Raw genomic sequence first — 144,179 nt, forward strand, 5'->3', positions numbered from 1 at the left:
TCACCCCCTCCCCCTATGGTCTCTGTTTCAGTTCCTGCCTCCAGGTTCCTGCCTTGATTTACTTTGGTGATAGAGTGTGATCTGAAGGTTGTTAGGTGAAATAAACTCTTTCCTTTCCAAGTTGATTTTGGTCATGATGTCTTATCACAACAATAGGAACACTAACTAAATACAGAAGTATAGAATAAGACATAAATATTCACGCCATATCGGTCAAAGATACAGAAAAACTATAATTGATAGGCGTGTTTGTTGACACATAAATATAAATATAGTGAATGACAAGTTGGTGGGGTTTGTTTGGCTTTGGTCCTTTTATTTTCCAAAGCAGGATCTGGCTATGTCATCCCGGTTGACCTTGAACTCATGGCAACCCACCAGCCTCAGTCTTCCAAGTGCTGCCGTTACAGGGGTGAAAGAAACATCAATTGAAGTTCTCTTCACATTTCTTCGGAGTCTAAAGACATTGATTAGTTAATTAACTAATTAATTAAGTGTGTGCGAGAGTGCACGCATTCGAATGTGCTTCCTTGTGTTTGTGCACGTGTCATAATATACATATGGACGTCAAAGGAAAACCTTAGAAAACAAAGCAATCAACCAGTTTTTGGGAGTTCGTTCTCTCCTTTTACCACGTGGGTCCTGGAGATTGAGCTTGGCTGTCAGACTCTCTTAAGTCCGTCCCTTTGGGACTTGTAATGAAGCAGCTGCGGGGGAGGTGCTGGTGGTAGTGATGCCGGAGAAGCAGGGGGTGGGGGGGAGAAGAAGGAATATTTCATCTGCTAACCATAAATGATGGGTAGCTTAAGAGAACAGAGGGTACAAATTCCTCAAATGTGGAAAAATAGCATTAAAGAAGTATCTACGTTTACATAGAAAGGCCAGGGGACTATTCTTGGAGTTACTTTTCTTACTGCCGTTACCAAACACTTCACAAAGGCCATTTGAGGAAAGAAGTATTCGCTTTGCAATCAGTTTGGGGGTACACCCACTGTAGTTGGGAAGGCATGGCATAATGAGTGGGGTGTGGCTGAGGACAAGCGGAGAGCGAGGAATGTCTGCTCTCCGCTCACCTGTTTGGGATGGGTCTTCCCATCTCAGTTAATCAAATCCAGACTCATCTCCGAGGCGATCCCAGAGCCCATCGATCGATGTGAACCCTCTCGGTTCTCAACAGTTTACTCAGGGCAAACCTGTGCATCACCAGTCCCATCATTTGCACTGCTGAAAGCATCACCGAGTTGTACACTGCATCGCTGCACGGACTGATGCGCCGACATCCAGATCCGTGCGAGAGTTTTCCCTGGGAATCAAACCGAAGATAAAGCGCGCTCGCTGCAGCTGCTTGCTCCAAAGCTTTCTGAGGGGAGTCAGGGTAAGACAACAGTCTGCCACTGAGTGACAGAGGATTTAAAATTAGCCCGAAAGAGAGTTCATTACGGCACAATTAACAAGGAAAATGGTTCTTTCTGTGACATAAACCATCTTGAAATAGCATTCTACCAGGGCAGGTCATGGGTAGGAAAGACTGAAACATTAATTTCGAACCCATCTGTATTGATAGCATGTATTCGTGCAGATGGGACAGAGGATTGAAGTCTCTTTGTTGTGACAGTGATTGTTCTTGAGACTGGGCTTTGTAAGTCTAGGCTTAAACTCCTTCATTATCCTCCTGCCTCAGCTTTATTGGTGCTCAGATTATGGAAGTGTGTCCCATACCTGCCACGCATCGCTTTTGCGTTCACATTGCTTCCCTCATAACTTAGCACAGCAAATGCCTGATTGGTTTAATATTTGTTTTCCAGAGTGAAAGAGCAAACCCACTGAGATTTTTCAGATGTTCTCAGGGGAATCTCAGACTCAGTTCAAAGCTTGGGAGAGAGGGAAGGATGGAGAGAAGGAGGGAGGGAGGGAGGGAGGGAGGGAGGGAGAGAGAGAGAGAGAGAGAGAGAGAGAGAGAGAGAGAGAGAGAGAGAGAGAGAGAGAGAGAGAGCTTGTTATGCATTATATATTAAATATATATATCTGAACTGGTGGGTGCTTGCTTAACATGCGCTAAGCACTGGGTTAGACACCTAACCCCATAGAACTTGGATATGGGGATGATGAACACTTGTGATTCCTGATTTAAGGGAATGAAGGCAATGAAGGGTTAAAAATTCTATGTCACCCAATGAGTTAGAAACAAGCCTGGGATATGTAAGACAATGTCTCCAAGCAAATAAGCTCAAAAACATTTTTAACTCTTCAAATTTGATTTGAGGAAGATCTTCAGAAATGTCACCTCATTTGGACACTTGATTTTTAAAGGATAACGGGATCATTATCTATTGACCAAAATGACAGGAAGGATTTTTAAGGTCACACACTGTAAAGCAAAATGAAGTAATGAATCCACAAGTGCTAGATTTCTGACTCTATGACAAATCCAAGATAAATTAAGGGGGCTGGGGGGGGAGGTTTAGCTTCTTACTTCACCTTTCAGTTCACGGTCATATGGTCCTCTTTTCTTGAGCCTGTGATAACAGAGTTCATCATGAGGGAAATATGTAGTATCGGTTTATTTACCTTATGGTAGCCAGGAAGGGCACACACACACACACACACACACACACACACACACACAGACACACACAGACACACACACACACACACACACACAGACACAGACACACACACACACACACACAGAGAGAGAGAGAGAGAGAGAGACAGAGACAGAGAGAGAGACAGAGAAACAGAGAGAGAGGATGTGAACTCAGTTCCAGAACATTCTTTCTTCTAGGTTAGACTATATTCTCCTGAATCCTCAGTAGCACCATAGGCCTTCAGCACACAGCCCTTTGCAGGGTATTTAAGGCATTAAGCAAACCACAGCCTTACTTCATTTTTATACTGAGATGGCTCAGCATTCAGAAACACACACTGCTCTTCCAGAGGACCTGACTGGTTCCCAGCCACAGGAGGATGCTCACAGCTGCCTGCAACTCTAGCTCCAATGGTTCTAGTACCTTCTTTTTGGCCTCTGTTGGAAACGCACTCATGTGCACATAACTCTACAAGGTCACACATAATTAAAATATAGTAAATAGGTAGTGGAATTACTAATCTTTAATCCTAGAATTTGGGTGATAGAGGCAATCAGATCTCTGAGTTCAAGGTCAGCCTGGTCCACAGAGCAAGTTCTAGGATAGGCAGAGCTACACAGAGAAACCCTGCCTCAAACAAAAACTCTTTGTAAAAAGTGATAAAGATAACATGTAGCATAAAAAATTAGTTTTAAACACTACAGAAATAAAGAACCTATAAGTTTAAGATTGTTCTCTCTTTTAAAAACTATTATATTAAGCTATTTATGGTCACTTTATATTTTTTCTTAGATTGAATTATTATTTTACTATTTAAAAAATTTAGTAGACATAAAAAAACCTCATTTCACTAGTAAATTCAGGTGAATGGAAATTTTATGTCTACATTTTGTATTTTTATTTAAAGAGCAATATTAAAATTTATTCACTAAAATTTGTCAAAGACTATATAAATATGCCAAAATATTGTGGGTAGGAAGTTAACCACTGTATTTTTTTTTTTTGAGTTTTAGGAATACTTAATTTATATAAACATTTTTTTTTCTGTTTGAATCAACTCCAAGGAATTTTTGGAATGTCAAATGTAATAGAATATCAGATATAAAAGAAAATCAAAGCATAAGTCATATAAACATAGGTACACACAATTATGTAGGCAGATTGACATAAAAATCCATAATCTACATTTAAAAATTTATCCCTAAGTCATGTACAATAAAAAACTCACTGATTTCCTATCGAGTGGATGGATTTAAATTGTGGCTTTGGCAGATGGAACTGGGTCACGTCAACGACGCCTGCAATGTCTTATCAATATTTGTCAGGAGGAATTTTATAAGTTTTCATTCGTTCAGTTGTTTCTGAAAACCTTACTTTCATACACACGGGTGCTCTGCCTGCCCATGTTTGACATCACATGCATTTGATGGAGGCCAGAAGAGAGTATTGAGTCCGCTGGGGATGTGAGCGGCCATGCTGGCACTTGGGGTCCTCTGCAAGAGCAGCCCAAGATCGTTCATCTCCGAACCATCTCTCCAGTCCCTTATTAAGTGTACTTAAAAATGGCTTTGACTGTTTTTTTTTAATATAAAATGTATTTTATCACAGATATCAACAAGAATGTTTATGATGAGAGTATTTTGAAAAAGAAAATGCTTTTGATCTAGAAGTCCACATTTCTGAAAGCTGCCCTGTTATGGAGCCATTCTAAGCCAATAAACCTTTCTGTTGTCAGCTCTGGGTTGAAGAAATGGTGCCATAAAGCCTACAGTGGAAGCTTCCTCTTTCCTGAGAGTCAGAGTTACTGCCAAGGAGAAACCTCTCTCTTTCTCTCTTCCTCGATCTCTCCCTTCTTCTCTCTCTCTCTCTCTCTCTCTCTCTCTCTCTCTCTCTCTCTCTCTCTCTCACACACACACACACACACACACACACACACACAATTCCAGCACTTGGGAGATGGAGGGAGGAGGAGGGGGAGTTCACAGTCCTCCTCTGCTACATAATAAGTTTGAGACCATCCTAGGCCTGTCTTAAGACAAAAACAGTAAGTGGGTAGAATTAGAAAAATTATTCTAGTTGAGGTCATCTAGGCCCCAAAGGACAAATACTTCATGCTCTCTCTTCATGTGAGGAGCTTCAACTCTTGAGAATGCTGTGTCTAGTGTGGAATGTGTATAAAGGAGGAAGTGAATGGGGGAGGGGCTGCCTCAAGGTGAGATAGTATAACAGATAAAAAGAAAGATGGTAATACCGTGGGAGGGAGGAAATGTTAGGTGGGCTTAGGGAGGCATTAGGCTCCTGAGGGATGCTGAGATTTTGTTTGTTTGGGGGTGTTTGTTTGCTTGTTTTCAACACAGGGTTTCATATGTATCCCTGGCTGTCCTGGAACTCACATTGTAGACCAGATTCGTCAGGAATTCAGAGATTGTCCTGGCTTTCCTCCAGAGTGCTTCGATTAAAGACAACTGCCACCCCAACCCATGGGAAGCTGAGTTAATTAAACTGACACATCAGCAAACTGCCTTCTGCATCTCTATACCTGGACCAGCACTGAATCACAGAAACTTCCCTTACAAAGGACAGTGGTAAATGCAGAGACTATGGCGGGTCTAGATGCAGATGAAGAAGGCCTGGCCTTAAGCAAGTCAGTTACCCCCTCTTCTTTAAGGCTCAGGGAAGGCTTTTGCAGAAAGGATTGGAAGAAGAGACGATGAAAGGCTACAGAATGTGTTTCTTTAGACTCAGTACAGCTACTGTAACCAGTAACTCATGACATCTGTGGTTACATGCATGGGACCCACAGGACCGACTCTATGGACAGTCAAGGAAGGTGGAGGGTAGGGGCTCTGAACTGCTGGCTGTTCAGAGATCCGAGAGAGCTGGAATCACTATCTCTAGTTCTGAACCCACTGCTGAGCCTGCCAGGCTCCAATGGATAGCTCTAAATCCACCGTCACACAAATGTCTCTGGTTAATCTGGACGGGTCACAAAACATAACTAAAAGATGTGAACTTGAGAGACAGAGAGATTTGTGGGAAAGGGAGGGAGGGCAGCGGTGGGAGCCAGGGGAGAGAGGTGAGTGATCAGTGTGTAAAGTATACATATGTGAAATTGTTATAAAGGAATTTACGTTTAATTAATCAGTTAGGAATAAAGGAGAAACAGGAAGTGAAGAATTTCATGACCACAGAAGAACGCTCCAGTCTCCCTCAGGAGTTTCAGATCCACTGATCTGAGTGACTGGGTACAGGGATGGGACTGTTTCCAGCACCAACAAAGAGACACAAGCAGAGACAACAAAGCCCCCCTATGGGCGGAGCTCCTTATTAAGGCAAAGGCAAACTCCTGTGGCAGCTGACACAATTAGACAAAGGAATTACTGCCAGAGCACTTTGTGTCTTGGGTGCCTCGCTCACCACCTGACTTGTGACACAGCTCATTCCCACTCAGCCAACAGAAACCAGACTGGAACCAAGAAATTGTGGTGGTTACACAGTCAAACTGTCACAGCGAAAGATAAAAGGAATAGCTCATCCAGGGTGTGTGTGTGTGTGTGTGTGTGTGTGTGTGTGTGTGTGTTTTACTTGGTGTGCCACAGCAAAGACAGTCTAAACAGACATGCCATGATCCTATCCATGAAACCCCAGTCTGTGAGACTGATTTGAACAGGCGATGGAGTATGTCTGCATTCTAACCCATGAGTACTCTGATTATTATTTATATAAAAAAACTGAACAGAGGAAACTGGAGCAAAGGAAAACACAGGCTTTCTGGGAGTTCAAGGATCAGTGCTCAGAATACTCACCACCACCACTTCTAGGCGTCAGGAACAACCAAGTCTTACAACTGTTTTCCTCTAATGGAATTTGGAAGGGAAAAGACATAGCACACTTATCTACCTGGACTCTTGAGACAGACATCCAGGATGCTGACTTCAAGAATGTGCTGCCTTGCCCTGAAGACCCAGACTTTATCTTTTGCTTCTGTAGCAAGTAAGGTGTCCCAGCTGGCCCCTAGCAGGCCCTCTCTTCCTTTCTACATGTTCCAACCTGAACTCTGGACACCAAACTAAAAAAAAGACAGACTAACAAGAGAATAACAGTCTAATTATGTACCTGCATACTTATCAGAGTTTCCCAGGAAATGAGAAGAAAGGAGGTAGGATGAAGGCTCTGCAGCATCTTAAGCTATACAAAGGGGAAGGGGCTGTAGGACTCTGGGTGAAGGAGGCTGGTCCTGGGGTGGAGGTGGAAGAGGGCCTGTGGCTGGTAGGGTTGTCTTGTTATGCGTATGTGGCTTCCAAAGGGAATTGTCTACCAAGCTTCTCTCTTCCTTTACAGATGTAATGTCCTGAACGTGTATCTCCTTTTCAAATTTATGCAGTTAGGAGATTACACCGGACTAGCTTTTACTGTCCCTATAGGTTGTTAATTATCATTAATTCAAAATGACCTTCCTGCCTATTATCATGTACCCGATAGAATAATTACTAAGAGGAAGAGAGATTTACTTCAGTGCACGGTTTCAGGTTTCAGTCCAGGGCACATGGGCTCCATGGTTTTTGAGTGGTGGTAAGGCTGAGCATCCTGGAAGAAGCCAGGAAGAAGGGAAGCTGGGTGCTGGAGAGATGGGCTTACTTTTTAACAGCAGAATGCTCTTTCCGATGACCTGAACTCGATCCCCAGAACCAACACTGGGTGCCCTACAACAGCCTATTAACTCCAATACCCCTGGCTTTCCAGGGCACCTACACTCAAGTTTACGTACTCCTTGCCCCCAAACACACAAAACATAGTTCTTCTCTAAAAGAAAAAGAGGAGGGGGGAGGAGGAGGGAGAAGAAGGAGGAGAAGGAGAGGAAGAGGAAAAAGAGCAACACAGGGACTGCTGGGGTGGATGAGTGTGTAAAAGTGCTTTGCTGTGTTTGTCTACTGACCTGGATGCAATCTCCACAACACATGGTGGAAGGAGAGAACTGAATCATGGAAGTTGTCTTCTAACACTGAAGGACCCTAGGGGCTTTCACCTGCACTCACCTGCCTTGGGTCAAGGCTAGGCCAGGTTTCAGCTTCCTGCCTCAGGTCAAGGCTAGGCCAAGTTCCATTCTCCACCCATAGGAACATTCTTGAGTAGAAAATTCTCAAAATGTGCTGACTGGTGCTTGCTAGCCAATAGATTTAAAGGTCGCTATGCTTAGCCAATAAGTTTAGATCGTAAATTTGCTGATGTAACCTGTACCCCCAAAAAGTATAAAACTGCTTGTTATAGCCATTAGGGAGGGGGGTGTCACCTTCCAGTCACTTGCCATGAGGGGCTGATTGAGGATCGGACTCACCGTGCAAGAAAATAAACCACTTGTGTTTGCATTGAACTCCGTTCTCATGTCTCACTTGGGGGGGGGGCGGTTCTTTTAGTAGTTAAGACTCACTTTGAGTCTTACAATACCAACACACAGTTACACACACACACACACACACACACACACACACACACATGATTAAAAAAAGAGAAATTGGCTGTCTGGTGGTGATCAGAACAAAGAAAGGAATGCAGGACAAAATATAGATCCCAAGGCCGTACTCCCTGTGATCTACTTCTATGAGCAAGCTTCTGCCTCCAGAGATATCCAGAATCTCCAAACAGCACCTCCAGCTGGGGACCCAGCCTACTATATATCAGCCTTTGGTGTGTGTGGGGGGCACATTTTATCCAGTCTATATATTTGTTTCAATTTCAGCTTGAATCTTTATTATTATTATTATTATTATTATTATTATTAATTTCTGGAGGTTTATTCATTCAGTGAACATTTCTATTTCCTTTCATTAGTAACTCACCATTTTAAAAAGGTTTACCTTATTTTTATTTGGATGTCTGTATCAGTGCTGCCTGAACAGCTGCCCTGAGAGGCCAGAAGAATGGGGCCAGATCTCATCTAGCTAGAGTTATCAGGCAGTCGTGAAACCCCTGTTTTGGGTGCTGGGAAGTGAACTCAGGTCCTCTGGGAGAGTAGCCAGTGCCCTTAATCTCTGAGCCATTTCTCCAGATGCTCTATAAAAGAAGAAAAGTATTTCCTTATTTATGTGTATTTTTTTGAGTGTGTTTGGGGGCAGGGCACACACATGTGCACACAGCTGTCAGTGCATGTATAAGCCAGAAGAGGAAACTTGGTGTTCTTTTAGCTCTTCACCAACTCCTTTGAGTCAGGGTCTTCCACCTAGCTAGGGGCTTGCGTCTTCTCAGCTCGGCTGGAAAACAGGAAGTCCCAGTGATCTTTCTGCCTCACTCGGTGCTACAGGTAAAGATTGACTATAGGGTGCCTGGCAAGTTACACCGGTCCTTGGGATTGTGCTGCCCACAGAGCCATCACCCCAGCCCTCTTTTTTTCTATTCATTTATTTTCTTTTCATCAAGATAAATAAGTTCGAAGGAAAAAAAATTCTCCTTTCTTTCCAGATTCATTTTTATTTTGAAGTTTATTCTTGCCGGTGCTCCCCCCTCAGGGGTCCCCATTATCTCTTTCCAAGGAGCAGAAAATTTCAGGGCTTAATTCTCTCTCCTCATCTGACCTTAGATCTTCTCATGTGCTTTTCTCATTTGTTCTTATTACACGCAGCCCCGCTCTTCCTTCCGTTTCCTCTCATTAATAACTTCCACCGAAGTCTCCGGAGCCAACCTCTAAATCTTGCTCTCAGTTCTCTCACCTTTGCCTTTTCCTGCTCTTTGCATAATTTCCTCTGAGTGTGCGCTGATGCTCCAAATTCATTTCCTTTGCTTAGTAAATCTCGCCATTTAAGGGAAAAGGTACGAGATGGAGGAAGTTCTGTGCAGACGTTAGAAACAGTCGCGCAGATGGGCAAGTCCCCTGGTTCTCCGCGCATCTCTTTCTCATCTGTTGAAAGTGAACAGGTTGGTCCAGCACCAACTAGAAACTCAATGGCAGAGTCCAGCAGGGTTCATCAGAGCAGAGCACTGAGGCAGGCCGGCCAGGGACTGTGGGAAAATCTGAGCACAAAGCAGTATTCAGAGAGCATTACCACTCCACTCCCACCCTCTCGGCTCTGGTTACTGCCACAGGGACATTTGGTCACCCAGGGCAGACAGACTGTCCAACTTTTAGTAGTTATCAAGAACCTGAATTTTTTTTTTTAAGTGAATAGTTCTGCACCAGGAAAGACAAAGCCACCACAGAGGGAAAGGACAGATGCTTGCTCCAGCCTGACTTGCAGTTGAAAGCCCTGAGGAAAATGATAGCTGAAATGTAGCATACGCCTGTTATCCCAGGATGTGGGAAGCTAAGGCAAGAGGATTGTGAGTTCAAGGCCGGCTTTGATTAAGTAGCAAGCCCCTCCTTCTAAAATAAAATGACATAAGCAAACTCTTCTAATTTTAAAAGTTATGCTCACTTCAAATTATGAATCAAACAAAACACATTTCACTTGTGGGTCAGGGTTGATCCTTAGCTGCTATTTGTGTAAATTAGATGAGATTGTGTGTGTGTGTGTTTCTCTGTGTGTCTATGTATCTGTGTGTGTCTCTGTGTCTATGTATATCTCTGTGTGTGTCTGTGTGTGTTTCTATGTGTCTGTGTGTGTCTCTATGTGCCTGTGTGTGTCTGTGTGTGTCTATGTGCCTATGTGTGTGACTCTCCGTGTGTATGTGTCTATGTATTTGTGTGTGTGTGTGTGAATGTGTGTGTGTGTGTGTGTGTGTGTGTGTACACGCACTGTCTCTCACAGTGCTAGGGTGCATGTGTGTCTGTGCCCCATGTTTTACCTAGGTGCTGTGAATCTGACCTTGGTTCCGTATCCTTCTTACATACCATTTAATAGTCTTCCTCACAGTCGTTTCTATCACTCCAGGATGGGATTTTTACATTAGTTACAAGTCTAAAGTTTCAGGACTCTTGAGTTCCTGCTAGGAGGAGGTGCACATTCTTTCCCACCTCCAGCCTCCTCGAATGGCTGACCCTGGGACGCATAGCTGGCTGTCACGGACAGATCATTCCCTTCTCCCATGTGAAAACCTTCTCTCATGTTTCCTTGTTTGGAGGCAAATTTCTGTCTTGCATATGGCTCTAGCTCAGCTTGGCTCTAAGCATGTCTCTCAGTGGGCCATCTGCTGGGATCTCTGTCATGGTCCTGTTGAGGTGACAGAATCTTCAGAGGTGGGAGGTGGTTTGAGCTCTGAGGGATTTAGAGGGATTAACGCACTTTTGTGGAACTCCTGTTTGTAACCTTGACAGCAAGTAGTTATAAAAAGAATAAGCCCCTCTCCTTCATGTCTCTTTGATTCCTCTCTGACCGAGTAATTCCCTCCTCCACATCATGAAATCTTCTGCCCTGTTATGATGTAGCAGGAAGGGCTAAGACCAAAACAAAAAGGGGGGGGGGAGGCATTCAATCTGGGAAGGTCAGCCTGTAGTACTGAGCCGATCAGACCTCCCTTTAAAGACGTTCTAGCATTTCGTTAGAGCAACAGAAAATGGATGAGGATGGTTGAATTCTACATCATCATAGTCATTCACAAAGACTTAATGCTCAGAATCCCGGGCAGAGAAACAAATGCTAAAAATCAGCAATGGATGAAGCTGCTTAAAATGACAAGAAAGCCACAGTGACCAGGCACTTAGGGACTGATTTTACCAACCAGCTGCACCGGTGCCATGCTCAATAGCTAAGCAGGATGAGAGCCGGTATTTCTGTCTTTATTTTCTCTTTCTGCCTACCTCTTTTGGTTTTGCTGATGGCGCAGAGATGAGTCATCCCCCTTAACCTTCCTTCTGGAGTCACCTTGGATTCTTGGACCAGCAGAACTCTACAGGACAGAACACCCACCTCCACCCCACATGAAAGCTTTTGTTCATGGGGTGGGGTGGTAAGGCTTTACTCCAGAGAAGATGTCACATCTCCCGAGGTTCAGCTTGCCCCTATTGAACAATCAGGGTTTCTTTAAACCACCTTTCAAGATTTGAGACAGGAGTCCACACTTACATCAGGACTCCTTGGTTATGCCTCTCTCTCTCCTCCCTGTCTGCCTATTTTGAAGCCCAATGCTGGTACCTGGACCCCAAAGACAGTTTTGGGGTCGTGAGACTCCTTAGTTCTGTAGCTACACTGAATAAATCTCCCCACTTTCTTTATCATTGTTTAATTATTTAATTGGTGTGTCAGGATGGGTAGCCAAGCCAAGCTTGCTGGGATTTCCAAAACCCAGGCTCTCATGTAAGACAATTATGAGGGACATCTTTACAACTTGCCTTTAACCTTTTATAGATGCTTGCTTTATTTTGCCTTTATGTGTATGGGTGATTTTCTTGTATACAGGTCTGTGTACCACATTTGTACAGTGTTTACAAGGGCCAGAAGAGAGCATCAGGCTCCCTGGAATTAGAGTTACAGTCCTGGGTGCTGGGTAGGTCCTCTGCAAGAGCAGAAAGTGCTCTTACCCATTGAGCTGCCGCTCCAACTTCTGTAGACATTTTTTTCCAAAGAAGTTGCTCTGGCTGTCCCTAAAGGCCAGCCTTCCCTGGACCAAAACCTCTTTATCTGAGTTTTCCTCCTGCATCCAACCAAGGATGGTTGCGATGTTTTCATTCTGATAGCTTTGCCTTTTTTCTGATCTTACTGTTGACTACTCATGAGTGTGTCCTATTGTTGAGTAATAACAACTCCAATAGCTAAACCTCAAAATTCTTTATATTTAAGCATGAAACCACGAGGCAAAGTAAAAGCTTGCTTCCTCAAGTTGTTTTGTGAAGTAGTTTTGCACAATGACAAAAGTCCAGTTGTATTGTATTATATTAAATACAGTATCTGATATATGTAAAAAGTACTAAGAATAATGCTACCTTCTTTTACTATACAATTGTACTACTGGCTACTTAAAAAAAAAACATGAAATAAATACTCTTTTTATTTTGATTCTATTTTTCTCATAGACATTTATTTAATATTTTAAAATAATTTAGACAAAACTTGTGGTTAGTGATATAATGCATGACACCTTTCAAGGGACTCTTCAATAGCACATGACATTTTTTTTTTTTTGTCCTGCTACTAAACTCCAATAATTCAAGATTCAATTCTCATCTTCTTAAAAACTTGAGGGCTGGAGAGATGGCTCAGCAGTTAAGAACTGACTGCTCTTCCAGAGGTCTTGGGTTCAATTCCCAGCAACCACATGGTGGCTCACAACCATCTGTAATGGGATCTGATGCCCTCTTCTGGTGTGTTTGGAGACAGCTACACTGTGCAAGCATACATAAAATAAATAAATATAATTGTTTAAAAAATTGTGTGTACTTGTGTGGGTCTTCATGTGGTACCAGCATGTGCATGCACGTGCCCTCCAGAGGAGATGATCGATTCCCTGGAACTGGAGTCACAGTGACTCTGAGCTGCCTAGCACAGTACAGACAACCAAACTGAGGGCTCTGTAAGTGTGGTTCACACTCAACTTTGGACCTATATCTCAAGCCCCTCAGTAGGAATTATACAAAATGGCCATATTTTGAGCTTGGCCCTTTAGAACGTAGAGTTGTTATTGGAAACCCACACTTAGTCTCCATTGTCCTACTATCCTGAGTGTGTTCTTCTCTCTTGGCCCAGTGTGGAATATGAACAGAGGTAGTCCATGGCATTTTCTAGTCAAACTGAAGGAGAACATATAACTTCTCTGTTCTCCCTTTTCTTTTACTAGCTGGATTCATTTGAAGATGGGGCCCTGGTGGAATACTGACCTATAGGTTGGAAGTCAATTGGATACCTGAATCAGTCCACTGAGCAAAACTGACTAGGGGATGTGTTTCTTGAGTGGCTAAGTGAATGGAAAACAATCCTCTACTAGATTTGTATCACATATTTTTTTTTTTTTGTCTATTACTTTTTCTGGCATTGCCTTAGTTAATACAAAAGCTTGCACCTTAAAAGACATCTAGCTATAATAAATGACTGCTATTGACTGAATAACTGGGTAGCACTGCAGAGGGACAGATGGTGGTGGCATGGTGGACACTCATGTTATACTTCGTGACAAAGGAAAAAGAAAGAGGGGATGGGGAGGTAGGGGTGGATCTGGGAGGGGTTAGAGAATGGGGGTTAATAAGTAAAATACATTACTTGAAAGTCTCAAAATAAAAATATTACATTATAAACTGTACTTATGAGTTTGGGTGGTGGTGGTACATGCCTTTGGTATCAGCACATGTGGGGCAGAGACAGAGGCAGGTAGATCTCTGTGAATTCCAGGCTAGTCTGCTCTACAGAGTGAGTATATGACAGTCAGGGTTTCGTAGAGAAACCCTGTCTTCAAACACCAAAACCAACCAACCAACCAAACAAACAAACAAAACCAACTAACCAAACAAAAAAAAAAAGATACTTATGTAGAATGCAATACTACAATGGATTAATGACTTCAATATACTCACAAATTCTAATTACATCTATCTGTCTGTCTATCTATCTGTCTGTCTATCTGTCTGTCTATCTATCTATCTGTCTTTCTGTCTACCTGTCTGTCTGTCTATCTTCCTTCCTTCCTTCCTTCCTTCCTTCCTTCCTTCCTTCCTTCCTTCCTTCCTTCTTTCTTTCTTTCTTTCTTTCTTTCTTTCTTTCTTTCTTTCTTTCTTTCTTTCTATCTGTCATCTATCTCTACTTGTATGTGTCACAGTGCATGTCCAGAGGTCAGAGGACAGCTTTGGAGAGTTCGTACTCTGTGGATCCTGGAATTAAACTCAGGTCATCAGGTTTGGTAGCAAGTGCCTTTATTCAATGAGCCATCTCAACCTATCCTTCTGTCTTCTTAATCGGATCTTTTATCTTGGTTCTTACAGCTGACATAGTACCCCTATTTATTCTTTTTCTAGGCAGCTGCTTGCTGTGTAATCCAGCTGCCCTCTCTAATTTATGATGCACCTGCTGTAGCCTCCTGAGTCTGGGATCACAGACACGTACCACCATACTGGGATTGGTTTTGTCTTTGTCTATTTTAGTAAAAAATGAATTTATGTTTATTTTGTATGTGTGAATGTCTTGACTACATTTATGTTTGTGTGTCATGTGCATTCATGGCCCTCACAGGATCCTTGGGGACTGGAGTTATGTCATATGGAGTTAACCACTGAGTGGATGCTGAGAACTGAACCCAAGCTCTCTCTCTGCAAGAGGAGTAAGCAGTCTCAACCACCGAGTCATTTGTCTAGCACAGGATTTTACTTTTAATTTATTTGTATGTATGTGTGTATGTTCATGTGTAGGGGCATGTGTGGAGGTCAGTGTGTGTGTGTGTGTGTGTGTATGTGTGTGTGTGTGCTAAGCACCAGATGAATACTAATCATCACTATTATGCAGAACTGTCTTTATATAAACGCAAATAACCCTGGGGAAGTGAACTTTGATCGTTGCTTTTTTACCTTTGGGATTTAGAAAGATGCACTAGAAAACAGCTGTAATTTTCTAGTAGAGGGGTTGTGGGACTGAAGCCTGTCTGTAATTCTACCACGTGGAGATGGAGGCGGGAGGATCAGTCATTCAAGGTGATCTCAGCTACGTAGTGAGTACTGGGATGCACGGGGACCTATCAAAATGAAAACCCAAACCCCTCAAAACCGATTTGTCTATATGAGGAAACAACATCTTTAGAGAATATTAATCCAATCGCATCTCAGAGGCCTTTTTGGCCAAGATCAAGTGTAGAGATAATTAATCTAAATCAATTCCTGAGAAAGTCTATCTCAAAGTCATTTCATTAGCCATGCCACAGCAGCTGCTTCTGTTTCAGTTGGGAGAAAGCAGGCTTTTGCATGTAGGGAAGAGATTCTCAAAGAGAAGATGATTTGCGAAAAACTGCTTAATAAAGAGCAACGTGTATCTCTGGATGCTAGCACTAAGTCCTTTCTCTGAGATTTGCCCCAAGGACCCCTGTTGAAGCCAGCAGGGTGTTGACAGAGTGAATCCCTGGCTGTCCTGCAGGGTAGATCAGAAGACACATGCACCCCTCACTTGAGATGAGTCTATCTGGCCCTTCCATGGACTGGGTGTAGCGCAGGCTCATCGTGAGTCCATCTTAGCTTCAAGACTCTATCAGCTATGCCCCATGAGGCCTGGAGCCGTTTTGCGGCTGAGAAAAATAGCCAGAAGGACAGCAGAGCAGGAATTGTGAAGAAAAGAAGGATCTGGTCTGCAGAGATAAGAATGGGACAGATATTCAGAACAGAGCAGCACAGAGAGGCCACAGAGCTCTGGGATTTATGGAGCGTGGCTTCCGACTGACAGCTTACCAATTCCTGTCCTCAGCTCCCACGAGGCTGTGTTCAATGGCCCTTTCATGAGTTCTAGGGCCCTTAAAAATAAGCCTACTTTCAAAAACCTCTGAGTTAGCTGAGTCAGTTGCTATTCCTTTCAGCCAAGGACTTGGTAATGATGTGGTCAATGACTGAGTCAATTTAAATAAAATCTCCTAGTTAAACTCTCTTACACTACTAGCAATTGTTAGCAGGGATACCAGTCACACAAAGTTCACCTCTGCCTGTGGGTATGGGGATATCAAACCTGCTACTGGAGCTTTGTTACACCCCCTCCCTTTCCTTAGAGTCTGGATTCCGTGCCCTCTGAGGAATCCCAATCCCTAGGGATGATCTCAGCCTTGATTTGAATGATTCACATTTTTTCTATATCTGCTATAACTGATTGAATAAGTACGTTTTTAGATGATCTCCTGTCCAGAATGGTCTTAGTGCGAAGTAGACTTTTGTTTCCTTTCACACCAATAGAAACATGTTTGTTAAAGATAAACTTAAGAAAATTACTTTATTTTATATGTATGAGTGTTTTGTCTGCTTGTGTGTCTGTGCCCCTTATGTGTGTCCCTTGCCTGCCAAAGCCATTCTGGTTTCTCATTCTCTAAAGTTACATATGGTTGTGGTCTGCTATGTGGGTGCTGGGAAGCTGTGATACCTTTGGGGCAGTGAGGGACATGATCTCTCTGTGTTGCTGAGAATGGCCCCTGATAATCATAATCCTTCTGAGGTTTGGAGTGACAGGCTTTGCCACATTTGAAAATATAAGTAACTAAGAGAAAATATAAGTAACTAAGAGAAAAAAAAAATCAGTTTCACCACTAGCGGCTAGCCATCAACAATTTTTAGGGCATGATAAGTGGGGTCAGTTTAGTCAGTAAAATGCTTGCCCTGCTATCATGAGGGCCTGACTTGAAGACTGTAAAAGAGCCAGGCAAGCATCTACAGCATCAATGCTGGAGGAGGCAGAACAGATCTCTGGCGATCCCTGGTCGGCTAATCTAGGGGAATTATTAAATATCAGGTTCAGTGAGAGACTGTGTCTCAAAAATAAGGTAGAGAACTATTGAGGAGGGTCTTCTGTGTTGACCTCTGGCCTCTACACACACACACACACACACACACATATACATGAACACACTTTCACACCTACCACACAAGCACAAACACTCACACTTCCACACATACTCTCACATATTAATATCCATACACACACATATCCAGATATACACAGATACTCATATACACATACATACACCACACTACACTGCTTGTGTGTCCATACATAAATACTTATAAACACACACCACACATACATACACAGATACTCACATACACACATACATACACTACATATCACATTCACACACACACATACACCTTTGTACACACAAACACCACACACATACACGCATCACACCACACTGCTTGTGTGTCCACACATATACACATACACATACAGATAGCACACACCACACATATACACACTACTCACACACACATCTACACACACATCCACACACTCACACACATATACACACATACACCACACACCACAGATACACAAGAGACACCTGCACATGAACACACACTACACACCACACATACATATATAGACATATAGACACATACATACACACACAAACCATACACAAATATACACACAGATACACACACACACACACACACACACACACACACACACACACACACACACAGTGCAACCACCTCATTTCTTTGAGTTATTGTCAAGAATTCATAAGCTTTTACTGGGTCATTTCTTTAATGAACTCATAGACATTTTCTCAAGTAGGCTATCAAGAACCACAAGTTGAAGTTAGGCTTGTTGTTCTGGCCAATGACCAGCAAAGGCTACTTACTCAGTTCCTCTGTCTTCTAGGAAATGACAAGCATTACTATCCAACTTGGACCGGGAGAGTGGAGCCATACCCCGTCCCTCCTCATCACCACGCTGATGGAAGGCTGTTCTTTACTTGTATTTCCTGAAGACCAATTGGCTTCAGTTCCAAAGAGGCCTGCTTGACCACTCCGTTTTGTTTCATTTCTTCTTGTTTTGGGTTTTCATTGATCTATTCACTTTCCAGGAAGCAGCATTTCATTTGTTTTCTCTTTGGGACAAATATTCATTATCTCTGTTCCTCTTATCATGGTCCCTTGTGAGGTTTAATTATTCCTCTGGGACTGAGCTATAAGCTTGTCTTGCTTCCTTTTACACCAGACGTTTTTTACTGCTCACCATTTATCTCCTACTAATAAGGTGGATACAGCCAAAACACCAAATATCAAATACCCTGTAATCTAGCCACTCCCTACTCTGGCTTTACTCTTTTCTGAGTTTCCCCCATTTCTAATTTCAAACTCTTTGGAAAGGACCATTTTAGGCAATTAATGTTATTTGATTGGCTACCAAAGATGTGCATTCCCATTTTGTTTACATTCCTCCTTCTTTCTCACATTTTACTTAGAACAAAAACCAAAAAACTCATTATTGATTTTTTTTGTGTGAGTTTCACATCACCCACCCCAGTTCCACTCATCTCCCCATTGCCTCATATCTGCCCTTTGCCCTTGTAAGACCAAAATAAAAATAAAAACACGAAACAATAAACAAGAGTTAAAACAGCATAGAAAACATCTTGTGGAAGCTGAAGTGTGTCAGTGTGCCTCTCGATATATCTGTCCCTCCACACATATATTCCCTTGCAAATGTTTATTGTCTGGTCATTGGTCTGGTTAAATATCTCTGGTTTCTGTGACACCAGCAATATTAGATCCTCCCGTGGGGGCTCTAGGTTATCTTGTGTAGCCTTGTGTTATGGAGATCCTGCAGCTTTGAATCAGCAGGACTGGCTTCTTCATGCACCCCAGTGGTTCACATATAACACGGATTTGGGGAAGGACAATTTAAAGTCCCGGATCTGGGCCTGGGTGGTAGCTTAGCCCACCAGCTCTACCATGTCCTCACTGCCAGGGCCAGCTCTCCAGGACTGCTCCAGCTAGGCCACCCAGTGCCACAGGAGGTAGGATCAGTTCTCACACTCTCAGGGCCAGCTCACCTGACCCCACCCCCATAAGGTCCAGCTCCTCTGTGCTGCCCAGAGGAGGTGTAGGGCCACCTCTCGCACCAGTGAGGCATAGGGCCCACCCTCCCACTAACTATCATGACCTCAAGAGCCAGCTCTCACAACTACTGAAGGTGCTGAGGAGCAAGAGAGGTGAGGGCTTCACCCCTGCACCCACTCTGCCTCATAGCAAATGAGTGGCAGGGCCAGCTCTCCTGTGCTCCACTGTGCTACCAAGATGAGGCACAGGGCTGGTTGGCTCTTCCCAGTGCTGCAGTCAATGAGAGGTGGGGCCAGCTCTCAGAGTGCTCTAGCCGTGAGGGAGGGGTAGGGCCAGTTGCCAACAGCTCTTGGACACCCATGTGGTCCCAAGTGGCTGCCCAAATCAGGGACATCCTCACGGTCTCTAGTGGTAATATGAGCCACAGACAATGACACTGACCCCTGGGGATTCACAGCCATGAACCCAGACATGCCCTCAGTAGCGGCATGATCTGGAGAACTTCACCATTGCCTCAGGCAGCATGGCTGGCTACTTACAACAGGCTCTCCACCTCACCTTATTGCCAGGTCCACCTCTTCCCAATGCCCAAACTGTCCACCACACACTTGCACATTGTAGGGGTTCTCACTATAGGTGGACCACATGGCCGGTGGGCTTAAGGGTGACTTCCTCTGTCCTCAAATGTCCACCAGAGCCTTTCGGGGGAAGTAGGTCTCTCTGAGTGTCTGGTTGTCTCTCCCCACCAGCACAGCATGACATGGCAGTTGGTAGGTTTCTGGATGTCTCCCGACTTTACTCTTAACCTCCACTGTCATCACCACAGCCTTGGGGTACTATGATGACCTCCTTGTCACGATCCTCAGCACAGAGGCCGGAGGCAGACTCAGCCCAAGGCAAGTCAGCACATTTTACTTTGTGTGTAAAGATTCCTCTGGAGTTTTTAGCAGAGGACCCAGTGACCACCTAATTACTGTGATCACACTTGACTGCAGCGTATCATACCCGAGGTTCTGAGACTGGGTAAGCACAACATCTGGGACAGGCAGACTACAGGGACCTTTGTTAGTCAGACAGATCGTAGTTAGTTATGTAATTCCTACTATGTGTTGGACACAGCTCACCCTGAACAGGATGGGCGTGGCCCTGACTCTTCAAGAACTCAGGATGGGAGAGAAACAGGTTCATTAAGTTACAAACACTGAGCTCTCCTGTGACTGGGGTAGGACTAGTTTTAGAAAAGCACAGGCCAAGTGGGAATAACAGGAAAAGGATAATATGTGGGGAACTGAAGGAGTAATAGAAAGTGTTTTGTAAGGATAAATAACCAAATAAAAAAAATTATGCACCATAGGAAGGGATGTTTGGAACTCAAAGGCCACATGTAGCTGGGTGTGGAGTGTGTGTGTGTGTGTGTGTGTGTGTGTGTGTGTGTGTACTGGGGCTGTAGATGGCATTTGAAGAGCAATTCAACATGATTAATTTTTTAAAATATGCTTTATCCCGAGGATTCTGGGAAATGACTGCAGAATCTTAAGGAGATACAACTGGATTTGTGGTATGCAAGGAATATCAGCATCCCATAGTAATGGCGCATGTGACTATGGCTCAGAATGGTCCTTCATAGGTGGAAAGCTATTTCTTTCAAGAAGTGGTGGCCAAAGTGGTGAGGACCACCCATCATACCTTAACACCTACTCCATCTTCCTCCTTTCCTTCTTTGTCTCCGTCTTTCTTTTCTTTTCCCATTCCCCTATTTTCTTCCTCCTTCCAAATGTTCTGTCAGGAACCTCTGAAAATATGAACAGTTCACAGGCCATTTTAGAGAAATTGAAAACATGTTTGGATCCTAGATGAGACTAGAATTTGATGTGCTGTCAATGTGTGTCTTTTTTCTCTTTCTTTTTTTTGTGTGTGTATGTATGTGTGTGTGTGTGTGTGTGTGTGTGTGTGTGTGTGTGTGTGTGTGTGTATGCTCACGTGTGCCTGAATGCACAGGTGTATGTGCTCATTGTTGATGCTAGGACTAGAATCTGTGTCCTTGTACAAGTTGGACAAGGAGTTTACCATTGGCTTGTCTATGAGCTCCTGGGACCTGCTTGTTCCACTCCCATGCCCTTAGAGTTACAGGAACAGGCGAGCATGCCAAGCCTTTTTCATGAGGGGGGTGGCAATGGCGGTAGGGATTCGAACTTAGATCCTCATGCTTTGTGCTGAGTTACTGAACGAGCCCTCTCTCCAGCCTTAAACATATGTGTGGCATACATAGTTTGCCCCTAATCCTGGAACACAGATTCCTTTACATGAACAGGCTGTAGACCTCTAGAGATGCTATAGTCATTTATGAGTTCAGCCCATTATCACATCAACTACTGTGTCTTCCCTGCTGGGGTTTGTGCTTTTGCAGGCTTTGTTAAGTCTGGTCAGGTTTCACAAATGGAAATGTCCCAGTGAACATAAAACTTGACCCTTCTCAGCATTTGGCCTAACTGAATGGGAGTCCCTTGAGAACTGTTAAAATGATATCGAATTCTTCCCAAATGCACAATCTATTCGTTTACTCCTTTGCTCTCAAAGACGCTTTTATTCTCACTTATATCTGTTTTTCTGTCTTTTAGAAGGGATGTCAAGTTTCTTTAGCTACTTTACCTGTTCATCATGCAGCTTTCTATTAGACAGGAAGGTGTAGAGCTTAGTTCTGAGGAGGCGGGTAGAGGTCATACACCTGCCTCACAGATTCTACAAGGTTAAAGGCCAAGTGACTAAGCTTCTAGAGTGTGGAGAATTAAGCATATAGTTAGTGAGTCTGGAACTCTTGAATCTCCTGTTTCAGCCTCCTCAGTTCTGGGATTATAGGCATCATTTGCAACCATGCTTGGCTCAGATTGGTGTAGCACAAAATACTCCTGTCACATTATATGCCACCGGTAAATTCTAAAATTGAAGTTGAGTACCGGGGAGGGCTCACTCTTTTTGCACGTAAACTGTATATTATTTCTCTGCTCTCAAAGACCAGTAATAGGAACCATTTGTCCAAACATAATGCTAACTAACACATTGCTTGTTAATGAGTCTGCAACCAAACATCCACGGTATTGTCTTAAATTTGCACATGTTGAGGAATATCAAATAGTTTTATACACTTCCAATTTAATCCTGACTAAAACTTTACCGTTTTTCACATGAAGCCCTGTCCGAGAGAAGTGGAGTCAAGGCCATAAGGGACAGAACCACGGTGGAATCCTGGGATTTGCTCAGAGTCTGCAAAAGAGGGACACAATTCAAACTCAGGTTGCTCTGACTGTGAGTCTGATGAAATTCCCCACCCCACACCCCACTGCTTGGTTCTGTGTTGGATCAATTGTCTATATAGTCTTTGACTCTGCAGCTCTCTTAACATCTGCCCAGTGATTGCCCTTGGCCAATTAAGCTCATAATCCAGTCGATCAGGTTCGTCTCAATCCCTAACTGTGCTATCCCAGCGAAACTGGAGCCAGCCAAATGACGCTGCCTTGCTGAAAAACCAGGACTTGGTGGTGGAAAATGAACTACGTACACGCACTCTCGCACTATAAATGCCTAGAGCTGAAGGCTTTAAATGCCCAGTTTATGTAAAATTGTGTAGGAGCTTAGTTTCAGTTAAATGACTTAAATTATTTATTCTATAGACCTAAAGTTACACCGATCCTCTCTAAGCAATGTTTTATTCTTACTGATTTTCAGTGCTAAGAAAGCAAGCTTTATTTAAAAAACATTAAGTACCTACTATGTAAACACCATGGTTCTCCCCTACTCCCTTTTGTTGACCTGTAAGCAATTATTTAGTTCTCTTGTTTCTTTTTAAATTTTCTTCATGTGTAGTCATTCAACCCCATTCTCTCCTGTGTCCCTGACTGCCTCCATATTGCAGAAGAGTCAGTATCCAAGCTGCCTACCTGGGCTTTCTTCCTGTGTGGATTCTTTACTTAGTGGCACTTAGTCAGGACTGACTTATTTGAACTGTTACAAACTATGTAACTTGGGAAGGAGAGAAGCTCTGTTGAGGATTTGAACCAGAGAGAGAAGCTGATGCTATCAGGTGCCCCACTTTGATGGCCACAGATAAAGTGACTCAGCCTGGCTCAGGCACAGTCACTCACCAGAGACGAGACAATTGCTGACTCCGCAGAACGCTGTAAATAAAAGCTGACTTAGTATTGTCACCTCTAATTACACCCAAGCCACAGCTTACATTCTGGTGGTCTCTAAGAAAAAAAGAAGGGGAGAGTGATGGGGGGAACAGAGGAAGGTGGAAGAAAGGGTGGAGGAAAGAGAGGAAGAAAGAATGAAGAAAAGGAGTAGGAAGAGATGGGGGAAGTAAGAAGGGAGGGAGGCAAGAAGAAAGGAGGAAAGGAAGGAAGGACAGCAGAAGAAAAGCAGAAAAAGAACTATGTGAGGGATAGGAAAGGAAGGAGCTAGATTGGAACATATTTTTGTTGCCCAGTGAAGTAGACTCAGAGATTCAACGCCTAAAAGAATTTATGTGCATCTGGGACTCATCTAAGAGGAACATCATCAGCATTACAGCCTAGAAGACCTGGTAAGCACATACATTCTCACAATAGACGGGTCGCAAATTCCACAGGGAACACTACGTTTAATGTTGGATTACATGTTAAAACGACTGAGAGGAGAAACCAAGTGTCTTCACAAACCCACATGCCACATCGATTTAGCAGCTGTTTGGTGAAAACACGCCAGGTCATGCTTGTTATCAGGGTGTGACACACAAGAGTTCCGGGCTTCAAGGAACTCTACAGCCCAAAGGAAAAATGCCTTCTAAAAGTATTCATTAAGAAAGGAGTGGTTTGTTTTTTTTTTTTTTTTAATCTGTTGGTGGGAGGGTCAGGCGTATGAAATACTGAGAATGCAGAGAACAGGCAGCTTGGACTGTTTAAAGGGCTGGCATTTTCCCATTGATTTGTTTGTTTGTTTGTTTGTTTTCACTTTACATCTTGACTGTACCTCTTCTTCCGTCCCCACTTCACATACTCCTCCCCTTCTCCTCTGAGAAGGGGGAACCCCTCCCAACCATCACACTACCCTGGTACCTCAAGTCATAAAAAACTAGGCACATCCTCTCTCCCTGAAGCCAGACAGAGCAGCCCAGTTAGAGAAATGGGCTCTGCAGACAGGCAACAGCTTCAGGGCCAGTCCTTTGCTCCAGTTGTTGGGGGACCCACATGAAGACTGAGCGGCACAGTTGCTACGTATGTGTGCGGCCCTAGGTCCAGCCCGTTTATGCTCTTTGGTTGGTAGTTCAGTTAACCAAGGGTTCAGGGTAGTTGACTCTGCTGGTCATCCTATGGAGTCTCTATCCCCTCTGGGTCCCTCAATCTTTTCCCCCAATTCTTCCACAAGATCCCCTGAGCTCCATTCAATATTTGGCTGTGGGTTTCTGCATCTGTTTTAGTCAGGGACTTGGAGTTATCAGAGAATAGTTATACTAGGCTCCTGTCTGCAAGCATAACAGAGTATCATTTATCAGATCAGGGATTGGTGCTTGCCCATGGGATGATTGTCAAGTTGGGCCTGTCATTGGTTGGCAATCTCTCTAGTGTCTATTCCATCTTTGTCCCTGCACTTCTTGTAGGCAGGACAAATTTGGGTAACCGGTTTTGTGGGTAGGTTGGTGTACTTATCCCTCCACTGGGGCTCCTGCCTGGATACAGGAGGTGGACAAATCAGGTTTCATATCCCCACTGCGAGGAATCTCAGCTAATAAGGTCTCCCAGATAGACTCCCAGAAGCCTCCCCTATTCCAGGTCTCTGTCACCCCCTGCTAGCACATGGTCTCCATTCATTCTCCTGACCCTTCTCATTTCTTCCCACCCCTGATCACTACTTATGGATACTATGATAGTATACATGAGCAACCCCGAAAATTCTACCACAGAACTCCTACAGCTGATAAACACCATTAACAAAATGGCTGGATATAACATTACCTTAAAAAAAATAAAATCAGTAGTCCTCCTATATACAAACAATAGGTGAGAAAGAAATTAAGGAAACAACACCCTTCATGATAGCCACAAATAATAAAAAATACCTTGATATAACTCTTAACAAGCAAGTAAAAGACCTGTATGACAAGAACTTCAAGTCTCTGAAAGAAAAAAAAATGAAGAAGATATCAGAAGATGGAAAGATCTCTCATGCTCATGGATTGGTAGCATTAACACAGTAAAACTCGCATCTCACCAACAGTAGTCTACAGACTGAATGCAATCCCCATCAAAATTCTAACACAAGTCTTCATAGACCTTGAAAGAACAATTTTCTGCTTCATATAAAAAACAAAAACAAAAACAAACAAACAAACAAACAAACAAAAACCCCAGGATATCCAAAATAATCCTGAACAATAAAAGAACTCCTGGAGGTATCACCATACCCGATTTCACACTGTGTTACAGAGAAATAGTAGTAAAAACTGCTTGGTACTGGTACAGAAACAGGTTGATCAATGGAATTAAATCGAAGACCTTAAAATAAACCCATACTAATGAAACCTGATCTTCAAAAAATAAGCCTAATCTACATAATGGGGGAAAAAAGAGCATCTTCAACAAATGGTGCTAGTCTAACTGGATGCCTGCATGTAGAAGAATGCAAATTTATCTATATTTATCACCCTGCACAAAACTCAAGTGCAAGTGGATCAGAGACCTAACATAAAACCAAATACACTAAACCTAATAGGAGAGAAAGTGAGGAACAGGCTTGAATTGGTACAGGAGACAACTTCCTGAACAGAACACCAATATCTCAGACATGAAGAAAAGTAGCGTTTTAAGGATGAGAGTCATGTCTGTGGTAGGAGAATGGACGGTGCAGGATATAGTGGGGGGAGATATAGTAGAAAGGAAAACAAATGCCAAGTCATAGGTGCCACTGAGGTTCCCAAAGAGAAGGTGGCTGACGCATCTAACCCGAGAGTTTAACAGTTCTTGATAGAAATGAAAAGATATTTGGAAGACATGAAACTTGAGTTTGGGAATATAGTGCTACTGTAACCTTGAAGCCAGTGCTAACTGAAGGCAACAGGATATGTATGGGAGGAAGTTTAGGAAGTGGAACAACCTGGTGATGAGTTAAATCCTTTCTCCTGTCTGTACAGAGGATTGGAAACCGTGGCACAAATTAAAAACGCTTAGGGTAGGGTTTTTCATCTATTTATTTTGCAGGTGCATGTGTGGGGGTCAGAGGACAATTTGAAGAAGTATGTTTTCTCCTTCTACTAGGAGGGTCTAGAGGATTGAACTCAGGTGACCAGTCTTGGTAGCAAGCAACTTTACCTGCCGAACCTTCTCACTAGCTCCTAAATAGGACTTTTTAAATAATCGATATCCAACTTGATTCATCTAAAAGGGGAAAAGGAGAACTCTTCTTACAAAATGAGTGCACAGTTATTTTTCTGGTCTCTCTGACAAAATACTTTTCAAAAGCAACTCAATGAAGAAAGAGACTGGCTTGGCTCAGGGTTTGAAAATACAGTTTGCTACAGAAGAGAAGGCTTGGTGGTGAGGAAGCCAATCAGCCACTGCACCAAGAGCCAGGAAGTGGAGAAAGACGAAGGCTGGTGTGCTGTGGCTTCTTTCCTTTGTATTCAGTCTGGGATCTCAGCCTATGGGATGCTGCTGCCCACATTCAAAGTGAGCTTAAGGAAGCTATGTGGCATGTCCGGGTACCAGTGTTTCCAAAGCATTTTATCAGCATGGATGGGTTTGACAAGTCTAAGGAATTGAAGGTCTGGAGTTAACTAGGTTAGAACCTTGGGCAGGTGTGAGATTGCCTACAGAGAACAGGCAAATGAAAGCACAGGGGTGTCTGCCAGTCATGGAGGACAGTCAACATTCAGGACAATTCCTTTTTAAATTAAACTTAGGGGCTGGAGACATGGCTTAGTGGTTTAGAGCATGTACTGATCTTCCAGAGGTCCTGAGTTCCATTGTCAACAGCCACATGAGGTGGTTCAGAACTACCTGCAACTCTGGCTTCCAGAGCATCCAATTCCTCTGGCCTCTGTGGGGCAACTGTACTCAGAACAATCTACCTACCTACATACCTACACACACACACATACACACACACACACACACACACACACACACACACACACACACTTAAAATAACAATTCTACTATTAGTAATGGTATCATTAGTACTGTGCTGTTAATTAGTGTGTCTGCATATACATGTGGAACATGGTGCATGTGTGGAAGTCAGAGGGTAACTTTTGGGAGTTGGTTCTTTCCTTTCATCATGCATTTCCAGGACTGAACTCGGATTGTCAGGTTTGCATGGCAAACCTTTTAATGAGCTAAGCCACACCATTGACCCAGGACAATCATTTAAAATATGCATCCATCCTCTTGGGAGCTAGAGAGATAATTCAGTCTTTAAGAGTACATGCTGGTCTTGCAGAGGACCTGGCTTCTGTTTCACATCTGGTGGCTCATGGGTTACAACTGTGACTCCAGTTTCAGGGGCTCTGATACCCTCTTTTGACTTCCACGGTACCTGAACACATGTGATATACATCTAGTGGACATACATGATATACTTACATAAAAACAAATAGTTCGTTTCTTAAAAAAAGAAGCTGACGTTAAAGATATGGTGATCCTCCAGAGTTAGGGAGGCTAATGGTAAATTTGAAATTTGTTGGAGGGTTTAAAGATCCTTGGTCAGAGGGTTGCCTTCCCTCAGTACACAGTTGAATGCAGTCACTGTAAGTAAGGTGGTTAGTGTACTAGAGTTGAACAAGGTGAGAACGGGAGTTCCTCAGATAAACATGACAATGAAGGGTGTCACCAGCTCTAGATGATGTACTTTTTTTAAAAATTCTGGTCCCATTCTTGTGAGCTCCCATGATCTGGGCTCCCATTCTTCTGATGAGAATGTGGCTCGGATCCAAGTACCATTGTTCACTGAGATACGTCTTGATAGTTTCTACACATTCAGTAAATATTTATTGAGCCCTTAATATATGTCAGACACTGGGTGTGGTGCTGGAAATAAGACAACGTTGCTGCCCTCAAAGAACTCATATCCTATACAAATCACCTCTCCTACGGCAGCTGAGCATCGCCAAGCGTGTTATTTCATTAGCAGAGATCTTGTCGAAGTGTCTAGAAAGAGCTGACCACCTCTCATTCTGACAAGTGAGACAGAAAGCTTGTAATGTGGCACTCTTTGTGCTAGGATAAGCAAGGGACAACTCTGGTCTTCTCAAACACAATAAAAAGCCAGCAGTACGATCCAGGGCTGCACTACACATGGCACAGTTTGTCTCTTCATTTTTTAAAAAATCATCTTAATTATTATTAAGTAAGGATGATAAGCAAACAAATAAATACATACCATTATACTAGACCATTCTCCACAGCCAGTCAGGTGAGCTGTTTCTTGCTTGTTTGAGAGGAGTCATTCTAGCTGGACTGAAACTGAGTACCAGGATTGCTTCTGCCTCTTACTACTGGGCTTAAAGGCCACCACTCCTGACTGAAATAAACTGGTCTTAAATTTCAGTCAGCTCAAACAATTACAATTACCCAAAGATCAATTGATTATTTCCAAATGCAAAATGTCTTACTTTTGAATGCTGATTTCTTTGAAACCCTGTATTTCAGCTGTTATGGTAGCTCTCTCTGGTCAGTTTTCAATTCTCTTTTTAAATTAGCATATATATGTCAGGATCTAATAATCTTGTGAAAGTCTTTAAAATAGGAAAGCTTTAACTAATCTAAACTGAAATCAGTCTGTAGTATATGATCCTTTGGGGAATTGTAAATTCAAGACCAGCCTGGGAAATAGGAAATCTTGTCTCAAAGTAAAAGTAAAAACATCTTTGTTTGTTTGTTTTAAGAGCTGGAGATATAGGTCAGAGGTAGAGCACTTGCACACACTTGCCCAGTGTGTAAGGCTCTAAATTCAGTTCTCGGTAGCAATGCAAAACAAAACAACTCAAGTTCAAAGCTAAATTGAGAAATTATATTACTCCCACCAGAATGGCGGTCATTAAGAAAATAAATAACAACAAGTGCTGGTGACAGTGTTGAGAAGAGGAAGCCCTCACACCCTGCTGGTGGGAAGGCACACAAGATCAATCACTGCTTTTCTGGAATAAAGCCAACTTGACCATGGTGTATGAACTTCTTGAGGTGAGCTTCAATTTGGCTTGCAAGTATCTTATTAAAACAAAATTTATCTGTGTTCATCGGGGAAGTTAGTCTATGATTTCCTTTTGGTTACTGTGTGTATTTGGTTCTGGTATTACGAATATCAGCTGGGTAAAAGATACATCTAGACACTGCTAGTGAAATTGTAATTAGCCCCACCACTGTGGAGGTCAGTGTGGCAGTTTCTCCAAAAGTTAAAATTAGACTCAGTATGACCCAGCTACACCACTCACTCCTGATGTTTACTTGAAGAACTCCAAGTCAACACATCACAGAGACCATCAGTGTGTATTGAAGCACTGCTCACAATAGCTAAGCTTTATAACCAATCTAGGGGTGCATCATCAGAGGAATGGATAAAGAAATGGGATATATATATATATATATATATATATATATATATATATATATATAATGTATAAATTACTATACATATAATTTATATATAATAGACATTTCAAATTTACATACATGAATTTGAAAAAAATCTATGTTTGTTAGTGCCTGCATGGGTGTGTGCACATATGCATGTGGGGGCCTTTAACCTAAGACCACCTGAACATATCGGGTCCCTGGAGCTGTAGCATCTGTTGGAAATTGAACCCAGATTCTCTGTAAGAGCAGCAAGTGTTCTTAACCTTTGAGTCACCTTTTTAGTCTCTATAGTGGAGTTTTTTTGTTTTGTTTTGAGCCACGGAAAGGAACGAAATCATGTTGTTTATAGCAAGATGGATGCCAGGAGAGATGACCACACTAAGTGAATTGAATCAATCCCAGAAAAACAAACCTACCATGTCTTCTCTCTTGCACTTCCTAGATTTTGTATAGAGTCATGGATAAAACATCATTTATCTGGATGTGGTGATGTACAACCTTAGTCTCAGCACTTGGAAGGCAGAGGGAGGCAAGGCCAGCTGTGTCTACACTGTGAGTTCCAGGACAGCCAGGGCTAAACTGTGAGACATGGTTTAAAAAATAACATCATGTGTGCATGATCTGTAAGCAGAAGTGAAACTGCATGGAGAGCAAGGGGGACTAATAAAGGGAAGAAGGGTTAAGAACAGTACGGTGAGAGGCATGGGGGTATGCTCACATACAACATGTACCTGTACGCACACGTAGATAACCTACAATTTTCAGTTAAAACTAAATAAAATGGCAATGCTACTAGAATACAAAAAAGAACATCGTCATTTCAAATGATGACATCTTCTAGTTTAGACGGGTAAGTTCTTCATTCATTGATCATCCAGTCAGCAAATATCCCCACCATGTGTCATTAATAACTAAATGAAGTTCCACCTAAGACCCCGAGAGTGGCGTACTCCTTCAGTTCTGCTATCTCCTGCTGCCCCCTACTGGGCATTTCTTTACCAAGGTTTTCAGATACCCAGAGTTTCTAAGAGGAAGTTGGAGGGACTGTGATTTTGCTTGCTGCACCATGCAAATATTTTCTTTCATCGCTCCGCGGTGAATTTTAGATTATTTTACAGATTGGTCCTTATTTAAATTCTGCACCTGTCTGTATGTAAGGCAAAATGACCGGATCAGAGTAGCGGACGCTCGCTTCTTAAACATTTAACAACAGATTTTAAATTAATTCCTAATAATCGCACATAATAACCACAGTATATTTATAGGGCGCAGTGTAGTGTTTCAGTACACGTGTTTATGTATTCTCTTAAGAGCAGCCCTCTTCGCCTCCACCCAAATCCCTGGGGCTCCAACCCAACTCTTCCAGCAGGAGCAGTTGTTTCTCGCTGAGTCACTGCCCTGTGTGCCAGGGCAGCCAACGTTCCTCTCCCTCCCCTAGAGTTTTTCTAATAAGCTTCTGTTTGAAGAAAGTTTTGACTTTCTTTGGATTCCTTCCATTCTGGTGGGAGTTAGAATTTCTTGCCAGGACAGTGGAGGTGTGTGCCTGGATTGCCTCATGCAGGCAGGGGAGAGAGGCCCTCGCGGCAGGCACTCCCAACCGATTTTGAACTCTCTCTTACTTCTGAAAGGGCATAGAGGTGGGAAGGAGTTAAGACCTTCTCATGGTCAACTGGGGTGCTTTAAAATGCTGCACGGAAGTTGGGACACACAGAATTAGGCATTAGATATCTCGTTTGCTCGGCATCATCAAGTCTCCAAGTAGGTCAAATACATCCCGCGAGGGTTTAGTCACAGGAGGAGATGGACCAGTCACCCAAAGCCCACTGCTGACTCAGATGCATTGCCTCATTTTCTTCTCCTGCAAGCCAAGAGCTCCCCAGTCATTGCTACTGTTTTATGTAGAAAAGATTAACCAGATGTGTACTAGTTGGTCGGATATATAACTTTGGAGGGAATGGTCTCCCATTGAGCATTGTCATGTCAAAAGTAACTTTGGATTTAAGGAGATGAGGCTAACGAATGGGATACTAAACATCCTTCTAGAAATATTTCCAATCCCTTGTTGGGTGAGTACTAGCACTAAAGTGGATGAAGCAGGTGGATTGCAGGTTTGAGGTCAGCCTGGGCTATATAGCAAGACCGTCTCTTAGGAAACTAAAACTCAAATAAAATGCAATTTAAAAGACTTGTTTTTAAAAAAATAGTTGTGTCTAGGTGGGTATGTGCATGTGAGTGAAGACACTCATGGAGGCCAGAGGAGGGTGTCATATCCCCTGGAGATGGAGATATAAGCACCCGACTGTACTGCAGGAAATGGAATTCAGTTCTCTACAGGTGGCCGTTTTTACTACATGAATCTGTGGCACTTTGATTATGGTTGGCCCATGAGAAGTGGTACTATTAGGAGGTGTGGTCTTACTGGAGATGTAGCTTTGTTAGAGGAAGTGCATTGCTATGGGGGTAGGGCTTTGAGGTCTCCTATATGGCCTTCAAGTTTGGTCAGTGTGATCCAGAGCCTCCTCTTGGCTGGTTGTGCAAGACAGGCTGCCTTCAGATCAAGATGGAGGACTCTCAGCCCCTTTTCCTGCACCATGCCTACCTGCATGCTGCCATGCTTCCCATCATGATGATAATGGATGAAACTGTAATCCAGCCCCAACTAAATGTTTTTGTTTTTTGCAACAGTTGCCTTGGTCATGGTGTCTCTTCGCAGCAATGGAAACCTCAGCTAGTTCATAATCTTACCGAATGGATTCATGAGCATGGGAGATCTTTCCATCTTCTGATATCTTCTTCAATTTCTTTCTTCGATGACTTGAAGTTTTCAATCATACAAGTCTTTCACTTGCTTTGTTAGAGTCACCCCAAAATATTTTGTATTAATTAAGGGTATTATGGCTGATGTCACTTCCCTGCTTTTTTCCTCTGAAAGTTTGTCAGGAGCACCACTAAGTTTTGTGAGCTAATTTTGTATCTAACCACTTGGTTGAAAGTGTTTATCACTGCAGGAGTTTCCCGGTGGAATTTTTGGGTAACTTATGTATATTATCATATTGTCTACAAATAAAGACTTTTTGACCTCTTCCTTTCCAATTCGTATTTTTGATCTTCTTCAGTTGACTTGTTGTTCTAGCTAACACTTCAAATAGTCTAATGAATAGATATGGAGAGAGTAGATAACCTTGTCTTGTTCTTGATTTAAGTGGAATAGCTTTGAGTTTTTTCTTCATTTAAGTTAATATTGGTTATGGACTTACTGTAAACTGCCTATATTTTATTGAGTTATGTCTCCTGTATCCTTGACTCACCAGGACTTTTATCAGGAAGGGGTGTTAGATTTTGTTAAAGATCTTTTCTGCGCCTAATGAAATAGAGAATCCTGTGTTTTTTGTCTTTCAGTTTGTTTATATGGTAGATTGCATTTATCGATTTATATATGTTAAGCCATCCCTGCATCTCTGCGATGAAGGCTATTTGATCATGGTGAATGAGTTTTTGATAGTTTGGTTTCTTTTTTCTTTTTTCTTTTGGATTCGGTTTGCAGTATTTTATCGAGAACTTTTGCACCTATTTTCAAAAGGGTAATTGTCTGTAATTCTTTCTTTGTTGAATATTTATTTGGTTTGAGTAGCAGGGTAACTGTGGCCTTGTAGCATAAATTAGACAGTGTTCCTTCTGTTTCTCTATTGTGGAATAGTTTAAGGAGTGTTGGCGTTGACTCTTCTTTGAAAGTCTGACAGAATTATGTTTTAAAACCATTTTGCTTTATGCCTTGATCGGTTGGTAGACTTTTCATGAATGTTTCTATTTCACTAAGGATTACAGGTCTGTTGAAATTGATTAGCTGATCTTGATTTAATTTAGATAAATGGCATGAATCAAGAAAATTAATTCCTTTTGGATTTTCCAAACTAGTGGAATACAGTTTTTAAAATATGTCCTTATGATTCTCTGGATTTTCTCAGTGTCTGTCTCACTTCTAATTTTGTTAATTTGGATATTCTCTGTTCACCTTTTAATTAACTTGGATGCTTCTGTCAATTGTGTTGATTTTTCTCCAAGAGTCACCTCTTTGTTTGCTTGTTTCATTTTATTGATTCCAGCCCCGAGTTTGATTAGTTCTTCCACACTACTCCTTTTGGCTCGATTTCTTCTTGGACTAAAGCTATTAGATGCACTGTTAAGTTTCACGTGTGAGATGTAGTTTATATTATGTATGCACTTAATTCTATGAACGTGTCTTTAGAACCTTTTCACCGTGTTCCACGAGTTTAGGAATGTTATATATTCATTTTCATTCAATTATAGAAAATCTTTAATTTCTTTCTTGAGCCATTTTTTTTTACTTGGTAAAGAAATGTCCATGTTCCATGAGTTTGCTTTCAATTGGTCTGATAGGGTGCAGGGTGCTATTTGAATTTTCTTGTATCTGTTAAGACTTGTTTGTATCCAAGTATGTGGTCAGTTTTAGAGAAAGTTCCTGAGATGCAGGTATATTCTTTCGTGTTTGGGTGAATTATTCCATAGATATCTGTTATTCCATTTGGTTTGAAACATTTGTTTTCTAGCATTTCTCTGTTTGGATTTTCTTTGGATGGTCTGTGTGTTGGTGAGAGTGGGGTATTGAGGTCTCCCATTCTCAGTATGTGAGGGTCAATATGCTTTTTAAAGAGTGACAGTATTTCTTTTACAAACTGGGGTGCCCTTGTTTTGGTGCACAGACGTTAAAAATTGCAACGCCCTCTTGCTGGACTTTTTTCCTTTGATGGGTTTGTGATAATCTGATTAGTCTTTGATTGAAGTCTATTTTGTAACACATTAAGATGGCTATACCAGCTTGCTTCTTGGGCCCATATGATTGTAAAAATGTTTCCATCCTTTTACTCTGAGGTGATACCTCTCAGTGATGTTAAGGTGTGTTTCTTGGATGCAACAGATGGATGGATCCTGTTCTTGCGTCCTTTCTGTGGTTTGTGTTATTTTAGACAGTTTTGGGAAATTGAGAGCATTGATGTTGAGAGTTTTCAATGCACTGTGTTTTCTGTGTGAGAGGGAGGGAGGAAGAAGGGGGAGGGGAGGGAAGAGACAGAGAGAGAGAGAGAGAGAGAGAGAGAGAGAGAGAGAGAGAGAGAGAGAGAGAGAGAGAGAGAAAGAGAGAGAGAGCGCTTGTGCTTGAGCTTCTGGTCTGAGATTATTTATTCCTTCTATTTTCTTGAGTGTCGTTAACCTCTTTTAATTGGAGTTTTTCTTCTAGCACCTTATGCACAGCTGAGTTTATAGGTAGATATTAAATTTGACTTTTATTATAGAATATCTTATTATATCTTATTTTCTCCCTCTATTGTGATGGCAAGTTTTGTTGGGTATAGTAGTCTGGGCTGGTATTTCTGGTCTCTCAGAGTCTGTAGCACATCTGTTCAGGCCCATCTAGCTTTTAGAGTCTCCTTTGAGAAGTCAGCTATAATTTTAATAGCTCTGCCTTTATATGTTGCTTAATCCTTTGCAGCTTTTTATATTTATTAAGAATTATATTTAGTTTTGATTATTATGGTCCAAAAGACTTTCTTTTCTAGCCTAGTCTATTTGATGTTTTTTTTAATGTTTCATGTACGTTGATAGGCATATCTTTCCTTATGTTAGGGACTTTTTCTACAATTTTCTAATAATTTCTGAGTTTTTAATCCAAGTTTCTTCTCCTTCATGTATTCTTTTTTCTTTTTAATTTTATATTATTATTTTTATTAAATACTCTCTGAATTTACATTTCTAATGTTATCCCATTGGGAAAACCTGCCTTCCCTGGACAGAAGGCCTCTTCTCACACTGATGCCAGATGCTGCTATCCTCAGCTACATATGCACATGGAGCCATAGGTCTCTCAATGTGTGCTCAATGGTTGGTGTTTCAGTCCATAGGAGTTGTGGAGGGTTTGGTTAGTTGATAATGTTATTCCCACGAGGTTGCAACCCCTTTCAGCTCCTTCAGTCCTTTCTTTAGCACCTTTATTGGGGTCCCTGTGTTCAGTTTGATGGTTAGCTGCAAGCATGCTCAGCTGTATCTGTATGACTCAGGCAGAGCCCCTGAGGAGGCATCTCTATTTGGTTTGTGCCAGTAAGTACTCCTTGGCATCAGCAATAGTGCTTGGGTTTGGTGGGTGCATATGGGGTGGATCCCTGGGTAAGGCAGTCTCTGAATGGTCTTTTCTTCAATCCTGTTCCTCTACTTGACCTTGTATTTCCTCCCCTTGATTGTTTTGTTCTCCCTTCTAAGAAGGACTGAGGCATCTCCTCTTTCATCTATTCTTATTATTCTTAGATTTGACCACAATTTTCTGGATGTTTTGCATCAGGAATTTTAGATTTAGCATTCTCTTTGATGAAATATCCATTTCTTCTATAATGCCTTTGATGCCTGAGATTCTCTCTTCTGATTTTCATACTTTGCTATTAAGGTTTGCCTTTCTAGTTCCTGTTGAAGTTTTAAATTTTTTATTTCCAGAAAATCCTTTGAGTTTTTTTTATTGACTGTTTCCACTTTTGGGTTTTGTATGATTTTTGTTTATTTCCTTCTTCTGCTTTTTTTCTTCACGTTTTAATAGATTTCTTTAATTGATTTACTTATATTCGTAAAGGCTAATCTACATTTTTTTTTGGACTTCAGTGTATTAGAATACTCAAATCCTGTGTAGTAGGGGTCCTGGACTCTAGTGGAGACATAGTTTCTTGGTTGTTATTGATTGTGTGTTTATGCTGACACCTAGACTTCTGGGATCGGGAAGATTGTAATTCCGGCAGCTTATATCTGGCCTTGTCTTTGTTGGGTGAGTATTTTCTTGGTTTTTGTTGTTGTTGTTGTTGTTGTTTCTGATTTCTCCCTGTTTCTTAGGAGAGTATTGTGGCTGTGTCTTGCCTGATAGAAAATTCTTCTGGGGTCCTGAGAAGAATGATCACTGGGGTTCCAGGTAAAATATATTTCTGAATATTGTGAGCTGATACTTAAGAATGGAGATGGGCCTATGTTTTCCGGTAGGATCAGTTAGTCCCCTGGAAGTGGAGACAGAGAGTGAGGAGAAGTTATAGTAAAGAGTTCCCTACAGAGCTGTTAATGGGATTGTGGAGTTGGGCTTGCATGAATGAAGGGAGAGGTGAATATTTGTAGTTAGCCTAATTGCTTCTTTGTTCAGATGGCCTGTGGAATTGGGGACTCAGAAAAAGCATTGTGTGGGGGAAGGGAGGCTAAGAGGGGCGGATCTGTGTGGTCCAGTGGGGGCAGTGAGGATGGGAGACTGCAGGAGGTGTTCTGGGCAGAGAAAGATAAGAAGGTCAGCAGTTAGCCTACCTACTTCTAGGCTGGAGACTGTTTTTTTTTTTTAATTTTTTTTAAATAAAGTTGTTTTTTTTTTTTTTTTTTTTTTTTTAGAATCTCATTTGAAACTTCTTTAAATTGAGAGCACTTCTCTTTCATGTTAAATTTTTTTTACTTCACAATTTCTTCTATGCTTAAAAACTATTATGCAATTAAAGCCTCCTTCCTTTTCATGTCAGAAGTATTTGAGTACATAATGCAAAAATTTTACTTGTTTCTGCATTTTCTTTCAATATCACCCTGGAAGTGCTCACAGATATTTTTGTAACATTTTAATATTTACATATAAGGATTCTCCCCCAAATTCTTTTTTTTAAAACAAGGATGAGGTAATATTAAATACATCACTACGACTTGTATTTTTATTTAACAATGTATGTAAACACATATACAACATGTAAATTTCAATGTACTTTTGTATTGGCATTCAGCTAATTCTAGGTTTGTTTTCTCTACAAATATTGTTAAAATGAAGAATATATCATATATACCTCTGTATTAGTCAGGGTTTTACTACTGTGAACAGATACCATGACCAAGGGAACTCTTATAAAAAGAACATTTAATTGGAGCTGGCTTACAGGTTCAGAGGTTCAGTACATTATTATATAGGGGGGAGCATGGCAGCATCCAGGCAGGCATGGTCCAGGAGGAGCTGAATGTTCTACATCTTCATCTGAAAGCTTCTAGGAGAAGACTGTCATCCTCAGGCAGCTAAGAGGAAGCTCTCAAAGCCCACCCCCAATTGCGACATACTTTCTTTAACAAGGACATGCCTATGCCAACAAGGACACACTTCCACATAGTGCCAGTCTCTGGGCCAAGCATAGTCAAAAAATCACAATCCATTCCCTGGTCTCCATAGACTTGTTCAAACATATGAGTCTATGGGGGCCAAATCTAAACATAGCCTAATGCAAAATACATTTAGTCCAACTTCAAAAGTTCTCATGTTTAAAGTCCAAAGTTAAAAATCTTTTCTGAGACTCATTCAGTCACTTAAATGTAGTCCCCTGTGTTAGTCAGGGTTCTCTAGGGTCACAGAACTTATGAGAGTCTCTATATAGTAAGAGAGTTTGTTGGTGACTAACAGTCTGTAGTCCAACTCCCCCAAAATGGTCGGCAGCAGCTGTGAGTGAAGTCCAAGGACCTAGCAGATGCTCAGTCCCACAAGGCAAGCAGGCTGAGAGAGCCTTCCTTCTTCCAGTGTCCTTATATAGGTTTCCAACAGAAGATGTGTCCCAGATTAAAGGTGTGTACCACCACACCTTGCTCTGGGATCTCCTTGCCTTGGTGTCCTAAGATTCATAGCCTCTATGTCTCAAGATCAGAATCAAAGATGAGCCTCCCAATTCTGGACTGTGTTTCATTACAGATATAGTCAAGTTGACAACCAGGAATAGCCACTACCTCCCCTATAAGTCAAAAACAAAAAACAGATCACATACCTTAAACATCAAATGATATACAATTATAAAATGTCGGTGCTGGAGAGACAGTCTGCTCAGTGGTTAAGAGATTGACTGCTCTTCAGGAGGTCCAGAGTTCAATTCCCAGCAACATGGTGACTCACAATCATCTGTAATAGGGTCTGATACCCTCTTCTGGTGTGTCTGAAGACAGTTACAGTGTACTCATAAAATAAATAAATCTTTCAAAACAAACAAACAAACAAAACAATTACAAAATGTCATAGAAAATTCTGGACCAAACAAGAATAAACCCAGCTGAGCAAACTCCAAATTCTGCATCTCTGTCTCATGTGAAAGCAGTCTTTAGATCTTCAACTCCTTTAATCCTTGTTGACAGCAGCACAACTATTTTTGGCTGGTTCTACTCCCTGCTAACAGCTTTCCTTGGCAGGTATCCCACAGCTCTGGCATCTCTAACATCTTGGGGTATCCAAGGCAACATCAACTTCTCAGCTTCTTGTTCCAATGTCAGGGATCCTCACATGATCTTCTGGGTTTCTCCATAGGTTTGGGTCATTTTTCAAGCTCTGCGCTTTGTAGCACTCAAGGCTCTGACTGACTTCACTCTATTACGGCTGCTGTTCTTGGTCATCATCCCATGAAATTAGAATTTGCCGGAGTCTTCCACTACAGCTGGGCTTTACCAAGAGAGTCTCATAGGTTCTCTTCATGGTGCCACGCCTCAATTCTCTTTGGAATGCAGTTTCTCTGTGCTCTCAGAAAATACTACCTGGAAGATCTCACCTCAGTGATGCTAGTCTCTTCTTAATCACCGTGTGTGTGTGTGTGTGTGTGTGTGTGTGTGTGTGTGTGTGTGTGTGTGTTTTGTGATTGGGTTACCTCACTCAAAATGATATTTTCTAGTTACATCCATATGCCTAAGAACTTCATGAAGTCATTGTTTTTAATAGCTGAGTAGTACTCCATTGTGTAAATGTACCACATTTTCTGTATCCATTCCTCTATTGAAGGACATCTGGGTTCTTTCCAGTTTCTGGCTGTTGTAAATAAGGCTGCTATGAACATAGCAGAGCGTGTGTCCTTGTTATATGTTGGAGCATTTTTGGGTATATGCCCAGGAATGGTATATCTGGATCCTGAGGTAGTACTATGTCCAATTTTCTGAGGAAAGCCGGGTTATTTTAGAGCAGTTGTATCAATTTGCAATCATACCAACAATGGAGGAGTGTTCCTCTTTTTCCACATCATCAACAGCATCTGTCACATGAATTTTTGATCTTGCCATTCTGACTGGTGTAAGGTGGAATCTCAGGGTTGTTTTGATTTGCATTTTCCTGATGACTAAGGATGATGATTATTTCTTTAGGTGCTTCTTGGCCATTCAATATTCCTTAGCTGAGAATTTTTTTAAAGCTCTGTACTCCATTTTCAATGGGGAGTTTTTATTCCCTGGAGTCTAACTTTTTGAGTTCTTGGTATATATTGAATATTAGTCCTCTATCAGATGTAGGATTGGTAAAGATCTTTTTCCAATATGTTGGCTGCTGTATTGTCCTATTAACAATGCCCTTTTCCTTGAAGAAGCTTTGCAATTTTATGAGGTTCCATTTGTCAATTCTTGATCTTGGTGTTCTGTTCAGGAAAATTTCCCCTATGCCTATGTGTTTGATGGTCTTCTACACTTTCTCTTCTATTAGTTTCAGTGTATCATTTTTTTTTTTTTTTTTTTTTTTTTTTGGTGGAGGTCCTTGATGCACCTGGACTAGAGCTTTGTTCAGGGAGATAAGAATGAGTCATTTTGCTTTCTTCTGCATGCTGACTACCAGTTGAACCAACACCATTAGGTGAATATGCTGTCTTCTATCCACTGGATGGCTTTAGCTGCTTTGTCAAAGATCAAGTGGCCATAGGTGTGTGAGTTCATTTCTGGGTCTTCAATTCTATTACATTGATCTACCTTACTGTCTTTGTACCAATACCATGCAGTTTTTTTTTTTTTTAATCATGTTTGCTTTGTAATATAGCTTGAGGTCAGGGATGGTGATTTTCCAAAAAGTTCTTTTATTGTTGAAAATAGTTTTTAATATCTTGGGTTTTTTTTTGTTATTTCAAATAAATTTTCAAATTGCTTTTTCTAACTCAATGAAGAATTGTGTTGGAATTTTATGGGGAATGCATTGAATCTGTAGATTGCTTTCTGCAAAATGGCCATTTTTACTATATTAATCCTGCCAATCCATGAGCATGAGAAACCTTTCCATCTTCTGAGGTATTTTTCAACTTTTTTCTTCAGAGACTTGAAGTTCTTATAATGCAGATATTTCACTTGCTTGGCTAGAGTCACACCAAGGTATTTTATATTATTTGTGACTATTGTGAGGGGTGTCGTTACCCTAATTTCTTTCTCAGAGTGTTTATTTTTTGAGTACAGGAAGGACACTGATTTATTTGAGTTACTTTTATATCTGGCCACTTTGCTGAAGTTGTTTATTAGGTTTAGGAGTTATCTCATGAAATTTCTGGGGTCACTTAAGTATATAGTCATATCATCTGCAAATAATGATATTTTGACTTCTTCTTTTCCGATTTCTATCCCTTTGACCTTCTTTTGTTGTCTAATTGCTCTGGCTAGTACTTCTAGTACTATATTGAATAGTTAGTGGGAGAGTGGGCATTCTTGTCTTGTTCCTGATTTTAGTGGAGTTGCTTCAAGTTTCTCTCCATTTAGTTTGATGTTGGCCACTGGCTTGCTATATATTGCTTTTACTATGTTTAGGTATGGGCCTTGAATTTCTGATCTTTCCAAGGCTTTTATTATGAAGGGGTGTTGAATTCTCAGGATCTAGTCAGATAACCATTTTTTTTTTTTTTGGCTTGAGTTTGTTTATATAATGAATTAAATTGCTGGATTTCCATATATTGAATCAACCCTACATCCCTGGAATGAAGCCTACTCGATCACGATGGATGATCGCTTTGCTCTGTTCTTGGATTTGGCTTGCCAGAATTTTATTGAGTATTTTTACATTGACATTCATAAAGGAGATTGGTCTGAGGTTTTCTATCATTGTTGGGTCTTTGTGTGGTTTAGGTATAAGCATAATTGTTGCTTTGTAGAACAAATTGGGTAGTGTTCCTCCTGTTTTATTTTGTGGAATGATTTGGAGAGTATTGAGTACTTCTATGGAGGTCTGATAGACTTCTGCACTAAATCCATCTGGTCCTGGGCTTTTTTGGTTGGGAGACTATTGATGACTGCTTGTATTTCTTAGGGAGTTATGAAACTGTTTAGATTTTTTTTATCAGATCCTGATTTAACTTTGATCCCTGGTGTCTGCCTAGACAATTGTCCATTTCATCCGGATTTTCCAGGTTTGCTGAGTATAGGTTCTTGTAGTTGGATCTGATGATGTTTTAAATTTCCTCAGTTTTTGTTGTTATGTCTCCTCTTTTCATTTTTGATTTTGATAATTTAGATACGGTCTCTGTGTTCTCTGGTTAGTTTCTCTATAGTATCGATTTTCTCAAAGAATTAGCTCCTGGTTTTGTTTATTCATTGTGTAGTTCATTTTGTTTGTACTTGGTTGATTTCAGCCCTGAATTTGATTATTTTCTGCCGTCTACTCCTCTTGGATGTATTTTCTTCTTTTTGTTCTAGAGCTTTCAGCTGTGCTGTCAAGCTGCTAGTGTATGCTCTCTCCATTTTTTTAGGCACTCAGAACGATGAGTCTTCCTCTTAGCACTCCTTTCATTGTGTCCCATAACTTTGGGCATGCTGTGCCTTTGTTTTCATTAAATTCTAAAAAATCTTCAGTTTCTTTCTTTATTTCTTCCTTGACCAAGTGATCATTGAACAGAACATTGTTCAGCTTCTATGTGTATGTGGGTTTCCTGTTGATTTTGTTGTTATTGAAGACCATTCGTAGTCCATAGTGATCTGAGAAGATATATAGGATTATTTCAATGTTCTTGTATCTGTTGAGGCCTGTTTTGTGACTGAGTATATGGTTAATTTTGGAGAAGGTACTGTGAGGTGCTGAGAAGAAGGTATACTCTTGTTTTAGAATGAAATGTTCTATAGATATCTGTGAAATCCATTTGGTTCATAATTCTGTTAGTTTCATTGTGTCTCTGTTTAGTTTCTATTTCCATGATCTATCCATTGATGATTGCTGAATCAAACTCTCAACTACTGGGACACCTCTCTAAACCTAAGGACATAAGAAGCTAGGAATTTATAAGAAAGAAGAGCTGACAACTTGGCATTAGCCGGGGCTTCAGTATTTTCAGACTCTGTAGTAATTTTATATTTGCTTCTCCGATCCTCACAGTGTAAGTCTGTCACTCATTTTCCCACTTTTTACTTGTGGAAACTCAAGTTTAGGGAGGTACAATAACTTAGTCAAAATCCAGTGAATCTTAGCCTCTTGGAAGTCCATGGAGAGCAGCAAAGTGCAGGAAGAAAGGCCATGACCCAGTTAGCATCTGGCCTGGATTGGTACCACCGAAAGCTGCTAAGATCGACTTAAAGCAAGCTGAAAGCAGGCCGGTTATTCCAATAAAGACTGTCAGAAAGACATATGCTGGACTCCTGGGTGACTAAATTTCTATGTGATCAGCTTAGAAATTTTCCAAGGTCAGAGAATGACAACTTGTGCTTTGACATACTCTACAAGGATGCAGAGATGCTCAGGCTGTGACAAGTTGCCTCTGCCAACCACAGTGTCACAGCTAGTAGGAAATTTTACTTTCATTAGAGTCTGAGAACTCTGTCTCAGAGTCCACATGCTTGACGCCACTCTGTGTGGAGGCCCACTGCCTGGTTTAAGGGGATCGGAGGTTTTATTGCGTAATGTAACGTGTTGCAAGTTCATCTCTCACTGCTCCAGGGATTGAGCGAAGCGTCCTCACACAGCAGTAGTAAAGCATGCACACACAGGAGGAGTGAACAGTCAAACACGTACACACAGGAGTGAGCACTTAAGCATGCACACACAATCTGATTCAGCAACAAAGCATGACCACACAATATAAGTCAATGGCACAGTAGACACACACAACGTAAATAAGCAGTAAAGCATGCACACATGACTCGAATGATCAGTAAAGAATGCACTCAGCGTGAACGTGCACTAAAGCATGCATACAAGTGGGCGGTAAAACATGCACACATGGTCAGCAGTATTTCAGAGAGGAATGGTTGGACAGTGTTGTCTGTTTGGAGCACAAACTATTTTAGAGGAACAATGAATTGTTTTAGGTGAAATGAGGAATAGAGGGAAAGAAATGGGGAACAAACATTCTCTCAAGACTCTGCAGGAGTGTTGTGCCATCTTACACAGGGTTGGGATGGGACTAGATTTTTGCTAAGTCTTACAAGGTAAGGTGACCCTAAAACTGAAGAACCTAGAAATGTTCAAGAGCTACATCTATCTAGTTGGTAACAGAATTGGACTAAGAAGGAAAGGGAGAGGGGACTCTTAGGGACCTGGGATTTTGCTGGTTACTTCAGTGTCTGTAGCGGGTGAGGAGGGTCTGGTAGGTGGAGGATATGGCTTATTTTCCAAGGAGTAATCAAAACTTAGTCTCAGATCCTAGAAAGACCAGCCCCCAAACCACGCTGGGCGCTTACATTTGTACAAGTGAGGTCCTGTGGGAGGAACAAGTGGCAGTCACCCGTGACCAGGAGCTGGGTGCATCGGAACAACATGTGACCCATGGGTTTAGGAGGCAGAAGGATCAATGTGAGTTCTGCACCAGTCTGAGCCACATAACAGAGTCTGTCTAGAAGCAAAAGAGAAGAAAACAAGCTGGAAGAGGACACCGTTTATGCCAGGAACTCCCAGGCACTGCCACAGTGGCACCCATACCTTGCCAACCCATCTGAGAGCGGCCGAAGGCATCTGGAAGAATGGAATACGCCGGGCAAGCTGCTCTCGGGGCATGTGTCAAAAGGGACAAGAGGCAACCAGCTCAAAAGTTTGCTCTTCTAACTCATGAGAAGCAAGGGCTCCTGAGAAAGACAAGACTCGTTTTAAACGAAAGAATTTTTCTTCACTCGTGAATCTTAATGTACAAACTTCAACTCCACACATGTGACTCGCATGTGCACAATGTATCTTCTGATAACTAAAGCCTGACCCGAGCGATTATTTCATTATTTGAGTTTGGTCAAGGAGGGAGATTTGTGTCTCAGTGAATATCTTTTGCAAGAGTTGCCATTTGTGGTGTGTGTGTGCTTTACTTGCTAACAGCTCTGTGGTTCAAGGATGATGACAAACTTCCACAATCCTTGCTTTCAGTGGACGGGAATGGGATGGTTATGAATTTGATGCCTCCAAAGGGTCAAAATCAAATACAAAAGGAGAGTTTTATAAGAATAAGTAGTAGACAAACTATATTGATATTGGTGAGAACTCATGTAACTGGACTTTAATTAAAAAAAAAATCTTTTATTGGCTCTTTGGGAATTTGACTTCATGTACCACAATCTCACTCATCTATCTCCCCTTTGTATTTGCTCTCTGCCCTTGGAACCCCTCCAAAATAAAACAAAACAAAACAAAATAAAATAAAATGATAGAAAATCACATTGTGGAGGCTGCAATGTGTCACTGTGTGTCACACAGTACACCCTGTTGTTCACACATCTTTACTTGCAAATGATTATTGCGGTGAGTCATTGGTCTGGTTCGAGGCCTCTGGCTTCTGCGACTCTCTCAGTACTGGATTCTCACTGGAACCTCTTGGATATTCTGTTTTTGCCCCGTGCCATGGAGATCCTGCAGCTTTGCATTTTCAGGACCAGACCTTTTACCTGCTTTGACAGATTATAGATGGCTAGGTGTTGGGAAGGCCATCTCAACACCCTGGATCTGGGCCTGGGAGGTATCTCTCTCTCACCCATGCCAGTCCACAGAAGATAAGAGGTACAGCCCATTCTTCCTTGATCATCATGCCTTCAGACTGGCTCACCCTCACCCACCTCTGCCACAGCTCTACTGTGCTGCCCATGAGCCGTACAGGGCTGGCTCTTCTGAGTTCTGCAAGGACAGCTATTCCACCTGCTGTAGATGGTGGGGGGAGGGTATCTCTTCCTCACCCAAGCCACCCCACAACAGACGAGGGGTTGGGCCAGCTTTCTTGAGTGTGGTGGCCTAGAGGAGTGGTGCTAGCTCTCAGCACAGTGCCTTAGTTCAGACCAGGGATATCTGCATGGTCTTTGGTGGTGTGATGGTTTGTATATGCTCAGCCCAGGGAGTGGCACTATTAGAAGGTGCAGCCCTATTGAAGTAGATGTGTCACTGTGGGTGTGGGCTCGATCTAAGATCCTCATCCTAGCTGCCGGAAAGCCCATATTCTGTTATCAGCCTTCAGGTGAAGATGTAGAACTCTCGGCTCCTCCTGCACTGTGCCTGCCTGGATGCTGCCATGCTCCTGCCTTGATGATGATAATGGACTGAGTCTCTGAACCTGTATGCCAGCCCCAATGAAATGCTGTCCTTGTAAGAGTTGTCCTGGTCATGGTGCCTGATCACAGCAGTAAAACCCTAAGACAGATGGTAACAGGGGACCTCAATACAGACCCTGCTTCCATAGGACCTCAGACCCAGACATGGCCCCTGGCAGTAGCATGGTCCCAGACGTCTCCATGGCCTCAGGTGGCAGCCCAGGCCATTCTGATCAGCCTCTCTCCTCCCCTATAGCACCAGGGTCCTCCATTCATATGGTTTGAACCCAGACCGTGAACATCAGCTTGGCCTTTGGTGGTAACTCATGCTACAGACATTGACACAGTAGTAGTAAAACCAGAGACCTAGACATGGACCTTGGTGGCAGCCAGGGCCAGGACCTCACCATAGCCTCCTCAGATCTGTCTGTTCTTCACCGCTGTTGAGTCTCCAGTCTACTTTTCTCCAAAGTGTATGAACATCTCTGTTAATATTTTTAAGTGGTAATAGTTATACCCAGATTACTTTTAAAGATAAAGTGTTTTTTCTTTACAGTAAACAGAAAGGGTGATGTGTAGGTTTATGTTAAGATGATACAAGATTGGACAGTAGAGAGATAGGTGGGGAAAAGTCTAGGAGGTAGAGATTGAGAGGGATTCTGGGGGGAATAAAGATGGAGGCAGGTATATATGTTTCTCTCAGCACATCTCTTCATAAATAAGGTTATTGTGAATGTTCTATAAGGGATGGAATTGTAAAAGATCATTTGACTTCTCTAGGTTGGCAAATTATATTATATCTATTGGATCAGAGTAGTTTGGTGTGTTCTTTGATGTGACTACTTAATTGAGCTCAAAGGGTGTAGTGGAACCACACCTAAGTTCATAGAGATGACACAGAGCGCCAAGTTAGAGATCTCCACAGTGCTAGATGGCCTTGAGGGAGCCGGCCAAGTGTGAGATAAAAGGTTAAGTAAGCTGCCTTCTAATATTTACCACTACACACCTCAGCTGTGCTCTCTCTTCCTTCTCTCCACTACCTACTCCATCTTTCCTGTCTCTCCATCACACATCCGGCCACCATGGTGATGCTCAAGGCAGGTGCCTGGAAGCCTTTCTTCCGGCCTTCCTGGGCTGGTGGGGATAACTGGATTTTTTGATTAATCACATTATAAATTACTGATTTGAAAGTAATTATTTTTCTGTCACATTTCTTTACAAAGTAGCTATATTCCATTTTAAGGGACTAGGAATTCTGGGTGCATTTAATATAAGCTAGCTGTAGGATCTCTTATTTTTGAAAACTTATTTATTATTGTGGGTGAGCACTCATGCATACTCTGTATATACTTTATATCACATTTTCTCTAATACTTATCAAAGCATTAAAGAACTTTTTGGTGAATTGTTATACAATATATATAATAAAGTATAATAATAATAACTCCTACACCTCACACTGTGCAGGTCTCTTTTACATACATTGTATCAGTTTAAAATTAGGGGGCAGTTTTTTCCTCAGTTACATAGGGTCACTTAGCAGTGCTGGTGTTTGGTCTTGGCTCTGCCCCACATTTGCCTGGCATCAGCCTGGTGATTGCCTCCTCCTCTTGCTCTTGCCCTCTTGCTCTTGATCCCTCTTCTTGCTCCTGCTCCTTCTCTTTCCCCATTTCCTTCCCCTCTTTCTCCATGTGTTCATGGCCGGCCTCTAGTCCTCCCTCTCTCCCTCCCTCCCTCCCTCTCTCCCTCCTTCCCTCCCTGCCTCCTTGCCTCTTTCCCTCCCTCCCTCCCTCCATCCTCCCTCCTTTTCTCCCTCCCTATCTCTCACCTCCCTCCATTCCTTCCTCCCTTCCTCCTTCTTTCCTTCCTTCCCTCTCCCCTTTCTCTACCTTTCTCTGTCTCTCTTACCATCTCAACTCCCTTCCCCATGCCTCCAATAAACTCTATTCTATACTATACTGTTGTGTGGCTGGTACCTCAGTGGGGAAGGAATGCCTCAACATTAGCCTGCAGAGGCACCCCCTTCCCCCATACTATACTGTGCCTTCACTAAACACATCTCTGGTCTCATTTTTTTTTTTTTAATAAAACACAAGAGGCAGTTTCTGGGGTATATTTTTGTTGTTACAACAAGATTGAAAGACAGGGTAGAAAAGTGATAGTTTAGTGGACAAGCCAGAGGTTCTATAAGGAATGGGATAGCCTTCCATAGTGAAGAATTTTCAGGAAGTGTCAATAGAACTGATTTTGAGAAACCATGCATAACGTTCTTGACATATAACTCAAGGGAAATTTTATTTAAAGCTGGCCTAATGAATGAGAGCACAGTACAGCCAACTGTTGCAACAGTACCAAGAGCAAGTAAGACAGGCTGTAAGAGGATACGAGAGAAGGGAGTCGCCTTTGTGGTGGAACAGATGCTCATTAACCTAGTGTTTATACAGTTGAAGAGAAGCAGGGAACTGTGACAGGCATAGCTAATCAAAAGCAGACCTGCTCTCAGAAGTCAATGACTCTAGAAAAAGGGCATCATGGGAAGAAGACAGTAGTCATGTAAGTGGAGAGATGGTTGTAGGTAAAGAATGTTTGCTACAGTGAATATTTGCCTAAATTCCTGGGACTAGAGACATATTTTTCAAGGTGTTTTTTCTCAGTTTTCTACTGCTATGAAGAGACACAGGACGAAGACAGCTTATGAGCTATTCTTGGTTGCCAACTACTTCTGGGATTAACTAAAATCCAAACAGCTGAGTATACCTGTGAGGATTTTTTTTCTTAATTAAATAATTTGAACCCGGAAGACCTACTTTCTGATTTAATCCAGGTCTTTTGAGATGGGAAGATCCACCTTTAACCTGGGCCACGCCTTCTGCTGGAGCCTATATCAAGGACATAGAAGAAAGTTTGCTCTCTTTGCCTGCTTTCAGTCACTCTTCGTGGCTAGTCCATTCCTTCACTAGCATTAGCGTCTACTTTGGGATGCCAGCATACACTGAAGACCAGCTGTGCCATCCAGCCTCGTGTAAGACTATATACCATTCTAATAAATCACACACACACACACACACACACACACACACACACACACACACACACACACACACAGAGTTATGTTCCTCTAGAGCAGTGGTTCTCAACTTGTGGGTTTGACCCCTTTGGAGGTCAAACAATTTCACAGGGGTAGCTTAATACCATCTGAACATCAGGTATTTACAGTGTAATTCACAACAGTAGTAAAATTACAGTTATGAAGTAGCAATGAAAATAATTTTATGTTTGGGGGTACAGCATGCAGAATTGTATTAAAAGGTCACAGCCTTAGGAAGGCTAGATAATCATGACAAATGCTTACAGTTCCGGGTGGGGAGCATGGCAGATAGACGTGGTACTGGAGCAGTAGCTGAGACTTACATGTTATTTATAAGCACCAGGCAGAGAGGGGGTGGGGGATGGGCAGATTGGGACTGGTCTGGGCTTTAGAAACATCAAAGCTCACTGTCAGTGACACACCTCCTCCAACAAGGCCACATTTACTAATCCTTCTGAAAACATTTCCATCAACTAGGGACTAAGAATTCAAATGTCCGAGCCTATGGGGGCCTCTCATTCAAACCGCCACAGTGCTCTATAACCTTGCCCATCCTAGCAAATGCTGAAGCTTACACTTTTGTACATAGAAGATTCAAAATGTAAGCTTCAGCAACTCTCAAATATTAATAAAATGAAGCATTTAAAATTAACCTTAATGTTATGTGTATGAGTATTTCGTCTGCATGTCTGTGTACCATATTTGTGTTTGGTGCCGGTGGAAGCCAGAACAGGGAATCAGATCCCCTGGAATGGAAGTTACAGATGGTTTTTGGCTGCCCTGCAGGTGCTGGGAGTCAATTTTGGCTCCCTAGAGGAACAGCCATCATTGCTAACCCCTGAGCCATCTCCTTAGGAACAAATACTAATACATGTAAAATGAATACAGGACTTTAAAAAAGGTACACAAGCCTTCAACACTAGTTTTGTACCATCATTTCTGAGTTCTTTTGGGCAACCAACAATGGGCTATGAGACATCAGTACAATCCCTGACAGGAATAGTGAGGACCAAGCACTGTAGCAACACATCTTAATTGTGTATGCTGTTAATTTAACTTAATCCTATTAGTTGCATGTTAACGTCACTGTTAAAATTCTGTTAACAACTTCTGATAGCACACAGTGTTACTGCTTTTCTGGTTGTAGTGGAAACAAGTTCTCTCCTTTTATTGGGAGGAATTTCTTAAGATTTATGTATTTATTTTATGTATATGACTATACTTTAGCTGTCTTCAGATACACCAGAAGAGGGAATCAGATCCCATTACAGATGGTTGTGAGCCACTAGGTGGCTGCTGGGAATTGAACTCAAGACCTTTGGAAGAGCTGTCAGTGCTCTTAACCACTGAGCAATTTCTCCAGCACTCCCCCCCCCCCTTGGGGAATAATTTCTCTATATAACTCTGGCTGTCCTAAAACCAACTATATAGGTCAAGCTGGCCTTGAACTCAAGGAGATAGATCTGCCTCTTCCTCCTGAGTGCTGGAATTAAAGATACGTACCACCATGCCCAGCCCTTAAATCCTCAGCTTTGTTGATAGGGGCTTCATGAATTTTTTTGCCATCAAGGATTCTACAATGAAAGCGAGTCTTAGTAGATTATGAAATGTTATGATATATTAATAATATATCTTCAGAGATAAAGGATTGCAGTGGAGATATTTGACTGAAAACAAGATAGGTCAATAAAATCGTTCTATATAAATATATCTTTAAGACTGATACCAAGGTCTTACCACTGTCATGAGATAAAAAAATAAACTTAGTATTAACAATAAGAGCAGAGATTCAGTAAAGTAAGAAGAGCAATTCAGTGTTTGTTTTAAAGTCTACTTTGTTCTACTTTTAAAGCTCTCTTTGGTCATTTCTGCTGTGTGGGACAGAAGAATTCTCTATTAATTCAATGCTATCATTTCTTCAGAAGTTAAGCAAAGGAAACAAGGAAATTATAGCAAATTTGAAAGGTTATGTTAATGCTGTGAGTACAAGAAAAGAATCAATTCTACCATTTTGGGTCAAATTTAAACTAAAGCATTTATTAAATACTAAATACTGACCAAAAGATGGACTTTGGTCAGTACTGTCCCAACAGAATTTTCCAGCTAGGATGATTTCATGGATCAGGGGCTTATAAAGACAAACCAAAAGCTCACCATATTTTTTCCATGAGGCTTTGTTGTTTCCCAAGAACTACAGTTCCCATCTTTCCAGAAAGTGACATGTGCTCTCAGTGGGTGGGGCTTACAGATTAATTTTGAGATTACATTTATCATGGTTTCTGTGCATCTTTCCTAGAACGACAAAAACATTCTTGCAATGGACAAGAAATACTGGCTTATCAGTTGTTATCTGTCTTAAAAGTCCTTTACTAGGACCTGGAGAGGTAGCTCGGCAGGTAAAAGTCCTTGTTCTTCCATAGTATGAGGTTCAATCCCCAGCATCCACCTATGACCAACAACTACTGGTAACTCTACTTCCAGAAGGACCACTGCCCAATTATGACTTCTGTAGGCACTGTATTCATAAACACACACTCACTCACTCACTCACACACACAAACACACACACACATACACACACACACTCACACACACAAACATACACACACACTCACACACACACTCACACACACACACTCACACATACAAACATACACACACATACACACACACTCACACACACACACACTCACTCACTCACACACACACACACTCACACACACAAACATACACACACACACTCACACACAAACACACATACACATACATTCACACACACAAACACACACACATACATTCACACACATATACTCACACACACACAAACATACACACACACAAACACACACACATACATTCACACACATATACTCACACACACACACACAAACATACACACACACATATACTCACACACACACACTCACACATACAAACATACACACACACACACACACACACACACAGTTAAAATCAAATGAATCTAAAACAACAACAACCCACCACTACCACAAAGAAATGCCCTAGACAAGATGAATTAACTGGAGAAATTGATCAAATATTTAAAGAATGACACCATTTCCTTAGAAAAAAATTCCACTAAAACCAACCCCCCTTAAGACCCAAAACAACCCCCCCAAACCAAACCAACCAACTAACCAACCAAACAAAATACAACCCTCCAAAATCCCAATGCCCATAAGAGGAAGGAACAGATCTCATTAATTTTATGGAATTACCTAACTTTGATGCTAAAAACAAGAAAACAGAAAAATAAATTATGGAAATGACTGAACTTTATGCTTTCACATCTCCTAGGATCAGTATGCCTTATGGTATTTATAAACACATTTAAGTAAAGGTAATCACATTGCTTGGCATGATGGCTTATACTTGTAATGGTGGCACCCGGGAGGCTAAAACAACAATGCTTTGCGTTTGAAGCTAGTTCAGGTTATATATTGAATTTCAGGCCAGCCTGCACACTACAGCATAAGAACCTGTCTCAAAAATAAAATGAAAAGCCATCAAACTGAATTCAGCAACCTATAAAAACTATTCTTATGATAAAGTGACATTCATCTGAGCAAAGTGAAGTTTATTCAACATATAAAAATCAAGGTAATACAACCCTGTAATGGATAAAGGACAAACCAGATGCTCCTTTTATTTATTAGAAAAGAGTAATTGACCAGATCCAATGCCTTTTCATGTTATAAACCATTTAATAAGTTGAGAATAGAATGCACACGTGGCCTGCTATTAGATACTTATAAAAATGTACAGGTTTAATCAGGGTTCATGATAAAGGATGGGAGTTCTCCCTTGTAAACATCAACGAGACTGTGAGGATGCTCTTGCTCTTGCCACACTCACTCAGCAGTGTGCAGGCATGTTAGCTAGGGCAAATGGTCCAGAAAAAGAAATAGAAGTCATCTAGTTGTAAAGAAAGGTAAAAGTGTCTCTATTTCAGGTGACATCATGATTGCCTGCGTAGGAAATCCTAAGGAATTCTTCCATACATGTTTACTAGTAAATATATTTAGCCTGGTTGTAGGATAAAAACTCAATATACAAAAAAATCAATTCTTTAACAATAAAAATGTACGTGTGTGTGTGTGTGTGTGTGTGTGTGTGTGTGTGTGTGTGGTGGTGGTGGTCAGAAGACAAACTTCATGGACTTGGTTCACTCCTTTTATATCCATGTGAGCTCCAGGGATCCAACTCGGGTCTTTAGGCCCTCAGGGTATGTGCCTTTTCCTGCTGGAACAACTCAATAATTCTAAAAAAATGTTCTCCTTCTGTATGGTAGCCATAAGCGATACAAAAATATAATTAAGAAAATGGTTCCGTAATAATAGCAACATGAAAGAGGATAGCATTTAGGAATACGCTTAACAAACTAAGAGCCCGATACATCAAAAAAGTATAAAGCATAACTGAAAAAATTAAGTAGATAGCAGGACTTCTTGTGCTCATGGGTAGGAAGACAACATGGCAGTGGTTAACAATCATCTGAAGTTTCAACTCAGCCTCTATCAAAATCCCAGCAGCCCTTTTGCAGACATTGGCAGGCTGATCTTAAAATTCCTATGTAAATTTGAGAAACCCAGAATAACTGTGACAATCTGGAAAGGGGGAAACAAATGTGGAGGACTTACAGAAATCAGCTTTGAAGATTGTGTCAGGGTAACTGCAGTCATGGCGGTGTGTTTGTAGCAGACGGACATACATATTGACCAGAGTTGAGAGTCCACAAATAACCTTTTATATTTTGATGAGATTTTTTTTTTTTTTTTATGGGTTGGGACTGAACTCAGGATCTTGAGCAGATGAGGCAAGCATCCTACCACAAGCATTCTACCTCCAACCTCATTGACTTATCATCATCCAATGATGCAACAGGGAAAACAATCAGTGGTCTTGCCAACAAATGGTACTGGGACAATGGCGTAGACTGTGAAAGGGTGAGGTTGGGCTCTCAGTACACCACTTGCAAGATTTAATTAAAAATGGACCATAGACAAAAACCACAACTAAAACATGAAGACTCAGGAGAAAACCTAGGGGTGAGAGTCTATGATCTTGGGTCAGGAAACTTTGCTGGCGACAGCACATATTCAAATCAGAACAGATTTCTTATGGTGAAAACTCTGCTTTAGAATACAGTATGAGGAAAAGGAGTCAGGCACAAGAATGCTCACCTGTGACCAGCATTTGGGAGGCTGAGGCAGGAGAGTCTCTGGTTGTTCCAAGTATCCTGGCTACATAATGCTGCCTTTCTGCAAAGCAGAACAAAAATAAATAAAGAAAATTTAACTCAGAGTATGAAAAAAATATCTGCATTCTGTTCAACAAGGGGCTTGTGTATAAAAGCATAAGCATTCACTACTAAAAGATAAATTATTAAAATGAAACTGGGCAAAATATTCATTAGACATTGTTCATTATTTAAAAAAAGATTTATTTATTTTATGTATGAGTACAATGTTGCCGTTCTTTCAGACACACCATGAAAGGGCATCAGATCTCATTATAGATGGTTGTGAGCCACCATGTGGTTGCTGAAAATTGAACTCAGGACCTTTGGAAGAGCAGTCGGTGCTCTTAACCACTGAGCCATCTCTCCAGCCCTAGATATTGTTCTAAAGGAAGTGTGTTAAGATGTATAAATATTGATTAGTTTTACAGGACAAGAAACAGCCTTGGGAAGAATATACGTATTTTGATTACAGATTGAGGGCATAGACCATCCTGTTGGGAAGGCCTGAGTAGGTGTAGGTTGGTTATATTGTTTCCATAGTTAAGAATAAGAATAAGAATAAGAATAGGAGGAAGAGAAAAAGGAGGAGGATGAAGAGAAGGAGAGAGACAGAGGAGAGACAGAAACACACACACACACACACACACACACACACAGAGATACTAATTTTGACACCCAGCTTGCTTCCACTGCTTCCCTTTTATAATCAGTTCAGACCTTATTCCACAGGGTGGGTCCATCAACATTCAGGATGAGCCTTCCTTCCTTAACTAAATCTCAGTGAAAAGGCCCTCACAGGGGGTCCTAGAGGTGTGCCTTCAAGGTGGTTCTAAATCCTGTTCAACCAACAAAAGGAATGATCCATTACAATAGCCAGTAAACATTTACAAAGCTCAACAGTTTTATTTATTTAAAAATGTCTGTAAACACAATGAAATACTATTTCACATACACTGTGATGGCTTTAAAAGAAAGATTTATGTGTATGCAACTTTGCTTGCATGCACGAAAGTGTACCGTGCGCGTGTGTGCCTGGTGTCTGCAGAGGCCAGAAGACAGTGTTGGATACTCTGGTACCGGAGTCACAAATAGTTGTAAGCTGCCATGTGGGTGCTGGGAACTGAACCTGGGTCCACTGTATGAGCAACCATGTGCCTCTGCCCACATACAAACATACACACACAGAATAAAATGAAAAAAAAAAAACACACTGTGCATACAAATATTCATTGTATCATTGTTTGTAGAAGACAGGTGTAACTAGACAGGTGACCAATGGGGAAACAGTATGTGTATAGTTAACTGATTTTGCTTTATTAAAAAGATGTTTTAGAAAACGTCTTGAACAGAAATTAAGTTTAAAGTCATTTAAAAAAAACAAATTTAAATTTTATAAATAGTGTTTTTTTTTTAAACTTTGTGTTAAAAAATGTAATAAATCCTTGCTGAATTAGTAATCGTTAAAACTTATTTCTGGCAAAAAAATTAAATTCTATACTAAGTTAATATGTAAAACATTTCAGTAAAATATCACGCCTAGTGACTGTATAACTTGTTGTTTCTGAATAGCTGCTGTGTCTCTGGGCAGTTTGAGCAGGGGGAAGGCAGAAGTTGGAAATACACGCCTCAGAGACTGCTCAAGTCAGCAAGCGAGGGTCTGGGGTGATAGTACAAACCAGTACTCAGGATGCTAAGATGGGAATTCGGCTGCCAGTGGAAGGCCAGCTTGGTCTACACAGCAGGTTTCAGGCCAGCTAGGACAATTATGATGAGAATCTGTCTCCAAAGTAAAAAAAAAATTATATATATATATATATATATATATATATATATATATATATATATATATTTATATATAAACCCAAACAAACCGAAACCTAAACTCAACCAATTAGCTCTTCAAGAGGAGTCAGGCCAGTGAGAAAGGTGCTGGTTTGACTCAAAAACAGTGTCTGCTACAGAAAAGCCAGAAAGCAGGGCATTAAAATTAATAACCAGTAACGGGAAAGAGTAATTTATGCAACTGTGTCAACATCAACAAGTTATTCCTTCTTTGGCTCGTTCATTTTTACTTCAGTCCTCAACCCAAGGAAACACCTTGAAAAAATACTTATTTTTGATGATTCTTCTTAATTAATTGTTTATTGCTGTTAGTGATGTATTCTTTCTAAGTCTGTGTAAGCATGTGTCTGTGGGGGTGTATGTTGTACATGAGTGCGGGTGCCCTCAGAAGTAGGGGATCCATGGAGCTGAAGTTATAGGAGAGCCAAGCGCCATTCTTCTGAGAAGGCAGCAAGTGCTCTTACTTGATCAGACATCTCTTTAGCTCGCCCCACCCCACCTTTATTTTATTTTGAGAGAGGGTCTCTAGTAGCCAAGGCGAGCATTGGAGAAGCCAAACATGATCCTTTCTCCACGGATGGGACAGGTAAGTGTCACCATGCTTGGTCTAAACAGTGTTGAGGATTGAACCCAGGGTTTCTAGCGTGAGAGGCATGACTTCTGGTCATGGAGATACACCTTCATCTGTCTGTCACACAGTCTTCTGCGTTTCATTTTAGTTTGATATGAAACTGCTATGCTTCCTTTGGGCTGCACGGAAAGAGCAGAGTCATTGTGAGGTTTTCTCAGATGATCGTTTAGGTGGTAGGAATGTACGAAAGCAAAGAATAAAATAAGAGCCGAGGAAGACATGTAGGCCTCAGTGAGCGCCAAGGTAAGAAGCCGAGGTGGTTTGAATGAAAGTGGCCGAATAGGCCAACAGGGAATGGTGGTGTTAGGAGGCGTGGCCTTGTTGGAGGAAGTACAACACTGGGGTTGAGCTTCGAGGTCTCAGATGCTTAACCCACACTCAGTGTCGTTCTCTCTTCTTGCTGCCCGAGTGTCTGGATGTAAAACTCTCAGTTACTTCTCCAGGTCTATGTCTGCCTGCAAACCTCTATGCTTTGTGTCATGACAGTGGACTAAACCTCTGAACTGTAAGTCAGCAACTATTAAGTGTTGCCCTTTATAAGAGTTGCTGTGGTCATGGTGTCTCTTCTCAGCAATGAAAACCCTAAGCCTCACCAGACTCACTTGTGTCTACTAATCAGCCTCTGCTGCTCTCTAAACCTGGACCATAGGTGAACAAAGCTCCTCTCTTTCTCTTCCTCCTCCCCCTTCCCTCCCATCCTCCTCTTCCTCCCCTCCCATCCTCCTCTTCCTCCCCTCCCATCTTCCTCTTCTTCTTCCCCCTCTCCTTTCTCCTCTTCCCCCTTTTCTTCCCCCTCCCCTTTCCTTCCCCTTCCCCTCCCGTATCCTCCCCCTTCCCCTTCCCTCCCATCCTCCTCCTCCCCTCCCATCTTCCTCTTCTTCCTCTCCCTCTCCTTTCTCCTCTTCCCCCTTTCCTTCTCCCTCACCTTTCCTTCCCCTCCCCCTCCCCTTTCCTCCCCCTTCCCCTTCCCTCCCATCCTCCTCCTCTTCTTCCTCCTCCTCCTCCCCCTTCCTTCCCATCCTCCTCTACCTCTTCCTCCTCCTCTTCTTCTACTCCCCACTCCAGGGTTTCCAGAGAGGTAGTCAGTTCTTTCCAGCCTCCGCCTCTGCTTATTCTTGCTACCCAGCTCCTGCAAGGTTCCCGATCTACGTGCTCGCTGACCCAGGAGCTGTGAGCAGCAAACGTAATAGAGACAAACAAAACGGAGTCCACCCGGAACCACCCAAAGATCTGCTTTCCGGAGGCACTGATGCTCTCGAAATCAATACTTTATGGCATCAAGAAAACAAAAGAGTAGCATTGCCTTAGTCGCTTAAAAAAAAAAAAAAAAAAGTAGAGAGTCCGTTTTCGATCAGATTTCAGACATCTCCACAGCCGACCCATTGAATTGGCCAGCAGGAAAGCATGACATGACTTCTGACAGACTGTCACGTTCCCCGTGAGGGCCCCTCCCCCACATCACAAAACCTGAGACCAGTTCAGACAAAGCAGTATAACTTCTGCTAGTCCCAGAAAATTCCTACTAACAAATGACCCACTTACCTCGGAGCATATTTTAAAATTTATTTTGAGAGACAGGGTCTCACTGTGCACCCCCAGGTTATGTTTGAACTCAGTGTCCTTCTGCCTCGCCTTAGATGACAGTTGTACATCTGTATTCAGACATCTGATATCTTTTCAAAATTCTCTTCCTCAGATTTCGTTCTCATGGAGTGGCAAATGATTATACTTTTTCAAGTCTTTTTCTGAGGTTAAAAAAATGATAAACCTGCTAAAATAATGCATTAGCTTTTTCAAATAACTTTATTCAAGTTTTTTTTTTTTTTCTTAATGAAGCAAGTTAACTACAAGCACCTGGACAAAAAAACAAAAATAGAAACAGTTACCAACTGGATTTCTGAGGCTTTATTTTAAACAGAAACATATTAATCATACCCCATTTTGGTTCCTAGTCAGGTTTGCATACTGCACAGCAAGAGAAAGAAACCATGTGTTCTGAAACTTACCTGTGAATTACTGAAAGAGTTTGCTAGGCAAATTTACACTGTAAACAAAACGACTAAGCACGCTTGTTCTAGGAAAGGCTCTTGGGGATTTTTAAGATACTATAACAGCACTCATAAGTATTTATAAACTCATTAGTTTTCAGTGAGTTTCGTTCAAGCCTGTCAAACAGCAAAGAAGAGTGAGTGAGTTAAACAGGATGAGGCTGAGACATATTCTCTCCTTTAAAGCCCCAACACCCCTGCCGTCCTCGCCCTTTCCCTCTTGTACCTTCCTGTCTCTCCCCATTTCTTGTCTGATTTTTAAACCAGGATCTTGTGTAACTCAATCTGTAGTCAAACCTGCTACACAGCCGAGAATGACCTTGAATTCTTGATCTTTCTTCTGGGATTACAGACCAGGGTCACAATGCCTGGTTTGTTCTCCTACTTACTGGTGCAGATAGGGTCACAGTAACTGCACAAGTGCTTGGTGAAACCTCTCAGAAGCCACTATCATGAGAAACACATCTAAGTTGCTTTTTAACTTTGGGTTCAGCTAGCAAAACAAAACAGCAACAACAAAACCAAAACATATCACACATGCCTGAGCACTTGAGTTTGGAACACACACAAAAGCAGCTGCATGTGGTCACATACACTTGTAATCCCAGTATGTGCAGAGGGAGGGAAGGCAGAGGTAGAATTGGCCAGAGTTTGAGTATGCAAAACAGTTGCACAAACAAGAGAGATCCCCATCTTAAACATTTTTAAAAAATGGGAAAAAAAGAGCTGAAGGAAATTGGCTTCCACACAAACACCGTGGCATGTGTATGGCCCTGTTAAATCTTTACAAGAGAATAAAAATGTTTTAACTTTTTTTCCTTTTCTTTAAGAAGCTTTATCTACCATGAAGAACGAATAGGTAATAGGTGAGATAATCATGCTTAGCTGGGCTTAAAGACTATGCAGAATCCCCACTAGTGTGTATACCTTTTATGTTTTTATGGATTGCTTTAAAAATAAGGAGCCTGGGAGAAGGCTCAGCAGGTAAGGTTGATTGCTGCCAAACCAGGTAACCTGAGTTCAGTCTCTGGCGCCTGTAGTTGTTTTCAAACCTACATGTGTTCACTGTGGCACGTTCCCATTCACACCTACCTACACGAAATACGTAATAAAAACGACAAAGAGGGACACTCTCTGATTCCGTCCAGTCTTATATTTCTTGATGTTTGTTGGGCAACTGAACCAAGACACAGTTTAAAGAATGAATAGGGACTGGAGAAATCACCCAGAATTTAAGAATATTCACTACATGCTCTTCCAGAAAACCTGGCTTCGATTTTTAGCATTCTTGTGGCAATTCACAACTATACGTAACTCTAGTCTCAGAATCCAGAGCTCTCTTCTGGCCTCCACAGTCACCAGTCATGCATTAGGTACTCAGATACACATAGAGGCAGCCATTCATACACACAAAAATAATTGAATATAACATTTAAAAGAAGATACATTATATACTAGGTTTGTATATTTTGAAGCTACAGGCTTCATTTATAACAGCATCAGGGCCTGGTCTTTTCTTAGATGAAATGATGACTGATCTAATGATTGCATAAAGGCAAGTTAACAGTTGTCAAAGTAAAGCCATAGGAAGAGATCTGTATGAGTGAGTAGACCACACAGTTTTAAAGTATTGTTGAGATTCTCAATAAAAATCAAATTGGCCCACACACTATAGCATGTGTGCTTCGCAGGAGGTCCTCAGTAACCAAAGACACTGGTAAGAATCTCACCAAAATATCCACACCAGCTGGGACAAGCACAGAGTCCAGCTGATGTGAGACCACCCTCCTATCCCTCCTAACTCCACCTTCTTTCCAGTCTGCTTCCCCACACAAGCTGGACCAGTGACCTGATACTCTCCCACACCCTACAATCTGTCAGCCTCCCAGGAGGTCTGAAATACCTAGGGACACAGGAAGCCTTTCCTAACCAGAGATAACATTACCTCTAACCCAGGTCATAAAGTTTTATGTGCCTCTGAGAAGGCTGGTTCCAGTCAGAGTCACCCAGGTCAGTTAACACAAGAGATAACCAGATGTCTAGAGGCAAGCACAAAATTATAAGCAACAGAACCCAAATTCAACTTGGCACCACCAGAACCCAGTTCTCCCACCACAAGTCCCGGATACCCTAACATACATGAAAAGCAAGATAATGACCTAAAATCCCATCTTATGAAGATAATAGAGGCCTTTAAGGAGGCTACAAACAACTCCCATAAAGAAATACAGGAAAACACAGGCAAACAGGTAGATGCCCTTAAAGAAGAAACAAATAAATCACTTAAGGGAATATAGGAAAAATACAATCAAGCAGGTGAAGAAATTAAACAGTCCAAGAACTAAAAATAGGGGAAAAACAATAAAGAAATCACAAAGGGCGGCAACCCTGACAATAAACAACTTAGGAAACATATTAGAAGCTATAGATGCATGCATCACCAACAGAATATAAAAGATAGAAGAGAGACTATCAGGCATAGAAGATACCACAGAAAATATTGACACACTGGTCAATGAAAATACTAAGTATAAAAACCTCCTAACCCAAAATATCCAGAAAATTCAGGAAACAATAAAAAGATGAGACCTAAGAATAATAGTAATAGAAGAGGGTGAAGACTCCCAGTTCAAAGAGCCAGAAAACATCTTCAACAAAATCATAGAAGAAAACTTCCTTTACCTGATAATATAGCCATACATGTACAAGACACCTACAGAACAGCAAATAGATTGTGCCAGAAAAGAAAATCCTCTCATTACATTATAATCAAAATACTAAATGCACAGAACAAAGAAAGAATATTAAAAGTTGTAAGGGAAAAAGACTAAGTACCATATAAAGGTAGACTAGACTTCTTAACGTAGACTCTATAAGTCAAACAATTCTGAATATATGTCATCCAGACCTTAACAGAACACAAATGCCAGTCCAGTATCCTATCCCCAGCAAAACTCTCAATCACCATAGATGGAGAAACCAAGATATTTTATGAAAAACAAATTTAAATATCTTTCTACTAATTCAGACCTACAGGGAATACTGAAATAAAACCTCCAACACAAGGAGGGTAACTATACCTCAGAAAACACAAGAAACTAAACAGTTCACAACTAACCGAAAAGAAGAGAATTACATACACATAATACCATCTACAGCAAAAAATTAGAAACTAACAATTGTCTATCTTTAATATCTCTCAACATCAATGGATTCAATTACTCAATAAAAAGACACAGGCTAACAATTTTGATATGTGAATAGGATTAATCATTTTGCTGCGTACAAGAAACACACATTAGTGAAAAAGATGGATTCTATCTCAGAGTAAAGGCTGGAAAATGTTTTCCGAGCAAATAGTTAAAAGAAACAAGCTGGAGTTGACATTCTAATATCCAATAAAGTAGATTCTCAAGCAAAAGTTATAAAATGATATGTGGAAGGACACTTCATATTGATGAAAGAAAACATTCACTAAGAGGAAGTCATGATTCTGAACATCTATACCCCAAATGCAAGAGCACTAATATTTATAAAGTAAACATTACAAAAGCTTAAAACACACATTGAACCTCACACAATAATAGTGGGAGACTTCAACACCTCACTCTCATCAGTGAACAGGTCACTGAAACAGAAACTAAACAGAGATACAGTGAAACTAACAGAAGTTATGAATCAAATGAATTTAACAGATATCTACAGAGTATTTTGTCCCAAAACAAAAGAATATACCTTCTCAGCACCTCATGGGACCTTCTCTGAAATTGACCATATAACTGGAAACAAAACAAGCCTCAGCTGATACAAAAAGATTGAAATTATCCCATGGATTCTATCAGATCACCATGGAATAAGGCTAAACTTCAATAACAACAAAAAACAACAGAAAGCCCATATACTCATGGAAACTGAATGACTCTCTGCTCAATGATAACTTGGTCAGGGAAGAAATGAAGAAAGAAATAAAAAACTATAGAATTCAATGAAAATAAAGACACATCTTACCCAAATTTATGGGACACAATAAAAGCAGTGTTAAGAGCAAAATTCATAGCACCAAGTGCCTTCTTCATAAAGAAACTGAAGAGATCTGTACAAACAACCTAACAGTACACCTGAAAGTTCTAGAACGGAAAGAAGCAAACACACCCAAGAGGAGTAGACTGCAAGAAATAAACTCAGGACTGAAATCAATCTATTTGAAACAAAGAGAACTATACAAAGAATAAACAAAACTAGGAGCTGGTTTTTTGATAAAATTAACACGATAGATAAACCCTTAGCCAAACTAACTAAAAGGCACTGAGACAGTACCCAAATTAACACAATCAGAACTGAAAAGGGAGACATAACAACAGAAACTGAGAAAATTCAAAACAATCAACAAACCAGTAGCCAACATCAAACAAAATGGAGAGGAAACTTGAAGCAATCCCACTAAAAGCAGGGACTAGATAAGGCTGCACACTCTCTCCCTATTCATTCAATATAGTACTTGAAGTTCTAGCAAGAGCAATTAGACAACAAAAGGAGATCAAGGGAATACAGAATGGAAAGGAAAAAGTCAAAGTATCACTATTTTCAGATAACATGATAGTATACATAAGCGATTCTCCAAATTCAACCAGAAAATTCCTACATTGATAAGAAACTTCAGCAAAGTGGCAGGATATAAAATTATAAGCTCCCTTCACAATAGCTACATGTAGTATAAAATACCTTAGTATAACTATTATCAAGCCAGTGAAATATCTGTATGACAAGTATTTCAAATCCCAGAAGAAAGAAATTGAAGAACACCTCAGAAGATAGAAATATCTCCCATATGCATGGATTGGTAGGATTAGCATAGTGAAAATGGCAATCTTACCAAATACAATCTACAGATTTCATCCAATTCCCTATCAAACTTTCAACAAATCGCTTCATTGATCTTAAAGGAACAATTATTAACTTCATATGGGAAAAGAAAAGGCCCAAGATAGCCCAAACTGTTCTCAACAATAAACAATCTCCTGGGGAAATCACCATCTCTGACTTCATGCTGTACTACAAAGCAATAGTGTTGAAAAACTGCATAGTATTTGTATAGATACAGAGAGGTTGATAATTGGAATAGAATTGGAGAGGACACAAATGTAAACCCACACACCTATGGACACTTTTCTTTGACAAAGAAGGAAAAAGGAAGCATCTTCAGAGAGTGGTGCTGCTCTAACTGGTAGTCTGTATATAGAAGAATGAAAATAGACCCATATTGAGCCCAAATCTCAAGTCCAAGTGGATCAAACACCTTCACATAAAACCAGATATACTGAATCTAATAGAAGAGAAAGTGGGCAAGACTCTCAAACTCATCGGCACAGGAAGGATTTCAAAGACCAAGAACTGATAAATCTGGCAGTATCTCAGAAAATTGGAAACTGTTCTACCTGAAGACCCAGCTATACCATTCTTGGACATATACCCAAAAGATTCCCTACAATACCATAAAGACATGTGCTCCACCATGTTCACAGCAGTCTCATTTGTAATATCTACCAGCTAGAAACAACCAAGATTTCTCTCAACTGAAGAATGAACAGAGAATAGGTGGTTCATTCATACAAGGAAATACTATTCAGCTATTAAAAATGAGGACATCATGAATTTTTGCAGGCAAATAAATAGAACTAGATAATATCTTATAGTTATAGGTAACTCAGACCCTAAAGGTATATAATCATTGATAAGTGGATGCTAGCTAAAAAGTATGGAATACCTAGGATATGACCTATAGGACATAAGAAGTGCAACAAGCAGAAAGGCTCAAGTGAGGATGTATCAATCTCACTTAGAAGGGGGAAGAAAATTATCACAGAGGCTGAGGGAGGGAGAGACCTAGATGGTGGAGGGGAGGGGCAAGGAGAACAGGATCAGGTATGGGGTGGGGAGCAGGAGAGAATCCCAGGTGGCCAAGAGGATAAAAGGAAATAATCAGCCTTGTGGGGTGGGGAGACCCTGTAGAAGGCACCAGAGAACCAGGAGGTGGGTGACTTTTAGGACTCAATGATGGTGACCTTACCCAAAATGACCAACACTGGGGAGAGAGAACTTGAAGAGTCTGCCTCCAGTAGACAGACAGGGAGGGCCTCAAGTGGGGGGGGGATGGGGTCACTATCCCACAGTCAAAATCTCTGACTCAGAATTGTTCTTGTTTAAAACAACTACAGGGAAAAAATAGAGAAGAGACTGAAGAAAAGGTGGTCCAGTGACTGGCCTAACTTTAGGCCTAACTCATGGAGGTGCACCAAGGCTGGACACCATTACGAATGCTATGATGTGCTTACAGATGGGCGCTTGGCATGGCTTTTCTCTGAGAAGCCCTATCAGCAGCTGACTGAGTCAGACACAGATACTTACACCCAACCATTGGACTGAAGTTGGAGACCCCTGTGGTTGAATCAGGGGAAGGATTGAAGAAGCTGAACGGGAGAGTGGTCCCATAAGAAAACCAGCAGCCTCAACTAACCCGGAACCAGGGAGCTCCCAGACACTGAACTGTCCACCAGGAGCACACATAGACCAGTCCAAAGTCCTTGGAACATGTATAGCAGATGTTTGCCCGGTCTGGCCTCAGTGGGAGAAGATACGCTTAATCTTCGAGAGACTTGAGGTCCCAGGGAAGAGGGAGGCCTGGTGGTAGTAGTGGGACCATCCTCTTGGAGGGAAGGAGGGAGAGGAATGGGGTGAGGAATGGGATGAGGAACTGTGGGACGGGGAACTGGGAGGCGACCAACTACTAGAAGGTAAATAAATAAACTAATTAAATTAAAAGTAAAATTGTAATAAATTAAGGGGTAGAAATGTATTTGACAATAACTAATCTATTTCAAAACACTCTATATTAGGATATGGTAGACGATACCTACTATCTCAGTACTTGGGAAGTTGGGGGAGGTAGGTGACAAGTTCAAGGAAAGCCTGGGAAACATAAGAGCCTGCCTCAAACCCTAAAATATATGCACATATATGCAGTTAGAGTTATCTCACTCTATCTAACCCTATCACCATCTCCAAGTGGGAGAGCCTGCCGTAAATCAAGAATATAGATTTTAATGATGATCTAATGGATGATTAATATCTTAAAATTTTCCTATTGCCTAAATTCTGAATCAATTTCCTACTTAGTCGACACTTTTCATAATTATGAGTCAGTAGGCAGTGTTTTTGTATCTTTCCACAAAAGGCTAAACAAATGGAGGGCGAGACCCATTTCTCACTCACACAGCCCAGCCTTTGTCTCTGTCTGTCTCAATACAGTTTTCATAAAGGAAGCTTAGCGATTTCAGCTCATCAGAAAAGATCTCAGTTCTACACAGGAAATCAGCATCAGAGAGGAAATTGATCTTCTATCTGGCTCATCTACTAATATCTTCTGGAACTCTGTATATGTTCCCTTCTCTCCTCAAATAAACTTAGACATTATTTGAAGCAACTTTATAGTGGGACATGAAAGTCTGAGACAGCGTGAGTGGCAAGTGCTGGGTTCTAAGTTTTCCCTGTGTAACTCTGGGTAAAGAATGTACCCTCTCTCATCTCATTTTTTCGTCTTTAAAAATCTGTGAGTCCGGCTATCTGCTAGACGGTTTTATGTTAGCTGGACACAAGTTTATGTTGCATCTGAGAGGAGGGAGCTACATTTAAGAAAATGCCTCTAGGGGCTTGAGAGATGGTTCTGCAGTTAAGAGCACTGGCTGTTCTTCCAGAAGACCCGGGTTTAGTTTCCAGCACCCAAATGACAGCTCACAACGGTCTGAAACTCCAGCTTCAGGAGATCCAACACCCTCACACAGACACACGTGCAGGAGAAACATCAAGTCACATTAAAAAAAACATTTAAAAAGAAGAAGAAGAAAAGAAAAGAAAATGCCTCTACAAAAATCAGGCTGTAGGCAAAATTTTCTTAACTTGTGATTGACAGAGGAGGGTCTAGCCCATTGTGGTTCATGCTAAGAAGAGCAAGCCAGTAAGCAGCACCCTTTCATAGCTGCTACATCAGCTCCTATCTCCGGGTTCTTGCCTTGCTTGAGTTCCCGTCCTCACTGCTTTTGAAGATGAACTGCTATGTTAACTGTGAGTGGAGTCAGCAACATCCTTTCCAAGTTGCTTCTGGTCATGGTGCGTCTCCACGGCTATCGTAACCCTTAAGTCAGACACTTTACGTTCCTTCCAGTGCTTTCTTTACCACTTGCTTGTTTTTATTTATAAAAATGTTATTTTTGAAAGGATCTTTGTTGATGTTTGTGTGTCTGAATACACATGTCTGCTTGGGGATTCTATTGGAGGGCAGACGAGGTTGTTGATCCCTAGGGGCTAGAGTTATAGACAGTTGTGAGGCACCCACATAGGTGCTTGGAGTTCAGCTAGGGGTCTGTGAAAGAGCCTTAGCCACTGAGATCTGAAAATGTGTTACTCATGACTCTCCATTCTTAACAGGCATTTTGAGTTCTCCAGACCTCCTACTGGTGAAATGTTCTCAGAAAAATGTTGAGAAAGTCACTCAAACCATATGGCCAATGGTGAGCTAGGCATTCCTAAGGAGGTTACGAATATCAGAGGGAATGGAGAGACTTGTTTTGTTTCACAGACTTTCAGCCCTGTGGGTTTGAACCCATGGTTGGGTAAGAACATCCTAGTGGTGGAATCATGTGTCAGAGACCACTCATGAAAACAGGGAAGCAGGAAGCACAGAAGAAAGGATAGGAACCAGGTATAACTTTCAAAGCCTTTCTGTAGAGACCTGTCTCCCCGAGTAAGGCCGCACCCTTGGAGTTTGTATGAAATCAAAAAATAACTCCACCATCTATGGAGCAAGCTCATTGTGGGGACGCTTCACATTCAAATCAGGATATCTGGCATCTTCATCTGTCACACACAAACTGTAGGTGACCTTTCAGGTTCCTCACAGCTCTGACTATCACAAAAAAGTAGACCCTTGTCTCTACTTCCTCAGGAGCTGTCACCAGGAAGCAGCGTATCCCTGTCTCTGAAGATTCTTACTCATTGATCCATTGATCATAGTCCTGGGAGCCCAATGTTCTCTACCATTCAATAACGCCCCACTTCCGAAGCCTTAGACCAAGTTGGGTCAATTTAACTTGTCTAACTGCGCTTCTAGTTGAGGACTACAAGAAAAAAAGTCAAGCAATCGTGCTGGAATAAAAGGACATGGAATTAGCACAGAATCTGCTAAACTTAAAGGATTTCAAGAGAATCATTTAGCCAAAGATCAGCCCTTAAACTTTAGTTCAGTCTTCCTATTCAAGAGCTCAATTGAGTCAAGAGAGACTGCCCATGGTTTTGACTTCCTCTAAGTGCTGGTTTCCTATCCCAGACCAAAGCCACAAGGACACCACTGTCCCAGTAGACAGTTGCTTGTTTGTCCTCCTCTCTTGTCTTGTGGCGGCAAGAACAGGATGTGTTTTCCACACTTGATTTTCTTTTGCTTTCTGCTTCAGCACCTTAGGGCCCTGGACCGAGATTATGAATGTATGTTTATGGCTCCACCTAGTGGTCAATGTTATTATTTATCATTCTCAATTGTTACTTTACGGCATCTCTCATCCGTGAATACAAAAGTTGAGAATACTTCATGTATGACATTAATCCACCACCTGCTTTGACCCGAAGGAATCGTTTTCATCTGATGTTCGGTCATCAGTCTGGGGGAAAATGAAGGATGGTTGGTTGGTCATTTCTTGGTAATCATCATCATCGTTAGTACTGTTGTACTTGGTTACTGTCATATTCTATCCAAGAACAATCTACATTTGAAAGAATTTTTATTGGATACAAACCCTGGTGGAAAAAAATTGGTTAACATATAAATAGGATTTCAAGTCAACGACTGAACCCACGGGGGGATTTTGGCCTGATAGAGGCAAAGCATCCTTCACACGACTAGTTAAAGGCAGAGGTAGGACTGTTCTCAGACTTCTGATGCAACCACATTCATTTGTCTCTTCCTCTTACTTTCCCTGACTGGGGCAGGTACTGCACAGCGATGCTTAAAAAACATGTTGCTCTTCCAACATTTACTCTGACTAAAGTCTAGTGCAGAAACCAGCACAAAACAAACATGCAAGCAAAATCATTTAAGGTGATCATAACTGTAGCAACAGAAAATATAGCACCAACATACTGTGTTTATAAAATTCGAAAGAATGGCAGTCCCAGTAGACTGCAGTAGGGGAAGAGTCAGAGGAGGAGAAGGAAATCTATTGTGTTCTAGAATACAATACAATGACCAGCTTTGGCATCCATATGTTGGGTAAACTGAGGCAGTTAGCTGTTGGGGATCAGTGCTTAGAGCCAGCGATGGGATGGATCCAGATACCTACAGGCCGGCTGCCAATGGCAGCCTGTGGTTAGAGAAGCTGCTCAGCAGATTGTTTTTTGAGTGAATAAAGCTTAATTTACTGTGGCTGGCACTTCCTGTAGCCAGTGGAAAAACTATGAATTCTTTAACTTCATGGGGCCATTGAGAAAGAGAAGGACAGAGAAAACACACACACACACACACACACACACTGAGTGGACGAAGCAAAAGGCAGAGTCCAATAACTTCATATGCACAAATATATACACATATACATACATACATACACACATACATACAGACAGACAGACATGCAGACTTACAGACAGACATGTATACATTTACACATAGATTGGTTAGAGCAAAGCTCCAGCAAGCAGGCTTCAAGCATTTCACACATACACATAGTTGACAGGTGGAAGGAACAATGTCTCAGCCTTCCTTCATACAAACCTTACACATATACATGCACACATATAGTTGATGAATGGAAGGAACGATGTTTTAACCTCCACTTACACAAATCTTACTCACACACACACACACACACAGACACTCACACACACACACACACACTCTCTCTCTCTCTCACACACACAGACACTCACACACACACACACACACTCTCTCTCTCTCTCTCTCACACACACACACACACACTCTCTCTCTCTCTCTCACACACACACACACAGACACTCTCTCACACACACACACTCTCTCTCTCACACACACATACACACACACACACACACACCACACACACCTGCACATATATACACATGGAGACACACTATTAATCTGTCAAATGAGACCAACAGAGAAAAGTTGCAGAAAGTAAAGGTTGGAAGGTTTCCTGGGCCATTCTCCCTCCCTCTTAAACATTCGCCCTTCCCCAGCAACCTCTGAGCAATGCAGAGCGCCTGCAGAGGACGTTGTAGAAACTGTTAAACCGGGTGATGAGGAGATGTTCTGGAAGACACAAGGTCTGTATCCCAGCCTGCTACTGCCAATACAAGTAAAAAACAGCAAATTGAACCACAGTTTGTGTTGGACACTGGCCCGAAAGGAGGTGGCCAGAGAAATGGTGCCATTTATGTAAGTGGTCCTCGAATTGGCATCATAGGACATGCAGTTACCGAAGGCTCACAAGTACTGTGGTCATTTGTTGGGGCTGCTGTAATAAATTGCCACAAACCGGGTGGATTAAAACAGCCCACATTTATTCTTTTACCATTTCCAGTGGTGGAAGTCTGTGCTCTTGGGCTTGGCAGGAAGGGTCCCTTCTGGCACAGTGAGAAAGAGAACTCCACACCTCTGTTCTTGGCACACCCTCGCATGTACGATCAGTCCAATGGGTCCCGCTGTCACCTGGTGCTCTCTCTGCTGTGTGGTGATGTTCTGTTCTGATAAAAGCCCCAGTCATATTGGATTTGGAGCCCACCCTTACACAGCATGGCATCATCTTAACCCGACAGTAGCTGCAGAGACTATTTACAAATGGAGACACACTCATAGGTTCTAGGTGCCCATGAATCCAATGACACAGCCAAGCACAGTCCCTACCCCTGCATCTGTGGTGCCGACTGTTGACTCCTTCAGGAAGAATCCCAAGTTCATGTGGTCCACCTTGGTCACTGTGAACTTAACAGTTCTGGACACCACTTCCTAAATTCTTACCCCGAAGAAAACACTCAGTTCTCAGAATCGTTCGCCAGTGACCCTGTGGCAGAAGTCAGGAACAGGGTTTTCCTTTTGCACAGGAGGGTAAAGGGAAATGTGTCCGCTGAAGTTCAAGGGTGAATGCTTCCAGAGCTGGGCCAAGAAGGTGTGATTTAGAGAACACTGAGTCTGAGTAGAAGAGGAAGGATTTTAGACGTCTGGGTAAGCGAACATTCAGATAAAAATATAACCACGACCTTGTCCTGAGTTCAGGCTGGCACAGAAGTCTAAGGCCATGAAAGCTGTATGAGCAGAAGCTTGAGTTGAAGCTTTTGCCCAGGATCAGTGACAGTAAAGGACCTCTCTGCTGAATCGCCCGCAGAGGCTTCATGTTACTCGGATACTTGGATTGCCAGTTCCACGCAATGGTTGCTTTGAGATAGAAAGTGCTAGAAGTCAACACACATGCTGCTGCCCTGCGGATAAACACAGAGGAATAGGGAGGTAGTGTCTGGTCCTTAGCAAGAATGCCTGATATGCCTTCTCCTTGCCTAGCAGCTACCCGGGTGTGGGATGGTAAAACAATCCCAGGAAGCTTGATGGGTGGAGCAGGTGAGACTCAGTGGGCACACACCTGAGACTTAGGCGACTCCTACCTGGAACACATGGCCTGCTCCTCAGGTAAGGTGACATGACCTATGGTCATATAGGCTCAGTACAGAGTTCTCCATGCTGACGAGGCATTGACAGCCTAGCCAATAATAGGTTTTCCTTCCTAGGCATTCCTCCCTGCAAGTTATTTAATCTCCAGCCCACCCTGAGAAGTGGGTATGGCTTGGTATGTATCCATTTTCCACAATGGACAGTCAATAAACAATATGGATAAACATGGACTGTTTCTTCCATCTGCTACCACCATGAAGAACATGCAGAAGGTCTTTGTCTGCAGAGCCGCAGCTAAATCTCCCATAGAAGGCCTCTCTGCACTTCCAGCCTGCCTTCACTAAGCTAAGAGCAATCACCACTGAGCCACACCTGAGCTCCTCCCCTTTACTCCATCTCTGGGCTAGATGCTGTCCTCAGCCTGTGGGATCCAACTCCAATCTTGTATCTTCCACTACTACCTGCATTATGATAAAATCAATCACAAAAATAGAGAATTCAGACCCTTCCCAGGTAATTTAAAATATCTGTTTCTCTCAAGTTATACATGATGACCGTAGACAAGATTGTCAAACAGTGTACACACTGGGGTATTAGATGGTGAATGGGCCGAAATCAGTGGAATTTAGAAAACACACTTAACTCTGAAGCAGACAGACAGACAGAAGGCTTTAAAAGTACAGTACGGTCTAACCATCATCAAAATCTGAATCATATTTCTTTCCTCGGATACTTTTCTTTTCCAACTTTGTGAAGTTTGTCCCAAATTTCTTTTGGCTCTGAGATGAAGGCTCCATTAAATTCCCACTGTAATTGATAACATTAGAACAACCAAGTCTCCATTCTAAAGTTTCTGTAGTGAAGTCACCTGTATTTCCTAAGTCGGTGAATCCAACAACATAATCTTGTGTCTTGCTGTCTCTCAAGAGAGCTAGTGTGGGAATGACTTTGATCCGCAGTCTCTCACAGAGGAATGGTGCTTTTTCCACACTTAGCTTCAAAAACTTGGTTTCAAGATTTTTTTTTTTTTTTTTTTTGGCCAAAATTGCCAAGTGTCTGTCGAGTGTTTTACACCTGAATGTGGTGTCTCTGTAGAAATGGCAAACCACTTTCTCACTCTCCTTGACCTCCTGAAAGAAGTCTCTCTCACTGGCGATTTCCCTGTACTCCCTGTGCCCTTCGGAAAGCCATTTTTGTTTTTGCTGCTGGGCCTTCCTTAGCGCTGCCAGTCTCTTTTCTTTGAGCAGCTCTAGTTCATCTTCCCCGATCTGATCTAGTTTCTGAATTTGAGTCCAAGTGATTTTCCATGAGCTTCGCATCCTGGAGGAACTGGTTCTCTAGGACTTCTGAGAACATGTCGACAGATCCATTACCTTCCATTTCTCTAAATGGTCTTGGTGCTGGACCATTGGTGAAGAATACTGACCAGGGTCACGCAGGTTCCAACCTCACAGCAATTGTTAAGGGCCTGTTTTGAATTCTTAGTGAATGTGTGGAACTAGTAAAGCCAATGAATGTTTTATTAGATAACTACTCTTATGGAAACACATGCAAGCATTCTTGCTGAAGCTTCTTATTCAATTTATTGATTTTTATTATTGTTCTGATCTTGATGTAAACTTTTGGGAAAAAGATGCTAGGAATACCATGCGATCATGTATCCTGAAAAAGTATTTTTTACCTAAGTTAAAAATAAATATTTCAGCACTCTGAAAAGAGGCTTCTTTCTATGATCCTAACTTTATCTGACAAGGAGTTAATGACCTCCTCGTGGGAAGGCAGGGCAGTGAAGAACATGTGGACTCGGGTAGGGGAACAAATTGATAATAATCACTTCTTTCTTCATCCCTGACTCTTTAACAACCGGTGTTGGTTTTCAGAGGCCAGCAGCATTTGGCCTCAGAATAACATACAGTCAAGAAAGGTAAACATTATTAATAACAAACAGCTTTTACTTTCACAAAAGCAAGTTTTGTTCCCTGCAAATCCCCCATCACTGTCTTCCAGAGAGAACTGGTGCTTGGGCAGGCTTCTGGCAAGTGATGGCTCTGTTTATTTCACCAGACATCCCTGAGTTATTAAGGTCTGCTGGCACCGTGTTTAATATAAAGGGGTTCAAGAGAGGACTAAGGCTGCTTTTGTGATGAAATGTTCAGTCCTCTGTGTATTTGGGATTATGGCCTAGGAGTGACATTTTAATCAAGTTTTAGGCTGGCCATGTAAGAGATATAGTAAGTAGGTACACAATTGACTAACACATGATAGACAAATGTTGAAAGAAAGTGCCAAAATATCAGTGGACACAGATGCAGAAGGACCACACTGTTTATGTGAAGACGATGGTAACTGAAGTGGACTTTGGTGGTTGGGTAAGCTGGTTGATTGTTGACTCCTTCAGGAAGGATCCCAAGTTCATGTGGTCCACCTTGGTCACTGTGAACTTAACAGTTCTGGACACCACTTCCTAAATTCTTACCCCAAAGAAAACACTCAGTTCTCAGAATCGTTTGCCCATGACCTTTGGCAGAAGTCAGGAACAGGGTTTTCCTTTTGTACAGAAGGGTAAAGGGAAATGTATCTGCTGAAGTTCAAGGGGTCTCTAAATCCATCCAAACTTGAGTACTGAATTGCGACATGGGGTCACGTGGGAATTGTAACTGTGGGCTTTACCACCTGTGCCACAGTTTCTGAATAATGACTCTTAGACTTAATTATTCATGATAATAAATGTCTAGGCCAATAGCTAGGGCTTGTTCCCTAACTAGCCCGTAACTTATGTAACCGATCTATTATATTCTATGTGTGCTACATGGCTGGTTACCTCTCCTCAGTTTATACACGGTTCATCTCCTCAGAGTCCAGGTGGCAAATCTCCCTGCCTGTCTATCTTCCACTGTTCCCCTCTCTCTTGGGGTATCCTACCTTCTAATCCTACCTTAGCTTATGGGACTTCAGCTTTGATTGACAGGCGGTGCTTCCACACAGCACACAAGAGATTTTCTCTACAGGGAACGGCAAAGAGGATGGATGGGAAGAGAACATCTAGGAACCAAGAGGCTGAAGGAATTTCAAAGCCTTCCCTGCATCTGGATAAAAAAAGTCCATGAAGTCAAGGGCTTTTAGAACAGACTAGTCTTCTTCTTTTCCAATTTGTATCCCTTTGACCTCTTTTAGTTGTCTGATTGCTGTGACTAGGACTTCAAGTACTATATTGACTAGGTAGCTCCAGAGTGGGCAACCTTGTCTAGTTCCTGATTTTTGTGGGATTGCTTCAAGTTTTCATTAAGTTTGATGTTGGCTACTGGTTTGCTATATATTGCCTTTACTATGTTTAGGTATGAGCTTCAAATTCCTGATCTTTCCAAGACTTTTAACATGAAGGGGTGTTGAATTTTGTCAAATGCTTTCTCAGCATCTAATGAGATAATCAGGTGGCTTTCTTCTTTGACAGAACAAAGTTTGGAGCAGAGACTGAAGGAAAGGCCATCCAGAGACTTCGGGGACCCATCCCATGTACTGTCACCAAACCCAGACACTATTGTGGATGCCAAGAAGTGCATGCTGACAGGTGCCTGATGTAGCTGTCTCCTGAGAGGCTCTGCCAGAGACTGACCAATATAGAATCAGATGTTCTCAACCAACTATTGGACTGAAAATGGGGTCCCTAATGGAGGAGTTAGAAAAGGGACCGAAGGAGCTGAAGGGTTTGCAACCCCACAGGAAGTACAACAATATCAACCAACCAGACCCTTCAGAGCTCCCAGAGACTAAACCACCAGCTAAAGAGTACACATGGAGGGACCTATGGTTGCAGCAACATATGTAGCAGAGAATGGCCTTATCAGGTATCAATGAGAGGAGAGGTCCTTGGCCCTGTGAAGGCTCAATACCCCAGGGTAGGGGGATACCAGATGGGAGTGAGTAGGTGGCGGGCACTCTCACGGAGGCAGGGGTAGGAGGGATGCAATAGGAGGATTCCAGAAGGGAAACTGAGAAAGGAGAAAACATTTGAAATGTAAGTAAAGAAAATATCAAAAAAAAAAAAAAAAAAAAAAAAGAAAAAAGAAAAAAAGAAAAAGAACAGACTAGTCCAGCTTGATTGCATCAGGAAGGTTCCTTAGACTTCTTTACTCTTCTCAGCTCCAGAAGTGGATTCCAAGATTTGGTAGAGCTGGGTGACATTACACAGGGCAGTTTGCTCAGGGCCAGGATGTAGGAGTGATACTCTCCTCTCTGACCCTGCTCAGGGTAGAGGGAAGTACTAAGGGCTGAGTGTTGTCTACACAGCTTCTATGTACTGTGAGAAGACTTTATATATAGGATGTTATATACAGGATGTTCTGTGCCGAGTGTCCTGCCAAAGGTACAATAATGTATGGTTGTGTCCAGTTCCAGAAGATACAATACCCTCTCTGGGCAACAGGCATGTTCATGGGACACAGATGTGCAGCAGGCAAAGTATCCAAAAAGATATAATTAAAATAAATGATTTTCTTTGAAAAGGTTCCTTAGCTTTAACTTCAAAAACATGGGAAAGATAGGTATGTTTGGCAATGCCTTTAATCTCAGCCCTCTGAAGGTGGAGGCAGATGGATCTCTGTGAATTCAAGGTCATCCTGGCCTACACAGAGAATTCCAGGACAGCCAGGAGTGCATAGTGAGACTCTGTCTCAGAATCAAATAAAAACAAAATCCCAATGAAACAACCAACCCAACTCAAGCCAAACCAAACCAAACCAAACCAAACCAAACCAAACCAAACCAAAGCCAAAATCTCAAACCTTTATGCATGTACTTATTTATCAGTGTGTGTGTGTGTGTGTGTGTGTGTGTGTGTGTGTGTGTGTGTGTGTGTGTACCAGAGTGCATATGGAAGCCAGAGGACAAATTGTGGTAGTCAGTTCTTTCCTTTCACCTTTTCACCTTGTGGGTTCCAGGATCATAATACTTTAGGTATTATGCTTGTTGGTAAACCTTTACCTGCTGGCCTTAAGCAACTATTGTAATACAGAACAATTACCAATGTACCAATGTAGTAAGCAAGATAGTGGAAACTGTTCTTTCTTTTATCAATATCATAGTTGCCTATTCAGATGATCCACAACTGGTTTTAAGTTTCTTCCCTTCCCTTCCTCCCCTTCCCTTCCCTTTCCTTTCCTTCTCTTCCCTTCCCCTTCCTTTTTTACTTCCTTCCTTCCTTCCTCTTTCTTTCTTTCTTTCTTTCTTTCTTTCTTTCTTTCTTTCTTTCTCTCTCTCTCTCTCTCTCTCTCTCTCTCTCTTCCCCCTTCCCTCCCTCCCTCCCTCCCTCCCTCCTCCCTTCCTCCCCCTCCCTCCCTCCTTCCCTTTCTCCCCTCCCTACCTTCTCCCCCGTCTCTCCCTCTCTCTCTTTTACTTTCATTCTTTCTTTTTTGAGATAGAGGCTCATGTAGCCCAAGCTGGTCATATATATGGTGCTGGGGATTGAACTAGACTGGTGGCTCTCAACTTTCCTAGTGCCTCTAGTAACACTTTAATATAGTTGCTCATGTTGTAGTGACTGGTTGAAGACCCTCAGACAAGGGACTGAGGTGCATATTTCATATTCCAAAGCAAACCTAGTCTCCAGCTTCTCACAGCATCCTTTGGTCCTCCAGGTACCCTCTCCACAAGCTTGAACTTTCTAGTCCAGGAGCTAGGCTGCCCTTCCCCCAGAGGCTCTTCCCTATATAATCCAAGCATTTCATGCTCTCTCTCTCTCTCTCTCTCTCTCTCTCTCTCTCTCTCTCTCTCTCTCTCTCTCTCTCTCTGTCTCTCATTCTCTCTTTCTCCTCCCTCTTCTCTTCTTTCTCTGTGCATGGAGTATGCCCTTGCTCTTTTCCCCTTCTGCCCTATGGCAACTTCCCTGACCTCTCTCCTTGGGGTGCCAGTGAACGCTCCTGCTTACCAATAAACCCAGTTTTAATAGAATCTAATCTGGATTGAATTGGCTCATTTCACCGGCTGAGAAATAACCCACCAGTGACCCCCAATCATACAATTATTTTCTCTGCAGCTTCATAACTGTAACGTTGCTACTAGTATGAATCATAATGCAAATACACGATATCTTAAGTGACTCATGTAAAAGGGTTATTCACTGCTTGCCCAAGAGGTGTCACAAAACACAGGTTGAGAACCACTTGAACTATACAGCATTGTGTAAGATAGGTAAAGACTCCACAGACTGACATTCCCAGCCAAATTAAATTTTCTTCCTTTAGTTAGTGTAGAGAATAAATGAGTTGTTTTGTGACACGTTTATATGTATCTATCCTAGGACTCTGCTTACAAATAGATGCAAGTGACATTGAGAAACTGTAAGAAGTAAAAGTTGGGACATGGGGAGAAGATGACATCAATCTACAACAATTTTGAAAGATTAAAAATGTGTTCACTCTTCCATTAAAAATCAGGGCTATTTATATTTTTTATGTGAACCATCGTGAGTGAATGTCCAAGGTTTTTATAACATATTATTCCAGGTGAAATTTATTGGTGAATATAGATTAAGGACAATGATTTTGAATACCAAAAATTGCCACAAGGCTATATTCTTAGCTCTTGGATTATTAATGATTTAAGGTCCAGGTGTACCACACTCTGAGAGGGTGCTATAAATTTATTTTTTCCTAAGAAGGATTGAGGCTTTCATTTTTTCCCCTTTGTTTTTCTTGGGCTTCCTATGGCCTGTGAGTTGTTTCTGGGTGTTCAGAGCTTTCTGGAGTTATTGTGCAATTATCAGTGACTGCATATTATGTCTGTTCTTTTGTGACTGGGTTATCTCACTCAGGATGATATTCTTTAGATGGATCCAATTTCTAGAAATTTCAAAAAGTCATTGTTTGATAGCTGAGTAGTACTACATTGTGTAAATATACCAAAATTTTTGTATCCATTATCTACTGAAGGACATCTGGGTTCTTTCCAGCTTCTGGCTATTATAAATAGGGCTACTATGAACATTGTGGTGCATGTGTCCTTATTATATGTTGGAAAATCTTTGAGGTATATGCCCAGAAGTGGAATAACTGAGTCTTTAGGTAGGACTATGTCCAATTTTCTGAGGAACTGCCAGAATGATTTCCAGAGTGATTGTACGAGTTTACAACCCCACCAACAGTGGAGAAGTGTTTCTCTTTGTCCTCATCCTCGCCAGCATCTGCTGTCATCTGAGTTTTTGATCTTAGACATTCTGACTGATGTGAGGTGGAATCTCAGGGTCGTTTTGATTTGCATTTCCCTGATGACTAGGGATGTTGGGCACTTTCTTAGATGCTTCTCAGCCATTCAATATTCCTCAATTGAGAATTTATTGTTTAGCTCTGTACCCCATTTTTTAATAGGATTGTTTGATTCTCTGATGTTTAACTTCTTGAGTTCTTTGTATACATAGGATATTAGACCTCTATCAGATGTGGTGTTGGTAAAGATCTTTTCCCAATCTGTTGGCTGCTGTTTTGTATTCTTGACAGTGTCCTTAGCCTTACAGAAACTTTGCAATCTCATTAAGTCCTATTTCTTGATCTTTGACCTTAGAGAATGAGCCACTGGTGTTCCGTTCAGGAAAATTTTCCCTGTGCTTATGTGTTCTAAAGTTTTCCCTATTTTCTCATCTAATAGTTTCAGTATATCTGGTTTAATGTGGAGATCTTTGATCCACTTACACTTGAGCTATGTACAAGGAGATAAGAAAGGGTCTATTTTCATTCTTCTGCATGCTGAGTGTCAGCTGAACCAACATCATTTGTTGAAGAGGCTGTTTTTTTTTCATTGAATGTTTTCAGAACCTTTGTCAAAAATCAAGTGACAATATGTGTGAGAGTTCATTTGTGAATTTTTTATTCTCTTCCATTGATCTACTTGCCTATCTCTGTACCAGTACCATGTGGTTTTTTAACACAATTGCCTTGTAATATAACTTGAGGTCAGGGATGGTGATTACCACAGAAATTTTCTTGTTGTTGAGGATGGATTTCGATATTCTAGGTTTTTTGTTATGCCAGATGAATTTGAAAATTGCTCTTTCCAACTCTATGAAGAATTGGGTTGGAATAATGATGGGGATTGCATTGAATCTGTCAATTGTTTTTGGTAAGATGGCCATTTTTACAATGTTGATCCTTCCAATCCATGAGCATGGGAGATCTTTCCATCTTCTGAGATCTTCTTCAATTTTCTTCTTCAGAGGTTTAAAGTTCTTGTCATACAGATTCTTCACTTGTTTAGTTAGAGTCACTCCAAGGTATTTCATATAATTTGTGACTATTGTGAAGGGTATCTTTTCCCTAATTTCTTTCTCTGGATGTTTGTCCATTGAGTAGAGGAAGGCTACTGATTTGTTTGAGTTAATTTTATATCCAGCTACTTTGCTGAACTTGTTTATCAGCTGTAAGAGTTCTCTGGTGGATTTTTTGGGGTCACTTATGTATACTATCTTGTCATCTGCAAATAGTAATGTTTTTACTTCTTCCTTTCTGATTTGTATCCCTTTGATTTTCTTTTTCTGTCTAATTGCTCCAGCCAGGACTTCCAGTACTTTGTTGAATAGGTAGGGGGAGAGTGGGCAGCCTTGTCTAGTCCCTGATTTTAGTGGGATTACTTTAAGTTTGTGACCATTAAGTTTGATGTTGGCTGTTGGTTTGCTGTATATTGCTTTTATTAGGTTTAGGTACAGGCCTTGGATTTCTGTTTTTTTCCAAGACTTTTAACATGAAGGGGTGTTGAATTTAGCCAAATGCTCTCTCAGCATCTGGTGAGATAACCATGTAGTTTTTTCTTTGAGTTTGTTAATATGGTGGATTACATTATAGATTATCATATATTAAATGATCCTTGCAACCCAGAGGTGAAGCCTACTTGATCATGGTGAATGATCGTTTTGATGTGTTCTTGGATTCGGTTTGCAAGGATTTTGCTGGGTATTTTTGTATCAATGTTCATAAGGGATATTAGTCTGAAGTTCTCTTCCCTTGTAGGGTCTTTGTGTGGTTTAGGAATGAGGGTTATTGTGACCTTGAAAAATGAGGTAGAATTCCGTCTGACTCTATTTTGTGGAATAGTTTTGAGAGTATTGGTATTAGGTTTTCAATAAATGTCTGATAGAATTCTGCACTGAACCCATCTGGACCTGGGCTTTTTTTGTATTGGAGGCTTTTGATGACTGCTTCTATTTTTTAGGTGTTATGTGATTATTTAGATGGTTTACCTGGTCCTGGTTTAACTTTGGTATCTGGTATCTGTCTAGGAATTCATGCATTTCCTCCAGATTTTGCAGTTTTGTTGAGTATAGGCTTTTGTAGTAGGATCTGATGATTTCTTGAATTTCCTCAGTTTCAGTTGTTATGTCTCCGCTTTCCTTTCTGATTTTGTTAATTTGCATATTCTTTCTTTGCCCTCTAGTTAGTCTGGCCAAGGGTTTATCAATCTTGTTGATTTTCTCAAAGAACAAGCTCTTGGTTTTGTTAATTCTTTGAATGGTTCTTTTTGTTTCTATTTGGTCAATTTCTGCTCTGAGTTTGATTAGTTCTTGCCGTCTACTCCTCTTGGGTGTATCTGCTTCCTTTTGTTCTAGAGCTTTCAACTGTGATGTCAAGTTGCTGACATATGCTCTCTCCAGTTTCTTTTTGGAAGCACTCAGAGCTATGAGTTTTCCTCTCAGTACTGCTTTCATTGCATCCCATATGTTTGGCAATGTTGTATTTTCATTTTAATTAAATTCTAGAAAATACTTAATTTCTTTTTTTCCTTTGATCATGCCATGTTATCATTTAATAGAGCATTGTTTAGTTTCCATGTGTATATGGGATTTTTGTTGTCTTTGTTTTTATTAAAGACCAGCCTTAGACCATGGTGATTTGATAGGACCCATGGGAGTATTTCAGTCTTCTTATATCTATTTAGGCTTGTTTTGTGATCGATTATATATGGTCAGTTTTGGAGATGGTGCCATGAGGTGCTGAGAAGAAGGTGTATTCTTTTGTTTTAGGATGATATGTTTTGTAGATATCTAATAATTCTAGTTGGTTCAAAGTCTCTGCTAGTTTTGCAGTGTCCTTGTTCAGTTTCTGTTTCCATGATCTGTCCATTGGTGAGAGTGGGGTATTAAAGTCTCCCACTATTATTGTGTGGTGTGCAATGTATTTTTTGAGCTTTAGCAGGGTTTCTTTTTAGAATATGGGTGCTCTTGTATTTGGTGCATATATGTTAAGGATTGAGAGGTTCTCCTGACACATTTTTCCCTGTAATGAGTAAAAAGTGTCCTTCCTTATCTTTTTTGATAATTTTTGGTTGAAAATCTACTTTATTCGATATTAGAATAGCCACTCCAGCTTGCTTCTTGGGACCATTTGCTTGGAAGGTTTTTTTCAACCTTTTACTCTGAGATAGTGTCTGTCTTTGTCTCTGAGATGAGTTTTCTGTAGTCAGCAAAAGGCTGGATTTTGTTTATGTATCCAGTCTGATAGCCTATATCTTTTTATAGGGAAATGACTCCATTTATGTTAACAGATACTAAGGAATTGTGGTTGCTGCTTCCTGTTATTTTGGTTTTGGTGGTAGAATTGTGCCTGTGTGTTTTCTTCTTTTGGTTTTCTTTCTTAGGAGTTTTCTTGTTTTTGCTATGATGTATTTCCCCTTGTTGTATTGGGTTTTGTACCTATAATTAGTTGTAGTGCTGGGTTTGTGGTCAGATATTGTGTAAATTTAGCTTTGTCTTAGAACATCTCAGTCTTTCCATCTATGGTAATTGAGAGTTTTGCTGGGTACAGCAGCTTGGGCTGACACTTGTGTTCTCTTAGGGTCTGCATGATGTCTGTCCAGGATCTTCTAGCTTTCATAGTCTCTGTTGAGAAGTTGGGTGTGATTCTGATTGGTTTGCGTTTATATGTTACATGACCCTTTTCCCTTGAAGATATTTACTGTGCCTCTTAGTTGATATTCTTCGCCCTCTTCTATTTCTATTATCCTTAGGTTTGTTATTGTCATTGTGTCCTGGGTCTCCTAGACATTTTTGTTTACTAGCTTTTGGTTTTTGCATCTTCTCTGACTCTTTTGTCTATGTTTTCAATGTTGTTTCTGTCCCTGAGATTCTCTCTTCCATCTCTTGTAGTCTGTTTGAGGTATGATTTCGGGTCTGAGTCTTCTTTTTCTGGAGTGTTTGGCATTCTGCTGTTTTCTGTGTTGGGGGAGCTGGGTTCTGGTGTTGCCAGTTTCTCTCCATTTCCATGGGGTACGTTATTTTGCTTTCCTCTTGCCATCTTGTTGTCTGTGTTTATATGTGGTCTTGTTGTCAGTGATTGGTTCTCGCCTCTCCCTTTTACCTGGCCTGTTTCCCTGGATCTCCGAGTGTTCCTGGTGGCAGATGGCCTGAGTGTATATTCTGTATGCATGGGTTTCCGGCTAATACCAGGCAGCCCAAAGCACGGTTCCTGCTTCCCTGAACCAAGCAGGTGGCATGAGGTGGTGCACTTTCCATGTGCTCGGCAAAGACCTCTCTGTTCCTTGGCTACTTGGCTACTCAGAGTACCGTCTCACTAGGCCTGTGTCCCTGGATATACACTGTTCCTGGTGGCAGATGGCCTGAGTACCTGTTTTGCATACACAGGCCGCCGGCTGGAAACACACAACTCCAAAACAGGGTTCCTGTTCCTCTGAATCAGTCGGGGTGGGGAGTACGCACTTGGAGCACATTCTCACCAGGTCTGTGTCCCTGGATCTCCACTGTTCCTAGTGGTGGATAGCGCCTGTTCTGCACCCAAGGACCGCCAGCTGGAAACAGACAGCCCAATGCAGGGTTCCTGGTTCCCTGAACCAAGCGGGGGGGGGAGGGGCGCACTTTTCTCGGGCTTGGCAAAGATCTCTCTGCTCCCCGGCTACCAGTGCATACTAATCTTGCAGAGGACCCGCATTTGGTTTTCAAGAACACACATGGTACTTGACAAACTTCTCTAATCTAGATCTAGAGGAACCAGTGCCCTCTTCTGACATCCACAGGCTCTTGAACTCACATGCAGTTGTGCACACACACACTCATGCTCACCCACAAACACACAAAACAAATATATAAACATATAATGCAAATTATCGTAAGAGGGCTCCATGGGTGAACTCATGCCAAAGTGAGTTCAAACCCTGGAACCCACACGATGAAAGGAGAACACCAATTCTCTGAGGTTACCTTCTAATTTCTATATGTGCAACATGCCTCATAACAAGAATATGCATGCAAAAATACATATGAATAAATATGCAAACCATTGCCTTCCTATAGGCTCAGTTGTATCTTACACACACACACACACACACACACACACACACACACACACCCCAGTTCTTATGCAAGAGATACTTCAGAGTTTTTCTGCCTCATACAGCTTACCTAGCAGCCCCCTGCCCCACTGTACCTCAATCCCAACTGATTACCCAATTGAGTGAATGAAGGCAGTTCTATGTGCTGCACCCTGAACTTTGCTGACAGCCCTCCTATGCCTCCCTGACAGCCCTACTATGCCTTCGTGGTTCTCGCCCTGTATGAGCTGCTCTTTTAGCTCCAGCTTCTCCTATGGGGTCGTTGCTTAATAAACTGGTAGGAGATAAAAGTGATTTTTTGTTGTTCTGAAATATTTAACATGTTTATAAATCAACCGGCAGGTGGCAGCAGAGTCCGCTGGATAAAATGAATCTTTCTTCTATTTGATTTTTGTAAACTCACATGACCAGCAGGTGGCGCTCTTTGATAGGACAGCTCTTCAGAACAATTGGAATGGCTGTCAGGAGACATGCGTACCTTTGAATAAAAGCTTAAATATACAGAGAACTACAGGCAACCGAGGAATGTATGGTAGAGGAGAGGTGGTTCTTCCGGGAGGAGCACACCATTTGGTTGTCCAGTGCCAAATCGTCAGCTTCAAAAACATACACACGAGTCACATTGTTTGGACTGAGCCGGCTGTAATTAGGAGCACATATATATGTATATGCATGAACATACACATGCAGTAATAATGAAGAGGGAGGGCCTGGATTTGAGGAGGTGGTGGAGGGGCTTGGGGGGACTAAAGGAAAGGAAGAAATGCTGTAATTATATTTTAATCCGAAAACAAACCCAAAACCAAACCAAAACAAAACCCTTCCATAACAAATCTTAAATACACTTACAGACAGCTCTTGGCAAGACTTCACTATTCCTAAGTGTCAAAAACAAAACCAACCAAACAAAACCGAAACAACTTTTTTATGTGCACAGTGATTGAGAGCTCTGGCTGCTCTGCTAGAAGACCCATGTTCCACTCCCTGAACACATAATGGTTCAGGACTGTCTGCAACTCTAGCTCCAAGGAATTCAATGCCCTTTTCTGGCCACTGTGGACACCAAACATGCAAGTAGCACACGGGTAAGAAGGCATCCATTTGCATGTTTATTCAAACATATAAAAAAACATAGAGCATTTGTAGTTTAGGAAACTCTTCTCCAAGAAGAGCAAAGTTAGGAAATTACACACACACACACACACACACACACACACACACTCACTCACTCACTCACACTTTCTAGTCTGGGAAACTCTTCTCCAATACTCAGGTTGGAATTGATATTGTTTGTTTGAGGAAATAAATGTCCCCAAAGACCATTAATGACCTAGGTCAGTGATAGAGCTTACCTAGAGGACTGGGTTTCCTTCCTGGTGTGCACACTTTCTCTCCCATTTCTCTCTCACATAAACCCTTGAAAAAACATCCAAATTTTTAAGGAAACAAATGACAAAGTGTAAAGCAGCCGAGGAATGTGACAACTTATTTGTAAATCACATATTTGATAAAGCATTGCACACACACACACACACACACACACACACACACATTTACACCTTTATGACAGATGGTATACATAATTGTGTCCCCTAAGATCATGCCACCTAGTGATGTCTTCCTTTGTGTAAGTGCACTCTGTGATGTTTGCATAAAGATGAAATTACTAGCTAATTAAAATACAAATCCCCGTCAATGAGCGGTGCATGGTCATATGGATAGAACAACTCAGCAATACAAGTGACCCAACTAAAGACAAACCCAGAAGCTTGAGAGATGACTTTGTGTGTGTTGCCCTGGATACTCTCTCTGCACCCACATGGTGGCTCACAACCATCATAACTCCAGGTTCAGGGGATCTGACATCCTCTTCTGACCTCTAGGACACTAGAAACACATGTTGTACGTGGACATCATGCAGGCAAAATATTCATACACATGAATTAAATAAATGTAAAAAGAATAAAAACAGAACAAAATCAAACAAGAACAGGCATAGGAATTGAATTCCAATTCTTCGAGAGTATGCACAAGTGGCCAAACAGCTGACAGAAGAAGGAAGAGGCAAAGTAGAATCCCAGTGAAATACCACTTTGGGAGAGTGCCCCTGCCCCTCAAATCTGGAAACAGGAAGCAAGGAGAGTTGGTGAGAATAGGCATAAACTGCTTTCTGTGTGCAAGTGCTAGGGCTATGAAGGTGTACAGCCATTACTGAGAACAGTATGCATGGTCCTCACAAAACACAGCACAGGTTGCTCTATTGCTGTGTGTTAGGTATTCTCTTCGTCTCAGCCTCAGCCAGGTGATTAATCAATTCTCAGAGTATGTCATGGCTACTGAGATGGTGGGGACTTAAGCTGCGTTTAGAAATGGGGCCTCTGCAAAAAGAGTGCACATATGAAGTTAGACCATTAAAACAGAGTTCGTATTTTTTTTTTCATAATTTATTTTTATTCATATTGTATTTCAACCACAGTGCCCCTCCTTCCTCTCTTATCACTTCGGCCCTCACTAATCCCTGTACCTATTACTGCTTCCCCTTCATCTCATAGAAGGTGACATCCCCCTCGGATACTGTCCCACTCTAGGACATCCGGTCACAGCCGGACTAAGCACTTCCTCTCTCACAGAGGCCTATTAGGCAGCCCAGCTAGGTGAAAGGAATCCAATGGTGGGCAATAGAATCAAAGACGCCTCCCACTCCAGTTGTCAAGGGACCCACAGGAAGACCAAGCTGCACAAAAGTTGGGGGTGGGTAGGTTCAGCCCCTGCATGCTCTTTGGTTGGTGGGTCAGTCTCTGTGAGTCCCCATGGGCCCAGGTTAGTTGATTCTGTAGGTCTTCTTGTGGTGTCCTTAAGCCACCAAATACTGCTTAAATATTTTAAACGAACATTTAAAAAGAAAGCTACCTTCCGAGACATTATAAGAGAAAAACAGAAAATGGGGGCATGTGGTGGAGTTAGAAAAGCCTGTCTGTATTCACTAGAGACACTGGGGGCAGCCTGTGGGCAGGGCTGGGGACAGGGTGAGGATCTGCATAACTGAACACAGACCAACTCCTCAGGGAAGTTAATGAGCGCCAGAGACCCTTCGAGGCATGGCAGAATGCTTAATCATCTCCAACGGGGATTTCAATTATTCGGGAAAAATTAACAATATTCAGTGCCCAGTTGCTGGTGGTGAAATTTTAAAGGGAAGCCTGCAGTTTGTGGGTTGAAGCAAGTTAAGTATCTGGACAATCTGTACCTAAGTAGCCATGTGACCCTGTCTTGGTGGACAAGACATAGAGAGTCCCTTGTGTCTCAAGCTGATCTTAGACCTGCTCTGTAGCTGATGATAGCCTTGGGTGTCTGAGTCTCTTGTTTCTACTTCCCAAGGGCTGGGATTACAGGATGGGCCATGGAACCTTGCCCAGAGGGATTTCTCAACAGATGCTGGCAGAGGGAAAAATGGCTAACTGAAGGAAGGCCAAGAGTGGGGGGAGGGAAAGACTGTAAGGGTGTCAGGGTGACACTGGCTTTGTAGGTTTCTGGGCATGGTGGAACGATCAACATGGGCTGAGAACAGAAAGGATTCAGTGTCCAGAAATGAGTTCAGTCAAGCAGCCAAGATCCACCGATTATTCTGAGGTAGTGAGTAAGACTCTGAAAGTGGCTGCAGAGGCAAATCTAATTTTTTCTTTAGAAAAAAAAATGTTCTCTCTAGGTTTGTAGTTGCCAAAGAACAAAAGTAATGGTGTTGCCTTCAACTCAACTAGATGTGAGAGGAGGTGGTGATGTTGGGGAAGACAATGGTTGAAATATTGTCCTAAAGACAGAGTGGACAAGCTCCGTGGGAGAAAGAGGAAGGAAGACAGGTGTCTGGACAAGAGGATGTGGGACAGAGTTGAGGACAGCAGCTGGCAGCTTGTGCAGGAACTGGAGGATGAGGGCTTATCAGAAACTTCAAACAGAAAGTAGTTGTGGAGAAAGAAGCAGCTGTAGTTTGAACCTCAGCTGTAGACAATTCCTGTGTCTCTTAGACCGCTTAACTGCTTTGTGGCCACTGTGATCTTTTCAGCTTTGTCTCGAGACAGTGTGCTGACTGTGAGCATTCTTGTTCGGAATGTGCTACTTATTAATGCTCTGGGTGGTAAGCTCAGTGTGTGAGTGATTGGGTGACACTGGAGGGTGGTGAGGAAGTACAGTCTGTATAAATCAGAGTGCAGTTAAACTAAAATAAAAATCTGGACTTGGCTGTTCCCTTGCTTTCCAATTTAAGGGCCATCTGATGAGAGAAGCTCCCCTTGCAGCTTGGGAAAGCCAGTTTAGAACTCATTTAGTCAAACACACAAAAAATAAAAGGGGTGGGGCACTTGGTCGGAAAAGGAAGGGAAAAGAAGGAAGCAAGTATAGGCATGAGAATGTGAGCCCCATTCTCACGTGTAATTAACACCTCCTGAAAAAATCTTGAACTGAAGAGTCACTTTAGCTTTGGTTCGTTCAATCCTTTCCTCTCTCCCAGGTCCTCATGCCTCCTTCCCACTTCCTCCCTCCTCTCTTCCTTCCTCCCAGGAGCTCCTTCCTTGTTTCCTCCCTCCTGGGTTCTGCTCCTTTCCTCCTTTCCAGGTCTTCCTCTCTCCACTTGCTGTTTTCTTCCTCCCCCCTTTGCCTTTCCTGCTCTTTACTTTCTCCTCCCCATCTCCTTCTTCCGTTCATCTCTTCCTTCCCCTCTCCCCCTTTTCCTTTCTGGTCTTTTATTTCATGGTCTTACCTAGACAGGCTTGAATTTTCAATTCTTTCTCCTAGTCTGCTAAGGACTCAGTAGCATGTATTTCTTTCTCCCCAGTGCTAGGAATCGAATCCAGGGTCTCACACTCTGAGTGTCTTCTAAACATTACTTTTCACAATTAGTTAAAATGTGGTCTGAAGTGACAACAGTGGCCTGGTGTAGTGGCCTCTGGGTATGATCCCCTATGCTTGTTTCAACACTGGAGAGACAGAGGCAAGAGAATTATGAGTTCAAGGACAGCTTGGGCTGTTTGGCTGTTTCCAACAAAGAAGAGAGAGTGGGGTGAGGAAAGGGAAAGGGCAGAGAGGGAGGAGAGGGATGCAGTGGGGTGGGAGGAGGGGGAGGGAGATCAATCAATCTTCCCCTTTACTCTCTCCCATCCAATGTACTACTCAGCTATCAGAAACAATGACTTTATGAAATTCTCAAGAAAATGAATGCATCCTCAGTGAGATAACCCAGTCACAAAAGAACAGACATAATATGTAGTCACTGATAATTGGATACTAACCCCAGAAAACTCTGAACAACCCAGAAACAACTCACAAACTATATGAAATTCAAGAAAAAACAAAGGCCAAAAAAAAAAAAAAAAGAAAAACCATTATGCTTAATCTTTAAACACCAAGAAAACTTTGACTAATTCCAGGTTACATCTTGTTTTACATGTACTTTGTGCTCATTGTAACTAGTAAGATTTTAATGCATACTATCAAACCTTTAAAAAATCAAGTACTGACAAAAATGTATTTGTATACTTTTATGCAAAAATGCTTAAAATCTGTACATTTATCTTTGTTTTTTTTAAACGACTTTATTTTACAAAACAAAGATAAATGTACAGATTTTAAAAATTTTTTGCTTAAAATTATATTTTTTGTCAGTACTGTCTTTTCAGACATTAAAATAATTTTTACATAAAACCATGTGAATATATTTTTTAGTCAGTACTTGATTTTTTTCAAGGGCTTGACAGTATGCATTGAAAACCTAATAGTTACAATAAGCGTAAAGTACATGCAAAACAAAACGCAATATGGAAATAGTCAAAGTCTTCTTGTTTTGTAAATATATGTATTTTTTTTGTTTTCTTTATTTCTTGGACTTCATACAGTCTGTGAGTTGTTTCTGGGGGAGTGCAAGCCTCTGGGGTTAGCATCCCACTATCAGTGACTGCATATTATGTCTGTTCTTTTGTGACTGGGTTATCTCACTCAGGATGATATTCTCTAGATGCAGCCATTTTCTTAAGAATTTGGTTAAGTCATTGTTTCTGGTGGCTGAGTAGTATTCCATTGTGTATATGTACCACAATTTTTGTATCCATTCGTCTTCTGAAGGACATCTGGGTTCCTTCCAGCTTCTGGCTATTATAAATAGAGCTGCTATGAACATTGTGGTGCATATATCTTTGTTGTGTATTAAAGTGTCTCTGGGGTATATGCCCAGAAGTGGAATAGCTGGGTCTTCAGGTAGTACTATATCCAATTTCCTGAGGTATCACCAGACAGATTTCCAGAGTGGTTGTATTAGCTTGCAACCCCACCAACAGTGGAGAAGTGTTCCTCTTTTCTCGCCAGCATCTGCTGTCATCTGAGTTTTGGATCTTGGCCAATCTGACTGGTGTGAGGTGGAATCTTAGGGTTGTTTTGATTTGCATTTCCCTGATGGCTAAGGATGTCGAGCACTTCCTGAGATGTTTTTCGGCCATTCGGTGTTCCTCAACTGAAAATGATTTGTTTAGCTCTGTACCCATTTTTTAATAGGGTTATTTGATTCTCTGGTGTCTAGCTTTTTGAGTTCCTTGTACACCTTGGATATTAGGCCTCTATCTGATGTGGTATTGGTAAAGATCTTTTCCCATTCTGTTGGTTGCCGTTTTGTTTTCTTGACGATGTCCTTAAACTTACAGAAACTTTGCAATCTCATTAAGTCCCATTTGTTAATCTTTGACCTTAGAGCTTGAGCCATTGGTGTTTTGTTCAGGAAATTTTCTCCTGTGCCTATGTGTTCTAAGGTTTTCCCTACTTTCTCATCTAATAGTTTCAGTGTACCTGGTTTAATGTGGAGATCTTTGATCCACTTACACTTGAGCTTTGTACAAGGAGATAAGAACGAGTCTATTTTCATTCTTTTGCATGCTGAGTGCCAGTTGGACCAGCACCATTTGTTGAATAGGCTGTTCTTTTTCCATTGAATGTTTACTGCTCCTTTGTTAAAAATCAGGTGACCATATACATGAGGGCTCATTTCTGGATCTTCTATTCTATTCCATTTATCCACATGCCTATTTCTGTACCAGTACCATGCAGTTTTCAGCACAATTGCCTTGTAATATAGCTTGAGGTCAGGGATAGTGATTCCCGCAGATGTTTTTTTGTTGTTGAGGATGGTTTTCGCTATTCTAGGTCTTTTGTTATTCCATATGAAATTGCACATTGATCTTTCCAATTCCATGAAGAACTGGGTTGGAATTTTGATGGGGATTGCATTGAATCTGTAGATTGCTTTTGGTAGGATGGCCATTTTTAAGATGTTGATTTTTCCAATCCATGAGCATGGGAGATCTTTCCATTTTCTGAGATCCTCCTCAATTTCTTTCTCTAGAGGTTTGAAGTTCTTGTCATACAGGTCCTTCACTTGCTTAGTTAGAGTCACACCAAGGTATTTCATAGTTTTTGTAACTATTGTGAAGGGTACCTTTTCCCTAATTTTTTTCTCCACATGTTTGTCCTTTGAGTATAGGAAGGCTACTGATTTGTTTGAGTTAATTTTGTATCCAGCCACTTTGCTGAACTTGTTTATCAGCTGTCGGCGTTCTCTGGTGGAATTTTTGGGGTCACTCAAGTACACTATCATGTCATCGGCAAAGAGTGATGTTTTTATCTCTTCCTTTACGATTTGTATCCCCTTGATATCCTTTTGCTGTCTAATTGCTCCAGCCAGGACTTCCAGTACTATGTTGAATAGGTAGGGGGAGAATGGGCAGCCTTGTCAAGTCCCTGATTTTAGTGGGATTGCTTCAAGTTTCCCACCATTAAGTTTGATGTTGGCTGTTGGTTTGCTGTATATTGCTTTTATTATGTTTAAGTATGGGCCTTGGATTCCTGTTTTTTCCAGGACTTTTAACATGAAGGTGTGTTGGATTTTGCCAAATGCTTTCTCAGCGTCTAGTGAGATGACAATGTGATTTTGATCTTTGAGTTTTTTTATGTGGTGGATTATGTTGAAGGATTTCCTTATGTTAAACAATCCCTGCATCCCAGGGATGAAGCCTACTTGGTCATGATGAATGATCCTTTTGATGTGTTCTTGGATTCGGTTTGCAAGGATTATGTTGAGTATTTTTGCATCAATGTTCATAAGTAAGATTGGTCTGAAGTTCTCTTTCCTTGTAGGGTCTTTGTGTGGTTTAGGTACGAGGGTTATTGTAGCCTCAAAAAATGAGTTGGGTAATATTCCATCTGATTCTATCTTTTGGAATAGTTTGGCGAGTATTAATGTTATATCCTCAATAAAAGTCTGATAAAATTCTGCACTGAACCCGTCTGGACCTGGGCTTTTTTTGGTTGGGAGGCTTTTGATGACTTCTTCTATTTCTTTAGGTGTTATAGGGTTATTTGGATGATTTACTTGTTTCTGGTTTAACTTTGGGACCTTGTATCTGTCTAGGAATTCGTCCATTTCCTCCAGATTTTCCAATTTTGTAGAGTATAAATTTTTGTAGTAGGATCTGATGATTTCTTGAATTTACTCAGTTTCAGTTGTTATGTCGCCACTTTCCTTTCTGATTTTGTTAATTTGGATACTCTCTCTTTGCCCTCTAGTTAGTCTGGCTAGGGGTTTATCAATCTTGTTGATTTTCTCAAAGAACCAACTCTTGGTTTTGTTGATTTTTTCAATGGTTCTTTTTGTTTCTATTTGGTCTATTTCTGCCCTAATTTTGATTGTTTCTTGCCGTCTACTCTTTTTGGGTATATCTGCTTCCTTTTATTCTAGGGCTTTTAGCTGTGCTGTCAGGTTGCTGATGTGAGCTCTCTCCAGTTTCTTTTTGGAAGCACTTAGGGCTATGAGTTTTCCTCTCAATACTGCTTTCATTGCATCCCATAGGTTTGGGTATGTTGTGTTTTTGTTTTCGTTGAATTCTAGAAAATCCTTAATTTCTTTCTTTATTTCTCCTTTGACCCTGCTATCCTTTAACAGAGCATTGTTTAGTTTCCATGTGTATGTGGGCTTTTTTTTGTCTTTGTTGTTGTTAAAGACCAGCCATAGGCCATGGTGATCTGAGAGGATGCATGGGAGTATTTCAATCTTCTTATATTGATGGAGGCTTGTTCTGTGTCCAAATATGTAGTCAATTTTCGAGAAGGTGCCATGGGGTGGTGAGAAGAAGGTGTATTCTTTTACTTTGGGATAGTATGTTCTGTATATATCTATTAATTCTAGTTGGTTCAAAGTCTCTGCTAGTTTTGCAGTGTCCTTGTTCAGTTTCTGTTTCCCTGATCTGTCCATTGGTGAGAGTGGGGTATTAAAGTCTCCCACTATTATTGTGTGGTGTGAAATGTAGTTTTTGAGCTTTAGAAGTGTTTCTTTTATGAATGTGGGTGATTTTTTATTTGGAGCATATATGTTAAGGATTGAGAGTTCCTCCTGACAGATTTCCCCGGTAATGAGTAAAAAGTGTCCTTCCTTATCTTTTTTGATAACTTTTGGTTGGAAATTTACTTTATTCGATATTAGAATAGCCACTCCAGCTTGCTTCTTGGAGCTGTTTGCTTGGAAGTTTTTTTCCCACCCTTTTACTCTGAGATAGTGTCTGTCTTTGTCTCTGAGATGAGTTTCCTGTATGCAGCAAAAGACTGGATTTTGTTTATGTATCCAGTCTGATAGTCTATGTCTCTTTATTGGGGAGTTGAGACCATTTATGTTAATAGATATCAAGGAATAGTTGTTTTTGTTTTCTGCCATTATTGCTTTTTTGGGTTGAGTTGTGTCTGTGTTTTTTTCTTCTTTTAGTTTTCATGTTTAGGAGTTTTCTTGTTCTTACTAGGCTGTATTTTCCCTCATTGTATTGGGTTTTCCACCTATAGTTCATTGTAATGCTAAGTTTGTGGTCAGATATTGTGTGAATTTTGATTTGTCTTGAAATATCTTCGTCTCTCCATCGATGGTGATTGATAGTTTTGCTGGGTATAGCAGCTTGGGCTGGCACTTGTGCTCTCTTAAGGAGTGCATGATGTCTGTCCAGGTTCTTCTAGCTTCCATAGTCTCTGTTGAGAAATCGGGTGTGAGTCTGATAGGTCTGCCTTTATATGTTACCTGACCTTTTTCCCTTACTGCTTTTAGTATTCTTTCTTTACTTTGGACACTTGATGTTTTTACTATTATGTGTCGGGAGGTATTTCTTTTCTGGTCCAACCTATTTGGAGTTCTGAAGGCTTCTTTTATGCTCGTGGTCATCTCATTCTTGAGGGTAGGGAAGTTTTCTTCTATGATTTTGTTGAAGATATTTACTGTGCCTCTTAGTTGATACTCTTCTCCCTCTTCTATTCCTATTATCCTTAGGTTCGGTCTTCTCATTGTGTCTTGGATTTCCTGGACATTTTGGGTTAGAAGCTTTTTGTTTTTTGCATCTTCTCTAGCTGTTTTGTCTATGTTTGCAATGTTGTCTTCTGCCCTCGAGATTCTCTCTTCGATCTCTTGTAATCTATTGGAAATGCTTGCTTCTGTGACTCCTGATTTCTTTTTTTGGTGTTCTGACTCTAGGGTTATCTCTTTTAGTGTTTTCTTTATTGTGTCAATCTCTGTTTTAATTTCCCTCTTCCATTACTTTATTTCTTTGGTTCTGTTTTTCTCTTGTTCTTTGAGTTCTTTGAGTGTTTTTCTTGTTTCTTTTTTAAAAGCTTCTGAATCTTTTTGCTTTTCCTCCCTTTCTTGTTTAAGTATCTCTATCAGCATCTTAAGGTATGATTTCAGGTCTGTGTTTTTTTTTTTTTTTTTTTTTTTTCTGGAGTGCTTGGAATTCCGATGTTTGCTGTTATGGGAGAGCTGGGTTCTGGTGTTGCTAGATTGTCTTGGTTCCCTTGGGATATACTCTTTCTCTTTCCTTTTGCCATTTTGTTGTCAGTGATATGTTCTTGCCTTTCCCTTGTATCTGGTCTGTGTCCCTGGTTCTCCACCGGTTGAGGTGTCAGATGTGTCGAGCCCTGTTTTATGCCTCAGAGTCGTCGGGTGTGAAGGCTTGATACCCCAGCATAGGGGAATGCTAGGCAATGGGGCAAGAGTTGGTGGCTGTTTTGGGAGAGCACTCTCTTAAGTGCAGGGGAGGCAGAGGGTAAAATAGGGGGTTTTCAGAGGGGAAACTGGGAAGGGATATAACATTTGAAATATAAGTAAACTAAAGAATCAATTAAATTACAAATAAGGCAACCAAAAAGTAAATGGCATTTAGTGCAGTTGCTTACATTCCATTGTTCAATTATTTTAACAATATTTATCTGCAAGCATAAAGTAGTTTTTCATTCAACAAGGCTGGATGTCTCAACTAATCTTCAGTATACCCTGAAGTCATGAAGAAGTGGGCTGGAGTACCAGTAAAGGAATGAACCAGTAAAAGTGAGGGCTAGCATTTCAAACCAAGAGCATCCTTCTTCCATGTCCTTTATATAAGATGATACCAGATGATGTAGCCTAGATTTAGGGCAGGTCTTTCTACCTCAAATGATCCAAATGAGAGAAATCCCTTACAAGCATATTTGGTAGCTTTGGTCTAAGTTAATTACAGATGTTATCAAATTTACCACTAAGAATAGCATTGCAAACAAACAAACAACACATACAAAACAAATAAACAAACAGGTTAGATAAAAGACAGTTTCCATTACTGCAGAACATGGCAAAGGTATTAGATACTTCAGCATACAGATACCAAGTCAGGGTCCACATTCTCCTCACCTTTCCAATAGGTTTTATGTCTTATACTTCTGGGTACCAAAGTTAGAGTCTTGAACATCCTAGGCAAATCAGTTACATCTCACTCCCCACTACTAAGGTTTTTGAAAAATTAAATTCCTTCTTCACTTATTTATGTTTGGTATTATTTATATAATGCATGGGGTAAAAAAGAAGATAATGAGATACTCAGAAAATTTCCAAGAGTTAGTGGAAGAACTGGAGTTTAGATTAATATATATAATATTTCTAAACGGCATTTAAAAATTATTATTATTGGTGCTAGAAACTAAGCTCAGGGCTGTATGTGTGCTGGGCTTTCTACTATTGAGTTACCTCTTCAGTTGTATTATAATGATCTCCAGTTTATTGATCTCTAAGTTTGTCCTAAAATACCATAAATGTAGATGGGACTCCATTAGTTTCTATACTTCAAGAGGCTCCAGACATTACCACAACCGATTTCATAATAAAAGTCCCATTTAAGCCATAAAACTGAGCACATAGTTAGCACTACCTGCCAAAATGAAATCAAAGTCTATTAAACTCTACAGTTCTGGGAAAGTTTCTTAATGTACAAACCTTCCTTTTTGGCTTCTGTCATTTCTCTTCTGGCTAATTGTTCTTGCTAACTGAACTATGTCAACCCAGGATAAGGTTTTTGTGCTTAAAAGCTCATCTTGAGAAAGGTTCAGGGCTACCCTGGGATACCAAACACTCAACATAGCTCCCAGCTGGCAAATGAAGACTTTCTACTGACTTAAACCAGAGTCCAAGTACTCTTCTCTGGTAGATACCCCACAACATCTTCCAGCATGATAACTTTAAGATATCTGGGGTCTATGTGGCAAGTGCAGAAAGTGAAGTTCAACGTCCCTGTATAACGGTTCTTGTCAGGACCTCAGACAAGTTTCATTTTGTTTTTCTTTATTTTCTTGTTTGTAGATGGGGGTGGGTGGGTGGAGCATGAAAGTGGCATCAGTTAAGAAAAGAGTGGTAATATGTAATTTTAAGAGGAAGATACGAATTGACCCACTTTTCTTACTTCTACAGAACCACTTAAAAATCCCAAAGTTAGAACAACACCCATCACCTAGAACTACTGTGAAACTTAAATTATTGACTGGATTCTGCAACACTCATTGCCCCGAGGAAACTTTAATTATTTTGCCGGTTCCACTCAGGAAGCTTGGCTGGGTGTTACCCGGCTCAGATATGCTTGTGCTAACTAAAGGGAAGGTGAGCTCTACCTATCCTTAGTGTGCTAAGGTAAGAAAGAAGTTTCTAACCTTCAGTAGTTTATAATTTAGGAATTAGCATGCTTTCTGCCGTATTTTCAAATTTTGCTGTGGTTCATACAATATGTGATTCAAAATAATTATTTTTAAATATTACCTTTGAAAGAATTATGGACTTAGGTCTTCATTCACTCATTTATTTATTGTGTTTATGAGTGTTTTGCATACGTGTATACAGCTGTACCATGTATGCTATGACAATATATGTGAGGAGTGCAATTTGGATTTCTCTGGAACTGGCTGTGAGCCACCATGTGGCATGTGTGGGCTGGCACTTAAACCTAAGTCTTCTAGAAGAGCAGCCAGTCTCTTAACCACTGAGCCTTCTCTCTGCCTTCAGTGCAAATTTAGACATTTTATTTTTGGATGTTAATAACTAATATTTTTAATGATGAAATTTACAGTGTCCCAGGCTGATCTAGAACTAGGAACAATCCTCCTGCCTTAGCCTCTCAAGTAATGTGAGTACAGCTGTGATCCACCACCCACGGCAAAAGCAACCAAACCATATTCAGAGAAGAGTTCCTCACTTAAAACGCACCAATTCTTAATGCTAACTCAATCTCACCAGAGGTGAAGGAGCTTAGAAAATACCTCCCTGTAAACTAATAGGCTCTTCAAAACATGAAGTTGCCCCGAAGTGAAGGGCTGGTTGCCGGTTTCAACCTGAAAAGCATCAGTCTTCATTACCCGCTAGAGACAAGGAGATGAGATGCATTGCAATGGAGGTGCTAGCAATTCATCTCACTGGAAAATGGAGGACAAAAAATGCAGTCTGGAAGCTTGGGGGTTAGAAAGCTGGGAATACTCATCACCTCCTAGAGAGCAAGAGGCAGCACAAGACACTTTTCCTTTCAAGCGGCAGAGGCGGGCAGCTCCACAAGTTTAGAAATTAAAAATCTCAGATTCAGAAGGGAGTTTTCCAGGATGGGGAATGGTTATTGAGTTTGGAATGAAAGGTGGCTTTGCCCTGGGTCAGCTGCCAGGCTGTATTGATGTGCTGTGCTTCACAGTTTGGTTCTGTTCAAGAGGTAAGAGTATAAAGAAAGAAACCCGAAAATGCACAGGTCTGTGGGATTCCACTGTGTCTCCTCCAACCTCCAGGCATTGATCTTAGTGAAACATGAAGATGCTAAGACCTGTATTTCATACTGGCAGAACACCTACAATTATAAAGGATCACTTCAATGGCAGTGTCAAAGTCTATTAAATGTAAAAAAAAAATCCATCCTATCATTTTCAAAAGGATATTGGAAGGTTTTTATTTTCTGCTCTAATTGAATCAAACCTATAATAATTTGTTTTAATTCTAGTGACATCCCCTTCAATCCCCCCTTTCTCCTCTTTTTCTTCTTCCTCCTCCTGTGGGATCAGAGATGGAACTTTGTACATTTCAGAGGCCATGCCAAGTCACGCCAGGCTAGTGTTCTCCCACTGAGCTATATCCCTAACTCTAGTTAGTAATTTACTTATAAATATATTTTTATCCCTTTTGTGCCAGAGATAAATGCTAGGTATGGGAAAAATTCTCTCCATAACAATAAGAACCAGCATTTTTGGGAGGTCAGGGTTGGAAAAAGTTAAAAAAAATCTTTAAAAGTTACATTACAACTCCTTTGGCATCAAATGAGGGAAGAAGGGTCAGTTTTATATATCTGACTCCCAAGAATAGGACCATGGATAACAGGATGAAATTGCAGTTACTGGAAAAAATAATTATTCAAAGATAATCTGCTTTTCTCAAGGCACCGAGTTTGCCATTGCTAGGGGTGTTACAGAGAGAAAAATACTCTTTTTTTTTTTTATCGCAAAAGACCCAGAGTGCTTGACTGAGCAGGTTACATTTTCAGGTTCCTTGAATCTTGAGCTCATATGACTCCTACAGTATTTGATGGCATATGTTAAAAGCCAAGAGAGTAAAAATTAAAAGAAGAAATATCATGTCAACATAGAAGAGAGCCATGATGTCTTTGAGTAAAGACCCTACAGAAAACTTATACTTTTTAAAAACTCTTGCTTCTCAGAAATTGGATTCTTTCCCGGCAGCCTCCGTCAGTTTACCCAGGCACAATAGGTGGAAAGGAAAGCAATGCACCTCTCTTTCCAAGCCTTCAGCAACTTGTTGCTCCAAACCAATCCGATGGTCTGTGGGTAGACCCCCAGCCCTCAAACCTATGGACACTGGGAACAGAACCCAGTGCTGTGACCTTTGAAGGGACACCATAAGCACAGACTTTTGATGATCAAGTGTAAGTCAGAGCTAAAAACAAACAAACAAACAAACAAACAAACAAACAAAAAGCCCCAGGCAGCTTTGTCTCTTCAGCACCTTGACTCCCCAGTCAAGTTCTAGTCATGCCCTTCAGGGATTTATATTTGAAAGTCAAAATGTCAGTGTGTGGCAGTAAATGTTCTCACTGTGTTCAGTGCAGGTGACAGGCTTCCACCTTTGCTGGACTGTGAAGGACTGTCCTGGATTTTCCTCATGCTTCATTTGAGTCTTGTTGTTTGTTAGAGTGATTCACTTACAACATGTGTCTTGCCTTAAGCTTCTGACCATTGAGTCCCGGTTACATTTTGTAGCACAGTGTCTGTCATTCAAAATGTTTCCAGAAAGACATTTATCCCCCATACTGTGATCCCTTCATGCACTGCCACATGTCAAAGGACAAACCAGCACCGAGATCAGAGAGATAACTCAGAAGGAGGAGAGATAGCAAGATAAGAAATAGAAATAGAATGGTTAAGAATTTCCCCATTGTCTTCAGATGGCAGGTGGGCTTGACTTTTCCTCACTTAACTAACACTTCTGTTTTATAGTTTCCTTAATAGGAGAATAGAATGAGGTCACCTTAGGGTTAGTGTTAGGATGAAGTTGATATATCCATGATGTGTATCTATGCACCCGGTAGATATCCGCCCTCATTCCTATGTCTCCTCAGATGCTCCATTCCATATGCAATTGGTGAGCTTGTGTTTTCTGAAAGGCAGAAATGACCTGTGAACTTATAAGCTTAGAAAACTGAAGAGTAATAAAAAATTTATGGAGCTAATATTTGTTGTAGCAGGACTTTTACAAGTCAGCTGGAGACATGCCTTCTAAAGTACAGAGGCATCTGCTGTACACAAGCTACCCTCCAGCATAATTTTCTCCTGTCTACTTCCCTTCTCTTCTGTGGTTAGATCACTGTTGCATTCAAGCACTTGTCTTAACTTGTCACTGGTCCTGGATGATGATGAAGCTCTAAGAGGAACCAGGTCTAGCAGTCAAAACATAACCCATATTCTTGATCTCACTGTATAGATCCTTGGTAGATATGGAGTTACTTCAACTCCCAGCCTTCAAGCTCCCCCTGGGGAAACAGGGTAAAATGGCTACTGCTAGGATACTGTTGAGAATCAAATGGTCTGGCACCTTTGTGGAATCACATAAACACTGTGTTACAAGATAGCTCTACTACTGCAACGAGCAGTTCTTCACTGTTCTTCTCTAGTAATCGCCAGGATGAGGACCCTAATGTGAACATGAGGCTTCTTCCTTAGAGTAAAACAGTCCATTTTTAAACATAAGCTATTTTTCCTTTTTGATTGGATATTCTCTGTATTTACATTTAAAATGTTATCCACCTTTCCCCCACTCCCATCCCTACTCCTCATCCACCTACTTCCATGAAGGTACTCTTTCTCCCAACCCATCACTTCCACCTCAGTGCCTTGGTGTTCCCCTACACTGGGAAAGCACATCTTAACTATACCAAAGGTCTCTTATTCCATTTATGCCAGACAATGCTGTCCTCTGCTAAATATGCAACTTGGAGCCATGGGTTTCTCCATTTGTACTCATTGGTGTTTTAGTCCCTAAGAGTTTTGGAGGGTTTGGTTGGTTAATGTTGTTCTTCCCATGAGGTTGCAAAACCTTTCAGTTTTCTCAGTACTTTCTCTAGCTCTTTCATTGGGGTCCCTGTGTTCAGTCTGATGATTAGCTGCAAACATCCTGAACTATATTTGTATGACTCTGGTAGAGCCTCTGAGCTTCTGCCAGAAAGCATTTCTTAGCATCAGAAATAGTGATTGTGATTTTTTGGGGTACAGAAAACACAACTGACTCTAGTCTAGAGAACAAAAAACAGCCATGGGGGTGATCTGGTAGAACAGGTATTTGACCCACAGCTCTTAGAGGGTGGTGGTGCTAACCATAATGGGTGGAGCAGACTTTCTCCTAGCCCAGATTCTACTGTCTTGCTGGCTCCTAGTTAGTTTTTCTTAAATTCCTTCTGGGTGCATTTTTTAATAGTTCATAAAGGTCCTCCCAAACCCCTCCTTGTCCCTCTTTTCCCCCTTCCAGTCAACTGTGGAAAGTCACCCTCAGGGACAGAGTACAGAAATGTATAAAAGCCCAGGAGAACTCCTCCTGGGCTAATTCCTTTCCCTTGATCACTGGTTGCCTTAACTTTCCTGAAGCATGATGCTCTGCAAGATCCTGGTGATCACTGTCTTCTGTGCTCTCACTGTGGCTTTCCCCAGTTTGGACATAGGTATGTATAACTTTCATCTTTTAGAGAAGGCAGTGACCTTTGTGAGTATGCATTTGTGTAGAAATGGTTGGGGTGAAGGATTGATATGTGGTGAAAGTTTTAAGTAGAAATAGGATAATTCTGTCAATGTAGTATTAGGTGAGGATGGCCACTGAGTGACTGAGCTATTATTTAATTGAGATTGAATTAATCGCATATAGGTAACATGCCAGGTCAGATATTATTAGGGGAGAATAGCTAAGATATTTCTTGTGGCCCCATCCTCACTGAATGTCAAGTAAGTCATATGAGTCTATTTCATTAGAGTAAAGATTTGGGGGGTCCTCAATGAAGTGGGCTTTAGTCATGTCAAAAAGCATTGGCAGCCAGCTTTGTCACAGATTGTGGATCTGTGTGGGCCTGCGATGGGAACTCAGGCAGTTTCTCAGGAGAGCTGCTCATCCAACCATGAGAAAATGACTGGGTCCCCTCACCTGATTCTGTCAGTTGACTCTCACTGTCTGGACTATTGGCTGAGCTTCCTCACTACACATGCATCTGAGATTATGCAGAGTAAAGTACCGAGAGATAGAGAGAGAGGGAGGGAGGAAAGGAAGGAGGGAGGGAGGGAGAGAGAGATTCTACCACAAAGTGACAGGCATGACATCCTTGGGAGATGTGGCCTGGGTGCTGTAAACCTCATAGTTGTGAGGGTTCTGAAAATAACCGATCCTGTGACATTTCAGATGAGAATTTTGAGATATGCTGAAAATGGGTCATAGACACAAGCTATTAAATGAAACGTAGTTGGAATGGAACACATTAGGGTTGATTCCATTCCTGCTTACACATAGGACCAATGGTTTCTTTAAATTTTAAACATTGATAATTTTTTTTGTGGCTTTCAGAAATCTGAAAGCATTATAGAGATGGGTCTTGAGTTTCTCTTCTGCTCTAGTCTGACCAGCACACAAATAGAGGTACAGTACAAATGCTCTTTCCTAAACTGGCACATCAAAGAAGGCAGGAATAGACTCTTAACACTTGTACGCCAAGCAACAATTAGCCTAATGACTTTAGTTACTGAAAGGGAATGTGGCGAAATTAATCTACCAACAACCACTTTGTAGCTTCTCTCGCACTGAGGGCAGAGACATGCTCACTGGAAACGACTTGAGCTGTTTGGTTGGACTTCTTTCAAATTGGATACTGACTTATTAGAAATTGCTAGTAATGACCTACTAGAAACAGCTAGTTTTCTACTAGATCTAACCAGTTATAACCAAGTAAACTCAATCAAAAGTCTTTCAGAATCAATAAATGACCTATTAGAACCTCCCAGTGATTAACTACAAAATTTAACTGTTGACCTTCTAGATTCAGTCAATGAAGAAACACAGGATTCAAATATTGATGTACTCAACTCAGCTTCGGACCAACTGGAATTATATGAAGTGTCAGCAGTTCCTCTAGAGGATGACACATACAAATATTCCAACACTGACCTTAAGCAGACTACAGAATTTATGATAACCACAGGCCTGCATCATAGAAACACAAGATTCTGGTAAGTGTGTGGTTTAAGGAGGTCCGAAAGATGCTTCTGGGTTTTTATTTTGTGTCTTCCTGCTGGGAAGCCTGTTTTCTTTCACAGGTGATGACCATACCTGCTTCTATTCTGTCTTCTCAGAGTTCCCTAATGATGCTTCTTCACTGAAGAAGCCACTGAGTCCTCAGGTAGAAACTTTTTCTGTCTTAAAACATGCTGACATTCCTCTCCGTAACCTTTTCTTCTATCTCACTGCCGAGGAAGGTCCTGTGGTCACCAAGTTGGGAAACGTAGCTGCTTTGACCTCTGTGGTGGAGTAAATTTTACCAATGTTTTTTGAAATTTAAGGAAAAGATATCACTCTTTCCTGAAATATTTTTTAACCGAAGACATATGTTAGCAGTAGCACATCTCGTTCTTAGCCACCTGATCTCAAGAAAGAGCTCTGAAAAGTCCCAGAAAATCAGTTCCTTGGGTGTCCATGGGCTTGGATATATGTAGCCTTAGCCCTGAAACTTGATTTGCAAATCAGGTGGGCCTTAAACTCATAGAGATCTGCCTACCTCTGTTTCCTGAGTGTTGGGATAAAAGGCATGCACCCCAAGCTATCCACCTTTTTAAATGTCTTTCTTTCTAGCTAGCACTTAGTGAAGAAGTCATAAAATCCCATTTGTTCTCTTCCTGTAAGTCAAATTTTGGCAGCTTGAATGACTGATGTTTAAAGTGAATGAAACTCATTTTTTCATCTTGCAGACCTGATGTCTAACTTCATCTGAAATCTTGAATCTTGTAAATCTATTATCTTGATCTGATAACCTTCTAGAGATTTGATATTGTATTTAATGCTAATTTTAATCACTTTAAAATGGAATCCACATTTAGAACCTCCCCAAAGCTGAGATAAATGGCATGGCCAGGAGTAGTTGCATGAAACTTTAATCTGAGCACTTGGGAGTCTGAGGCAGCTAAATCTGTGAGTTCTTGGTCAGCCAGATCTACAGAGTAAATCCTTGTTTTAATGTAAAATAAAATAAAGAAATTATTTATTCATGCAAGGGTTAAACATTTCAGGTACCTACATAACATGACACATTTTCTCTCTCCCTTAAGTATTCACAGAGTCCCCATTTACCTTTCTAGGTTGTGAAACCTAGTTCAACCCATGGACTCTTATCCAAGATACTATCTAATGTATAGAAATCCATGAAAAACAGAAGGGCTCTGAATCAGCAATTTCTGTTTTAATACCTCTTTTTTGGCCTTTAAAATGCTTTAAAAATTACTTTATAAGTCTGATTTTCATGATACATATATGTTTGTGCATCATATGGCCAACAGGGGACAGAAAAAGAAGGTGTCAGCTATTCTGAAACTGGAGTTGCAAGATTATAATGAGCTGTCATGTGGGTACTTGAAACCAAACCTAGGCTCATTGAAGATCAGCCTCTGCTCCTAAGTGCTGAGCCATTTCTCCAACCCCACCTGGTCTTTTGTTTTGTTTTTGTTTGTATTTTTTAATTTTGTAATTTGCTTTTTCTTGCAATAGAATAATTGTCAGAAGACTGTAAATTTTTTCATGTAAGGCACAGGAAGATGAGAGAGGAGGATACCTAAAGAAATAAACTCTCATACCCAAGTTCAAAGTGTTAAATTACAAATGGTGGACCTGATAATTTGAGGTTCTCTTGATAACTCCTGTATTATTTATTCTCCTGTATTATTTATTTTATCTTTAATTTAGAAAGAAAAATGAAGTTTCCATTTGCTGGGACACCTGATGCATTCTCCTCTACTTCCTGAGAAGACTTTGAAATAAGCCTGTGACTACCATTATGGATAGTGTGCCTTTGTAGAAAAATGATGTAAGTCTAAGTTGATCCAAGCAAAGAAGAACAAGGAAGTGGTCCTGCCTGAGAAATGCTGTGTCAGGCATTTATGAGCTCTGCCCTTACCTTGTGTGGTGTTAATACATAAGTTCTCATTAGAATTGCATTTTGAGAGTGGTTTTTATTTTAGGTGGGAAAAGATTGAATAGTGGTAACACACTAGATAATTTTCTCTCCCTCTGGTACATGCTGTCCTTTCACATCTAGGATGAAATAATTGTGTTGTTTGCATTTGGACAATCCAGGATATCTAAAATGAAACAGCTAGTGGGCTGGTGAGATAACTTAGTGGGTAAAGCACCTACTACTGAGCATAACAGCCCAAGTTCAATCCCTGGAACACACATGGTGAAGGAGGAAATTGACTCCAACAAGTTGTCCTCTGACCTCCATATACTTGCTGTGGCACACTCTACCCCCTAAATAAAAATATAATAAAGTCGATTGATTCACAACTCAAACTCACCACTGTCAAGTTATTTCATGTTGCAAGCCTTCAGTTTTGGGCTTAGGTGCTTCAAAGAGATTTTGTGTCAGACCAAGGGGGATATCGAATCTCTACAAAGGTTGGTTCAGTAAGGAGCAGAAACACATCCTAGGTTATTTATTTTTTTTAAAAAAAATTCACAAGACTTCGGTATAAAGGTACACAGAATTTTGCGTTAAATTTCTTATAAGGAATTAGGATGATTAAAAAATTAAACATCAGGCTTAAAAATCCCAAATTTTAGTTTCAATAGACAGAGCAGAGCGTTATTATCTCAAAGGATACTGTCATTGTTAAGTGCTTTAGAAGCAGTAGCTAGTTAAGTATGATAGCTTACATATATCATGATATCCCTTGAAAGGCTGAGCATCAGGATAGCCATGAGTCACAAGAAACCCAAACTATGTGATGTGTATATACAAATATACAAAATCAAAGAAAACAATAGATAGAAAATTTGTGGTAAAATTTATAATAATTCTATTGTAGAATTTTCTAACATTTCATATTTAATATTGAAGAACATATTACAAAATTATAATAAAATACAGTGTTATAATAAAATAGAAAGTTTTATGTTTAAATAGCTATTAATTAATTAATATAAGCATACATTGTACTTTTTTCTTACAACTTTATTAAAAAAGAGGAATAAATACACAGATTTTTTATTGAACAACTTTATTTTAAAAAACAAAGATAAATGTTCAAATTTTAAGCATTTTTGCATAAAAGTATACCAATACATTTTTGTCAGTGCTTGGTTTTTTTCTTAAAGGTTTGATAGTGTGCATTAAGATCTTACTAGTTACAATGAGCATAAAGTACATGTAAAACAGGATGTAACCTGGAATTAGTCAAGGTTTTCTTGGTGTGTAAGGATTAAGCATAATGTTTTTTCTTTCTTTCTTTGTTTTTCTTTTCTTGAACTTCATGTATTTTGTGAGTTGTTTCTGGGTTGTTCAGAGCTTTCTAGGGATAGTATCGAATTATCAGTAACTGCATATTATGTCTGTTCTTATGTGACTGGGTTATCTCACTCAGGATGATAGTCTCTAGATGCATCCATTTTCTTTTCTTTTCTTTTTTAAACAACTTTATTTTACAAAACAAAGATAAATGTACAGATTTTAAACATTTTTTGCTTAAAATTATACATTTTTGTCAGTACTTTTTTTCAGATTTTAACATAATTTTTACATAAAACTATATGAATATATTTTTTAGTCAGTACTTGATTTTTTTCAAGGTTTGATAGTATGCCTTGAAAACTTAATAGTTACAATGAGCATAAAGTACATGTAAAACAAAATGTAACATGGAAATAGTTAAAGTTTTCTTGTTTTGTAAATATTTTTTTTTGTCCATTTTCTTAAGAATTGCGTTAAGCCATTGTTTCTCATAGCTGAATATCCCCATTGGGTAAATATTCCACAATTTTTGTATCCATTCATCTACTGAAGGACATCTGGGTTTTTTCCAGCTTTGGGCTATTATAAATAGGGCTGCTATGAACATTGTGGTGCATGTGTCTTTGTTGTATGTTGGAGCTTCTCTGGGGTATATGCCCAGAAGTGGAATAACTGTGTCTTCCGGTAGTATTATGTCCAATATTCTAAGGAATCACAAGACTGATTTTCAGAGTGGTTGTATTAGTTTACAACCCCACCAACGACGGAGAAGTGTTCCTCTTTTTCCACATCCTTGCCAGTATCTGCTGTAATCCGAATTTCTGATCTTAGCCATTCTGGTTGGTGTGAGATGGAATCTCAGGGTTGTTTTGATTAGCATTTCCCTGATGGCTAATGATGTTGAGCACTTCCTTTGGTTCTTCTCAGCCATTCGATATTCCTCAATTGAGAACTCTTTGTTTAGCTCTGTACCCCATTTTTAATAGGGTTGTTTGATTCTCTGGTGTCTAGCTTCTTGAGTTCTTGTATACCTTGGATATTAGGCCTCTATCTGATGTGGGGTTGGTAAAGATCTTTTCCCACTCTGTTGGTTGCCATTTTGTTTTCTTGAAAGTGTCCTTAGCCTTACAGAAACTTTGCAATCTCATTATGTCCCATTTGTCAATCTTTGACCTTAGAGCACGAGCCATTGATATGCTGTTCAGGAAATTTTCTCCGATGCCTATATGTTCTAAGGATTTCCCTACTTTCTCTTCTAATAATTTCAGTGTACCTGTTAGTTGTTTCTCCTCAGAAAATCCCATTATCAGTGATTGCATATTATGTCTGTTCCTTTGTGACTGTGTTATCTCACTCAGGATGATATTCTCTAGATGCATCCATTTCCTTTTTTTTTTTTTATATATAACTATATATATATATATTTTTGTTTTTTTGAATACATTTTTAAGGTTGTAACTAAGTATTTGTGGGTACATTTACACACACACAACACACATATATGCAACAATAATATAGGAAAAGAGGCTATTAATTTGAGGGGATAGGAGAGAGACTAGGAAGGGCTGTAGGGAGGAAAGGGGGATGTGTTACAGTTCTATTTTAATTAAAATTATTTTTTTTTTGGTTGAGCTTCACACAGTTTGTGAGTTGTTTCTGGGATGTTCAGAGCTTTCTGGGGTTAGTATCCCATTATCAGTGATTGCAAATTATTTCTGTTCTTTTGTGACTGGGTTATCTCACTCAGGATGGTATTCTCTAGTTTCATCCATTTTCTTAAGAATTTCGTTAAGCCATTGTTTCTGATAGCTGAGTAGTACTCCATTGTGTAAATGTACCACAATTTTTGTATCCATTCATCTACTGAAGGACATCTGGGATCTTTCTAGCTTCTGGCTATTATAAATCGAGCTGCAATGAACATTATGGTGCATGTATTTTTGTTGTACGTTGGATTGTCTCTGGGGTAAATACCCAGAAGTGGAATAACTGGGTCTTCAGGTAGTACTATGTCCATTTTCCTGAGTAACCACCAGACTGATTTCCAGAGTGGTTGTATCAGTTTACAACCCCACCAGCAGTGGAGACGTTTTCCTCTTTCTCCACATCCTTGCCAGCATCTGTTGTCATGTGAGTTTTGGATCTTGGCCAATCTGACTGGTGTGAGGTTGAATCTGCCAGAGCCTTTCTTTTTCTTTTCTTTTTTTTATTGTTTTCTTTACTTATATTCCAAATGTTTTCCCCTTTTCTCTTTTTCTCTCTGAAATCACTCTATTCATAGATGCCCTCCCCCTGCCTCTATGAGAATGTTCCCCACCCAACCACTCCCTTATATCTCCCTACCCTGGCTTTGTCCTACACTGGGGTAAGGATATTCATAGGGCCAAGGACCTCTCCTCTCACTGATGCCTGATAAAACCATGCACTCTACATATGTTGTTGGAACCATGGGTACTTCCATGTGTACTCTTTGGTTGGTGGTTTAGTCTTTAGGGGATCTCTGGGGGGTCTGGTTGGTTGATATTGTTGTTCCTCCTGTGAGGTTGCAAACCTCTTCAGCTCTTTAAGTCCCCACCTCATACCAGTCAGACTAGCTAGTATCAAAAGCTCAGGTGACTGTAGATGTTGGCAAGGAGGTAGAGAAAGGGGAACACTCCTCCATTGTTGTTGGGATTCCAAGCTGGTACAACCACTCTGGAAATCAGTCTGGTGGTTCCTCAGAAAATTGGACATTGGACCCAGTGCCTTTCTTATACAGAATAAGATGCTTGCAGCTAACCATCAGACTGAGCATGTGGACCTCAATGGAGGGGTTATAGAAAGGACTGAAAGAAGTGAACGCATTTTCATCCCCATAGGAAGAACAATAATGTCAACCAAACAGATTCCTCAGAGTTTGTAGACACTAAACCACCAATCAAAGAGCACACATGGGTGTGTGGGAGGAACCTATGGCTCTTGCCACAAACGTAGCAAAAACCTGCCTTGTCTGGCATTATTAGAAAGAGAAGCCCTTGCTCCTTTAAGCCTCATGTCCCCAGTGTGTTGAGTGGGTTCCACGGTAAGCATCCTCAAAGAAGTAGGGGGAGGAGTATGGGAAAGGGTGGAACTGGGAAAGTAAATAACATTTGAAATGTAAATAAATAAACTCTCCAATAAAAGATTATAAAAGAAACTTGTGACGTAAATTATTGAGTTTTGTGTGAGCTACCTATTTAAAAGGTTATTGTATAAACCTGCTACTTCTACTATCTTCAGAGCATTACCCAGTAACTTGCTTGAGTCTGTCTGATATTTATGCATTTTACTAAGAGTTTATATTCAGAAAATATGGAGTTGGGGTGATAAAATTTAAGTATGAAAAATCTACAATCTCACTGACTCCTAAGAAATTAAATCTGTCTTTAGAAAATTATTAAGAACGTGATTGTTGGAGAAACAGAGCACAGTGTAGTCTACTGAGAAAAATTATAGCTATGTTTCTAAATGAAGTCCAATGACTTCAGATATTGTAAGGATTTCTCAGTTTCTACAGGTTCCTCATATTTCTTATATATATTTTTTCTGTTTTTATGACATTGCTAGAGTGTCATCAAGAGATCTAAAAATAATCAAAACATACATTTGTGCTGTAGAATCCTGAGATAGAGCTTGAGAGTGGCCCAGTAGTTAAGAGCACTGATTAGTCTTCCAGTGGCCAATTCCCAGTCACCACCTCGTGACTCACAACTGTCTGTAATGAAATGGCATGCCTTCTTCCAGTGTGTCTGAAGACAGCTACAGTGTACTCATATAAAAACATTTAAAAAATGGAGATAACCATAAAGAAGAGACAGAGGGACTGGCCCAACTAAAAAATTCATCTCATGGGGAGACACCAAGGTCTGACACTATCACTGATGTTATGGTGTGCTTACACATAACAACCTAGCATGGCTGTCTTCTGAGAGGCCCATCCAGTCCCTGACTGAGACAGACACAGATACTTATTCCCAACCACTGGACTGAAGTTGGAGACTCATACGGTTGAAATAGGGGAAGGATGAAAGCAGTGGAAGAGGAGGGGGACACCATAGGAAGACCAGCAGCCTCAATTAACCCTGGTCTCTGGAAGTGCCCAGACACTGAGCCACCAACCAGGCAGGATTCATGAGCTGGTCTGAGCCTGGTGACATATACAGCAGAAGACTGCCTCTTCTGGTCTCAGTGGCAAAAGCTGTGCCTAATCTTTGAGAAAATTGAGGCCACAGAGTGTGGGGGGCGTGGGAACACTGGGGGTGGGGGAGCATTCTCTCGGAGATGGGGAGGGGGTCGGGGAAGGGGAGGAATGGGATGAAGAACTGTGGAAAGGGAGATCAAGACACGTGATATAACGGCTTGATTGTAAATAAACTAATAATAGAAATAAAAACAAGGAATTTATGGATGAAAGAGCTAGAGGTGGGACATTGGGATGCTTTTATCTGGCAGTTACATTGTGGATAATGGGGGAGGAAGTTTTCTAGAAGAAGCCATCACAAAGGTTCTTGGACCTCCTTACATTGTGCCTATCTCTGTCTACTCTCAGTCTCATCCACTAGGAGGAGTAAACAGTTAAGAAACTGCATGAAGATGAAGATTATTGCACTTGGATATGGAAGACACAGTTATGACCATACTGGTCTATTGACATGTGTTTGTCTGTGGACATTATCTTTCCAGTTTTAATTCTAAAATGAAACAAAAGCAAAAAATCCAGAAGATTACAGTTAAAATATGTCACCAACAAAATGAAGGGAGAGAAACAATAACATAAATCCTAGGGTTTCTGAATCTCTATGGAGAGAAGTGGGCATTTTCTAGGAAACGTATTTTTGAAATGGGTAACATGACTATTTTTACAGCATTCATGGAAAAACTGAAGTTTTTTTTTTTTTTTTTTTTTTTTTTTTTTTTTTTTTTTTTTTTTTTTTGTCAAAGAGATGTCCAAAAGGACCGAAGATTGTGAGGGAACAGCAGTTCAGAGAGTTTCTGGCATGAGCTTAACATTCTGCTTTGTGTCTCTCTGGGCAGGTATACTGTTCTGTAATTTATATATGAGCACTTTCTTAGATGCGTGGGTGATGCCTACTGGGAGGACATGGAGGTATTATTGATCCAGGAAACTAGATCAGAGAAGCTGATGTGAGGCAGGAATGGGCAGGAGTCATATAATGATAGGATTTGTGAGGTCAGTAAGACAGAGCACAGAAGGAAGAGAAACAAAGGACCTCCCTGCTGTGCTTCAGAAAACAAGCCCCTCAACAGGAACTCACCTGGGAAGAGGAAAATTGAGAAATTGAGGGTCTGTGTTCCTCACAGTCAGAATTAACTCAGAGAACTTGTTCCCCAGAAGCATCTGTATTTAGAGCTTGATAATTTTTGATTTTTGCTGGATATTCTGAGAGGAGTAGGGTGTCTTCTGCTGCTAGCCTCTTTATAGGGTTTTTCTTCAGGAAGAAGGAGGAGGAAGAGAAGAATGAGGAGAAAGAAGAACAAGAGAAGGAGGACGAGTGGCAAGTTGCTATTGATCACCTTCCTGTGGTGGTCCTCACTACAAATTAGTTTTTCTGTTCTTCCCAGCAGCAGAGGCTTCAGGAAGAGGTGGCTGAGACTGTGTGTTGGGCTCTGGCATTGTTTCTTTGCTTCTGTCAGAGTTAAGAGCAGAACATATGAGCAGACTGGAGAAGACTCTCCTCTTTCTTTATCCCTCTGACCTGAAAGCACAGTCTGTTCTCCTATGAGCTTCCTGTGTAGCCAAACTCGCCTCTTATTCTCAGTTGTACTTACTTTAGATACCAGCAATTTGGAGCATCTTATGTGCCTTTGCTTCAGAGTTCTGTGCCTTCAGGAGAACATTAGGGTTCTACGTATTTTAATTTACACAGAAGATGTCATTACATAACAGATGTAAAAGAAAAAAATAGTAGTAGCAGTGATGTGACCAATGGTAAAGGGTCATTATATTCACTTACAGCTTGTGTTCAAGTCAGTGCTTTGAGTCCCGTGTTTAAATGAGAGCTGTAGGCTTATGGGGAATCTTATGTAAGAAGAGAAAGAGTGAAGGTTCAAACAGCTTTTACGGAGTTCTCAGGTCACACGTTCTTGTAGGAGGGACACAGGTGAGTGAAAAACATGGAAAAAGGAACACAAACCCATATTTCCTTTTTGTAATTTAATTTTTAATTTGATATTCTCTCTATTTACATTTCAAATGTTATTCCCTTCCCCTCATTACCTCCCACATTTTCACTGCTTCTATGAAGGGGTTCCCCTCACACAATCATCCTCTCCACCTCAGTGCCTTAGTATTCCCCTACACTGGGAAGACATACCTCCAATGGTTCAATGTCCACTTCTCCAATTGATGCCAGACAGTGCTATCCTCTGCTACATATGAAACTGGAGCCATGGGTCTCTCCATGTGTACTCATTGGTTGGTGTTTTAGTCCATGGGAGTTCTGAAGGATTTGGTTGGTTGATAATGTTGTTCTTCCCATGAGGTTGCAGACCCTTTCAGCTCCTTCAGTTCTTTCACTAGCTCTTTCATTGGGGTCCCTGTGTTAGTCTAATGCTTAGCTGCAAGCATCCTCAATTGTATCTGTATGACTCTGGCAGATCTTCTGAGGAGGTATCCAAATCTTGTTCCTGCCAGTCAGCACTTCTTGGCATCAGCAATAGTGCTTGGGTTTGGTAGATGGATATGGGGTGGATCCCCAGGTGAGGTGGTCTCTGAATGATTTTGTCTTCAATTTCTGCTCCACTGTTTTCCCTTTCCTTGGTTCTTCCCAGATACATGTTATTAAAATTAAGGCTGTTATGAACGTGGTAAAGCATATGGCCTTGTTATATGTTGGAGCATTTTTTCTTAACAACATTTAAACTTTTAATCCACAAGTGTGGCATGTTTCTCCATTTATTGGAATCTTTAAAATTTCTCTTGGCAATTCTTATAGCTGCTAGTATATAAATCTTGTACATGTTAGATTTATTCTTTTGCTACAATTATGAATGCAACTTATCTTTATCATTTTATTACTACTGTTAATATATAAAATCACAATTCTGTACAGTGATCTTATGACACTGACAATTCAGTTCCATCTGTTTTGTGGAATCCTTAGGACCATATATAAGATTACATTATCTACAAATGAAGAGTTACAATCCTTTCTACTTGATTTGGGTGCCCTTTTCCCTTCATTGCCCTGGCTAGAACCAGTGCTGAAAAAAACTGGCGAGACTCTCACCAGCCCTTAAGTCTTCTAAATAAGATTTTAAAAATAAACTCTTAACCTATATGGCCAGATTGCCTAATTTTAAAAAAAGATTTATTTTATTATATATAAGTACATGATAGCTGTCTTCAGCTACACCAGAAGAGGGCATCAGATTTCATTACAGATGGTTATGAGCCACCATGTTGTTTCTGGGAATTGAACTCAGGACATCAGGAAAAGCAGTCAGTCCTCTTAATCACTGAGCCATCTCTCCAGTCCCAGATTTTCTACTCTTGTACAGCAATTTTATTAGAAGACAACCATACACATTTATTTCCATATGACTAGTTTAGAGCAGTAAATAGTAGAGATAGCTGGGAGTGGTGGCACCAAGCAGAGATAGCTCTGTGAGTTTTCATATGTTATTTCTGTACTGTTTACTGATCTACACCGTGAGCTCCAGGCTGGGTGAGGCTCTAGTGAGATACTGTCTTCAAAGGGGGGAGAAAAGGTAGGTATAAGTAGTTTCAACAGAAATAAATGGCTCAAAAGCCCCATTTTTTTGCCCTGCCTTTTAAAAACTATATGTGGGACCAGTAACATGGCTCAAGGAGTAACACCACTTTCCTCCAAGACAGACAATCTGAGTTCAGTTCCCTACATGGTAGAAGAGCCTACTCTGGTAGACCATCCTCTGATCTTCACACAGGTGTCATGTGCACAGTCTTCTCTCCTCCCTGCTAATGCACAAGAAAAGAAAATGTCAAAAGGAAAACACCTGTAGTTATTTGGTAAGTTCAATCCTGTGTTAACCTGTGTGTGTTCTTGCAATAAATACCAAGAAGTCATGGCCTATGTATTAGGTATTCATGCATTTATTATGTTGTTGGAACTAATTTGCTAATGTTTGTTAAATATTCTTCCGACAATGTTAAAAAAATGGTCAAGGGTTTCTTGTATGTTTGACTCTGGTGGAGGGACAATGTGGTCATATAATTAGTCAAAAAGCACCCTCTTTTTTACTTTCTAAATGAAGATGAAACTTAAATGTTGCCACTTCTTAAAGAATCTGAGCACAAGCACAGCTGCCAACCCCTCTCTCAGCTTCATTTATGTGAAACTCTACTTTAATTGATGCCCCACATTACAGATATGTCTGTATATTTACCTCCTTGGGTTTGATAATTTTATCCTTCTAGGAACTTCTCTGTCTCAGCTAAGTTGTCTGATTAGTTTGGATTAAATTTTCTCAGGAGAGTCACTTATTCCTCTTGCTTTTCTTGGCCAGGCTAATATAGATGTTTCATTTATTCAGAGTAAGCGAGTTGGCTTCATTATTCTATGTCTTTCAGTACTTCCTATTAGAGAAAACTAGAAAAGTCATGCATGCTATAAACTTCATCCAAGCATGGCTTTGACTATAGACCATAGAATTTTGATGTAACATTTTTATTTCTATTTAGTTAAAGTGTTTATAAGTTTAACTTTAAAAAAAGGATATTTTTTGAGACACTTTGTCTATATAGTCTGGCTGTCTTGGAACTTGCTTATAGTGCAAGCTGCCTCAAACTAAGAGATCCACCTGTCTCTGCCACCAGCGACCAGCTTCTCAAATTTCTTCTCTGTCTGATTTAATTTCACACATTTGGAGACATCATATGCTTCATTCCACTGAGGATATCTAATTTCGTTCCACTGTAGTTACAGACTGTACCCAGGTATATGGCCTTGGCCAAGTGTTAAACTATCAGTCTCTCGATTAGTGCCCGGATCAAGCTCTGCCAATTCATCCTGACAGAAACCTTTGTGCAGGAACAGTCAGAGCGAATATGGTGGGTCCCTCTAGGAACCTTGTCGAGCCCCCTCTGCCTCCCCTTCCCCTAGGTGGCCTTTAGTCCCGCCCCACTCCATGAGGTAGTGCTCAGGGCCCTAGCTGGCTTCACTGCTCTGCCATTATTTGTGCCTCTTAGTAGTCATCTAGGTCTTCCACCGAGGCAGGGAAAGTGGGAGGTGTCAGGGGCTGGCAGGCTCTTGGCAGCTGCACACTCTGGGCCCCTATGTTGGAGCATTTTTGGGTATATGCCCAGGTGTGGAATATCTGGGTTTTCAGGCGGTACTACATCCACTTCTCTGAGGAACCACCAGACTGATTTTCAGAGTGGTTGTACCAGCTTACAATCCCACCAACAGTGGAGAAGTGTTCCTCTTTCTCCACATTCTCGCCAGCATTTGGTGTCACCTGAATTTTTGAAGTTAGCCATTGTGACTGGTATGAGGTGGAATTTCAGGATTTTTTTTTTTTTTTGATTTGCATTTTCCTAATGACTAGGGATGTTGAGCATTTCTTTAGGTGCTTCTCAGCCATTTGCATTTCCTAAGTTGAGAATTCTTTTTTGAGCTCTGTACCCCTTTTTAAATAGGATTATTTGATTCTCTGGAGTCTAACTTTTTGAATTCTTTGTATATATTGGATATTAGCTCTCTGAAAAGCCCCCAAAATGGCTGAAAAGTCACCAGAACTGACTCAAAATCGAAAATGACTGAAATCACTGCCAAAGTGACGGAAAGGTCGAAATGACCCGAAAACCACAAAAACGTCTGAAAAGTCACCGTATGGACTAAAAATCAAACATGACTGAAAACACTGCCAAAGTGAAAGAAAGATGAAATGACCCAAAAACCATCCAAAATGGCTGAAAATTCACCGGAACTGACAGTGTCCTTCTGACAGTGTCTTTTGCCTTACAGAAACTTTGCTATGTCTTGAGGTCCCATTTGTTGATTCTTAATCTTAGAGCATAAGCCATTGGTGTTCTCTTCAGAAAAATTTCTCCTGTGCTTAAGTGTTCTGAGCTCTTACCCACTTTCTCTACTATTAGTTTCAGTGTACCTGGTTTTGTGTGGAGGTCTTTGATACACTTAGCATTGAGCTTTTTACAAGAGATAAGAATGAATAGATTTGTATTCTTCTGCACACTGACTACCGGTTGAACCAACATCATTTGTTGAAGAGGCTGTCTGTTTTCCATTGAATGTTTTTAGCTCCTTTGTCAAAGATCCAGTTACCATAGGTGTGTGAGCAGACCCATATTTCTTTTTCATGTCCCTGAAGCTATAGAGAATAACACTGAGGAAGGAGAAAGCCAATTCTGTTTTCCTGTCAGCAATGAGTAACCAGCATTATCCATGTTTCTCGTGAATAATGTCTCTCTTTACTGCAGTTCTTCTGCACAAGTGAAGCAACCCCTGTTTTCTCTAAATACATGTCTGTCTGTCACTGCATTTGGTTGCCCTATTCATGGCCTCAGTCTCAAGACTTGGCCTTCTTCTCACATCTGTATGGCAGACTCCACTCATTCATCCTTTAATCACATGGTGTTATGATAAAACAAGAAAACCAGGAAATGAGTGAGGGAAAGAAGAGAGATGATAAAGAGTGAATTGGGCCTTATCTGTGAGTGGGTCTGAAGAGACTACATTGATGACTTGTAGAAAATAAAACTCAGGTTGATGAATAAATGTCACATACCTCCCTTCAGATGTCACAACTATCATGCAGGGAAGGTGAACTCCTCTGTAATCTGTCCTACCAAAAATGAGGTGAACCCCTAGTTTCTAAGATGGTTTTGGAATTGGTAAAAGATTTAAGGCCCTGAGTGAGCCAAGTCCCAGTGCCACTTACCTGCTGTAAAACAAACAAACAAACAAACAAACAGACAGACTGAAAAACAAACAAACAAACTGTATTGTAGCTTTAAGAACTTCATACTAATTTTTGCTAAATATTTACCACATTTCACATTTTCTGAGGCAGTGATTCTTTTTTACAATGAAATAGTTTTTTATTTTGAATTAATTATTAATAATATATTTTAAGATTTCAAAGTATAAGAGCACCCCAGATCATTTTTTCTCTCTTACAACTTTATTTAAAAAAGAGGAATACATGTAAAGATTTTAAAAGGCATTTTGGTATAACACTATATGAATATTTTTTGTCAGTACTTAATTCTTTTAGAGGTTTGATAGCATGCATTGAAATCCCACTAGTTACCATGAGCATAAAGTACATGTAGAACAGAATGTAACATAAAAACAGTTTTCTTGGTGTTTATAGATTAAACATAATGATCTTTAAATACCAAAAATTGCCAAAAGGCTATATTCTTAGCTCTTGGATTCTTAGTGATTTAAGGTCCAGGTGTACCACACTCTGAGAGGGTGCTATATATATTTTTTTCCTAAGAAGGACTGAGGCTTTCATTTTCTTTTTTGGCCTTTGTTTTTCTTACCTTCATATGGCCTGTGAGTTGTTTCTGGAGTGTTCAGAGCTTTCTGGGGTTAGTATCCAATTATCAGTGACTGCATATTATGTCTGTTCTTTTGTGACTGGGTTACCTCACTCAGGATAATATTCTCTAGATCAATTTTCTTAGAAATTTCATAAAGTCATTGTTTCTGTTAGCTGAGTAGTACTCCACTGTATAAATACACAATTTTTGTACCCATTGATCTGGGTACTTTCCAGCTCATTGAACTGAAGGACATCTGGGTTCTTTCCAGCTTCTGGCTATTATAAATAGGGCTGCTATGAACATAGTGGTACACGTGTGAGGCAATGATTCAGGTTGCTCTTAAAATCTTTATGTAGCTGAGTGTGCCGTTGACTTATTGTCCTCCTGCCTCTAGCTCCTTATTGGTGAGATTACAAGGGGGTATCACCATACATCACTCCACTCTGAAAATGTTATTTTTCATTTTATTGTCTTTTACCCTCTCTCCTCATTCTAAATTTGGTGTTCCATTTATTTCAAAAGATGAATCTAAGAGCAGAATATTTGTGTGATATAACTTTTAGACTGAAATACTGAAGTACTTAAGAAAATGTTTGAAAAGGTTTAAAGACTGGTGAGAAGGAGATCCGAGCAGCCAGGGAGCAGAGAGATCTCTGACCAGTGTGCATGGAAAGTGCGCCCCTGCACTGCCTGATCCAGGGACCAGGAACCCAGCATTGGAACCTCTGTTTCCACCTGCCAGCTTTGGGGCACAGAACAGGGCTCGGACCATCCGCCACCTGGACGAGTGGAGATCCAGGGACACAGACCAGGTACAAGGGAAAGGCAAGAACACATCACTGACAACAAGATGGCAAGAGGAAAGCGAAAGAGCATATCCCAAAGAAACCAAGACAACCTGGCAACACCAGTATCCAGCTCTCCCATCACAGCAAAATTTGGAATGCCAAACACTCCAGGAAAAGAAGACACAGACCTAAAATCATACCTCAAAACGCTGATAAAGATCCTTAAACAAAAACGGGAGAAAAAGCAAAAAGAATCGGAAGCTTTTAAACAGGAAACAAGAAAAACACTCAAAGAACTCAAAGAACTAGATGAAAACAGAACCAAAGAGATGAAGGAATGGAAGAAGGAATTTAAAACGGAAATTGACACAATAAAGAAAACACTAAAAGAGATAACCCTAGAGGTAGAACACCAAAAAAAGAAATCAGGAGTCACAGAAGCAAGCATTTCCAATAGACTACAAAAGATGGAAGAGAGAATCTCGGGGGCTGAAGAAAATATGGTAAACATAGACAAAACAGCCAGAGAAGATGCAAAAACCAAAAAGCTCCTAACCCAAAATATCCAGGAGATTCAGGACACAACGAGAAGACCAAACCTAAGGATAATAGGAATAGAAGAGGGAGAAGATTATCAACTAAGAGGCACAGTAAATATCTTCAACAAAATTGTAGAAGAAAACATCCCTACCCTTAAGAATGAGATGACCATGAGCATAAAAGAAGCCTTCAGAACTCCAAATAGATTGGACCAGAAAAGAAATTCCTCCCAACACATAATAGTCAAAACAGCAAGTGCCCAAAACAAAGAAAGAATACTAAAAGCAGTAAGGGAAAAAGGTCAGGTAACATATAAAGGCAGACCAATCAGAATCACACCAGATTTCTCAACAGAGACTATGAAAACTAGAAGAGCCTGGACAGACATCATGCACACCCTAAGAGAGCACAAGTGCCAGCCCAAGCTGATATACCCAGCAAAACTATCAATCACCATAGATGGAGAGATGAAGATATTTCAAGACAAATCTAAATTAAACAATATCTGACCACACACACAGCACTACAACAAATTATAAGTGGATAACCCAATACAATGAGGGGAACAAAATCCTAGTAAAAACAAGAAAACTCCTAAGTAAGAAAACCAAAAGAAGAGATACAGACACAACTTAACCTACAAAACAATAATAGCAGGAAAAAGAAACCACTATTTCTAGATATCTATTAACATAAATGGACTCAACTCCCCAATCAAGAGACATAGGCTATCAGAATGGATACATAAACAAAAGCCAGCATTTTGCTGCATACAGGAAACTAATCTCAGAGACAAAGACAGACACTATCTCAGAGTAAAAGGTTGGGAAAAAAACTACCAAGCAAACATCCCCAAGAAGCAAGCTGGAGTGGCTATTCTAATATCGAATAAAGTAAATTTCCAACAAAAAGTTGTCAAAAAAGTTAAGGAAGGACTTTTTACTCATTACAGGGGAAATCTTTCAGGAGGAACTCTCAATTCTTAACATATATGCTCCAAATACAAAAGCACCAACATTCATAAAAGAAACCTTACTAAAGCTCAAAAAAATACATTTCACCCTACACAATAATAGTGGGAGACTTTAATACCCCACTCTCACCAATGGACAGATCATGGAAACAGAAACTGAATAAGGACACTGTAAAACTAGCAGAGACTTTGAACCAACTAGAATTAATAGATATCTACAGAACATATTATCCTAAAGTAAAAGAATACACCTTCTTCTCAGCATCCAATGGCAACCTCTCGAAAATTGACCACATAATTGAACACAGAATGAGCCTCAATCGATATAAGAAGATTGAAATACTCCCATGCATCCTCTCAGATCACCATAGTCTTAGGTTGGTCTTTAACAACAACAAAGACAACAAAAAGCCCACATACACATAGAAACTAAACAATGCTCTGTTAAACGATAGCAGAGTCAAAGAAGAAATAAAGAAAAAAATTAAGGATTTTCTAGAATTCAATGAAAATGAAAACACAACATACCCAAACCTATGGGATGCAATGAAAGCAGTACTGAGAGGAAAACTCAAAGCCTTGAGCACTTCAAAAAGAAACTGGAGAGAGCATACATAAGCAACTTGACAGCACAGCTAAAAGCTCTAGAACTAAGGGAAGCAGATACACCCAAGAGGAGTATACAGCAAAAAATAATCAAACTTAGGAAAGAAATAGAGCAAATAGAAACAAAAAGAACCATCGAAAGAATCAACAAACCAAGAGCTGGTTCTTTGAGAAAATCAACAAGATTGATAAACCCCTAGCCAGACTAACTAGAGGGCAAAGAGAGTGTAAACAAATTAACAAAATCAGAAAGGAAAGTGGAGACATAACAACTGAAACTGAGGAAATTCAAGAAATCATCAGATCCTACTACAAAAGCCTATACTTTACAAGTTGGAAAATCTGGAGGAAATGAATAAATTCCTAGACAGATACAAGATCCTAAAGTTAAACCAGGACCAGGTAAATGATCTAAATAATCCCATAACACCTAAAGAAATAGAAGAAGTCATCAAAAGCCACCCAACCAAACGAAGCCCAGGTCCAGACGGGTTCAGTGCAGAATTTTATCAGATATTTATTGCGAATATAACACCAATACTCTCCAAACTATTCCACAAGATAGAATCAGTTGGAATACTACATAACTCATTTTTTGAGGCTACAATAACCCTTGTTCCTAAACCAAACAAAGACCCTACAAGGAAAGAGAACTTCAGACCAATCTCACTTATGAACATTGATGCAAAAATACTCAACAAAATACTTGCAAACCGAATTCAAGAACACATCAAAAGGATCATTCACCATGACCAAGTAGGCTTCATCCCTGGGATGCAGGGATGGTTTAATATAAGGAAATTCATCAATGTAATCCAACATATAAACAAACTCAAAGAAAAAAATCACATGGTCATTTCACTAGATGCTGAGTAATCATTTGACAAAATTCAACACAACTTCATGTTAAAAGTCCTGAAAAGAAAGGAATCCAAGGTCCGTACCTAAACATAATAAAAGCAATATACAGCAAACCAACAGCCAACTTCAAACTTAATGGCGAGAAACTTGAAGCAATCTTACTAAAATCATGGACTTGACAAGGCTGCCCACTCTCCCCCTACCTTTTCAACATAGTAGTGAAAGTTCTGGCTGGAGCAATTAGAGAGCAAAAGGAGATCAAGGGAATACAAATCGGAAAAAAAGAGGTAAAAACATCACTCTTTGAAGAAGATATGATCGTGTACTTAAGTGATCCCACAAATTACACCAGAAAACTCCTACAGCTGATAAACAAGTTCATCAAAATGGCTAAATACAAAATTAACTCAAAGAAATCAGTAGCCTTCCTATATTAAAAGTAGAAACATGTGGAGTAAGAAATTAGGGAAAAGATACCATTCACAATAGTCACAAAAACTATGAAATACCTTGGTATGACTCTAACTAAGCAAGTGAAGGACCTGTATGACAAGAACTTCAAACCTCTAAAGAAGGAAATTGAGGAAGATCTCTGCAAATGGAAAGATTTCCCATGCTGATTGATGGGAAGGATCAACATTTTAAAAATGGCCATCTTACCAAAAGAAATCTACAGATTCAATGCAATCTCCATCAAAATTCCAACTCAGTTCTTCATTGAGTTGAAAAGATCAATGTGCAATTTCATCTGCAATAACAAAAGACCTAGAATAGTGAAATTTATCCTCAACAACAAGAAAACATCTGTGGGAATCACTATGCCTGACCTCAAGCTATATTGCAAGGCAATTGTGCTGAAAACTGCATGGTACTGGTACAGAAATAGGCATGTGGATCAATGGAATAAAATAGAAGATCCAGAAATGAGCCTTCATGTATATGGTCACCTGATTTTTGACAAAGGAGCTATAAACATTCAATGGAAAAAGGACATCATATTCCACAAATGGTGCTGGTCCAACTGGCACTCAGCATGCAAAAGAATGAAAACAGACACTCTCTTATCTCCTTGTACAAAGCTCAAGTTTAAGTGGATCAAAGATCTCCACATTAAACCAGATACACTGAAACTATTAGATGAGAAAGTAGGGAAAACCTTAGAACACATAGGCACAGGACAAAAATTTCTGAACAAAACACCAATGTCTCAAGCTCTAAGGTCAAAGATTAACAAATGGGACTTGATGAGTTTGCAAAGTTTCTGTAAGGCTAAGAACATTGTCAAGAAAACAAAATGGCAGCCAACAGAATGGGAAAAGATTTTTACCAACTCCACATCAGATAGAGGCTTAACATCCAAGGTATACAAAGAACTCAAAAAGCTAGACACCAGAGAATCAAACAACCCTATTAAAATGGGGTACAGAGCTAAACAAAACGTTCTCAATTGAGGAATATCAAATGGCTGAGAAACATCTGAGGAAGTGCTCGACATCCTTAGCCATCAGGGAAATGCAAATCAAAACAACCCTGAGATTCCACTTCACACCAGTCAGATTGGCCAAGATCCAAAACTCAGATAACAGCAGATGCTGGCAAGGTTTCGGAGAAAGAGGAACACTTTCCCACTGTTGTTGTGTTGTAAACTGATACAACCATTCTGGAAATCAGTCTGGCGATTCCTCAAATAATTGGAGATAGTACTACCTGAAGATCCAGCTATTCTACTTCTGGGCATATACCCCAGAGACACTCCAATATACAACAAAGATACATGCCCCACAATGTTCATAGCAGCTCTATTTATAATATCCAGAAGCTTGAAAGAACCCAGATGTCTTTCATTAGATGAATGGATACAAAAATTGTGGTACATTTATAGACTGGAGTACTACTCAGCCATCAGAAACAATGACTTCACCAAATTCTTAAAAAAATGGTTGCATCTAGAGAATATCATCCTGAGTGAGATAACCCAGTCACAAAAGAACAGACATAATATGCAGTCACTGATATTGGGATGCTAACCCCAGAGGCTTGGACTGCCCCAGAAACAACTCCCAGTCTGTGTGAAGTTCAAAAAAAATAGAAAACAAAACAAAAAAAAAACAAAAAAAGTCATGCTCAATCCTTACACTCCAAGAAAATGATGATTAATTCTGGGTTACACCCTGTTTTACATGTACTTTTTGCTCATTGTAACTAGTAAGACCTTAATGCAGAGTATCAAACCTTAAAAAAAAAAGAAAATCCAAGCACTGACACAATTGTATTTGTATACATTTATGCAAAATGTTTAAACTTTTTTCTTTTATCTTTGTTTTTAAAATAATGTTTAAAAAAAAGAAAAATGTTTTCATTGGACCCTGATATTCCTCTGAAGTGGCTGTGTGATACATGACTTTTAGCCAACTGATTATATATATATATATATATATATATATATATATATATATATATATATACATATACATACATACATATATATATTATATATGTTTATTCCACTCTTTATTCCCCCTTTTGGTCTGCCCTCTGCTCTGACTGTTTCACCTCACATACTTCCTTTATCTGTGTCCCACTACTTTCAACACTACCCCAAAAAACCTCCCCACTCCCTGGGGCCTCATGTCAGCTGGTGTATTCTGCTTGGTTGGTGGCTTAGTGTTTGAGCAATCTCTGGAGTCCAGTTTACTTAAGACTGCTGGTCTTCCTATAGGGTTGCCCTCCTCCTTAGCTTCTTCCAGCTTTTTTCTAATTCAGCCACAGGGGTCACCAGCTTCTGTCTGTTGGTTGGGTGCAAATATCTGCTTCTGACTCTGTCAGCTGCTTTTTGGGCCTTTTGGAAGGCAGTTAGTGAAGCTACGCTCCTCCTTGTAAGCACACCATAGCATCAACAATAGTGTCAGTCCTGGGGGCTTTCCCTTGAGCTGGATTTCAATTTGTGCCTGTCACTGAATTTCCTTTTCCTCAGACTCTTCTCTATTTTTGACTTTGCAATTTTTTCAGACAGGAATAATTCTGAGTCAGAGTTTTTGACTGTGGGATGGCAACTCCATCTCTCCACTTGATGCCCTGTATTTCTACTGGAGGTGAGCTCTACAAGTTTCCTCTTCCCAGTGTAGGAAACTTCATTTAAGATCCCACACTTTGAGTTTTGCGTTTCTCATGTCTTAGGCCTCTGGTATATTCTACAGGGTCCCCCCAACTCTTGCCTCCCAATGTTACCTGTTTCCATTTTTTTTCCTGCTTACCCCCAGGACTTCAGTCCTGTTCCCTTCCTTCTCATACCTGATTGTATTCCCCTCTTTCTCTCCCTACTTCCTAGGAAGGTTCCCCATACCCCTAATGCCCCAGAGTTGCTCTCTCCTCTCTCCCAAGTGAGACTGGGGCACCCTTACATGGACCTTTTGGCTTGTTAATATTCCTTAGTTCTATAGATTTTTTTCCCTGGGTATTGTGTAATTTTTGGTCTAATATCCACTTATTAGTGTGTACACACTCTGCATCTGAGTTACCTCACTCAGGATGATATTTTCTAACTTTATCCATTTGCCTGTAAAACTCATGCCATGACGACTGTTTTCTAATAGTTGAGTAATATTCCATTGTGTAAATAAAACACATTTTCTGTATCCATTCTTCTATTGTGGGACATCTGGATTGTTTTCAGCTTATGTCTATCACAAATAAGGCCACTGTGAACACAGTGTAACATGTGCCTCTGTGGCAATGTGGGGCATATTTTGGGTATATGTTTAAAAGTTCTATAGCTGTGTCTCCAGGTAGATATATTTCCCATTTTCTGAGGAACCTCCAGATTGATATCCCGAGGGGTTATACCAGTTTGCAATCCCACCAGCAATAAAGAAGTGTTCCTTTTTCTCCGCATCCTTGCCAGCATGTGCTGTCAACTGAGGTTTTGATTTTAGCCATTCTGATTGGTATAAGATAGAACCTCGGGATATTTTTAATTTGCATTTCTCTGATCACTAGAACTTTGAATATTTCTTTAAGTGCTTCTCAGCCATTCAAGATTTAGCTGTTGTAAAACTTTGCTCTTTTATAAGAGATTTTTTTTTCCCACCACAGTCTAATTCTCACTTTGTGGAAATTATGTGTTGAACATTCTCTATTCTTAACCAAGTTTCCTCTGTAAGTCCCCCTCCCCACTATTATTTTACTAACTTTGGACAAATCATTTATTCAGTGTTACACAAAAATTTAAATTATTTATACTTTAAGTTTGCTTTCCATGCATGTATGTATGTATACTTCATGCATGACTGGTGTCCAAGAGGACAGAGATTTGCACAAGATCCCATGGAACTGGAGATATTGACTAAGCTGCCTTCTTGGACCTGGGAATTGAACTCAGGTTCTCGTCATGAGTATCCAGTACTCTTAACAGCTCAGGCATCTCTCCAGCCTGTCTTTTAGTTTTCTAAACAAAAGCTGTAGAGTTTGCCATCTTACATTCAGTCTATTCTTAATCTTGATAAGTGCTGATAAGGTTTTAAAATATTTCTTTGTACACCTTAGGTACTTGGACTGATAATTTTCCTTTTAATGGTTGAGTAATTTATTAATACTTGTTTGTTTCCTACTTCACTTCACTTCTACAGGTATGTGTGAAGAGCCCTGTTGGTGATTAGTATAAAGAAACCATGTTGTTTCAGTGTGTATGCTTGGGTCCAGGGCTCTGCCAAACAGGATTAGACTTTCCTTAAGAGTGCAGAAATGATTACAGAAATACCCCTTTAGTCAACAGGATGGTTACATATGATTTGGTGCTGGAAAGGTGAGAGGGATGTTGGTGAATCTCATGCCACAAACATAGTTGAATTGTAAAGTTACCACTCTTAACAGAATATATTTATATCTTGTTATGGGAAAACCCATGCATATTTCTTCCTTCCCATGCTTCAGAGCTTTTCAAAAGACAGAATATATGTGTGTAGTCCATGACAGTACATGAGAGAAAACCTGGAGATGAATGGTCTTGAGTAGGGGCATATGGTATATTTTTAGATGAGAAATTAGGATAAAGGCTGAAGGAATAAATGAGGAAGAATTGCATGTGTTATGTGGGTGACTTTGGATTTGGCAGCACTGGGGAAATCATCACAGTCCATTGTTCCCTGGTTCACAAAAGATACCTTGGGAGTCTGCCAAATGTCACTCACCTCAAGTACTTACTAGTTTTCTCCCACTGTCAACAATGTGTGACTAAATGCATCATGAAATTGAAATATGAATCATGAAATTATTAGAGATAGTAAAATCAGGATCTAGTGAAAAATCTGACAGAAAAAACACAATTAGGAAGAGTAGGTTTGAAGCAATGAGCACCAAGGAGCTGGCACATTAGAACCTATGGCTGTGGAAGTCTGCTACCTGTCAATTGTCTTTTAATCTATTTCAAACTCAACGTGCCTCAAATACAACTATTAATTTCCACCTTCCAAATACTTATCCTTTCTACATTAGTTTACCATGGCTGTGAAAGACAAAAAAAAAAAAAAAAAAAAAAAAAAAAAAACAAGCAAACGATCTAAATAAAATAAAAATCCAATCAATCTCATAGACTAAGTAGAGGAAAAGCAGATTTTGTTTTAACATAGGTGTAGGCTCCAATGTCAAAATTACTTTAGAAGAAAGTCTGTTTCTTCAGTGGCCTCTGTGCTTGGAGTCCTGAGTGTTGTTTCTTGCTATTTTCATATATGCTTACGTTTCCCTATTCCATGTTAAAATATCTGAATCTTTCAAGGACCACTCAGAATAGGTTATGGCTCTCTTAAACATCTAGAATGTTATCACTTTTTAAAAGATTTATTTATTATGTCAATGAGTGCACTGTAGATGTTTTCAGACACACCAGAAGAGGGCATCGGATCTGATTACAGATGGTTGCGAGCTGCCATGTGGTTGCTGGGAATTGGACTCAGGACCTCTGGAAGAGCAGCCAGTGTTCTTCACTGCTGAGCCATCTCTCCAGCCCCACTTTTTCTAAAAACCTTTTATCAAATATAGTCATGCTTTGGAAACAGTTCAAATAATATCATCTTAAATCATCTTAAGCATTTTGTCAGTTAATTATATTTTTTTTCTGTGAGTCATAAAAGTCACTTTTAATTCCTATTACCACAGATAAAGTCTCTCTGAAAATCCATTTTGATTTTGAAGAGCAAGAAGCCTTTCAAATCTATCAAAAGATAGAGTCTACCCCATACTTCAAATACTCCTCTGTGTGGTTGAAAACTAAAGTGAGGTTAACCATGGTAACCAGGGATGCATATATATATATATATATATATATATATATATAGAGAGAGAGAGAGAGAGAGAGAGAGAGAGAGAGGAGAGAGCAGCTCAAGCTGTGCTGACAGGGAATGAATTGCTTTAGGAAATATTTTATGTAAATGACTGAGCTTTTTTGGGATGTACACAGCAATAAACAATATCTCTGAGAATTAAACTATAACTTCTGCCCTTGGGATGCAGAGGAAGGAGATAAAAAGACCAAAGTCACCTTTGGATTTATAGTGTTTTTGAGGTCAGCCTGGGATATACAAAAACTTGTCTCAAACAAAATCAAAACCAAAACCGAAAACACAAAAATCAACCAGCAAGCGATCATGAGAACAACAAGCACAAGAAAACAGCAATAAAGAGATTTATGAAATTAAAATTAAAGAGTGTGTTACAGCAAGTTCTGCTAAAATTTGGAGGCAGATGTTTTCCAGGATGGTTCAAGGTTGATTCTTCCATGTCCTGTGTCCAAAGTGTGTGGAGACATCTGTAGTAAGGTTTTACCTATATGTCATGAAAGACAATGACAATGGCAATAGCTTATATATTTTTGAGGTCCCATGGTCCAAAATCTCAAAGGGAAGTTTTCCATGCCCTGGAAAAGTGTAATCTATGCCTCTTTGGGGGCAATTGAAGGTTAATACCTAGAATATGTAAAGAACTGGAAAAAATTGTGAGTCTAAAGGAATGGATAGGTGGTATCTGCCATACAAAAGGAAGAAATCAGCCAAATCTTGAAGCTGAGGCCATGAGTAGGGTCAACAAATGCAGTGATAAATAGACCTGCATTTTATGGCAACAGGGGTTGCTGCATCCTATGCAGAAGAGCTGCCATAAAGGGAGAACCATGGGGGACATGGATAATGCTGGTTAATTGTTGCTGACAGGAAAACAGAATTAGTTTTCTTTATCTTCAGTGTTATTCCCTGAAGATTCAGGGACATGAAATTAGAAATATTGGTCTGTGTTTCTTTTTTTTTTTTTTTGTTTTTTTTTTTTGTTTTGTTTTTCACTGGGTTGTTTCTCTCCCTTCAAGAACATGTGGCCTGAGAACTCAGTAAAAACTGTTTGGAACATCGCTGTCACTCTTCTTCCTTAGGATTTCCTATCAGCCTCCAGATCTCATTTAAACACAGGGCTCAAAGTACTGACTTCAATACACAGGCTGTAAGTGAATATAATGTCCACCCTACCACTGGTTACATCACTGCTTCTAATAATACCTTTCCTCTTATTTTCTTTATTTAAAGACATCTGCCATATAAATCATTCTGTATCATTAGCATGTAGACTAAGTAAGCCATGAATAAGGATGTATAGAAACAGGATTTAGTGGTTGAAGAAAGGCTTTGGAGGAAGTATTGTGTGATCAAGTCTGGGTAAGTAAAAACAGGAAAGTCTTTCATTAATATGCTCATATCTTTTAGACATGCCCACACAGATCTTGAGGAAAGTAACCATAGCCCTGTTGTCACGCGCCCACGCTTCCCGCCGATAGGAACAGGCGTGCAACAAACAACAAGATTCTTCTGCGGACAACCTTTATTGTACAGCACTCTGAGCAGGGGACTTCTTGAGCAGGAAACTTTTCTCTGAGCCGGGGACTCCCTACCGGGGTCTACTGTATAGGCGACCCCTCACGTGCAGTCTCCCACGTGCGATCTCTCTGTCCAGTCTCTCTCCACCTGGAATCTCCCGAAATCTCTCCTATCGGGTCTCTCTCCACGTGGTATCTCTCTGCCATCTCTCCACGTGGGGTCTCCCACAATCTCTCCACTATCTCCCACGTGGGAGAGAAATGCACTGCTTATATATGCCTAAGAGACTTGTGTTGCTACCTGATTGGTGCATCCTCCAGTAGCTCATTGACGTGCCCCGAGATTGGGCTGTGACTTATGTGGTTGCTAAGCAACACGAGGGAAAAGGTTTTTGTAGGCTGAACAATGGGCGGGAAGCTGGCGACATCTATTGGCGCCAACAGCTACCTACACCCTGTCTCACAGCCCTCCCTCCGCTGATTATGGGAATGTATACCATAATCCAACTTAGGACACACCACCAGAAGTGATACAATCTTTCCCTCCTCCTGAAAACCTTCAAGGAACACCACATCAATAAGGGCAGCAGCAGGATTCTTCTCTTTCTGAGATCCAGCAAGGAGATCATCTTTTTGTAGACAAAAATGGTTACCTCCTCCTCATGACCATGAAAAGCTAGGATCAGCCTTGAGTAGAAGACATGAGACACTAAATTTGTTAACCCTAATTTTGTTCAAAAGTATACATCACATGTTCATTGGAGATGATTTTGAGGTTAATAACCATCCTAGTAACTTAGATATGTATAACAAGTATGAGTAAAATTCACTAAACATAAAGCCCATCCCTTCCTTATTTCTCAAATCATGGTGTGAAAATGAATCAACTGGCAGCATATCGTGATAAAATTATTCCATTCCCAATTAAAATATTTGCAATTAGATAGTACAGGCAGGTAATCTGTGATTGAGTGACAGTCTTTAATTACTAAAACTCTTCCTACCTCTCTCCTTACATGCATTTAAAAGAGAGCAAAATTTTGACCATTTGTCCAACAGATTTCCTACAGCTCACCTTTGCTGAAGTCATCCTGTGTAATAGGTTGATGTTTGTTTTTGAGATATCAGTACTTTTATTTGTTTTTTGTTTTTTTCAATGTCTATTTATTTTTTTCTTTTAAAATTTTATTTAAAAAAGAGAGATAAATGTATAGATTTTTAAAGGCATTTTAGCATATCACTATATGAATATATTTTAGTCAGTACTTGATAGTATGCATTGAAATCCTACCAGTTACCATAAGCTAAAAGTACATGTAGAACTGAATGTAACATGGGAACAGTCAGAGTTTTCTTGGTGTGTATAGATTAACATAATGGTTTTTGAATACCAAAAATTGCCACAAGGCTATATTCTTAGCTTTTGGATTAAGAAAGACTGAGGCTTTCACTTTTTGGCCTTTGTTTTTCTTGAGCTTCATATGGCCTGTGAGTTGTTTCTGGAGTATTGAGAGCTTTCTGGGGCGAGTATCCAATTATCAGTGACTGCATATTATGTCTGTTCTTTGTGACTGGGTTACCTCACTTAGGATGATATTCTCTATATGCATCCATTTTCATTGAAATTTCATAAAGTCATTGTTTTTTTTGTTTTTCATTTTATTTTGCTTTATTTCACTCTTACATCTTTATTTTAAAAAAGAGGAATAAATATACAAATTTTAAAGGCATTTTAACATAACACTAAATTGATATTTTTGTCAGTACTTAATTCTTTTAGAGGTTTGATAGTATGCATTGAAATCTCACTAGTTACCATAAGCATAAACACATGTAGGAGAAAAGGTAACATAAAAACAGTTTTCTTGGTGAGTAAAGATTCAGCATAATGATCTTTGAATACCAAAAATTGACACAAGGCTATATTTTTAGCTCTTGGATTATTAATGATTTAAAGTCTAGGTGTACCACACTCTGAGAGGGCGCTATACACTTATTTTTTCCTAAGAAGGACTGAAGCTTTCACTTTTTGGCCTTTGTTTTTCTTGAGCTTCATATGACCTGTGAGTTGTTTCAGGGGTGTTCAGAGATTTCTGGTGTTAGTATCCAATTATCAGTGACTGCATACTATGAGTGTTCTTTTGTGATTGGGTTACCTCACTCAGGATGATATTCTCTAGATGCATCCATTTTCTTAGAAATTTCATAAAGTCATTGTTTCTAGTAGCTGAATAGTACTCCACTGTGTAAATATACCACAATTTTTGTGACAATTTATCTACCAAAGGACATCTGAGGTATTTACAGCTTCTGGCTATTATAAAGAGGGCTGCACTGGGTCTTCAGGTAGGACTATGTCCAATTTTCTGAGGAATCCCCAGACTGATTTCAAGTGCTTTTATCAGTTTACAACCCCACCAGCAGTGGAGAAGTGTTCCTCTTTCTCCACATCCTTGCCAGCATGTGTTTTCATTTGAGTTTTTGATCTTAGCCATTCTGACTAATGCGAGGTGGAATCTCAGGGCTGTGTTGATTTGCATTTCCCTGATGACTAGGGATGTCAAGCAATTTCTTAGATGCTTCTCCACCATTAGATATTCCTCAATTGAGAATTTTTTGTTTAGTTCTGTACCTCATTTTTAATAGGATTGTTTGATTCCCTGGCATCTAACTTATTGAGTTCTTTGTGTACATTGGATATTAGAACTCTATCAGATGTGAGGTTGGTGAAGATCTTTTCTCAATCTTTTGTCTGCTGTTTTGTTTTCTTGACAGTTTCCTTGGCCTTACAGAAACTTTGCAATCTCATTAAGTCCCATTTCTCAGTCTTTGACATTAGAGCATAAGCCATTGATTGGTGTTCTGTTCAGAAAAATTTTCCCTGTGCTTATATGTTCTAAGGTTTTTTCTACTTTCCCTTCTAATTGTTTCATTCTACCTGGTTTAATGTGGAGATCATTGATCCACTTACACTTGAACTTTGTACTAGGAGATAATAAAGGGTCTATTTATTTCTTCTGCATGCTGAGTGCCAGTTGGACCAACACCATTCATTGAAGAGGCTATCCTTTTTCCATTGAATGTATACAGCTCACTTGTCAAAACTCAAGTGACTATATGTGTGAGGGTTAATTTCTGGATTTTTTTTATTTTGTTCCATTGATCTATGTACCTATCAATGTACCAGTACCATGTGGTTTTTACATAATTGCCTTGTAATATAGCATGAGGTCAGAGATGGTGATTCCCACAGATGTTTTCTTGTTGTTGAGGATGGATTTCGATATTCTAGGTTTTTTGTTATTCCAGATGAAATAGCACATTGCTCTTTCCAACTCTATGAAGAATTGGATTGGAAGTTTTATGGGGGATTGCATTGAAACTGTAGGTTGCTTTTGGTAAGATAACCATGGAGAATGATCGTTTTGATGTCTTTTTGAATTTGGTTTGCAAGGATTTTGATGAGTATTTTTGAATCAATATTCATAAGAGAGATTGGTCTGAAGTTCTCTTTCCATGTAGGATCTTTGTGTGGTCTAGGAAAGAGGGTTTTTGTGGCTTCAAACAATAAGTTGGGTTGTGTTCCATCTGACTCTCTTTTGTGGAATAGTTTGGGGAGTATTGGTATGAGGTCGTCAATAAATGTCTGGTAGAATTTCGCACTTAGCTCCGCCACCAGGAACAGTGAAGACCCAGGGACACAGGCCTGGCAAGAAGGCGTTCCTAGTAGCCGGGGAGCAGAGAGATCTGTGCTGAATGCGCGGAAGGTGCACCCACCCCTGCTTGGAACAGAGAACTAGGAACCCAGCATTGGGATGTCTGTTCCCAGCCGGTGGCCTTTGGGTGCAGAACAGGCCCTCAGAGTATCATAGTCTCTGTTGAGAAATCAGGTGTGATTCTGATTGGTCTGCCTTTATATGTTACACTACCTTTTTCCCTTACTGCTTCTAGTATTCTTTCTTTGCTATGGGCACTTGGCGTTTTGACTATTATGTTTCAGCAGAAATTTCTTTTCTGGTCCAACCTATTTGGAGTTCTGTAGGCTTGTTTTATAGTCATGGTCATCTCATTCTTAACAGCAGGGAAGTTTTCATCTATGATTTTGTTGGAGATATTTACTGTGCTTCTTAGTTGATATTCTTCACCCTCTTCTATTCCTATTACCCTTAGGTTTGGTTTTCTCATTGTGTCCTGGATCTCCTGGACAATTTGTTTTAGTAACTTTTTGGTTTTTGCATCTTTTCTGAAAGTTTTGTCTATGTTTTCAATGTTGTCTTCAGCCCCCGAGATTCTCTCTTCCATCTCTTGTAGTCTGTTGGAAATGATTGCATCTGTGACTCCTGATTTTTTTTTTAGGTGTTCTATCTCTAGCGTTGTGTCTTTTAGTGTTTTCTTTATTGTGTCCATTTTCGTTTTAAATTCCTTCTTCCATTCCTTCATCTCTTTGGTTCTGTTTTTCTCTAGTTCATTGAGTTCTTTGAGTGTTTTTCTTGTTTCCTCTTTAAAAGCTTCTATTTCTTTATGCTTTTCTTTCGGTTCTTGTTTAAGGATCTCTATCAATATCTTGAGGTATGATTTTGGGTCTGAGTCTTCTTTTTCTGGAGTGTTTGTCATTCTGCTGTTTGCTGTGATGGGAGAGCTGGGTTCTGGGGTTGCCAGGTTGTCTTGGTTTCCCTGGGGTACCTACTTTTGCTTTCCTCTTTCTATCTTGTTTCTGTGTTTATATGTGTTTTTGTTGTCAGTGATTGGTTCTTGCCTCTCACTTGTACCTGGTCTGTGTCTCTGAATCTCCGCGTGTTCTTGGTGGAGAATGTCCTGAGCGCCTGTTCTGCACCAACAGGCCACTGGGTGGGAACAGACAGTCCAATGCCAGGGTCCTGGTTCCCAGGACCAAGCAGGGGGGGAGCACACTTTCCTCGGGCTCAGCAGATATCTCTCTGCTCCCCGGCTACTCGCAATGCATTCTTACCAGGTCTCTGTCCTAGGTTCTCCACTGTTTCTGGTGGCGAATGGTCTGAGTGCCTGTTCTGCACCCAAAGGCTTCTGGCTGGGAACAGACAGCCCAATGCTGGGTTCCTGGTTCCCTGAACCAAGGGGGGTGCACTTTCTGCGAGCTTGGCAGAGATTTCTCTGCTCCCTGGCTACTTGGAACACCTTCTCACCAAGCCTGTGTCCCTGGATCTCCATTTTTTTGTTTTCTAAAATAAAGTTGTTCAATTAAAAAGAATGAATTCCACACTTACCACATCTGGCCCTGTTTTTTTTTTTTTTTTTTTTTTTTTTTTTTTTTTTTTTTGGTTGGGAGGCTTTTCATGATTGCTTCAATTTCTTTAGGTGTTATGGGATTTTTTAGATGGTTTACCTGGTCCTGGTTTAACTTTGCTATCTGGTGTCTGTTTAGAAATTCATCCATTTCCTCCAGGTTTTCCAGTTTTGTTGAGTATAGGCTTTTGTAGTAGGAACTGATGATTTCTTGAATTTCCTCAGTTTCAGTTGTTATGTCTCCACTTTCATTCCTGATTTTGTTAATTTGGATACTCTGTTTTTGCACTCTGGTTAGTCTGGCTAAGGGTTTATCAATCTTGTTAATTTTCTCAAAGAACCAGGTCTTGTTTTTTTTTTTGATTCTTTGAATGGTTCTTTTTGTTTCTATTTGGCCATTTTCTGCTCTGAGTTTGATTATTTTGTGCTGTCTACTCCTCTTGGGTTTATCTGTTTCCTTTTGTTCTCGAGCTTTCAACTGTGGTGTCAAGTTGCTAGTGTATGCTCTCTCCAGTTTTCATTTTGGAAGCACTCAGAGCTATGCTTTTATTGCATTTATATCAATTTATACCTCTTAGTACTTCTTTTATTGCATCCCATAAGTTTGGGTATGTTGTGCTTTTATTTTTACTAAATTCTAGAAAGTACTTAATTTCTTTATTTCTTCTTTGACCATGATATTATTGAGTAGAGCACTGTTCATCTTCCATGTGTATATGGTCTTTTTGTTGTTATTGTTGTTATTAAAGACCAGACTTCAACAGTTATGATCTGATAGTATGCATTAGAGTATTTCATTCTTCTTATATCTATTGAAGCTTATTATTTTTTAACCGATTATGTGGTCAATTTTGAAGAAAGTGCTGTAACGTTCTGTGAAGACTGTATATTGTTTTGTTTTATTGTGAAATGTTCTGCAGATGTCCATTAATTCCAACCGATTCATAAGCTCTGCTAGTTTCACTGTGTCCTTGTTCAGTTTCTGCTTTCATGATATGTCCATTGATGAGAGTGGGATGTTGAATTCTCCCACTATTATTGTGTGTGGTGCAATGTATGTTTTCAGCTTTAGTAGGGTTTCTACTATGAATATAGGTGCTCTTGTATGTGGAGCATATATGTTAAGGACTGAGAATTCCTCCTGATAAATTTTCCCTGCAATGAGTAAAAAAGTGTCCTTCCTTATCTTTTTTGATAACTTTTGGTTGAATATCTACTTTATTCAATTTTAACATGGCTACTCCAGCTTGTTTCTTAGGGAAGTTTGCTTGGGAGGTTTTTTTTTCTCCAGCCTTTTACTCTGAGATAGTGTCTTTTTTTGTCTCTTAGATGGGTTTCCTGTATGCAGCAAAATGCTGGATTCTGTTCATGTATCCATTCTGATAGTCTGTCTCTTTATTGGGGAATTGAGTTCATTTATGTTAACAGATTTCAAGCAATATTGGTTGTTGTTTCCTGTTGGTTTTGCTTTTCAAGGTAGAATTATGTCTGTGTGTCTTTCTTCTTTTGGTTTACTTGCTTAGTTATTTTCTTGCTTTTTCTCGGATGTAGTTTACCTCATTATGTTGGGTTTTTCATTTGTTATTCTTTGTAGGACTGGGTTTGCTTACAGATATTGTGTATAATTAGTTTTGTCCTGGAATATCTTGAACTCTCCATCTCTGGCGATTGAGATTTTTGCTGGTTATAATAGCCTGGGCTGACATTTGTTTTCCTGTAGGGTCTGTATGGTGTCTGTCCAGGATCTTCTAGCTTTCTTAGTCTCTGTTGAGAATTTGGGTGCAATTCCAATTGTTCTGACTTTATGTGTTATGGGCTTTTTCCGATAATGCTTTTAGTATTCTTTCTTTGTTTTGAACACTTGGTATTTTGACTATTATGTGTCAGGAAGAATTTCTTTTCTGGTCCACTCTATTTGGAGTTCTTTAGGCTTCGTTTATGCTCATAGTCATCTCATTCTTAAGGGTAGGGAAGTTTTCTTCTACAATTTTGTTGAAGATACTTACTGTGACTCTTAGTTGATATTCTTCACCCTCTTCTATTCCTATTACACTTAGTTTTGTTCTTCTCATTGTGTCCTGGCTTTCTTGGAAATTTTGGATTAAGAGCTTTTTGGTTTTTGCATCTTCTCTGAATGTTTTGTCTATGTTTTTAATGCTGTCTTTGGCCCTTGAGATTCTCTTTTCCATCTCTTGTAGTCCGTTGGAGAGGTTTGTGTCTTTGACTCCTGATTTCTTCTTTTGGTTTTTCACCTCCAGGGTTGTCTCTTTTTATGTTTTCTTTATTGTTTCTCTTTCCATTTTTAATTCCTTTATCTGTTTGCTTGTGTTTTCTTGTAGTTCTTTGATTTTTTGAATGTTTTTTTTTGTGTTTCCTCTTTAAAAGCATCTATTTGTTTATTGTTGTTCTCCCATAGTTGTTTAAAGGAGTTATTCATGCTCTTCTCAAAGATCTCCATCATCATCTTGAGGTATGATTTCAGGTCTGAGTCTTCTTTTTCTGGAGTGTTTGGCAATCCACTGCCTGCTGTTGTGGGAGAGCTGGGTTCTGATATTGCCAGGGTGTCTTGGTTTTCATTGCTTAAGTTCTTTTGTTTTTCTCTTGCCACTTTGTTGTTTGTGGTTACATGTGGTCTTGTTGTCAGTGACAGGCACCTGTGTTTCCCATGTATCTGAGGTCCCGTGGGCTCAGGAAGAAAATTGCTTCTGAGTGTTTGGGTTTTAGTGGGTGAGCAGTGAGTTTTTGTGTCTAGTACTCTTTTTTCTTTGTGGGCTCAGGTAGGGGAGCTCTTGTGAGGCTGCTCTGGGAGCTCGACCCTTTGCCCACTGCTCCTTAATACTAGTGGTGGGAATCTGGCTCTTTATCCAGGCCAAAATGGACCAGTGACTACAGCATTCTCTGCTCACTTAGAACTCACAGTGTACCCTACCCAGGCCTTTGTGTCAGGTTCACCTCTGGTCCATGTGTAAAAGTGCCATGCCAGTGGAACTGAGATTCCAGAATCACCTTCCCCAGGAAGATCAAGAGTCTCTCTGACACAGTCCTGGGTACTGCCTCCAAGTACTCTCTTTGCTCTGGATACTCACTGCATAGCCACACTATGTCTGTTCCCCAGGTTACCTGCTAGTCTAGGTGGAAGAGCTCCCTGGCATCAGGTCTGCTTGATGGCAGTACTTTTAATAATTTCATTTGAGTGTAGATGTTATGGAGCTAGATTGGCCTCAATCTCAGTACATCACTCTAGAATCTTGATCCAAACCTGTTGCTTTCATTCCTTTAGGGCTGAAATTACATGCACACACCACTTTGTTATTCTTATGTGGTGCTTGGACATAGACTTAGTGCTTCATGTGTGCTAGGAAAATATAGAAAGATATCTTTAGTCCATGACATTCTTACAAATGTCTGTTTCTATGTCAGGTTAACTTTTTTAGATTATACATTTTTGGACAAGATGAGAGCACTGTCATCCAATGAGCATTAGGAGAAAATCCTCTCCTGCTCTTTACCTCTCAAACAATGCTTTTCATGGGCCTTCATAGCCACATACACATTTTACTATGGATTCTAGGATGTAATTTTGCCTGAAATCATTATTCTTCTAGTTGCAATTAGAGTTGTTGAGTTCATTTTCTTTTTTGGGATTTGTCTCTGTTTTCTCAATAGTTCTATAAATTTTTAAGAGGTTCAAAACATGAGGAACAACTTCTGACCTCTTAGAAACACAGCACTTTTAAGAAAGATTGTTTTAGCATCGCTGTGTGAATTCAGTAAAAGGAGAGCCTTCACCTGGCAGTGAATTAATCCCCACTGAGAAGAAAGTAATTTACACATAAAAGAGGCTTGTTGGATTAATTATGGAGTGAAAATTTTACTGAAAATTGATTCTGGAAATAGATTAGATGTCATTTATCATCATATTCCAAGCTCCAGTAACCTGTTATTGTCAATCTATATTCATCAGAACAGAAGGACATTTTCACCAAACTATACCAATGAGCATGAAAATCCACATAATCAGATCCTCTGAGAAGTTTCAGATGTAATTAGTACAAATGTGTCTCTCTTTCAGTTTGTTTGTCTGAGTCACAGTCCACTATATATTCCTAGTTAACCAGGAATCCCTATAAGTAGATCACACTGTGACCTTGATGGGTCTTGGGAAGACAGTCATGTACCCCTAAGCCTGGCATTCTCCCTTCCTTTGAACCTTTTGCTAAGAAAATAAGTCTCCATCCATACAGAACCATTCTCTCAAATGAATGGTTCTCATCCCACAAATTAGTAACTCTCTTGAAAAATGTGCCACATTTTACTGTTGCTTCCAACTTCTTATTTTGTCTAGTTCAGAATTATGGCATTTGACATATACAGCTTTACATTTTTGTATGATTTCCTGCATTTTTCCTTTTTACGGTTATTTCTAGTTATATATCATTCTTTACATCATTCTGTATACAAATGTCCTTTAAACTTCCTGTCTTCAAATGTCAAATGATAAGGAAACACACCCCAATTAAGACAAGATTACGTGCTTTTAAACTTTTGATTCTACTGGGGGCTAGTTAATTTTATTCATTTAAAATTAGTATTAAAAAGTAAATAAACCTTTCAATTATACATATATGTATATATATAAAACCAATTTTCCAAAATTTGGTTTTTGTTTTTAGCTCCTAAAATCTTTACTACTTTGAGGAATTCTATATTATCATCAGAAACAATTGTTGTTGTATAAACCTTGTAAGTGCAAGCAACATGGACTGGTCAATTTGTCTGTGAGCACAAACAACCAGTTCTCATTGTTGTGGTGCACCAACAGCAGCAGATTCTCAGAAGACTTTGCTCACTTCAAGTTCCAAGTAGAACAAGGTCTGAAATGAGATCTGTGCCATGTGAACACCTAAGAGGAAGGCCTTAGGGTATCATAGCAAAGAGAAATTGCCCAATGAATTAACAGAATTGATCACGCACTGCGCAAGAGGAACAAAGTAAAAGTTCATGAGAAAAGTAGAGGCTAGAGGCATAGGCAGGATGAAAATTTGATTTTAGTTTTTAGTGATGGCAATGACAACTGTTATTTCATAGTTAATGAAGACATTAGCAGTGGCATGGCCCAAAATGCACAAGACTTGAGACAAGGCGTCTTCTTCTCTTTTACTTGGATTTCTATTACTTCTGTAGCCTTTCAATAAGTATGGTCAAATGTTTCCCTGACAAGGAAATGTCATTATTAAACAGAGCACTCTGTCTTGGAATTGTCAGCAGTTATTATTGGCTGAAGGACTTCCTTCCTTTGCTTACCTTAAGCCAATTGCAAACAGCAAGCCCAAGGTTAAAGGAATTAAAAGAAGCTTTTGTTTTTCATTCTTCAGCACAACTGGGCAATGAGGGTGAATCATTTTTTTAAAAATAAACGTTCTACATTCATATGCACAGACTTGACGTAGGAGGCTTAAAGCATTGTCACCCATGTTCTTCTTACTGATACTTTCCTGTAAACCATTAAAATTCCCTCAGTAATATATGTCAAGTGTTCCAGTCACTTCTCACATATTTAATAATGCCCACTGTCTCCACAAGGTTGTTGATAATTATGCTTTATGGTTCCTTGTGATTGTTCTTAACAGTTTACTATGTCAAAAGCAACATGGACTTTTGAATTTCTATACTATTTCTCCTTACTGATTATATATTAGTTTTTAATAATTTTGCAATTTAGAGATGTCTGAAAAATCAACCTTTTGACTAATAATATTATGCATACAAACACTATTCTGTTTCTAACATTGATCATTTTCACCTGGTTACAAACACATGCTAAGCTTCAAGAGAGGAAGCTGAATGTTGGATATACAGAGACTCAAAGCATGACATTGCCCTTTCTGTCCTTATGAGTTGCATTTGAGCTAAACTTAATGCTGGGAAGACAGAACCATTTTCATCCACCTTGCTAACTCTTTCTTCTTTGTGTCTTTGTTGCCAGTTTGTTCTCTGATAGCATTCCATGCTCTCCACCTTTAAGAATTTCTTATAATATTTTAATTTTCTGTTAAATACTAATGCTAACTTCTGAAAGTAGTATACATTTATTCTCTTTATTTTTATTTGTTCAAGTGCCACAGCCCCTGTGTGAAGGTCAGAGGACAACTGACAAATGCTAGTTTTCTTATTTTACAATGTAGGTCCCAGAGATGGAAGGCTCAGTCCTAATGGAGCCTCATTATATTATATATTTTTTTAAGAACCATGAGGAAGTAGATGATTTGAGCCAACAAGAGTGGAGAGTTTCTGGGGAAAGAAGAGAGATGTCAGTCAAAGCACCTTCTGTAAAAGAAGTGTCTGCATGTTTTCCTAAGGTTTAGACTTTCAAGGAAAAAGCAAGCTTTTGAGGAAAGGTTTCTTGGATTTAAGAGCATGCTCATTTGAACTCCTGAAGTCAAGTAGAACATTCACCTTGAGAATACTGCATCTCAAATTTTGTATGAATAAAAGAAATATATACCAATGATAATCTCAAATCTGTATCAAAATACATTTTGTACCAATGTAAAAATATAACTTTAAATTTGTATCAATTATAAAGATTTCTACCAATTAATATTGTGACTATACAATCAGTTCTACCTATTTCCTCCCTGTTCAAATGTATGACCCTTCCCAAATTCCCTTGAATGACAATTCTATAATTTGTAAAATAACCACTAATAGACACCTAAACCTGGGGAATTGGGAGGACAACTCTCCATAACTTCTTTTGGCTGAACAGAGACAATGAAAAATTCATTAAAGAGGAGGGGTAGGAAAATTTTAGGCTTAGAAAGCTGACTTAACAATCATTATCCAGTCTTTGCATGCTTAGAAGGCTCAGGTAAGGTTCAGGGCTTGGCTGAAGTTCCAACTAGATATGTCTGAAAGCTCTAATGAGGAAAGATGACCTGGAACTCATAACACAGGGAGTGGAAGTAGGTCAGTTCACCATCTCTAAGGATGAATATTCCTAAAAATGTACACCCTGTAATATACAATTCTCAAAACAGATTTAAGTACCATCAAGATGAATGTATGGATTGTGTAGGATGTGCAGACTAGTTAAGGATAAAATTCTTCTTGAGCATGTAAAAAAACACAGCTGTCTTTTTAAAGAGTTAACTTTAATAATAACCAATTATAAGTCTTCATTCATGTCATGTAAAAGATGATACAAAGAATCTTTACCAGTAAATGTTTAACCACTTCCCCAACCCCAGGCTTCTCTCGCCTATATGTATAAAGAACCAGTTACCCGCGAGACTGTACTCTGGCCTCATTTTCTATTTTACAATTAAATAACTTTCCACATAACAAAGAATCTTTACCAGTACTGTTTGATTTTCTGGAGTTTTCTAGTTCTTCAGGAGGTCTTTCTCTGTCATATCTGATCCATACAAGCCTGGAAAGGGTCTAGAGTTTATTTTCTTTTCTTGTCAACACAAATGTAGAACCTTTCTCCCAAAATAGCATGTCCTTGAGCCAGTGATCAGAAGAACCGTTAGCTTGACTTTTCTCCCAGAGGAATAATAATCTAACCACAGAACTCAAAGCCACTCACATTTAGACAATTAAAACAATTTAAAACACCTAATGCACACTAAACGAATGCATATGAACCTATGTTTAGACTCCTAATCTGTAATATCAGGTATTGAACCCAAATTTCCTGTGGAGATCATGTACAAAGAATTTGAGTGACCTTGTAAGACTTATAAAAATCTTCTCTGAAATATTTTTTTGTACAATCTCCCTTCTATCCTAAAAACCTTTTGTGTATTGGATAAGCTTATTTTTAGGCTTTTTCTAATCTTTTGTGTCAGCAATATTGAACCCAGAATTTTTGTGGAGTCTGCGTTTGATGAATTTGAGTAATCTTGTAAGATTTCTATAAATCTTTCTTCATTCAATCTAATCTTTATCTGATGTTGGAGGCAGCAGCCTTTCTCTCTTCCTTCCTTCTACTCACAGTAAGAGATTCTATCTATAAATTGAGCCTTCTTTGAGTTCCTTTGTTTAAGGATTCCATGCTTTAGTCACTATGTGACACCTCCTCTTGCTGAGAGATCAGTTTTCCTCTTTCTAGACATGTTTTACTGTGTGTGATCAATCAGAGCATTCCTATATTGATAGTAGATTCTTGCCCCACATTGGATAACATCTGTTGTGTATAATTAAAAAAAACATGCTATTGTCTTTTCACAGGAGCTGTTACCATGCTACCAGCTCCTCCTGGCCTAGCTCTAGATCTGTTACTGATAGTACTGACTGGGCTTGCCCCGGAGCTGCTGTGCTCTGGTCCTTCCCAACATCTCTTTTGTTTTACCCAGTTTAACCCAGAATTAACCTCAACTCTTCCTTAAGTCAGCTTCTCTCTTTATCCACATTTGCTTCATGGATAAAAAACACTTAGACAACTTCATTACTTCAGAATCTGTCAGCTAACACAATTTATGGCCTCAAATACATCCTGTCTGAATATGTGTGTCCTTAACAATTAATTTTCCCCATCTCTCCTTCACATCCTTAGCCACCTGCTCATAGTGGAGGCTGCTGTCCCTAGCTGTCCCTGAGGCCTTACCTGATTATAGGGTCCCCTTTCTTCCCAGTGCATAGCAGAAAAGCCCCTTTCTTATCCTATGCTTCCCATTTCCTCCTAAGACCCATAGTACCACCTATACCTTGTGTCTTGCAATTGCCTCCAGGCCTTCTGTATTAATAAAATCAAGAACCAAGTAAAGAACCAGACCTTAGTATTAACACCTCCCCCATAAACTTCTACTTTTGAGAACCATGATTCCACATCTTCCTTTGTCTCAAAATTTATTTGATAAATTTGTTGTTTTTTAGTTCTACTACAGTGACCTTCCTTTGATCGTTCCTGTTCTGTGTTCAACCTCACTGACCTCTCATCTAAGGCTTGTACTGGACACTATGTCCTCTACTCACACGCCTGATGCTCAGATATATTTCTACTATGTGGTACCTTAGAAGCAACTTCTAATATTGTACAGAGCTTTTTCTTTTTTTTAAAACTTAAATTCTTTTTTCCTGTTTTTTGATTTTTTTTATCACTTTAATTAGATATTCTCTGTATTTATATTACAGATGTTATCACCTTTACCCTTACTCCAATCTCTTTTCCCCTCCACCCTATTTCCTTGAAGGTGTTCCCACTCAGACCTCAGTACCTTAACATTCCTCTTCACATTTTTTTATTTTTCATTTATTTATTTATTTATTTATTTATTCATTTATTTAAATTTAACAACTTTATTTTTTTTAAATAATAAATATTATTTTATTTTTTCCCTTACACCTTTATTTTTAAAGAAAGAGATACATGTACAGATTTTTAAAAGGCTTTTGGCATAACACTATATGAATATTTTTGTCAGTACTTGATTATTTTTAAAGGTTTGATAGTACGCATTGAAATTTTACTAGTTACCATAAGCATAAAGTACAAGTAAAACCAAACGTAACATGGAAATAGTCAAAATTTTCTTGGTGTGTATACATTAAACATAATGATTTTTAAATACCAAAAATTGCCACAAGGCTATCTTCTTAGCTCTTGAGTTATTAATGATTTAAGGACTAGGTGTACCCCACTCCGAGTGGGTGTTATAAACTTGTTCTTGTTTTCTTTTTTTTTAACCACGATA

The 144,179-nt window shown here is 40.3% G+C and overlaps 1 pseudogene across 1 annotated transcript; it reads right to left on the reverse strand.

The window, feature by feature from the left end:
• Positions 1–1,117: 1,117 nt before the first annotated feature.
• LOC308418359 lies at positions 1,118–72,758 on the reverse strand (annotated as a pseudogene). Its single transcript has 4 exons — positions 72,453–72,758; positions 72,073–72,185; positions 9,293–9,480; positions 1,118–1,360 (listed from the first exon to the last, which is right to left on the reverse strand). The product of its transcript is annotated as an uncharacterized misc_RNA (transcript).
• Between the last annotated feature and the right edge of the window lie 71,421 nt (positions 72,759–144,179).

The sequence above is a fragment of the Micromys minutus genome (assembly GCF_963924665.1).
Source record: "Micromys minutus genome assembly, chromosome: 3".
Classification (NCBI taxonomy): domain Eukaryota; kingdom Metazoa; phylum Chordata; class Mammalia; order Rodentia; family Muridae; genus Micromys; species Micromys minutus.